At 39.3% G+C, this 114663-nt stretch overlaps 2 protein-coding genes across 4 annotated transcripts; one reads left to right on the top strand and one right to left on the bottom strand.

The window, feature by feature from the left end:
• Positions 1-738: 738 nt before the first annotated feature.
• On the top strand, positions 739-35691 carry UBP1 (upstream binding protein 1). 3 transcript variants are annotated; one of them, XM_040078361.2, is made up of 16 exons: positions 739-1094; positions 10234-10385; positions 16484-16560; positions 18765-18870; positions 19467-19573; positions 20767-20919; positions 21077-21187; positions 21717-21824; positions 28063-28166; positions 28841-28895; positions 29079-29169; positions 30207-30297; positions 30887-30993; positions 32322-32464; positions 33055-33106; positions 33838-35691. In XM_040078361.2, the coding sequence occupies exons 1-16, from the start codon at positions 982-984 to the stop codon at positions 33873-33875; spliced, it is 1608 nt and encodes a 535-aa protein (XP_039934295.1). In that variant the 5' UTR covers positions 739-981; the 3' UTR covers positions 33876-35691. The 3 variants fall into 3 exon arrangements, with proteins under 3 accessions (XP_039934295.1, XP_039934286.1, XP_039934303.1); XM_040078352.2 differs by having other exon boundaries at positions 742-1094; positions 29076-29169; XM_040078369.2 differs by lacking the exon at positions 21717-21824 and having other exon boundaries at positions 897-1094; positions 29076-29169.
• A 233-nt stretch (positions 35692-35924) lies between these two features.
• FBXL2 (F-box and leucine rich repeat protein 2) lies at positions 35925-90263 on the bottom strand. Its single transcript, XM_040078381.1, has 15 exons — positions 90165-90263; positions 76704-76765; positions 62501-62555; positions 60965-61039; positions 58137-58231; positions 52433-52501; positions 52251-52346; positions 51816-51942; positions 51545-51619; positions 48276-48406; positions 44365-44425; positions 42899-42943; positions 42551-42607; positions 38639-38851; positions 35925-37798 (listed from the first exon to the last, which is right to left on the bottom strand). The coding sequence occupies exons 1-15, from the start codon at positions 90165-90167 to the stop codon at positions 37691-37693; spliced, it is 1272 nt and encodes a 423-aa protein (XP_039934315.1). The 5' UTR covers positions 90168-90263; the 3' UTR covers positions 35925-37690.
• Positions 90264-114663: the final 24400 nt, after the last annotated feature.

Genomic DNA, 114663 nt, shown 5'->3' with positions numbered 1-114663 from the left:
GATGTGATAGTGTAACATCTGTACCGTCTCACCCTTCTCTCATGAGACTGAAAATGGAATAAAAGTCTTTCAAACGCCCCGCAGGAACCCCGTCTCCGACCACTGGGGAGCGCAGGGGGCCCTGCGTGGCCCGGCGGGGCAGCAGGCAGCGGCCATTCCCGGCGGGCCCCGCCGCCGCTGCCCGCTCCCGCCCCTCCGCCTCCGGCCGCCGCCGCTTCCGGGGCGCGCTCCCGCCGTGCCGCGGGCCCGGGGAGGAGGGGCGGGATCGCCCGCGCCCGTCAGCGTGACGTCACCTCGCGTGAGGAAGTGCCCCCTCATTGGTCGGGCTTCCCCCTCACCCCTCCGCGCCTGCTCCCGATTGGTCCCCCCGGCGGGGCCCAGCCAATCGGCGGCTCCGAGCGCGAGCAGGCACCGCCCCGGCAGCGCTCGGGGGTGGAAGGCGCCGCCATGTTGTCGTGAGCGGCGGCGGCGGCGGCGCTGCGGGACGCGCCGGAGCGGCGGGCGCGAGCCCCCGGGGCGGCCGTGACCTCCGGCGGCGGCGGCTCCTCCCCGGCGGGCGCCCGCGGTGCTGCTGCTGCTGCTGCCGCCGCAGCCTCCCCCCTGCGAATGATGCGGCGGGAGGCGCCGCTGGGCTGGGTCGGAGCTCGGGCGGCGGCAGAAGCGGCGGCGCTGGGCAGTGTCCGGTCGGAGGAGGAGGCGGCGGCCGCCCGGTCCCCAGCGCCCCGCGGCGGCCGGGCGGGCGCAGGATGCTGAGAGCGACCCCGCGCCCTGGTCGCGCCGCGAGGAAAGGGCCCCCCCGGGACTGAACGCGGAGTCGCGACTCCCTGTTCCCCCGCCCCGCACGTGCATTTTCTCCCCCTCTCCCCCCTCTCCTCCAGCCCCCTCGCCTGCCCGGCACCGCCTCCCCGGCGGCTCCGGTGCCGAGCGGCTCCGCCCCGTCCGGCTCCTCCCGCGGCGGGAGCGCGGCGGGGCCGGCGGAACATGGCGTGGGTGCTGAAGATGGATGAAGTGATCGAGTCCGGGCTGGTGCACGACTTCGACGCCAGCCTCTCGGGCATCGGGCAGGAGCTGGGAGCCGGTGCCTACAGCATGAGGTAACTCGCCCCGCAGCTCATCCCCGGCGCTGGGCGCCGCGTCCCCGCCGGCCTCCTCGGGCCGCGCAGCCCTTCTGCCCGTGCCGCTGGGCAGGCTGGGGCTGCGCGGGAAGGAGTCGGGGTTTCCTCTTCCCCCTCTTTTTTTTTTTTTTTTTTAATTCCCAAAGCTCTTCCCGAGGAGTGGGCACGTGCCGGAGGGGCTCCCGCTCTGCCCTCCCGTGCTGCTGGCAGGTGGCCGCTCGGGAAGGGCGGGCAGCTGCCTGGCTGGGGTGCTCTTCCCTTTATGTGCGAAATCCCTGGCCTGAAACTGACATTTCCCTGTCGCTGCGGGGTGTAACCGGACCCCACGTTCCAAACTATGGACATCTTATCCTCGACAAATGTAGTTCTTCCTGATAAACAATAGGTGTTTCCTGCCAGGTTTAAAAATGTTCTTTCTCGACCAGGTAAACGTTGTGGTTATAATGGGGTGGTAGTATGGTTGTACTTTATTCAGTCTATTCTGTATTTCTGTGTAGTGGTTGGGTTTTTTCTGTCTAGTATGTGTTTAGTGATGGGTTGTTTTTTTTTCTTGGATCTACTCTGCTCGTAGTCAACTTGGCGGTTTCCTTACCTTTTGATTGTTTTCCAGGTTTTACAAAGTCAGTGTTTGAATAGCGTTTGGATGTGCCTTTTCGAAGCTTAGTTAAAACTGTACTTTTTTGAGTAAATTTTAGCCCGCCCATGGGCAGAATGTGTAGATTCCTGAGTGACGACTTAGTGTGAAAAAGAGAAACTGTTTTGGAGACAACGACAGACATTTTAAGTCCAAGGTTTTCGACAGGGTTTGTCAGTGTTTTAAGTCTGGAGAAGTAGAACAGTTGCGTTTGATACTTTTGATGGCCTAGCCTTTATAAAAGGCACGTTTTCTCTCAGGGGAAACTGAAACTTGTAGGTGGCCAAGGGATTAATCTATTATGTATACTTTAAGGCAGTACTTCCCAGGTAAAATGTTTGAAAGTGCAGTGTCTTTGCTGGAAGTTATGAAAAAGGGCTTCTGCTAGATAGAAATGAGGACTGTTCTGATAGTACTGGGTATTGTGAGTTCATTGGGTTTATGGTGGGACATGTACTTGGTGGGAGTTTTGTTCTGTGGTTTTGGTTGGTGTTTTTTGGTGGTGTTTTTTTTTTTCTTTAATTAAAAATAATGTTGAGAGCTTGCCAGTTCAGAGAACAAGGTGATTCATCTCTCTTGATGAGAATATTCCTGTTTTTATATTCAGCTTGTCTGGATTTTGTCCCATTTCTCTCTTAGCAAACCTTCAGACATTCATCCCATGAAGTGGTGTGCCAGTTTTTGTGGGCAGCTGTGTGGTTGCTGCCTGGATGGGTTCTAAGTGCAGACACCAATGGAAAATACGTGTGCTCATGTTCAAGAACTGCTCTTCTTTATCTTGATTCAGTTCTTTCTAGGATCCTTTATGAATAAAAATTCTGCATTTTGACTGATAGGTTTTTTAATATTTTCCTGTGTTTTCGTAACTTAATTTCTCATTCCAGTAATGCACACACTTCAGTTTCTAGGAACTGTAAGAATTATCATCCCTACTGTTGTTGGATAGATTGTTTTTTCTGGTCATATCATCCTGTTACGGTGGGCAGCAATCCTTAGTGGTGTTTTGTTACATGTGCCTGCCTATTAGGACTTTCTGAATTACTACAGAAAGAATTGTAGCCATTAAAACAGCACTTGAAAAGTAATATTGTATAAGCTATGCTATATCTTAGTCTTGAATCTTGTTACATACTTCCTTTGCAGAGTATTTTTGGAAAACATACAGGGTAGGAGTAGTATTTGTAACTTTAATCGTGGACCCCATAGTTAAAGGGATCACCTAATTGTCATTAGTGTTTGCTGGATTCAGAGTGATTTTCAGCACATATGTGAGTTATTCTGTTTATTGGTTAAATTTTTACTTTAGAAAAATTATGGCCTGTTAAGTGATGTGAGAGGAGAAACCCAAGAGAAGTGGCAAAGCATGAACAGGAGAGATACTGCTCTGTCACTATTCATTATGCCAGTAGAAGCTAATTACTTGTCATTTCCTTATTAAAAAAAAAAAAAAAAAGGAAGAAAATTAAATATTGCCTAAAAGAGAGTGCGGAGAGAGCTCCTCAAGGTATCTGCCCCCTTGATTTTGTTAGGAAGATCTGCATGTAATTCATTTAACTGTTTGGGTTATATATAAAGTTGTTGTTGCTTCCTGGAGTTGACGATAAGTCAGAGCCCTTAGGTAGAATATATGGCTTTACCGCTGTGTTTATTCTTCCTGAGAAATTTGCACATGTTCATTGATCATCAGTCCATTGTAGGGTTTTTGTTAGAAGGCAGCTAAGAGCCTCCTAAATTTCCCTGCAGGTTCACATAGTTTTAAATAGTTTTCAAAATTTCCTTAGAAAGTCTTGAAACCTGTTTTTTCTGGTTGCTGTTCTAGCACCTTCTCATGCAGTAAGAAACTGCCTATAATTGTAAAAATAAATTCAATTGATAGGAACGGTTGTCAGATGTGTCAAATGTCACCTGTATGAGAACCCGATAAAAACATTGTACCCTTAAGTAATAGTGAGTTTTGAGTTAATTTAAGGGAGTTAATGTTAATTTCAGCTGAAAATGGCACCCATCATGTTTTCTTATCAATCCCTTGTAATATCCATTGTAACACAGCAGTAGTTATGTACTTTTGAGGACCACTGACGGTTGCTATGAACTGCAAAAAAATGGAGGCTATTTAATTGAAAAGACAAGTTTCAAAGAACTGCCTGTTATCTTTCTAGCAGAATTCCATTTTTCATCAATGAATTATTTGATTAACGAATCAATGTGAATTGAGTTAATTGAGCATTAATGGACGGACAAGTATCCTAATGACTTGTGATTATGACTTATGATTACACATAATTCAGTGTAATTTGAAAGCTTAGTATATGGATTTATTTAAATTCTTGCAGTTCCAATGGTGTTTGGAAATCCAAGCTAAAATCCAAGCCTGTCATGGGGAACTTAATTATTTCAGGAGTAGCTGTTTTGGTATATATTTGTAGGTTAAAACGTGAAGTTCATCAAACTAGATTTAATAAATGACTTTTGGAGCTGAAAAGGAAAAGTCTCTACAAAAGACTTTATGAAAATACATCCAGACAATCCTCCGTTTTTGGAGAATCAAAATGCAGCAGTTTGACTCTGCTGCATCTCCCAAATGCTTAAGTGTCTTTGGAGAATGCAGCTGTCTGCTGCCTTGGTTGAAAAGAAGGGAAGCCTAATGCAGTCTTCAGTCTTGTTTCCTTACTGTGCTGTGGAGAGCCTTGGCTGGTGAGGGGGCTTTGTGTACCACCTCTCACAGTTCAGGCTGAAGTAACGCTGAGATGCTCAGTCAAGAGTTGGGAGAGCATGGTCTTACAACTTAGAGCTCTCTTTTCAGAGAGAGGGACAGTATTTTCTTCTAACAGTTTTTGGGTCCTTGACAGCCTTTTGTTGCTTCTGATAAACATTGGGTTGTGACAGTTACTGCTTTAACTTCATAGTTGCTGTGCAAATCCAAAAAAGAGTTATCTCGTTCAGGTCCTGTTTTTGGCTGCTGTTACATTATGACAGACAAAACTGCTGTTTATGCTTCCCCTAATGTCTCCCACTCTTTTGAGGCTCTACTGCTGGTTGTATTGGATTTTTGAAAGAGGAATGCTTACTGATGGTATCCTGATTTTTTTTTCTTCTTCATTTTTAGATGTACAGAGTGTTTTCTGCAGAGTACATAATAAAGCTTCTGTTGTAGTGGCCTGTTCTATTTTTTTATGCATCGCGCCATAGAAAAAATAATTTTCACTCATGTATCAACACTAAAATAAAATGTCAGGTACTGATTAGAATTGGAGCTTGATTCTTTGTGCAAGCACACAAATATGTAAATACCTGTCAGGAAATAGGCGTTTGAAGAAAAAGTGAGTCCATAAACCTAAGCCTCCTTGCTTTGTTACCACATATAAAACACGTTAAAAGATAAACCTCATGGTCTAGATTGTTGGCAATGGCTTGGGTTGGTTTGGGGTTTTTTGTTGTTGTTTTCTTCCACGTTGAGTGTGTGAATACATTACAAAAAGCCAGGGGCCAGTTTAATTTTTAAGGAAAAGACTTCAAAGTACAGAACTGTCTTCTGTGTTCTCCTATCACCTTTCATGTTGGGTGGACCTACCAGATTGAGAGCAGAGCAGCAGGTCTGCCTTCATTAGCTCTTCAGGCATTCTCCTGTGTAGGAGCCATCTGTACTGGAGCTGCTGCAAGTTAGAGCAGCTGCCTGACCTCCCGGTGTTGGAGGAGTGAATGTGGAGCCATAGATTTGTCATGGTGACCATTCTTCTTTTCCTTGGTAGGAAGGACACAGATTTAGGTGTTGGCATTTTCGTCTCCTTTGATGGGTGGTTTCTTTTATTTTGTGTTAGACCCCTTAAACTGAAGCCTTTCTCGGTCTGAGTTTTGTGTGATGGTCTGTGGGATTGCCAGGAACAGCATTACAATTTACACCTGTTTCTCATTCATGTTGGACTTCTTGGACAGCTGCTGCGGAGAAGGTTGTCTCCCAGAAGTTAATTCCAAGGGTCTTGGCCCACATCAAACTTGCTTTTGTGGACGTATGGAAAGTGTTAGGAGGTACCAGGTCTCCCATTGCCTTATATTTTCCTACGGCTTGTTCACACCTCTGAACAGTTGAGAGCTTGGCCTTGAGGTCATAACTCTTAATTCAAATACTGCTTGAGAAGAATTTTTCCTAAAGGTATTTGTCCTCGTTAAAAACATGCTTTAAAGTTTCAAAAGGCCTGTGTGTTGGATGCTTTAGTACTCACACCCAAAAGTATACAATCCAGAAGATAGATAAGGCAGATGATTGATGGAACATCAGTTGTTTGAATTTTGTTGACATAGTACCTGTACTTGTAAAGACCAGAAATTCTTAATTTATTTTTCGACACGATGATGATGGAAGGTTTTTTCCTATTCGTGTGTTAGCGGTTTTTTTAAAGGCTTTGGACAAAATGTGGGAAGAAGGTTTGAAATTTTTAAAGAAGGTGATTTTGAAGGCTTACAACACATTTCACAAGCATGGGGGGATAAAAGTATATTTTTCTTGGTCTTTTTGTACTATGCTCATGTAAGCTACATGACATAGAAGAACCCCTTCTCACATGTGATGCATCCCACTGGATGCTTTATTTCAAGTGGTAACATTTACCTTGTTTCCTCTTCTAAGCCTTCCTGCTTTTGTATGGTGATATTCCACGTATGCACCTCTGTAGCATAAGTAACTCAGACTTGTGTTGGAGGATAGGTTTGCTGCCTCCATTTGGGGTGTAATGAAGACTGTTTCTGTTGGTTTTTTTTCTGGGTAAATTTTTCTCCTCCCTGTAGGAAGAAAAGAATGCCTTTCATTTGAATGTTTTCGATAACATGTGCTGAGGAACTGAGATAAGACTTTTCTTACTAGAGCTAATAGTTTCAAAACTTGGTCGCAGAGTTCCATGCATCAGGAGAGTAAAGCCTGGTAGATGGACTTTCTCAAATGATATCAAAAAATATAGCAAAAGATGCCACTTGTCCTTCCAAACGTTACTACTGATACATACATCAGCTTGCTTGTAGCTCTAAAGTTCACTTAAATGAGACAAATGAAATAAACAAGTCTTCACTTCACAAGATCAGAAGTTAATAATGGCAAAAAAGGAACAGAATCAGTCTCTTCAAGCTCTCTGTTCTCCTGTGGTCTGAAATAATTTCAGCAGCAGCTATTTTTTAACACTTTGCTTTTCCTCCATCTGCCAGTGGGCACTTCAGTTTAGGTAAGAGGTTCTTTGCTGTGTGAAATAACTTAAGCAAAGCTGGCACTACAAGTCCCTGTCTCTAATCTGTACTGGCCTAGCAAAAATAAGATTTCACCAGGTGAGTAGAAAAATTACTAAAGGATGCCTACATAAGTATACATCAGCATGGAGGCTGCCAGAGATTGACTATGGGCAGATGATTTCTCCTGCGGGGACATTGGCTCATTATAAATGCAGAAATTGTAAGGGGGTCTGAGAGGAAAAAGGTTATAACTGACAAGGCTGATCTGTTCCCTGTATTGTGTCTGTTTGTGGGATTTCTTTGAGTTTTGTTTGGGTTTTTTTGTTTTGATGGGTGTTAAAATAGAATCAGGATAAGATTAGAGGTGGTAAAAAGACTGATTTAGCATCTCCATGGGAATGATCAACATCTTTCTGGGAATGTGATTGATGCACTAGCATATATTACATGCAGTTTATCATCTTTAGCTTAAGTATAGAGCACTGTTAAAAATACTAAGTTTCTGTTTCCCATTGTGAGCAGTCTTTGCATCTTTTCTTCATCTGTGCTGCAGTGAATTTTATTTTGTAGAAGATGCTTGTCGCTGTGAAATTTAGGTAGTCACTATTTAAACTGATACTTGAAATCTTAATTTGAAATATTTTACTCTTACCTTATTGACTCTTTTAATTGCAACTTTAATCTGTTTGCATCTGAAATGCAAAAAACACTGATATTTCATTGTTCATAAGTGAATGAATCAAAATGTTATTTAAATGGTATTTATTTAAAGATGCTCTAGGAAGGAGTTTACATTGCATTGGCTTGTCTTTTCCTTTGAAATGTGCCAGTACTGAGAAGAGTTTTATAAGAAAAGTTTGCCTTGTGCTGTCTTCTGGAGTATTTTTTTGAATGGTGGCATTTAAGAATGAATATTATGCCCTCTTTTACAGCTAAATGGTAGGGTTCTAGAGTTGGATGTCTATTTTTTCTTCTTCTTCTGCAATGGCAGTTAGTCATTATGCTTTTTAAGTATCAGCAGAAGCTGGTTTTAAGCTGCCTAAATTGGTGTATTTGTAGGCTTCCAGTGCTGTGACTCTTAAGTAATTCTTTAACCACATCACGCTTTCTTAAGCCAGACCAGCTACATTTTAAACTTCAAATTGTGAATAGAAAATGAAGGCTTTAAAGATACTTTTCCTGAATACACAAAAGGTTTCTCTTTATGTGAAGGCAAGTGCTGCAGAACTTAGTTGAGAATTAGAGGTAATTTATGTGAGATACTTCCCATGCCTTGGTTGTTGCACTTTAACTCATGTGTGTATTTCAAACATTGCCATTGTTTCCGTGTTCTTGCCATTTTAAAGTTCCTCCTCATAAAAGCACTTGTGTTTTGGGTGCTGAACTGTGTGTGTTCCTGGTGTAGCAGTTCTGTCTTGGGACCTTGCTTTCCTCTGCTTGTCAGGGCACTCCCTCTTGTGTTGGGCTGCTCCTGCTGCCCTTCTGATGACATCAGGGCTTGAACTAGCTCCTTGTTTCTTCTGAGTCATCCTTAAGGAGCAGTCACTCATCTGTGGATTTTGCTGTCCTACTCACAGATCCTTGTCTCTGTACAAGTAAACTCTTTTGAGGGTGTCCACTTCTCCTAAGTGGTTATTTCACATCTTCCTTTGTAACTTAAATCTTCTCTGGGCTCCAGTTTGGGGAGCTGGCATCAGAAGTAGTTAGGACACGGTTCAGTCGGCTTGCAATGCTTTTTTGGACGGCGTACTGCCTTGTCCTGCTTACCTCAGTCTCTGTAGCATCTCTGTGATTCCTTCCTAGTGAAAGGGAGCCCATATGAGTGTCTTTTTTTGGTCTCTTTTTAATTCTGGCTGGTTTTGGGGGGGAGACACTGTACAGTTTCTACAAGCTATAGACAAATTTCTTAGACTTTCTTACCCTTCATAAATATTTTCTTGTTCAACATAACATCTTCCAGGTAGCCCAGGGAGTGACATCCCTAATGGAATGTGGCACTTGCTCTGAAAAAAAGTTAGGGTGCCCCACCTGCACTCTGCATATCTAAGACTTAAGTAGACCAAGTCTTACATTCTAACTCTGTGTGGCACAAAAATATTGTCTGTCATTTCAGTTTTTGAATTTATTATGATATACTCTTTTGATTCTTCAGATAAGAGCTGGAATTCAAGAGGAATTAATAGCGTTCTCTTTATGTAAATCACTCTTGCAGAAATGAGGAACAGTAAAAGAAACAATTTTACTTCAAAAATTTTAGGGTACAAATAGTAGTGCAGTACAGGTATTTGTAATTGTGTTGCAAAATATATTTAAACTGTGATCCGTGCAAGAGATACAAGCAAGATACATGTTGGTTAAAAACTAAATTAGCTAAATAAAGTTGACATGATGTGAGCTCTTAAGTCCCTTTAGAAACATTTTTAAAGAAAGTTGCATGGGTATGCAGAGGATTTTGTCGTGGACAAAAAGCCAGTGCAAGACAAACTCTTAGAAGTTTTAATTTATGAAGGATTTCTGTATACAAGGAAGATTAATCTGTTACTAATACAGATTACTGATTTCTGTAGAAAGCAGATGTGTTTGCTGGTTGTGGTGAAGCTGTCTTTCTTACCATAGCTTGTGGGCAATGTGGATTGCTCTTTTTTCTCTAGAAACACAGCATTTCCAGAGTTTTTCTGGTGGTTGTGAATCTTAGGTAAGTGAAGTGAATCTTGGCATAAACTTTTTATGGATTATATTTTGTGAATCTGCTGCTTAATCATTTTCAAGCTAATCAGTGTGCTAAAGCCCAGTAAAAGATTTGACAATGTCAACAGAATTAACAGGTTAGATGTAATGGTACTAAATGAGGAGAAATACTTTCACAGTGTAGGAAACTTACTTTGAGAAACACATTATTTCAAAGAAGAAAATTAGGGTCTTGCTTTCATGTGCATGTTTATTAGGCAAGCTTGGCTGTGTTGACAGATGAAAAGTTAATAGAGAACTTAATTTTTAAGTGGAGACAGGAAACAAAGATTAAGTTTTTCAGAGGATCAGCACAGCTGTTTGTCTGCTTAGGTCCTATGGTATTGTTTATGTATCCTAAGCTAAAGTTCTGGTGGAAAATGTTACGGATACTGCTCACATAGATTTTACTAATAAAGTAAGTAACAGAATTCTATATGTCTTTCACTGTGGGGTTTTTTAAATCACAAATGACTTTTTTTTTTTTCCTTCAATCAAAACAAGGCCAACAGTCTCAAAATTTTCTGGTTTTATTCTTTTTAGTGATGTTTTGGCGCTGCCTATATTCAAACAGGAAGATTCCAGCCTTCCACAAGAAAATGAGACCAAACATCCACCTTTCCAGTATGTTATGTGTGCTGCAACATCTCCAGCAGTAAAATTATACGATGAAACTCTCACATACTTGAATCAAGGTTGGTACACATACGTGAATGCAGCTTGTGGTGTAAGTCTGAAACTGGAATGGTATTTCATGTTTGATACATGCGTGTATATCCAAAATAAATGCATGTCAGAAATGAGGCTGTGGACATTGAGGTTTTAAGGATGCCTTACGAGAAGTCTTTTGTCCAGCTTGCAGGCTCACAGCTGTAGTAAGATGTTACTTTTCCCTCTGGATTCTGGTGGGTTCTTTCTTCCTTTGTTGGTTTGGTTTTGGGGTTTTTTTCCTGTTGTGTGTTGCCCTTCTCCATCCCCCAATAAAATCAAGCCAACAGAGCTCTTAGGAGACAAATTTCAGGTAGTAATAGCTGAAAATTCAGGACTAATTTGGCATTTCTGTTTAAATTTGATTGATAAGAGCAAGTTAATTGGGTATTGGCATGAGATACACACAAACAACCCTCAAAAGTCATAATAAATGTCAAAATGTTAGTCCCTGAGGTGTTGCACAAAAGAGACCACTGTAATTGCTCTCAGATTAGCCAGATATACCTGTCTGGAACTGTATTATGTTTGAACACAATCACAAGTGCAGTTACCTTTGGAGTTTATATACATTTGTCAGAAATTATCTAGATAAATATTTCATGTGAATCAGGCTGGTTTTTTTCCCTTTTTTCTTGGGTTCTAGTTTGCATGAAATTTGATTTTTTTTTCCCTAGAAAGAGCGCTGACTGCTGGGTAAAATAATCTGAATGTAGTCATTATCATATGATAAAACTTTCCTCACATCAGAAAATTACACTGGTGTCCTAAGTTTAGTCAGCTAGTATTCTGAACTCAAAATCATTTATCATTTGTTTTTGACCATATCAATAGCTTCATACTCTCCCATCTCTTCATCCCCCTCCTCTGGCTCTAATGCCCTAGGATCGCCAATCCTGTATCTAGTTCAGATTTCTTTTCCTTGTGGATTTTGACTCAAAATCTCGCTAGACTGTGCTGTAATTTGAAGACAGAGCACAAGGCAGCAGGCTGAAGGAGGAAAGCGTTTGCTGTCTTGCTTTTGAGAAGTGCTTACCATTTAAAGTGACAGTGTCTAAAACTACTGTAAATGTTTCATCTGTCCTTGAAAATATCTTTTAATATAAAATTTTCATTGGCAAAGAAGTTGTGGTGATTCTCAGTGTCCTGGGTAAGTTTTCCTGATGTTGACTAATTAGGGTGTTAGTATACCCTTTCCTTAGATAAAAACAGAGCTTACCAGTCTCCTTTCTGTGCTATTAGTTCAGACAGAAGGACGTTTATTGCCTAGGTTAAGGCCTTTTCATTAAAATGTCTCTACGAGCTCTTAGTGTGTGTATATATGTGTATACCCAGAGGGTGGCTGGGTGCTGGAACAGACTCTCCAGGGAAGTGTTCACAGCACTGAGCCTGACGGAGTTCAAGAAGTGTTTGGACAATGCCCTCAGGCACATGGCGTGTCTCTTGGGGTGTCCTGTGCAGGGCCTGGATGGAGTTGGACTCGATGATCCTTGTGAGTCCCTTCAAGCTCAGCAGATTCTATGATACGTAAAAAAAAAGTTGTGAGACATGATTTCTTTCATACTGAAGGCAGGTTAAAATTATAATCAGTCTGCAACACTGAGTTGTGCTGATAGGTATGTTTGTGTAATGAGTTATATCGAGTCCTCTGGCGAAAGAGTAATTTACACCCTGGTTATTCAGATATCTGGTTTCAGATTTGGCCCCATTTTCAGGCAGTGTCTTGCCTTAAATAATTTTCAGGAGGAAGTACCGCTCTGAATTTTGTCAGCAGTTGTTTTAGTTTCCTGGCTTGGGAGTATTTGCTCTGTCTGTTAAACTGTGGTGACATTTCCTAAGGCAATACTTAAACAAGCCCTGACTTTACCCTCTGTCAGTAAGTATTTTAATTAGTATAGCTGAGAGTGTCACTCAGAGTTCAAGGAGCATCTGGCTGAAGTTCTAGTCATGCGATTGAGGTTTTGGTAGTCCTATGAGGAGCAAGGTGTTGTACTCAGTTCCTGTGTTTTCCTTCTAACTTGAGATACTGTATGAGCTAATGGAATATTTAACGTGATTAGATATTTACTGTTCAGCTGAAGCTGATTCTAGAAGTTCAGATCTTGGAGCGATGATGGTTGGTTGTTCCGGGGTTTGCAGGGTTCTTACTGTGAAATCTGTTAAATGGGTCTATTGAGAACACATACTAGAGTTGTGGGACAGTGTTTTGAGTTGGCTATTGTTCAGCTAGATGTATATGGAATAGAAGAAGTGCTATGGAAGAGAATTGCTTTTAAAAGGGAAGCATTCTTTAGGATGGTTTCCACAGTGCAGCAAAGCTTGAAGTTCTGTGAATGCAAAGAACTGCTTGGGAGAGATAGGATCCAGCTTGGAAAGGGCAGTGAAGGTGCCTTTGCCAGCTTTTGGCTGACCTGGTAAAGAGGGCTTTGAATAAGAGCAGTGGAGGAAGGAGAGAGTGACTGACAGCAGCGCTGTGAGGGAGTGATGGCCATGGTTGATAAGCAGAGAGCATGAAAGGGAACACAGCATCAGCAAATGGAGGCTTCAGCAGGGTCATCTCCAGCATTTGGAGCAAGTAAGTGCCTGTAGAGCTTCATTCCAAGGAAACACCAAAGCCCTTTGTGGTAAGTCAGCATGGTGAGGTGCCTCTGAAGTGTGCACACATCAGTAGTGCAAGCTGCATAGGAAGTAAACATGAGGAATTAAGACATCTGTGTGATCTTGGCATCATGGAGACTTGATGGGATGGCTTGCAAAGTGCCATGTTACAGTGTGGCGATATTGGCTCTTAAGGAAAGGCAAAGCAAGAAGATAAAGGAGGGGAGGTTAAGCATTATGTGGGAGAACAGCTGGAATGTCTGGGGCTCTGCCTGGTGGTGTTCCAGTTGAGAGCTTATGGGTAAGGATTATGGATGGATTATGTCATACGGATAACATTGTAGCGGGTGTCTGCTGTAGGCCACCTGACCAGGAAGAACAAGTAAGTGAGATGCTTTTGAAGAGCTGAAGTAGCCTCACATTCACAGGCCGTGATCCTTTGTAGGACCTCAAGCACCCTGATGTTTTCTGCAGGGACAATGCTGCAGGGTGTGAGCAGCCCGGGAGGTTACTGGAAAGTGCTGATGGACAGCTTCCTAACCCAAGTGATAGAGGACAGCTCTGCTATACCTCATGAAACAGGGAAGGGCTCATTCGGGTTGGGAGTATCAAGGTCAGTCAGGCTTTTTTGCCTTCAAGATGGTGGACTTCATGATCCTGAGAGGAAGAAGCAAGGCAGAAGACCAAGATCACATCTTTGAACTTCAGAAGAGTAGAGTCCAATGGGATAAAGCTCTGGAGGGAAGAGGGGCCCAGGATAGCCAGTCAACATTAGCTCCTCCAAACTCATGTGCAGCAAATCCCAGTGAACAGGAAGTCAGGCAAAAATGGCAGGAGTGGTCTACCAATGGCTTGTGTGGGTGAGCAAGGGAACTCAAGTACAAAAGATGGGCATACAGAACGTGGAAGCAGGGACAGTTAACCTGAGAAGAGTACAGAGATACTTTCCAAGCCTGCAGGGAATCAGAGAAGCCAAAGCCCAGCTGGAACTGAATCTGGTGAGGAATGTCAAAAGCAAGATGGCCTTTTGAAAGTGTTTAAATGGCAAGAGGAAGACAATTGAAAGTGAGCCCCCTGCTGAACAGGGCATTGGCCATGGTGACACAGGACGCTGAAAAGGCTGAAGAACTGGGTGTCTTCTTGGGCTCAGTCTTTTCTGTTATCACTGGTCTTTAGGAATCCCAGGTCTTAGAGATGAGGGGAAAGTCTGAAGCAAGGAATATGTACCTTTGGTGGAAGAAGAACAGGTCAGGGAGTGCTTAAGTAAACTGAACATAGATAAATCTGTGGGTCCTGATGGGATGCACCCACAAATGCTGAGGGCAATGGCCTGTGTCACTGTGAGGCCACCCTTGATAGTCTTTTAATGATCTTGGTGACTAGGAGAGGTGCTAGAGACTACATGAAAGCTAATGTTGCTCTCATCTTCAAAAAGGAGGAGCCAGGCAACTAGGCCTTCCCTGAAAGGTGGTGGAGCAGTGTTTCCTGGTAACCATTTCCTGGTACATAAAGGACAAGATCATCACAAATAGTCAGCACAGGTTTCCCAAGGGGCTATCATGCTTAACCAGCTTGATAAACTTCTATGATGAACTGGATGGCTTGGTAGACAAGGAGACTGTAGTAGGTATTGTTTACAAGTGATTTCCTTCAGCAAGGCTTTTGCTGGTTTCTCCCATGAGACCTTTACAGAGAAACTTAGGAAGTATGGTCTGGATGAGCATCCTTTGAGATACTCAGAACCAGCCAGGCTTAGTGCTGGGCAGTTGGCTGTAGGTGTCCTTGCCTTGAGCAGGGGAATTGCCCAAAATGACCTTCAGAAGTCCCTTCCAAACTTGAACATTCTGGGATTTTTGTGAACAAAGCTACCACAGATTCAGTGTGAAGCAGGGGGCAGTTACTGTCCATAGCCTGTGTCGCCTTGCTCCTCTGACTGTTCTCCAGGAAAGTAGTGTGTGTGTGTGTATATATATATATATATATATATGTCTCATGTAGGGATGACAAAAATCAGTGCTGTGGTGGTTTTCACACTTTCAGAGCAGCTATGTGTCCAAAACGGATTGTATCTGTTCTTCTGTCTTGAAAATTTCCAGAGCTGTTTTGACATTTTCAGGTCTTGTATTCTTTGATCTTTACCTTTATCAAATCTACCATCTTAGTACTATTTTATACCTATGAAATGTTAGCCACACTTCTTGAAGGAACAATTGGAACTTTTTTCTTCACCCACCTCACTACCCCCCCAAAAAATGTTGAGAGAGAACAGAGAAATACTTGAGAAAGTTTATTAACATTGCTAGATCTAAAAAATGCTGACTTTAAATATAGCTGAACTTACATGTTATAGCTGTGTGAGTAGAATAACATGGCTAATTGGACGAATCACACTAACAGGAAAAGTTTACTCCTGTTACCTATAGGAGGAGAAATTATATATTATTTACTCAGCTGCCCTAGGTGAACGTGTGTTGCATATGGATTTACGTCATCAATGACTGTATCAATGTTCACATGCTGCTTGGGTAAAGAAAGCTTGTACGTGCATAGTGTATACATAAATAAACTTGTTGTGTTCAAGCAAAAAAAACCCCTTGAAACAGTCTATAGTTGAAAGTAACGTAAGTCTCTGATAAGTAAAAGGAGATGAAGAAATCATTTGCTCCTTCACAGGGTTATTGCCTTGTAGGGCAAGTCAGGATGTCTTAAATGTGTTACACACTGGACCATAAAGGTAGCCTGAAGGACAGTGCAGGTAATGATTTTACTGTATTCCATCTTAGTGAAGATGCTGAAATTTATCTTGTCCTGTGTTTTAGTTAGGGCAATATGATTTTGCAAAGGAATATGTGCTGCTCACTCTGGAAGGAAAAATATCCTTGTAATTAAATAAATTGCTACAAGCTTTGCTTCTTTTGAAGCACAATAGTTTATCATATTCAGTGGAAAGATAGGTTTGCTCATACTGTTGATATAAACAGTAACAGTCTCTTAAAGGTCTCTGTTTCTGAAATCATACAAAGCATAAAGATCTTATAAAGGCAACAGGTGTAGGGACAAAATTAAACATAGGAGAATAGTATTTATGTTTTGGAAAAACTATGAAAACTCTGCAAGAGTTTGTTGTGGAAGCCCAATTAATGGTTCTCAGTATGGTGCCATTCAGCAGTTTTAAAAAAGAAAGGAGTTCAGCCTTGAAATTCTTTTTCAGGAAAAAAAAATAGAGAAACAAGGACTTATACTTGACACAAAATGAAATAATTGAACTTTAAAAATATCTCTAGTTTTAAGGGGACCAAAAAAGTGTCACTTTGTTTTGTTAATTTGCATGCTGTGAAGTGTCCATTGCTATCTGGATCTCTTGAACTCAGGTTTCAGGTACTGGTATTCTTGTGTACTGTGAACCAAAAGCTAATCTAAATGCACTAAACACAAAATAGCCTTTTGCTCTTACTCTTTTACCCATGCAATTTTTTTCTCTTTAAAGGTCAATCCTATGAGATCCGAATGCTAGATAATCGGAAAGCTGGAGACATACCAGAGATCAATGGAAAACTGGTGAAGGTGAATTTAAGTTCACTAGATAGTGTAACTAACAAACCAGAGACAATACATTTTATGGTTTTGGGGTTTTTTTCTGCTGTCAGTATGTATTGATCAGAATATGTGGACCATTGATGTTTACAGATAAAAATGTGGATATAAGTACCCAGTGCACACTTGTGTGCACTAAAGACCTAAGTGTTTATGCAAAGCTTAAGGTAGTTGTAGATTTTGCATCCAGTGTGTGTAGATTTTGCATCTAATGTCTTCTGAGCCATCACATTGTTCATTTCAAATGATTGGGAAGGTGAGAGGAAGGTAGAGGATCGCTCAGATGGAAGCGGAGTTACTGTGAGCGTGTTTCTTAAGAAGTGTTACAGAAAACACATGGAGCCAACCTGTGGGTTTTGCAGCAGTGGGATATGGGAGATACATCCATAGGAAAATGGTTCTCTAATTTTGCTGCTTGTTGAGCAGTTTATTCCACAGCCAAGCCCCTTTCCTCACTTCTAGATTTGTCTCCTTGTGCATCAGTGTTACTAGAAAATGTGGATCTGATGTATTGTATGTAGTATGAAAATGAGGCAAACTGAAAAATTACCCAGTTTGGAGTACAGACGATTAAGAGAACTTGATGGAGGGGTTTGGATTTTTCTTCTAAGCACCTGATGATTATTGGTTTTATTGAATTCTCAAAAAAATCTTATTCAGGTATTAGGAAAGAAGGGAAAAACTTCAATTAAAATCACTTTGAAAGTGGTGCTGATAATGCACCAGAACAGTGTGCCTGTGGAAGGCTGCATCTTTCCCTGCCAGCTTTCGGCTGTGTAATTTGTGGACTTTGGCTTGCTTGTATAGTCCTAAGCCTTCTTCTTATTTGTCTGTGGGATGCTTGTTTGGAGATCCTTTCAGGAAGAGTTAAGCACAAGCATAAAAGTGGGATTTGAGAGTTTTGTAATTAAACTTTTTATAACCTGGCATGGTGACTTGCTGTAATAAGCATGTGGACTGTTTTGCCCCCTTAGGTGCTATATCCTTGTAGCCTTGGAGTGTCTCTCTTTCGTAGTTTTCTAGGTTTGTATATGGGTGATGTGTCATTTGGTAGGTACAATAGGGAAAAGCAGTGTAAAAGTGTAGAGAAGTCAGTTTTCCAATAGGAAGGTATTGTAATGCTGCAAGTGAGATTTCCACTTTGTACAATGAAATATTGGAATCCCAGTATTTTACCAAAGAAATCATTTAATGGAGATGAAGGTGGCTGCAGATATTTCCAAGTTCCAAAAGTGCCAGTTTGCAGCGCAGAAGGAATGGTGGCTTTGTGTGCGTGTGCTTGTTTGTGTGCACGTGCACACACATTTGCTTGCTATTATCTTTGAAATAAACCCAAGGAAGTTCAATCCATCTTGAAGAGGCACTCCATTTAAAAATTCTTGGGTTTTGTGGTCACTTTTAGCTGCTGTTAGTACAAGGAGGACTGTAGAATAATGGAAAAAAAAAATGCAAATCTGTCTACATTCTATTTGTTGGGTACAATCAATTTGTACAGTATGTTTCCAGCCTCTGTGTAACAAATTGCTTTATATGTGCATTCATTTAACAGTACTGCCCACAAAAATAGGTATTGTTAGAGAATTGCTTCTAGCTGAATAAAGTTAGTCATGTTGTAGTTGTTCTGGATGAATATTTAATCTAGAATAGTTGAGAAAGTTTGGAACTTTTTAATTCTAATAAGTGCAATCATAGATTTTTTGTAAATATCTTAGAAGTACTAGGAAGGAAATTTCCTATTTTATTTTTTAAAATATCCTACAAAAGTTCACATAATTCCCAGTGAAAGAATGATCAAGTAATATGCACCACTTTTCATAATAAATTAAATCTTTGGTGTTTGCTTTCTAAAATAATTTGGTGTTGCCTGTACAGTGTTAATATTGTGCTGCCAGTGTTGCTTGGTTCACTGTATGCAATTCCTAGTGACCTTTAGTATATCCAATCAGATGTATTTCTCCCTTGCATTTTTACCACATTTTCAAGTATCTCCTCCTGCTCAGTTCTATTTCTGTGTTCTGGAATATTTTGGGATACTGATGCTTGCCAAATTTTGCTGTAAATATGTATTTATTGGCACTGGGGCTATTTTGGGATATCTTAGTACTTTATCTTTAGGCTGTTTTCATGTGTAGTGACTCTGTGGCTCATCACAGGCTTGTTTTCTCCTTTGTTAGAGCATTATAAGAGTTGTGTTCCATGACAGAAGGTTGCAGTACACTGAGCACCAGCAGCTAGAGGGTTGGAAGTGGAACCGCCCCGGGGACAGACTGCTCGACTTAGGTATAATTGTTTCTGCTTGTTGCCACTGTATGGAATTTGATTTCCAAATTTAAATTGATCACGTCCACATTTGTGCTGAGGCTGATGAAAAAGGACAACACCATATTTCTGGATGCTGCTTTGTCATAGTGTGTGTTTTGAATCTAAACATTCTTACCACTTCCACATTCTTTTCAAACTTGTAAGTGCTATAAAAGTAAGATAGCAACTCTGCAGCCGTACACATTTAATAATATTTCTAATTTTGATTGCTAAGTGTTGCAGTGATTAGGAGAACATGGACAGAAGTAACTTTCTCTGTTAGATTGTGAAAATGGTGCCAACATGGTTTCTGTACTTTGCGTAATGTGATTGTTTTGGTGCAAAACCTCAGGGGTGGCAGTGGGGGGGAGAATGAAAAAGCCAAAACCAAAACTTAGAGCGCTTTGTATGTTGAATCTACTAACATTCTTTGTATCAGTCTAAGAAACTGGTCAAGCCACCAAAGCCCACAGTTTTCCATCCTACCTTGTGTATGCTGATGGTATGTTATGATTTATTTATAGTGTTTACTTGCTGTATGATTGTTCTGAAATATATGCTACTTATTTTAATAGATATTCCAATGTCTGTTGGAGTCATTGATATCAAGACAAATCCAAGCCAGCTCAATGCAGTTGAATTTTTATGGGATCCAACAAAATGTACATCTGCTTTTATTCAGGTTTGAAACTTTATTTGACTGGATGTCTGTGTTTGCCTTTCAGGTCACAAACAGCAGTATACATGAACTACAAAGCTTCTTGGTTTATTATTTGTGAGATGACCATTAAATACAATCTTGGTGAAAAAACACAGGTTCATAGGTCCAATAGAGTCCCTAGTAAGGTTTTTCTATTTAATTTGGGTTTATAAAAAATTAAAATAAAAAGCTTTCAAAAGGCTCTTTGAAGAAAGCTGTCGTAGTTAAAATATTTAGTTGTATGAAGTATAAGAATTAACTTACATTCCTCTCAGTAACTCTTACTACTACTTGCAGCAGAAGCATGGCTTAAGGATTAAAAGTTTGACCTAAGAGAAGAGGGTTTTAAATCATACACTCCAAGTGTTTCTTACTTTGTCAGTAGGCTTCCTTGTAGGAATACTATTATTTGTGTATTTGACATTCAGGGCAACTGAACATGCTTTTTTTGGAAATTATTTAGATGGAATGTTCATATTCACATTGCTTACTTTTGTCTCAGATATGATTTTATTATAAAAAAGTATAGCTGTAAAGTTTCAGGTAGTAATGTTTCTTACTCTGGCTGTCAAAATAAGTTAAATTCTGTATTGTCAGTAAATCAACTTTGATCTAGTACAATAAAAGATACTTTTCTTAGTAAGAGTTACATAATTGCTAAAATGTAGTCACCTTGAAGAACTGTGAGATAAGTTATGGAATAGCTTTGTTTATGCATTTCCTTAGAAGAAATGATAACAGACTGAAAGTTGAACTGATTTTATGCCAGTATAGTTCAGTTGTTCTAAAGGCTCACTTAAAATTCCATAAGGAAGCAAAAAAAAAATTGGGAGCACTGTCCAGTGAGATTCTTCATAATTCCTTCTATTGCACTGATTTTCTCCTTAGATACCCTTGAAGGGACTTTATAGCTTATAAACAGTTTTCATTCTGATGTAGCAGCTGAAGCAATTACACATTAATTAAAAGGTCTGTGGACTTTTAAAATAGTTGGGCATATTTGAAAATACTCCAAGATGAGGGTGCCTGAGGTGAAAAACTGGTGGTCAGTGACTTTTATAGCTTTGCTATATTCTTTACAAGAAACAGTTTGTGTGATGTAGGTAACATATAATAAAGTTCATGCCTGAAATGTTTCTGAGTGCCTTTTTTGTTTGATCATTGTTTTTTTTCAGGTACATTGTATCAGCACTGAATTTACCCCTCGGAAACACGGAGGAGAGAAAGGAGTTCCTTTTAGGATTCAGGTTGACACCTTTAAACAGACTGAAAATGGAGAATATACAGATCATCTGCATTCAGCCAGTTGTCAAATCAAAGTTTTTAAGGTAACTTTAGAAAACAGATCCTTAAGTCTCTTAAGTTCTGATAAAGATATGGGAAATCATTATATTACTGCTTGTAATGGTTCATGTCTGACATCAGATTGCAGTTATAAAACCATTTTCTGCTTGTGTTCATGTTCACGTAACTGTTCATTTGTAGCCCAAAGGAGCAGACAGAAAACAGAAAACAGACAGAGAAAAGATGGAAAAGCGAACTGCACATGAAAAAGAGAAGTATCAGCCTTCATATGACACCACAGTTCTTACAGAGGTAACAAAATAAAATTGCATCTGCTGACTGAGGAGAATACACATAGATACAGCACTTTACATAGCTTCAGTCTTGGAAGGGTTGGGGAAGAATTAGTTCTGCATAGAGAACCTTTTATCCGACAAACTTGTCCAGCAAGCAGCAACATTGAATTTTAAGATTTTGTTTAGTAAACTTGGATTTAGATACTCAGTAGATGCTGTATTAAAGCACACTTTAGATTGAACACTGTTAGACTGAACCCTTGAGCAAGACTTTTGATACAGATTTCAAAATCTTGCAGCTAAAAAAAAAAAAAAGCCCAAAAAAATGAGGGGGACTCTTAAAGTTTATTTACCAAATTGGAGCTTCAAAGTCTGTTTTTCAGGGATTACTGAATTTAAGGCCAGAGCCTCATTAAGTTTTTTATTTAAACATCAGTGAGTTCTATGAAGTTTTCTAAATAATTCAGAAGTTTTTAAAAGGCTTTTAGTTCTTTCCTCACTGTATAATGAAAAGAAATTGATCCACATCTTTGGTGTTTGTCCAGATGAGGCTTGAGCCTATAATTGAAGATGCAGTTGAACATGAGCAGAAAAAGTCCAGCAAGCGGACTTTGCCAGCAGACTACGGTGATTCTCTGGCAAAGCGAGGCAGTGTAAGGGACTTCTGCTTACCTTTTGATTATGCAAGATACCTTGTGCAGTGTTAGATATAGGAGAAACTTCCATTACATAAAGTAAAAATACTTTGATTGCTGTGTCTTAATTTTATTCACTTCTGTGTATCCCAATTACTCCATGTTTGTTTTCAGCAAAGGAATCCTTCCTAAATCTAACACTTAAACTGTTGCAGAGGGACTGTGTAACTTGAGGCAAGAGATTTCAGTTTTGATGACTTTAAATGAAATAGCATTTTGCTTTGCTATACATGTGTAAATAGTGGAAGTAAGAACAGTGCAATTTAGTGGTTTGTTCCTATTTGTACTTACATTCAGTAGAAGTTTTCAAGTACATTGGTATTTTTATAAAGCTGTGTCGTGTTGCAGATGGTTGTTAGTGATTTTTCCTTTAGCCATCTACATACTGTGCTCCAAGCAGGTTTCATGCAGTTCAGAAGTCAGCTCATCTTCATGATGCGTGTTACGTTGATCCTGTCTGTGCACCTCAGAGGGAATCTGACATATATCCTGAGCCCTCCATGACAAATGTCCTGTGCAGTCGTCCTGCCAGGGATTAGCATTTTAGATTTCTTAAATGCTGTTCCTCAAGGAGGAACAATTCCACCTCTTTCATTTGGCAAGTTTAAATGTCAATTAATAACATGACTGTGGAGGGCCGTTATTTGACTGTTCTTTGAACAGGCATACTGTGCTGAAGCTCTTTCCCAGCAGTGCTTAAGCAATGACTCTCTTAGTCCTGTCCCTCAGGCATGATTTGGTTCGTATTTAGGATCTGTGAAAGTGATGTATAAGGTTTAATATTTACATTATAAAATACTTCAGCGTATGCCTCGTGTTTATAATCCATGTAACTGGGTGGGAAGGAACAAGCAGTATTAGTCAGATGGGTTCTTTGGAGGATATTTGGATTTTTGTTTTGTGCACCTAAAACTATTGTATGCACTGAGCTATCTGAATTTACCTTCTACTGTTCTTCGCTGTTGGTTTTTCGGTTTTTGTTCTTTCTTTTAAGGTGCACCTTTATAACTCTTTGGCAGTGCATTCTTTTACTTGTTCCAGCTGGCCCTGGGGGAGAGGCAGGAGAAAACAGACTTTTATCACTTCTGCTTATAAAGCATCTTTAGAAGCTTGTCCTTGGAAGGATTTCTGTGTTTTTTTCTTCTCTTGCTGTTGCAAGTGCTTCATTGAACAATTGTTGCATACAGGAAGAATAATAGAGAAAGGCATTTTTAAACAGATAAGACAAATCCATTGTCCAGAGTAGGACAAACTAGCTAAATCATACCTAGAAGTTGTCTAACCTTTCCTTAACAATCTCTTGGAATACTAAGCTTCTATGAGTTACCTTAATTGCACATTACCTTAATCATAGTGAAGAAGAGCTTAGATAGGACAGTACTGGACTTCTGATGTCTTTCCCAAAGAACACAAAGGATAATGACCCAGAGCCTATTTTGAATAGCAGCTGTGTACAGCTTTCCAGTTCTCTTAATTGTGCAGCTCATTATTCCTGTTTCTGATTTGCCTGTAATAAAATGCTGTCTTGAAATAATTTGGTCGGTTTGTTGAGACCATTTTGAATTTTATCCACATTGGATGAAATCTTTTCAGCCTTGCTAACTTGGTATTGTTTGCAGACTTCAACACATGGTATTCCCATAATTACAATGATTTCTATCATTAGCAAAATTATTAGAAATCACCAAGCATATAAAAAATACCAAGAAGCACTATTTTTTCTGTATTCGTAGTAAAGCCTTGGTTATTGTTGTGCACTCAGAACTGGTTTTAGCTTTAGAAGTTGAATTTGGTTTATAGAAGTCGAACTTGTTTGCTTGATGTAGAAAAGGAGTATCTGATCTACGTCTTGAAGGCTAATTCATTGACCTTCCTCTCTTGTCACCAGGCAGGCTCATTTTTATGGGCCCTGTCAATATGGACAGGGATGATAAATGTTTCTGCTTAAAGCAGTTCTGTCCTTGCAAATTTGTCTTCTCAAACGTGGCCATCAGAAACTTCGGCTGTTTCCAGACTTCCCTCAGACATGCAGATCAAGTGTTCCATATGTGCGGTACTGTTGTCACAGAGGTGCCGAGACACAAAAAGTAAAGACCTCTTTCCCTATGTTTAAGTATGAGATGGACACTTTTTCTTTCACATGTTATGTGTTTCTATATGATGAATCTTTTTACTTCACATGTCCTGTAGGAACTGTAGATTTATTACAGAAAAGAACCAAACCAGAATTGCTTGGAATGTATTTTTACTAGATGCAGTCAAGGCTGCTGACCGTTCCTTAGTCAGTGCTGCTTACTAGATGCTCAGAAATAGTACTCTTACCTTTTCTTGATTTCCAGAAATTAATGTTGATCCAGTCTATAATTCTCTTCGTTTTTAAAGCTGTGAATTCTTATCTTCCTGCTATGTCTAACCTAACCTTTCATTATGTGCTTTTTTGCATCTCGTTTTGTATGTTGGCTTTTTTATTGCACTCCTCCAAAATTCTGCTGTTCTATTTGTTAGATATTACAATTCTTTTGTCTTTTTTTTTTCTCCTGTGTGATAATTTCCAGCTCAGTCACAACTGGATTTGAACAGATGGGTTTCTTACAATGCTTCCTTCAGAAAATACTGAATCTAATATATGTTTTCTTTCCAATTTAATTCATATGGCTTTCTAACACAGTGTAAGGAATTTGGCAAAGCTTCCTTTCTGAATGGTGGTTCTGCTCTGCTCTGCTCTTCTGTCCTTTCAAAGAACCAGGGTTTTTTTTCTCTAAATACCATCGCCCATCTTTCCCTTATCACTTATTTTCATAATAATACCATCTAGATAAGCTTTTCCATTGCTTCTCTGAATTCACCCGATCAAAAAATCAGTGCATTCAGTGCAGTTTCTGCAGTGTTTATCTCTGTATTGTCCAAGCAGACAGGACACAGTTAAACTGCTTGTTAGACTCTTCACGCTATGGAGCATTAACACTTTCTGCAGATAAAAAGGCTACAAATTTAACCTTGCATTCTGGACCTCAGAGTGGATGTTTACCTATATGTGACCTTCATTCAGGGACTACTTTATAGGGAGGCACTTAGTTTTCCTCTCTCTTGGTATATTAAAAATTAGTTCTTATCTAATGAAAAAGGGGAAAAAAACCCCACCTCTTTCTTTCCCCTGCTTTGAATTTGTAAAAGCAGGAAAATTTGTGTTGTGGTAGTTGGGCCTTTGCACTTTTTTCTGTGTGCAGTATTTTGGTTGATTTTTTTATAGCAGTGTGTTTTATATGTTACAAGCTAGAATATATAAACTACAAATTGATTAAACTTGGCCAAATGGTAATTTTTTGCAGATAGAGCACATGGAAGTTAAAAGACTTACAGGTATAGACCTTGAAATAAATTGGAACGTTAAGTTGTAGACATGAAAGATTGAAAAAGCTTCATACCGTGCATAAGAAAATTGATGCTTTATTCTCCAAGGAGGTGCCCAAGCATGTATCAAGTCTAAATTGGAGAACAAATTAGACTTACTCTATTTTGGTTTTGTATTTTGCTTTCATGTTTATTTGGTCTTTGAATATAGTATGGAGTTCTTTGCCAAGGTTTACCTTTACTCTCTTGTAAGGCACGAATTTGGGCAGATTCCAGTATATTGGAGGTAGGAAGGGATATTACATTAAACTATGACTTGGAATAACTCGAGACTTGGCAATTCCTCTGCAGTTAGGAATGTTCTAGGTTTGTGTCTACTAGTCAGGGACTTCTGTATTAGTATCATTAGCCTCCTAAGTGTCCTTTGGCTAACTCAGTTCTGGCTTAGGAATAGAAGAAATATCCTGATTGATCAGTCCACAAGGATGAAGTCCAGTGTTCTGTCCCTAACAATGGCAATGGCAGGTGCTTTTTCAGGGAACCGGTGCCACTTTCTGTGATCAATTCCTCTTGTACCCCTCACCCCAAATCATCATGCAGGATGTTAGAAAACACATCCTTGCTTAGTCTTTGTAGTGTTAATGGATTTGGTGGTCAGGCATTTGCTTAATCCAGTTTGTGAAGTGCAGGACATTTGTGCATGAAAGTGATTCCAAAAGCATAATCAGCTCGGGTTAATTGCTGGAAGACTTTCTTGTTCCTTCAGCCTTTCAGAATTAAGTATCTTGGTGCTCAAATACTTGTTTTTTCCCTCCCCAACCTGTAAGACAGAAAAAAGGAGGGCAGAAGCAATAGATGTGTTGCTGTAGTATTACACTTATACTATTTATTGTTTCTTTTTACCAGCCTATTGAGTCTCAGTGGACAGTTAGTGGTGTTTTTGCTGGAATGGGAGACAAGGCAGGAAAGCATGTTTATAGGAGATGAAAGGCTACTTGCTTTGGGTTGGGAATTTATTTTTCTGAATACTTCAAATGTGTTTCTTCCTGGATTTAAACCCAGAGCTTCAGTATGAAGAACTTCAGCTGGGTTGGAAGGACAGAAACACCAACTGCAATACCTACCTTGGGAATGGCTCAAAAGGTGTTCTCTGGCACCAGTGCATTCTTCTCTGCCCCTGAACTTAAATACATGGTGGCTAGAATCTTGTGTGGGAATGGTGGCCAAGGATGTGAAACTTGCATCTGTGTGTCCACATAAACATCTTGGATTAAAATTTAGGAAGAGAATGTCACAAAATCAAAGAACTTTAATTGCACTTTCAAAGTATTTTAGAAGAACAAAGTTAACATTACTATGTCGAGCTTTTCTTTTAAAATTGTAGCTTTGGATCACATATTTGGGGAATGAAGGCTACTTAAAACTACCTGAATGTAACATCTTTGAGGTTAACATTAAATGAGCTTGAGAAGAGAGACAAGGGGTGGGAATATATAGATTTGGAGGAGGAATGTGTCACCCTACTAGGTCATAGAGGAGCATGCTCTGTGTGGGGGCACTGAAGCCCAAAGGGTGGCTTTGACCACATAATCAAAGACTGGACACTGTGGCTAACAAAAATGGTGGTTTGAGTCAAATATCAGACAGATAAAGAAAAGTTCCACATTTTTAAGCTATTTGCATGCAAGACAAATTTATTTTAATTCCATGTGCTGTGCTGGGGAGCTTGCCATCTTATGCTGTCAATGAAGACTGGGGTCCAGAACTGAAACGTTGCTAACTCTTACAGAAGGTGGCAGCTGCTGTTGCCCTTATTTACTGTTTCCCCTAGAGGGAGGAAGGGTTTTTCAACACAAAACTGTTGAAACAAATTTCCATTGGTATTAAGTCATAGTTGTTCCCCTCCAGCTTGTTCTACAAGGCTCTGATATAAATCTGGAAATTTCTTACTAGGTACTTAGCTGTTACATGATAGGTATATCAGAAATCTTTGTTGTCTTAACAGGCATGGTCTTAGCTTGCCTGATCTTGGGCTGGTTGCTTGTTTTAATCATGTCTTTGAATATATCAAAACTTGTTTGGTTTTTGTTTTTCTTAAAAATACTGGATTTTTAGTACTGTTGGAAGCAGTAAAAAGTAGTCTTGTTTCAAAAAGCTTTATCATGACGATTTTAAAAAATACCCCAAAAAATACTGACAAATTTGGACAGCTGGCTTATCATATACTTGTGATGACTTAAACTTGTTTAAAAAATTCCAGTTTACCAAGCAGTTCAGAAAAATCAGTCCATGTAAGTAAGCATCATTTTAGTCCTGCAGTAAATTATTAAAAATTTTGAATTCACAAAATTTCCACTGAAAATTCTGTTTATATTTGATTGCTTTCAAGGCAGAGACAATAAATTTATCCACAAGGTGCAATCTAGCCTCATAGCTTTACTTACTGTTACAAAACGCTTTTTGTCATGTCGTTATCCCTGCAGTTTAAACAGACCTTTTCATCCTGTGTAGGATAAAAGACTTTTTTTCCAGCAGGTGGCTGGGGCTTGGTTGTTTTGGTTTAAACTGAATAATCTGTACAGTTCTTTTGTCACTTTCACCAACAATACCTTCATTTTTTAAAGAGAAGACAGTATAAATAGAAGTCTTCATAAAAGAACAAGATAAAACAGAGCTGATTTTTACCTGGAATATCTGCATGTAATGTGTGGGATAGAGGGAGTCTTTATTTGGAAGTGCAAATCAGAATACTCTGGATAAACCCCTGGCTTTAAATGACAGAAGTGTGCATCAGAGTAAAAAAGGTATTGTCAAGAGAAATTTAGTTTTAATTCTTTATCTTCAGTGCTCACCATGGCCTGATACTCCTACAACATTTGTAAACAACAGTCCTACTCCTGCTCCAACTTTCACCTCTGCTCAGCATAACACCTACAGTGTCCCAGACAGGTAGGTTTCTATTCTGTATCCCCATTAAAGGCAATGTTTTAATCAGGTTTGTTCAGAACATTTTCTGAGTAAATTCATCTGTGTTCTGTTTCCACTGGGGAACAGGGAAATTGTTTTGAGCTATATATTCATTTAAGAGTATGACATTTGTATCACATCGTTTAGTTATAAGGTAATTACTTTGCCTCACCATCTTTCTTTCTTACTATACATTTTTTAAGATGACTTCTTGTCCTTTGTCATATAGCAAATACTTTACCTTTTCACTACTGTAATTTAGTCCTTGTCTATGGAAACTATTTTTAACTTTTTTCAGTAACAACAGTCTTCATTGCCATTATACACAGTTAGTATAATTTGCTAGAAAAAGGCCCAACAAATATCTTCAAAAGCTTTTCAACAAAAATTGCATTGGTAAAAACATTTTGTATTGAGGCATTAATTAAACTACTGTAACCAAACCTGCACTTCATCCAAAAATTATTGGACAGTGGTGTGGTCTGATGCACATACTATGGAATGGTCTTTCTCTTAAGTTTACCAAGTTGCAATCTTTTAATTCTTTCAACTGTCATATTTATTGTTTTGCAGATTTCAAGTTAATTTTTAACAATGCTTAAATATTTTGGTTTATAGCATTCTAATAATACTTTGTTTTGTTTTTTAATCTGTAGCAATTCTTCCTCCCCAAATCATCAAGGAGATGGAACCTCTCAAGGTTCAGGAGATGTGAGTGTTTGCTTTCTGATATTGATCATAAGTGTATTTGTTTAGCTGTGTCAGAATACTTGGTTTACAGTTGATGGTAATAAATCCTAAGAAAGTACTGAACTAATTTTTTTTAATTGCTTAGATTTTTTGGGGTTTTTTTAGTACCCAAATTATCATACCCAATCTTATTTCTTACAGCAGCTTCATCCTTCAGCCACAATCCAGGAAACTCAGCAATGGTTGCTCAAGAATAGATTCTCTGCCTATACAAGGCTTTTTTCAAATTTCTCAGGTATCTATAGTTTACTTTTTTTTCTTTGTGTTACTGAGCAGGTTCTGTGTGGGAAAAGAGTCCTCTAAGAACATGATGACATACATATTTATGCATATTTATTTACTAATTTGCTGGTTAAAGGGCAGTGCAGTTCCACTGTATGTCTGAACACAAGACAGGACGATAGATGAACTGTGTGGGGCTGTGTTTTGCTGTTTGCTTCTTCAGTTTTCCATGGAATTGTGCAAAGTGTGGCTTCCTTTTTCTTTGGTGACGCTTGATGGGGACAGCGTTGTGAATAATGCCAGCTCTCTGCCTCTTGGCTTAGCTCACGCATCTGTCAGGATTCCCTTTGTACCAGCTGGCTTTTTTTTTTTTTAAGCAAGAGGTGTGGTATATGTGACTTTTACTATGCCACCTCAGGTCTAGGGGTTTTTTTACTATGGTATTTAAGGGCTGTAATCAGTCATTTTTCCTGGCTTTTGTGCATTTCTGGATAGTCTGTGGAGAATTTTCATGCATAAAGACTATTTTTTTCCTGTTGTTTTCTTTGGTGACACTCATGCTGCTTCTCAGCAAAATCTGTCCTCCTGTTTTTTGCTTCAGCAGCGCCTCCTATACCCAAGTGCATTGCCGTAACTTAAGTGCACAGAGGAAATGATGGATGGGTAGTTGGATGTCTGGGGTAATTCACCGTGTGACAAACCATGGAATATTTTCACTCTGGATTTTGCATGTGTTCAAAATACACTACCCATTTTTGGGTGCCAGCAAAAATCACACTTTGTCTCTAGAACAGTCATCTCTCTCCACAGAAACTGAGTGCCTTGCAGACTCATACTGTTTCAAAGCTGTAAACACCATCAACTGTAACTCACCACCTTTGGAGAGCAGCACTCACTAGAGCCTGGTCTGAATTTTAGTTATTCATGTCCCAGATTCCGTTTTTATCATGGTGAAGTTCGTTACTCTTGGTTTAAATGAACATACAATTTATTTTAGAAAGAATGGATGTGCTACAGTAATTGGCATTAAATCCTCATCTGTTTGTCCAGGTGCTGATTTATTAAAGCTGACAAGAGAAGATCTGGTACAAATCTGTGGTCCAGCCGATGGAATTCGGCTGTATAATGCACTGAAATCCAGGTGATGTGCTGACTGTAAGACTGAGTGGGTTTAGATGGGGGATTCTAGAACTGGGAGATTTGGGAAGTTAGCGTCAGGACGGGCCTTGGTGCCTGTGTGATCTGCCTCAGGAGCTGGCAGAAAAATGTTTAAAACTCTCCTCCTGTGCACAGCTCCAGGGCAGGCCCTAGTGAGGTGCAGGTGGGCTGTAAGGCTGCACTAATGCAGTTGGCCCTGCCAGTTTCTTTGATATAGATGGCTTTATTGCCAAGACAAAAAACTGGTCATTTGGGAAGCTAAGAACAACCTGAGGCCTTTTGAGGTTACATGTATTGAGTGCTAACACAGGCAGCATCCTGTCTGATTGTGTCTGGATGGGTGTTTGGTACCATTGGCCCTCCTGGAAGAATTGCTGTTGTTACTCACTAGTCCTGTTACGATTCCAACAAGCAGCGTCCGTAGGAGCTCTGAATTGATTGAAATGTTGTTTAAATTCAGCAGCATCTCAGAGACCACTTAGTAAGAAATTAATTTAATTCTTTAGGCTGTCATAAACATGTCAAGTGTATTTGCAGGCTTTTGTGTGATGTGTGATTTCCTTGGCTTGCAGGTCCGTGAGGCCGCGTTTAACAATTTACGTGTGCCAGGAGCCCTTACGGAGCCTACAACTGGAATGCCAGGAAGCGGGCAGCAGCGACAGCAACGGTGCAATATACGGTACGGCAGGACACGGCTGGGGCTTACAGCAGTAAACAGGATAGGTGGGAAAGGGAAGACAGCAGTGAAGAGCCTGAATTGCTGTTCCTGATGCACAAAGCAACCGTGGGAAGTTGTGTGGCAGCCGTATTGCTGCTTCAACAGCACACAGCAAACAGAACCTGAAACCTCTGAAGGTTAAACCATTGGGCATTTTCAGTCCGTTGATAAAACTAACTGTAACTACACGGTCACGAATGAAGGAGCTGTGGAATCAGTTGTGCATGTTGTTACAGACAAGGTATCAACCATATAAATGTAGGTACATGTAAAAACTACATGCAAATAGAACAATTCTTTCCCATTTTCTGTTAGATTTTGCTGTCATTTTCCATGCAACTGTACTAAAAGTATAGAGCCTGGACAAGGGAAAACAGCCAAGTAGTGAATGGGCTCTTGATTTTAGTATTATTTTCCTGACAGGTGTTGATTCAACACAGATGGAAACGTAACTGTTTATTCGTAAATTCATGTCACTCTTAAAATTAAGAGAATGGAGCTATTTGAAATTATTCTTCTCTTGCATTTGGCTTTGAGAGACCTCTCTGCCCAGCTACAATCTGCACAGGCTATTCAACAGTGCTTGTGGATTTTCCATGCAAGAATTGAGGTGGAGCAGGACCTGCAAATAAAATACTGCTGCTGTCAAATACATGTTTTCACTCAGGATATCTTCAGCCAGAAGAACGTGCAAACTTGGAGCTGCCAAGGGCTTCTTGCCCTCTTAAATAAAGATACAGAACTGTAAATACAGCTTCAAACTGAACAGCTGGTTTGTTTTACTGTTCTGTTTGCTGTGTTGCATTCAGCTCTGGGATGACTTGTATAAAGTTTATCCAGACAGTTGCAAAAGGATTTACCAAAACCCCAAAATTTACATTTGTATTTATAGCAACTGCATAGGCACATAAGTGGGATGTAAGTATTACCTGATTCTTTTGAGACTGCCCAAAATTGATTTTAAAACCATCTTTAGGTGGCTCTCTAAAGGGACATTTCTAAGTTTGTTTGACATGGCTGTGCCTTTTTGTGCAGGATGCAGGAAAAAATGTGGAAGTTGCTTTCAGTCTGAGAGCAAATAGAAGCCTCCCCCATCAGAGTTGTGTTTATGAGTTTTCCCTGAAAGAAAAGTTAGGGCAGTTCATGCTTTTAGTGAGAACAGGGAGAGGGTAAAAATTTTAGGTTTTAAAATTTTTGAAAGCCTGGAGTATAAACAAATTCAGATATTTTCCATATAGTTATTGTTATCCAGTAGTACTGTGCTTATGTAAATGATTTTTTTCTTGTAGTTTATCATGCAATCTACTTAGAGGAGATGGCAGCCTCAGAAGTCACACGCAAGCTTGCTTTGGCATTTAATATTCCTTTGCATCAGATCAATCAAGTTTACAGACAGGGTCCCACAGGCATCCACATCCTTGTTAGTGATCAGGTAATTGAAATTTTATTTTCTTGGCATTTTATTTATGACTAGGAGTGGTGGGTTTTCTTTTCCTTGCTTACTTATTACTGTTTTTTTTCTCTTTGGTAGTGCAACCCTAGTATTTTCTGACATTGAGTACTTTTTCCTTTACAGTAAAATGAACAGGAGAATTCTTTAAATGTTACTCTTCCTCTGCCTGACTAAACTGAAACTATAAGAACAGAGAGGCAGCTGGTTTATATAGTTCTGAGGAGCTGCAGCAGTTATTTGGTAGATATTTATTCTGAGCACACCCAAAGGCAGGGAGCATTTAAACACGGTTGAACTCTGCTTGTTCAAGTGTCTGCTCCACAGTTCGAAAACACAGCCAGCAGTAACAGGCTCCCAGCTGGTTGTCACAAGAGTAAAAAGCAGTATTTTAATAGTAATGGACTTTAATTTGGTATATGCCTGTCACTTGCTGAACAAAACCAAAAATACACAACTGCTCACAAAAGGCTGTGTTTAATATCAGGGTTGTTGAGGGATGTTTTTGTTTTGTTTTCTGTTTTGCATTGGTCATACTCAGAGGGTTTTGAATTTTTTTTTTTTTTTGGTAGATGGTTCAAAACTTTCAAGATGAGAGTTGTTTCTTATTCACCACAATAAAAGGTAAGTTGTCTTTTCTGACAGTCCGAAACTTAATTGTTTATTCCAGCAAGGAACATTCCTTAAAAAGAACAAAAGTCTTGCATACACAGTGGCAGAAGATATCCAGAGTTTTTCCTCTCCTAGCCAGCTTTCAAATTCTGTGTAGCATCTCAGGCTCTTCTCCAAGCTTTCAGTTCAGAACCAGTGCAGGATTCAGTAACAAAGCTTATGTAAAATTCAGTCAGCCATTACTGGACAGTGATGCTGCTAATAATTGTTGAGAATGGTGAAGTTTCAAAGTAGGTTAAAAAAAAAAACCCTAAAAATTCTGGCAGTAGTAGCTCTGAAGTTCAGAAACTGAATCTTAACTGAGTCCTGAGAGTCAGGAGAATTGAGCATAACAATTCTGTTTCTTCTCTGCTAGTCAGTAGTCATCTTCAGTAGGCTGTTGTTGAATCCTGCTCTTCCTTAGAACTCAAATTTATTCCTGGTACAAGATGTCTGCTGGTTAGAGCCATTTGCTGACAAGTTTCACTCTGCAAACTTTACCTACAGAAACTGTCCATATTTGAAGATCCAGTTACAAATAATTAATCATAACATTTTTGTCTAGCACAAGTAGGAAACTTTTAAGTTTTTGTTGTAGATGCCTTTATTTTCAAAACCAATATTTGGGTGCTTTGGTGCATTGGCTTGTATTTTTGTGCTTTGGTTCAAAAAAGACAAACTGACATTTTCTTTGTCTTTTTCAGCTGAAAATGGAGAAGGCTTCCATATAATTCTGAAGTGACACCACACACTTGCTAGACTTATACTCCAATGCAGAATGAAGTCCTGCCTAAAGATTATGAAGATCATCCAAAACCTTAGGATCTAACTTCACTGTATAAGATGTTTCATATTGAAAACACAAAATGACCTTTCTAATGAGCTGTTTGATAGGTGAACTTTCTTATCACTGCCATAGCTAAGTGTCCTCATGAGAGGTATAATGCCATGACAGCTTCTGTACAGGCATGGGAGACAATGTAAGCAAAGGTGCTTGCCCTTCACTGAAATAAGACAAACTATGGCCAGTAGATGCAGTTTATAGAAGCAAAGCAGTGCTGCTTTTCTATTATCTGTATCCAGTTGGAGATGAATGTAAACTTATTTTGGGGCATTTACCTTTCTGTGCCAGTTTGTCTATTACGTGCTTGTACCTTACGCTGGTTTTATTTTTTGATGTTAGCAGAGCACATGCTAATCTGTGTGGAGATGAGTAGTTAAGGTGATAGTGATCAGGTTGTCAGGTCTTTGAGAGTAAAGCTGTCAAAACAGCTTCCCGTGTAAATTGTGTATAAGAGTGTATGTAAGAAGTGTAAATGCCAGAACAGGGTTTTTAAGAAGCCCTAGACAGATGCAATATATGCATGCAGCAAACTGCATTATCAATAGTACCTTATTGGAGGGATTAATATAAATCCTATGGGGTACCAAGTAATTGTGTTTTGCTTTAATGAATTTAATGGAAAGAATTGCCTATGCATCTTTTATGTTTAGTTTCCTAGGTTCTCTGCGGAGCACTGCTGCAGTTTAACTCTTTGCTTGTAAAATTGTTGGTTTAAAAATACTGGCAGTGAGAAGTGGGGTTTTTAGTGGAATTATGCTGATGAGGGAAGATGACCCACTGGCACCACAGGGCTGTCATAGCTTTCAGCAGCATTGAATAAATTGCTTGAGAAACACTAAATACACACCCTGTAAAGTCTCCTTCCCAGCAGGTGACTGCCCTGCTGGAGCTCCTATTCTGGACAAATCTCTTCTTACCTTTTCAGTTGATCTTCTCGCACCCTCCATCCATCCATACTGTACACCTGTTACAGTGCCTCTTCCATATGACCAAATATTTACTTTTCTCTGAAACAGGCAATGTGCTTTCTTGGTATTTTGGATGTGTCTTGTAAAGTCCTGACACAGCATTTCCTAGGCTAACATTAAGTTTCAATTTGTTAGGTACTTAGAGGGGAGTATTTCCAGGGGTAGTAGGTGACAGTTTCAGAGCTGTTAATCTGTGCCTTTGGAAAGTTCCAACTTGATCTCTGGCTTAAAAGCTTGGGAATAGTTTGCTTTTTACGCTGTGGGGTTCTGTGTAAACCAACACTACAGCATGTAAAAAAGCAACTTTGACTTTTTCATTTCCCCTTTCATAACTGGCTCAAGTGCTTAGCAGAAAAGCTTCTGAAAGCTGTAGCATTTTGAAAATTTACATTCATCAACCCTAGAGTTTTTTCCCTATTTTTGTTGGGTTTTTTATGTATTTAAACATTTCTGCCTGTAAGTTCATCTTTGGGTATTGTTTGGTCCTAGTATTTTCCTGAACTGACACTTGTGTCTTTTTAGCTCACACCATATTCAAATCCAAATGTTTTATAAAAGTGGAAAAATCCTTGATTGGAAAGTATCCAAATATCTAATTTTAAAGAATATTGAAAGTTGTACAGTAGTTTGTCCAGCTCACTTGAAATTGGAATTAAATTATGGCACCAGCAAATGGCTTTTGTTTTTTAATAAGATGTACACATTTCAATTTAAGTATAATAAATGTTTTTCAATAATTTTGTAAATGTGCTTTTCTTTTTTTTTTACTACTTCTTTTTTCCCCACACCCACATTAGAGACAGTCCATTGTTAAGGTTCAGATTAATGGCAAGACCTGCCCTAGCAAGAACCATAGGTCAGGGTAAGGAAGGAGAGTAAACCAGCCCTGCACTATATCCTGCACATAGTGCATTCACATGGATCTTCTGCTTCTAGTAGAAATCTTGCTTAGATTTGAAATAATTCTAACAAATTCAAGTTTGACATCAGCTGATTGTTTATTTAAGTGTCCTATATCAGAGTAGGTTCCATTTGTTTTTTTACATCTTCAATGCGATAGTTACAAGGTTCATTATGGTCTTAGGAAAAAAAAAAATGAGCCAACAAACAGCAACACATCTTGACATATTGGTACTAATGACTGCCCTGGTACAGCTGAGAATAAAATCTGGTTATAACTCGCATTAGACCAGCAGTGTCCAAATGGAACTCTTTGAGTATGATTGTAACAGCATTCCACTACTGTGCAAAAGAAGTCCAGATTGGCTTACATTGTAGTAATAAAGAAATCCATGTACTCTAGTTTAAGGTGTAATTTAACCCCAAAGCTGAGGTCTTAATTTACTGTCCCTGTCCTCTGTGAGTCATGAACACAACCCAGCCATTGCTGGCCACAGATGTTTTTAGAAGTAGTTTAAAATTTGCAGGGGGGAAATGGCAGTACTGTCCAGTAGTAGCTTTTCTAACTGCTTTTAAATTTTCAGTAAACACAGGCCCTGAACTTTTAAAACACACACACACACAGTCAAACTTACACAAAAAAAGCTTTCTGAACTGTCAAGTAGTTTCTCTCAGATAATTAAACTGCTTAATATAAAAGAGTTTATCTAATCATCTAGCACTGAAAAACTAAGGATGAAAGTATGGCCTTAAGAGTTAATACACAGGGGTTTTTTATCATTATCATTCAGAAGCCAACAGCTTCTTAACCAAATGTGAAGAGTTTGGCTTTCTACATGTGAAAACCACAAGTTTGGTATGGGTCAACTCGTGCCTACAGCCTGATGAGCCCATTTGCTTGTCCCTAAAATGGGTGGGCCAAACTGAATTCCTTGCTCCATCCTGTTTTCTGTAGCTGAACCTATTTTCCATTCATCTGTAGAAAAGCATGTGTGCTTACACTCCTCCTGGAAGCACTGCATCCTTTGCAGCCCGTGGCACTCCCAGAGGACATGGGGATGATGTTGGCGAAAGCACCATGGATGGCTGTGGCAGCAGTTACAGTAGAGTGCACAGGCTCTACCACAGTGGATTTCTTAACCCCGTTCAAGGCCGCTGGCATCGGGCAGAACGCACGTTGGCGACGGGCGAGCTTTGTACGGGCAGAGTTCAACTGACCCAAGTCCAAAAACTTGGGAAGCGTTTCTAGTTCTATGGGTATCTTAACGGTACTGCCTTACCTTTTGATATTACCTATTACGTCCTGTTACATAATTAAATATGAAGCTGAATCATGAAAAAGAACAAGCTGCTGTTTCACTCTAAGAGCTTATGATTACTTCGCATTTTTTGGTCAACATCTGCTAAAGCTGATTTGTCCTTAAACCTGATACACGATCTGTGGTGTATATTACAGAACAGCAGGCTCAGTTCCTTGGCGTGGCAGCCCCGAGCCCCACGTTACAGCAGAACTTCACACCAGTGCTGACAAATGCAAATTAACTTCCAAGTTTCGTGAACTTCCACTGAGTAGCTGCTACGCTGCAATGCCCACACGTTTGACGGTACCGCAGTTCTCATGCCAACAGAAGGAAGGAGTTACTAATACAAACCAAAGCATCACCAACTTAATCCACAGCTGCACATTACATTAAGATTGTTACCTGGAAAAAAAAAAACGCTTTTCTTGTCACAAAACTGGATTACCAAACACCACCATTAGGACTTGTCAGGAAACCGACTCCTTCTGCTGACTTGCCGTCCCATTCTTCAACAACAACATTTTCTGTGTGGCTGCACTCACTGTCAGAGGATAATACAACATCTGCACAGGCGCTGTCCGCTCCCTCCGACCGATGGAGGAGGAGTTACTGGAGCAAAGTAAGCATGAACTTTCACGTGAGGTAGATGAGCCTGTGGGTGAAAAAGCTGCATTATAACAGAAGAGAAAGAACAGAACTGAAAAGAGAAGCAGCACACCTCGACTGCTGTGCCAGCAAGTGCTACCTCATTACAGTTAGTTAGTGATAAAGCAAGCATCTATACAGTGGATACCAGCCAGACCATCTTCTCCTCAAGTAATTCCTCTTGGCCCATCCAGCAAAGGCACACCAGTGTCTGGACACTCAACTTGCACAGGGCTCCTCCTGGTTCCCCAACAAAGCACTGATGATCCCAGACAGCTCTGCAGCAGGAGAGGCACACTTGCTGCTGCAGGGGTGAAAGGGAAGGACCCAGGCTAATGCGGGACGACTTGTCTGAACCTCATCTCCCATATTCCCACTGCTATTCTCATCCTGATGGAAAACAGCATGAAATAGAATTGTGCTTTTACCCTCAATTTGAGTCACTATCAGGCATGAGCTTTCCACTTGTAAAAGTGTTTGGACACAATTTGGGATACGAAGATGCAGACAGGTTTAGCTAATATATCTCTTAGGATATAGATAGATATATATATATAAAACATATATTTAGGATAGAGCGTGCCACTAAACCATCTTAAAAACAGAAGCCTGTATTTGAAAAAAATACAGAAAGGCGATAAGAGCTCATCATTCCAACAGCAAAATGTCCCAAGTCAGACAATTACGGTTGTTGATACAGGGAAGTTACACACGTGGGGATCTAACAGAAGGACAGTCAGACTGTTTATCCAGCCTTCCTTGCCTGGGACACCTGTAGGACTCCTACAATCTCAAGCAGTACCAACAGCTCTGGCTTTTCCATGGGAACAAGCCAGGAAACACATACTCTGATCCGTTTGATTCCAGCTCGTGTGACTTGCTGACAGTCGTACAGCTCAATTCTCTCCAGGTTGTGGCAGTTCTCCAGGTGTTCCAGAGTCACGTCCGTGATGAGGAGACAGTTATCGAGCTCCAGCACCTGCAGCCTCTCGTGCCCGCACGTGCTGTTGCTCAGGTGAAGAATCCCATCATCAGTGATCAGTTCACAGTGAGATAAGCTCTAAAACAAAGGCAAACAATTAACAACATCTCTCAGTCCCAAGTTACTCGAGCCTCTGGACATCAGAAGTCCTCTTCAACCTCCTTCACTCCAGTGGTGTTAAATGGCTACAAATAATACACAGCTGAAATCCAGAAGAGTAAATAAACTGCTTTACTTAACAAAATGCCTGTACTTGATTTTAACTTTGCTTCAAAACAAGCTGAGTCCCAAAACATCACTGGCAAACTCCTCAGGCTCCTTTGCTCTCTAAGAATGTGGAAATTCTTTTCAAATTGTCCCACAAAGTGCAAACAGCACTGTGCCAGAAACAACTTTAAATGAAGATCAAGAACATACTGGAATAGATGAGTATCTGCTCAAGGGTTACAGCTTCACAGCTGCTGTGCTCTCATACATACACCAGGACCAAGCCTCTGCAAGTCCACATAGATAGAGAACAATCACAGTGGATGGATTTGCCAAATAATGATTTCAAAGAAAAATAAGCCATGAACATTTGGCACCTCAGGCTGTACAGACAAGAAGCAATAAACATCTTGTACAGCTGCAGGAGCAGTCTTTTCTGCAACAGTCAGCATTATAAACCAAAAAAATTGCTCCTCTTCAGCATATTTTTTTACTCCCTTGAATTTCAAGAATAAAGAAAACAATGTTGCATTGCAGGCAGTTGCACCACATAAAGCACTCTCCTCATTTCTTTAGGGAATTCATGACTTTTGGAGAAGCACGGATGATGACTACAACAGGAAACAGACATTGCTCAGAGGCGGCTTAAAAACCCACTCTTTGTCACCACTGAAATGAAAGCTCTCAAGCCTTCCCCAGTGAAATGTGCAGGATCTGTGAACTCTACTCCTCTTGCCCTGGGCTCTGAGGTAGTGCCTTGCTTTATGCTCAGCCCTGTGTTTTGCCTGTACTTGTATCTAACAGTGCCTGGTAATGAAGTAGCATTTCCTTGCCCGAAGTTGTTTTTTTCAGACAGCAACTGATGAAGAAACACTTGCAGCAGTCCAAAAGCGCTTTTTATCTCAGAGCAAGCAAATAGCAGTGCTCAAAAGGACCTCCTGCCAATCCCCCAACTCTAACCTGTAGCCTTTCCCCTCTCTGGGTACAACACGTCTTTTCATTCCAGCCTGACAGGGCAACCTGGGGACTTCCTACCTCACTTCATCTCAGCCACAGTCACAAGCATTTCCTTCCTGCTACCAGACACATGGGGTCTGTCCTGCTCTTTGAAACAATTTGCCCTCAACTTTCTTCACCTTTGCTCTACAGAATGAACAGGGAACCCGAGAAAGGCTGGGAGACAGGTCTGCATCTCCCCTGGAGTCTGTCAGGAGCCATCTTGGGAGCTTCCCTTCAGCTCCAGCTGGTCCAACTTTACACACCAAGTGTGAGCAACTGCAGGGACTCCAAGCAACACCATGAGGGCAAACTGTCTCCAAAAGACAGCAGAAATGAAGTGCTTGCCCCTGCCAACAGTGCTTTAACTCCTGACACCCATTCAGGCAGTCTCTCAAGTCTTCAAACATGTCAGCATGTGTATCTCCTTTCTCTGAGCACTTGGTTTAGCTCAGAGCCTAGGAACAATCAGCAGCTTCAGGGTTAACCAACACTCATAACAGACCTGCTGTTCCAAGGAAGAACAAGAGGTTCTGTGGAACTGTTGGCTAATTAGGTGTATTCCATCCCAGGAAGTAAGCAGCTTATAAAATCAGCTTTCCTGGGACGCAGTATTTGGTACTGCAAGGACAATACAGGATGTAGAGCCGAGTTCATAGAACTTTGTAGAAAAATATGCCAAATTAGACACACTTCATATTACACTGCAGGATTTTTCTGACTTCCTAAGCCTGCTAAAAAGCATTAATACTGTGGAACTTAACAAAGACAATTGCTTGAAATCTTAAAAACAAAGATATATGGTCAATTTTTTTGTGTGTTAATACATACTAAATGCTGTGCATAAATCAAGTATGGCATGACATACTTGAGAACACATGCTGTGAAGAATTCAATTGTATTCTCATCTTTAGACTATCATGACTGTTTCACAGTTTCTCTACTAATTTAAATGTACAATTAAATACTTTAACCAGAAATTACTTCTTAAGTACATTAGGCAATAAAACACTCTGATACTAAAGATTTGCCTATTTTCACCACCTACTGAGTCTCCAAACATAACAAAAGCAAATCCAACATTAATCTCTGCAACTCCAAAATGTTTGCTATAACTGCAAATACACTACAGCTCAACTGCAAAGGAGTTCACAGGACACTGGAAGCACCAAGATTAGTCCATGCACTGTATTTGGCACCTGCCTGTCTTGTCTTTTCCTGTAATTCTCAGCCACTGCTGTTCACACCCAATCTCTGAGTATGTATCCTTCCTACCCACAGGTTATATATAAAATATATAAAGATATATATACACACACATATATACACCAAAGAAATCAAGTTTCCTGGTTCCCTTAGAAAAGCTGTGATGTTTTACCAATGCCACACTTCCCTGTCTGTGGGCAAACACAGACAGGGCCAGCAAAGAGCAGCAGGCTCAGAAAAAAGCTCTTGGGATTTATGAGGTTTTATGGTATTGCTGCTGAAGCACAGACAGAACTGATACAAAAGATCTCTTGCAAGAACTGGTTGCAACCGGGATTACAATACAAAAACGTGTCCCATATAAAAGTGGCTCCACATCTCCTGACAACTCCTTGAGTTTAACATCAAGAATGATGGCTCAGAATGAAGCTGGACAGTTGATAAGGAAAATAAAAAAAACAACAATATAGAATAGTGAACAAGCTCCTTTTAAAAGCCATCTTTCCTCATGTTGCTACCTTAGTAACACTGAGTAACACTAATCATAACACAATTTAATTAAGGAAGCAGAACACCTTCCATTAATCCCATCTAAGAACAGATTATAAAGAACTTGTTCTCTCACTTAGACCTAAGTAGTTACAACAAATCTACACTAAAGGACAACTGGCCTGAAATACAGGAGCTCCTGTAAGAACAATATGGCCATTTTAAAGTATCTTGATTGAGGAACAGACAAATTTATATTACCTCAAATTGGTTTTGATGATCTGAAAGATCTAAGCCACCACTCCCTAGAAAACAGTTCTTTGAAATCCAGTAAGCAGGGTACCCCCCTCTCAGTCCTCTCCAATTATGTTCAGAAGTCAAGTCCAAAAAAGCCTTCCATAATTTATTATGTAAATGTAGTCCTTGGAAAAAAGTGCTTGCATGCAAAACTACTTACAGAGTAATTACATTTGTCTTCTCTGGGTGGTTTTGTTTATTCAATATTTGATGTGAAGTGTCATACTCCCTAAGAAAACCATTACTGAACACTTGAGGATATCCATAAAGGATCTAAGAGCTTTAAGTTAGATCAAATATGTAAAGAATCAAATATGAAGGATGTTAACCATAAAATAGACGTTTTTCTGTTTTTTACTCACTAATTTGGCACATTTTTTAATCACACAATACATGCATGTCAATATTTTGGGATTAATGTGCTGCTTTTAGAATAATTATGAAACTTGAACATATTCTGCACAGTATCACTGTACACCAGGAATTATTTCAAGACACAAAGTGAACAGCCTGGGTTTCTACTGCAGGAGCTCCATGTGTTTGGGGGAGCATCACAGGCCACAGAGCAGAAGTTACACTTACCAATGCTTGCAGCTTAGGGCAGTGTATGGAAAGTTGTATCAGTGTGCTGTCAGTTATCTGGGAATAAAAGAAACCAAATATCAGCCATAGGCAACAGACAGCAGGAGAGGCAACCCTCAAATAAGGTATCTCTTTCTCTACCAGATGAGGGTTCTGTTATTTCTGGAAAACAACCTATCACCTCTTACTCTCCAAGTATTTCCCTGTATAGAATTTCCCAATAACTATTTTTATTTCCTACCATAAACACAACACTATTTATAAAATAAAAGAACACCTAAACAAAGGTGTTAACATATTGCATTCTTACACTGGACATTCAATATTCCTTTTCATATTAAATCTCACCAAAACACACTCTTCCAAGTCCATCTTCTCCAGCTCATGGCAATTCTACAATACACAGAAAATGGAGAGATAAACAAAAAATGAAATAAAACAACATACAGATATAAAATCATGCAGGGTTTATAATACGAGACAGAACAGCTTGCAAGAGGAAACTGTGATCTAAATCCCTTCAAATATTTGATCACCATCAAAAGACAAAAGAATTGTCAAAAGAAATAGATGAATTAACAAGCAATATCCCACCCCCTTCTGAAGCATCTGAATTTCAGCCTTTCTCCTACAAAGTGCAATGTCTTCTCCTTGACCTGTAAGGTTTGAACAGGACATAGCAGTGCTCAGCAGCCCTGCTTCCCCCTTCCCTCCCTCACCCCAAACCCATGCACTAAACCCAACTCATCTGCACACAAATGAATCCAACTTCTCTGTTTACCAGCTGCACCTAACTCATCTGGAATACACTTAAGCCCATGCCATGTTTCTCTTTGTTGTCATACATTAGAAAGAAGCCTTAAAACCAAATTGCTTTGCCAATGAATGCTGAAGATATTAAAACAGGGCCTACTTTAAGGGCAGAAGGAAGCTGCATGTCACACCTATACAAGCAATTTTCTCAGAGCAACATTCTGAGACCCCCAGCAAGCTTTCAGAAGTGCTTTCAATATCCCATCATGACTAATTTCAAGAAAAGGATGTAACCTTGTGACCTTGCAGCAGACCATGCAGTGCCAAACCTCAGCTCAATTTCCAATCCATTTTTTCCAGGAACAGAAAAAAAAAAAGGTTTAAGAGCAGGCTTGAGGTGACTACCAAGAGCCTGATGATGTAGAGCTGGATGATCAGAAAACCATTCTGTTTAACCACTGTGGCTACCAAAAAAGGCCACCCTTTTCATTCACATTAAATATCAGCAGCATAAATCCCATTTACAGAGTATAACTTTTGTGTTCAGATCTCCTAACCAGCAAGCACACAAGTCTAACATGAAGCATTTGCCACCACCAATATGCTCACTGTACATATTTACAGCATTAACAAGGGCACAAGTGCTTATAGTTTATAATGTATAATGTAAGTGTTCTGTAATTTAAAGTTATCCCCAGAACAATTATATACTGATCTTTTTAACGTAAATATGACAAGGGTGTGTGTCATCAATATAAGGGAAATTTGGCTAGAATACATAACATGAGTCTAGAATTATGTTAAGCATAATAAATTCAATTGAAATAAACTGAAAAAGAGAGGAAAAAAGTGAAAAATGCAATGATAGGTGGCAAATTAGATCAGGTTGCAGATCGAAGTATAATCCAGAAATAAAATAGCTTTTTAGTCCCCTCCTCCACTGGTTCTTTCTACTTTAATTTTCCTCTTCTCATGTTGCTTCCCAGCAGGACTACATCAATTCACAGCTGCTCAGCAGCAATGGAACAGGGCGAGCTGTAACCTTCTGAAATGACCCTTACCCGTGCAAGAAGGGTAAACCCAGCATCTGTGAGATGAGAACATCTTGCAGCTTCCAAAATCCTGGAAAAGTTTTAAATGTTAAAGAAAACATTAACATAGAGAAAAGCGAATGCATTTGAGATACCAATCTGTCTTCTGCAACTTTAAAGTTCTCAATAGCAAAAGTATGTGTATATATACACACACCCCCCCCTATTTTTCACCGTGATTTGAAATTAAAAAGCAGACTTTTAATCCAGTTTATCAGAAGATTCTGACAGTCACAGAACATTTAGTGGAAAAAAAAATATACGCAATTAGACTAATTTTAACCTCTTGTTTCACTAAAAGCATAGTGACCAAGTTTTCTCATGTTTTATCTGAGGAAAGATATGGGAAAATAAACCCTGCATTAAGGAAAATGCAGACGAAGCCTGCATCTAAAACCTGTCATCTAAACACAAGCAGCTGGGAAGCCACAAAACTGAAAAAGTGCTTACTAGAAATCCCCTCAGAGCTTCTGCATGAAGCACAGTGAAGCAAGTTACCAGAAAGCAAGGCGCTAAAAATCTCCAAGCCCACAGTAAGAACAACAAACTATTATCAACACAACCTTAAAGAAAACGACAGTGTTTAGGAAAGATAATCCTAGCACTCTTCCAAAAAGCACTGGGAAGCAGTACTGACAGAAAAAAAAAAAAAAAAAAAAAGGACAATTGCCCCAAACAGCACCAACAGTATGCACAACAGACCTTCATCCCACTAATGATTTGTTGTCTTTGTTTTCTTTGTCCTTTTTTAATGAAGACTTTCCTTTGCAGGTGGAGTGAGTATCAAGATGAATAAGGGGAAACCACAGTGCCACGGGGATGAGCATCACAAACTAAGTGCAACTTACCACAGCAACCACTGCTGCTGGAGGGGAGGAGGCAGGGGAAGAGGGACAAATGAACTCTTTGTGGCAATAGTGAGAGGCCTCCAGATCCTTCCACTGGTTTAGGAGGTCCTTAGAACACTCTCTCTCTGGAGAGAAAGCGCAAAGGGAAAAGCCACACTGGGTGCATGAACGTATTGCAACCCCACCGAATTAAAGGATGTGGGGCTCTGACTATGACTTTGCTGGATTAGCCTCTTCCAAGCCAAAAGCAAGAGGGCAACCAAGTTTAGAGCTGAGCAGCTTGAAAAGCCACTTTCAGAGTTCCAGTCTTCAACAAGGTTCAGATGTATGAGGGAAACTCAAGCCAAGTACAAGACAGGCACCTCTTCCCAAATGGATGGTTCTAACACCTCTGGGACTTTACAGACTCACATTCAGGAATTCTATGCCTTTCCATCAAGGGCAGTTAGCAGCCTATCATAAAATACTCCCAGCTACTCTGAAAATTGCCTATGATACCAAATAGGAAGGGAAAAAAACATCACAAAAACCCCCCATGATTCAGGTCACATTTGTCACCCTTCTAACTCCTTTCATCAATTACTTGCTACAAACCCCATCTCATTACATGGCTGACTTTAAAGAGGGGGTGGAGAGGGAATGACATCTGCAATGATAACCAAAATAGTGAAGATGCTACTTCCTGCTCACAGCCAGTTGAAAAGACAACTACGGAAACAGAGGAATAAGAAACCAGAAGATAAGGAGCCCTAGCTTTCCTGAAATTGGGTGTGCAGTCAGGGCAGGAGAATGAGTGAGCTGCATACACACATGCTACATCAATCAGACCCCAGATGGAAAAAACAGGTGGGAAGGCAGCATGGAAATAATGAGCAAAGTACTAATTTTTGCTGTAGTTTAAGTGATTGTGCTTAAATACAGAGGGCTCTTCCTTTTTTCCTGTTACAGCTGACATGAGTTTGCCACCCAGTGATTTGTGAAAAAGGAGCTGATACATAGGAGCTCATGAGGCCAAATGATATCCAAAGCAGATTCTCCACACTTATGAAGAAATCTTCTCTGAGACAGACACAGAGTTGCATTCACTGCCTACAGCTCCTTTTCGGGCACACCTGGAACATCTCTGCACTCAGCACCTCCCTACTCCTGTGGAATTAGCAGCTGGTGGGGCTCAAAGGAATATGATCCAAACTTTCACAGCCCCACCCAGACAAAGACATTCATGGTTCAGAGCTGCTTTTCTTGACAAGCCTTACCAAAACACCTACAAGTATTTTAGCATTAAAAAGTGCTAATAAAGGGGAAAAAAAAAAAAAAAAAAAAAAAAAAAAAGAAAAAAAAAAAAAAAAAAAAAAAGAGCAAATATAAAGAGGATGACAAGACGTCTCTGTGTTGATGTGAGATAAATAGAGCTGAAGGGTCTGCTGAAAGTTTGACCTAAGTTTTTTTCCAAGGAGATATTTGGGACTGGTAACAACTGAATCAGGGAAATGCAGCAGTATCATGGAAAACAGCATAGTAGGACATTCAAGATCCTGATGTGAAGTGAGAGTAGCACTGAAAGTACTCAGAAATTTCCTAACAGGGCCAACAGAGGCAGCAGTTTTCTTTCACACTCAACACTGAAATATTCAGAACGTACAGAACAAGCGTAGAATTACATTTCCCTTTGATTTCCAACATAATCTTTATCAATTTATTTTCCATCCATGATCCCAAAAGTCTGGCTGTAACCAGCCTTCCAACATGCAGTAATCCTCAGCAGTAATCACTGCAAAGGGTCATTTTCTTCCTGTGCGCTGTTCCTCATTACAGGACTAGAGTGGGAGACGCCTTCCCCCTTGTGGCTCACAGTTTTCCTACCAAAGTCAAAACAATTCCTGCTGCACTTGTACTGCCCTTGGAAAGAACTGCACAACTAACATCAGTTTAGACCTCCTTTTATTTCCCATCTGAGATGCTAAGTGAGAAAATGAGAGAAATGGTGGAAAAAGACCAGCAATAACAGCAAAGCTTTCTAGGGAACACCGGCAAGCGTACCAAAAGACTCCTAAGCCCCTAATAATTATGAAAAGGGGCACAAAGGGAACTGTCAGCCTGGAATTGTCTTAAGGACAGGTTTTCTACAATAAGAAAAGTTCATTTTCACCCATTCAGCTAAAGAAACACTGTGTGTCAGCATATGGTACACTGGCATTTGAATGCAGCATCCCCTAAGTTTTACAGACTGTTCATTCCTCCACTATCTGTTATTTAGGGATAGCAAGTTCTGACTCCTGTGTGTTCCTGTCATAAATGGCAATTTGTCATCCAAAAATCTTCTTATTTAATTTACATTAAAATGAGAAGTATTATCTGTCCCTACAATGTGTCACCATAACCAGCAAGCTGCTACATAACTGAGCTTTGGTTTTAAAGTCCATCATAACCTATATGCACAAATTACACCAATGTGGAAGTTTACATTATTTTTAACTGAGAAACTCCTATTGTTCAAAACAACTCTCATAAGTATCAGTCCTCAATGCTTGCAAAGACATGAATACACCTTATTTCAGAGTTTAAGGACATCAGGCTGTACTGTAGAGCATATTAACAACACCATTATAATAAAGTCTTTAAATATAATAATCAGATATGATTTAGCTATTTTTTGTAAGACAAATGACTGCATAAAACCACATCAGAGTAAGAACATCACAAGACAACACAACCACAGATATTTTTAGCTTTTAAAAAAGTAATGGGCTTTATTTCTCTTTTTTTTTATCACTTGTACTTAGTACCTAAAATATTTAGCTAGAAGCACAGAATTGAACTGCTGGGTTCAGCATGTTTTATTTGTTATATATTAACTCTTGTTTTTCTGATATACAGTGAACTACATTAATATGAAGCTACAGAGGACCAGCCCTCAAGCTTATGTACTTCTAACTTAACGCTTTGGTTGCAAAAGCAGCTCATCTTCAGAAGTGAATTTCTTAGATCAGGCCAGTAAGAACATGACATTCAACACATGCATGACATACTCACTTCAGCCTTGGACAGTTCAGACCAAGTGCTGTGAGAGAAGCATCTGTCAGATTGCTACAGCCTGAAACACAGAGTGACTGCAGTCTATGGCATCCTCTACAGATTTTCACAATGCCTTCATCTGAAATTTGCTGCAACGCAGAAGAAGGCTGAAGTTACTTCATTATCATGTAATCAGCCAAGAACAAAAATCAAGACACTGCTACTGTCACACTGTATATAACCAAGGCAACCCATATTTTCAACCAAAAAATACAGTTGTGAAACCACATACAATGATAACACTGAAGATAATCAACATTTACAATTCTCACTTAATCATGTATTTTTCCACAGACATTAAGTCCTACTCTAAGGTAGTTGGAAGCACAAAGTGAGAGTTGTTTGTTGTTGTTTTCCTCTTTCACTTTGCTTTTGTTTCATAATTTTTCACATATCTTTATTTTTTTTTTTTTTTAATTGTGCTCACTTCTTATATATTGATGGGGTCCAGGTCTTTTGTTCCAGTGACTGTGTAAGTTTGGGAACAGTGCAAAAGAGATTTTAAAGCCCCACAGCAGGAGAGCTAACTACCTAATTTGCCCTGGAGCAGTAGGGACCCAATGGCAAAATCCTTCACCTTCTGATAATTTTTGAAACAGGGAAACAATTACACATAATCCATTCTTACAGATGATAAGTGTAAAAGCCAGATTTGCCCTACCCTATACAGTTATCTTTAGATGAAAGATAACTCAAAAGAGGACTTTTCACTTCTCAAAAACATTTTGTATTAGATATTCTGTAAGGAGTAACTCCAAATTTAGAATATGAATAAGTATTTCTCTCTGAAACAGGAACTGTAAGAAATAGCCCCACTGCAGCTGCACACAAAATAGCAACAGGAACTGGATTACTGTGTGTGTGCAAATACAATTTTGTTTACAAGTCTTCTCTTCTGGAAAAAGCTCTCTCTCCTCCTCCTCCTCATACTATGAATTTAATTTTTATGCTGTGTGGAACAGGTTGTTTTATTTCCTGACTTAATACTCTTGCAATAGTAGCAAAGACCTCCACTGTATTTTTAATAGAAAATACACAAGCCTTGCATAAGCCCCTCATTTGAGTACGCTCATACAACTGTATGTTTCTGATCCTATTACCACAACAATAACCTTTCCTAGATGAAAACAGGATGAGAAATAGCAGTAGCTCAGAACAAAGGGAGATTACCTTATGCTCCCTGCCCCCCAGCCCAGCACTTTTTAATATCAGAAGTCTACATTTGCAACTAGTTCAGTCAAATTATTACCAGCAGAAAACTAGACGTCTCGTTTTCTTTTTGGGATCTAGAAGGATTTGCATAACCTACAGGTAAGAAGATAAGTTTCTCTCCAAATCAGTCAGGTACTTCTGGATTTGACTCTCCAAAACCATGTTATTTTTCAGAACTGTTCTGTTTCCTTTGAGAAATACTCATGATGCTGTTACTGGGAAAAGGGAGTGCATTGAAGGTAAGGACTATGCAAATTTTATGCTGCTGTAAAAAGCCCTCAAGTGTATATGAAAATTCTCCACTTTTAAATTGCTCGTGATTTCAATGCCCATATCACTGTCAGGAAAGAAAAGCGTTTGAAAAATGCCTGCAGGTTTCCAAACTCTTTCTGTACAGATGGCACCTTTCAGATGTGCGCTTCCCAAAACTAGTACGTGTTCATTCCACAGCTGCTGGAGCTGGCCTGGCATTTTACAGGGCCCATAAAACAGAGTCACTGGAATTACAGTGGGGGTCATATAAAACACAAGGACACCTGCTGTGTAAAAATCCCTTTGATCATGTGGAGTCTGAATACTTCTGGAAGCGTGCTCCCAAACCATAGCAAGCAGGACACACCTCCAGTGAAATACAGCTTTAAAGCACATGTAATTAGGCAGGACATACAGACTCACAATTCCCTTTCCCTCGGGAGGAGAGGTTTTTTGTTTGCTCTATGTAACAACAGACATCCTGACCAAGGGAAAGTTCTGGTGCACTTCTGTGCCAATGCCATGTTAAGTGGGAAAGATAAGAACTGATTATCATCAGACTTCTTGAGATCCTTCCACAAAAATAGTCAGAAAAGGCTGGCCTTGATGTATCTCATTAGTCTCAGGCAAGTCACAACAGAAAAAGAACTTGTGAGGACAGCAAAAGGAAGAGTAAAAGGGAGGAAATTACGTACTGACTTTATTTAAGTGTGGTTCTGACCAAAAGAAGGAACTTCCCTTCACTGCCATTATGTTTAAGTGCCCAGCTTCAGTGGGCACCTACATTCAGACTGAAAAATTCTCTTTCACTAAACATCCGGATCATAGAAGCCCAAGTTTTGTATTTGTATTGTTCTTATTTTCTGCAATTTTAATGTAACTTTTAATTAAGCATTTTAATAATCCCTAACACTCAAAAATATTCAACACTTTAAAGAAATCTATTTGGTTCAATCTTAACAAAAAATGTTCCCATGCCACATTCATTCTGGAATAATCTGTAAAACAGATTTGAAAGTTTTGCAGGTTTTTATGACATCTTCTAGCAATAAAACTAGAAAACTCTTCGAAAACAAACAAACAAAAATATAATGTCATTATTCAACTCTGCATGCCTGAAACCGAAATTCTAATTTAATTTATTTGCAGGGCAAGAATGACTTAGATATATTTAAAATCTAAAAGAAGACTTTTCCCATTCCTGAAAAGTCACATCAGAAACAATGAAAAAGAACCAGAGCAAAGAAAATTTGTGTTCTCTAAGTAGAATTAAAAGTACATGAACGATTCCCAGTCATTTCTTTACTAATAAATGTGTTCTCCATTAATATTGGAAAGACATGCCTTTCTGCCACTTAGATGGTTCTGAATCATCTTCAGTTACGATGCCATTAGGTTTTACTCTCTATTATATAGTCCAGAACATGACTTCTGTTCAATTAGAAACCTTAGAATTATGAATGCTATACAGTTCATGAAATTTGAATGAATGTAGTTAATTCTTACTCTAGAGCTCACCACAGTTAAAAGTTGTAATGAGGGGGAAAAAAATAACTGAACACTTCAAGTCCAAATTCAGCTGTAGAAATGTAGCTCATTTAAAGCCACTATTCCACACAAAATTCTGCAAACTGCAGAAATGTACCATCTTACTTAAGTGTACAGCAGATCAATTCATTAGCATTCAAAAATGATCTCTGATTTTAGAGAATGTACCTTTGGAAGGTTCAAAATACTTACTTTGGAAGGTTCAAAATACTTACTGTACATGATTGCAAATTCAGGATTACAAGTTCATGACAGTGATTTTGAATGTGTTTCAATGCTTCATCTTCTAACTGTATTTAGTAATTAAATTGGACAGAAGAAAAGAAACAAGAAATTAAAAGCACAGCAAAGCAACCCCCAAAAGATGTGCACATCTTGCAATATTGAACAAAATACAATAACAAAAATAACATTTTTTAATTCATGAGATTTCAAAAACCCAAAATAAAATTTTATTCCTAAAGGATCACCCAAGCAATTATGTACCTGTGTGCAACCTCTAAGAAATAGAGCTTTTAGTCCACTACACCCTTTCACCAGTGCTTCAATACCATCCTTCGTAATCTGATCACACCAGGAAAGATTCAAATGTTCCAGATTTCTGCAACCCTCACTGGGAGAATTAAAAAAATACATAAAGTTAAATCCAGCCTTCAAATAGTCATAACAGTGGGAAACCCAAATTAAACACACTGTTAGAAATTAATGATAGCCAGTGGACTGTGCCAGGCCTCCACAGAAAAGTCATGAGAAAAGACCACACACAAGCACCACAGTCTACACCCCAGAAGTCCGAGATATAGAATACAGCCAGTGCTGATTCACAGTATAAAGGGGTTCAGCACCAATGTTTTAACTTTATTAAATGCTGAACAGCTCTTTAAACACTTTTCTTTAACACAGAACACTGAATCTTCTTACCTTAAGCCTTTTAAAGAACTGTTTGTGATGGCTACGCAGGATGTCAGATCCAGATGTTTTAGCTTGGAACAGAATCTGCTAAGACTGTAACACGTGCTGCAAAACAGCAGACACACTAAAAATACCTTCAGCTACTTCTTTTTCCAAGTTTTCCCATCAATCAAAAAACCTCTTTGACTTACCTGTCAGTGATTTTTGTGCACCCGTTCAGATTTAAGTGTTCAATGTTTCTGCAGTTCTGTGCAAAGGTCCTAAAACAGCCACAAAAAGTTGAATTAATAGAATGTCCCGAGTGCAATGAGGTCACTACAGCATGCTCTGTCCACACCTCCTCTGACCTTGGTCAAAAAGCCTGATCTTCAAGCCCCAGAGTAATCACAACATATGCCTCAAGTGTATCTGTCTCAGTGCTTGCTTCCTCCTTTTCCTACTGCAAGTTTCTGGTCTTAGGAAAGTGTTGTTTCTCTCTCAAACACCACTTGGGCAAGATGGTTATTTCTATCATATACAAGCCAGAACTTGCTTCAAATACTGTAACAAAAAACTCAAAGGGCATAAACAGAAAGCTTCAAGTGTTACATCAGTTAAACATTAGGCTTCTGGGGAGAGTTTTTTTGCCTATCTCATTACTGAAGCCCTTGCAAGTCTTAATGAGGAGCTTGCTCCCACAGAAATGGAAAGGGTCACACCTGGGGCAATACCAAAGTGTGGCCTAAGCCTACTGAACTACCAGTGGAAAGCCCTGTAGGCTGCAAATTGCTTCTTTATTATTTTAAAAATTAAAAAGCATCAGTGTGTGTTACCCTGGTTTTTCTGAGTTTCTTTATTAGCCTTTTGATTTTCATAAATGGAGTCAGATCCTTTAGTTACTGTAGAATATTAGAGCAGTTTTTCTACCTTTCCCACAGAAGTAATATAAACAAATCCTTTGTTTTTCATTCTTTGTCCTTTGTTTGCATATTTCTAACCTGAAAACAATTGTAACTGACAATTCGTCTGGCCACTGAGGCTGAGGGGTGGAAACCCCAAAAAGCCAATCTTCTGCTAGACCCACAAATGTATAAAAGTAAAAGAATAAACAAAGGGGTCTCTTCTCTCCGCTCTTTCAGCTGGGAGCTGAATCAGTGGCCCCTCCCTCATGACAAGCTAGTCGCCCTTCGTGAACTTATACAGGAGCAGTTGGATCAGGGGCATTTGGAACCATCTACCAGTCCCTGGAACACTCCTGTCTTTTGTATCAAAAAGAAGTCTGGGAAATGGAGGTTGCTACAAGACCTCCGAAAGATCAATGCCGTGATGGAAGGCATGGGGACATTGCAGGCTGCTATGCCATCGCCTACCATGCTTCCTGCGGACTGGCCAGTCCTCATCATGGATCTGAAGGATTGTTTTTTTACGATCCCTCTGCATCCCGATGACAGACCAAAATTTGCCTTTACGGTACCAACAATAAATAATGCTGAGCCCGCACAGCGGTATCAATGGAGAGTTTTGCCTCAAGGAATGCGGAATTCGCCAATGTTATGCCAATGGTATGTAGCCCGTGCCTTGTCTGGAGTTCGCAAGCGGTTTCCTGATGCTCACGTCTATCATTATATGGACGACATTTTGGTGGCTACGCCCACCCAGGATGAGCTGCTGAGGCTACAGCCTCAGTTGTTGAATGCCCTGTATTCACATGGACTGCAGGTGGCTCCAGAAAAGGTACAACAACAACCTCCCTGGAAATATTTGGGAGTCAAAATTCTGGAATGGACAATCCGTCACCAGGAGGTGCAATTTGTGCAATCGGTGAAGACACTGAATGATGCTCAGAAGCTGGTAGGTGTTATCACTTGGTTACGTCCTTACTTGGGACTGACCACAGCACAACTGTCTCCCTTGTTTGAATTGTTGAAAGGGGACACTGATTTAAAGTCACCTCGTGAATTGACCCCTGAGGCACGAAAAGTGCTGGAGGTTCAGCAAGCTGTTTCAGCTTGCCAGGTGTACCGCATTGAACTTTCCATTGATGTCACTGTGTTCATCACCACTCCTGAGTTACATCCTACAGGTATCATCGGCCAATGGAATGATGAATGGACTGATCCTCTGCACGTCTTGGAATGGGTCTTCCTGCCTCATCAGCCGCATAAGACGGCGACGGCGCTGTTTGAATTGATTGTGCGCTTGATAATCAAGTGCCGGCAACGCTGTTTGCAATTGATGGGTGCAGATCCCTCAAAGATCATACTCTGGGTTCAGAGGGAGGAATTTGATTGGAGCTATGCGAACAATGTTTCGCTGCAAAGTGCTCTCGAGGGTTTTTCAGGGCAGGTCACTTATCATCTGCCTAGCCACAAGCTATTGCAAGTGGCCAAAAATACTCAATTTTCTCTACGACCCAAAAGTAGCCAAGAGCCAGTGCAAGGTCCCACCGTCTTCACTGACGGTTCGGGCAAAACAGGAAAAGCCATTGTTACCTGGCAGGATGGATCTGAGTGGCAGGTTTTGGAAGGCCATGAGGATGGGTCAGCCCAACTGGTTGAACTAAAGGCTGCTGTCATGGCATATGAGAAATTTTCCCAGGAACCTTTCAATTTGATCACGGACTCTGCCTATGTTGCCGACATCGCACAGCGATTGAGTTGTTCAGTTTTGAAGGAGGTCAGTAACCCTGCCTTGTTGGATTTACTGAAGGCCCTGTGGTGTGCAATTCAGGCCAGAGTTCATCCATGCTACGTTCTGCATGTACGGAGTCACACTAATTTGCCAGGATTTGTAGCGGAAGGTAACACAAGGGCTGACAAGTTGGCTAACCCAGCATGGGTAGCACCTCAGCCTGACGTGCTCGCGCAGGCCAAGGCATCGCATGGGTTTTTCCACCAAAATGCGCATACGCTGCAGAAGCAGTTCCAACTGACGGCCACTGAGGCTCGTGAGATTGTCGAGTCATGTGATGACTGTCACGCCCTTGGTGCGCCATTGCCGGCAGGGGTTAACCCCAGAGGCCTTAAAGCCTTGGAGCTTTGGCAGACCGATGTTACCCAGGTCGCCGAGTTTGGCCGGCTCAAGTATGTGCATGTCACGGTGGACACGTTCTCCTCTGCGATGTGGGCTTCTGCTCACACAGGAGAGAAAGCCCGTGATGTCATTGCCCACTGGAGGCAGGCCTTTGCTGTTCTTGGCATACCTTCTGCTGTGAAAACCGACAATGGTCCTGCTTATGCCTTGCAGCAGGTATGGCAGTTCCTACAGTCATGGGGTGTGTCACATAACTTTGGCATCCCTCATTCTCCGACGGGACAGGCGATTGTAGAACGCAATCACGGTACACTCAAGCGTGTTCTTCAGAAGCAGAAACGGGGAATGCAGGGTGAAACCCCACACAGTCGGTTGGCAAAGGCTTTGTACACCATCAATCACCTTACGGTGCCGCAGAACTCAAATAATCCTGTCATTTTGAACCATCATCTCTCGTTGCAGGCTTCGGACGGTGAGCAACAGCCTCCAGCGAAGGCACGGGTCCGAAATTTAGTCACCAAGCAATGGGAAGGACCCTATGACCTAATCGCTATGGGGCGAGGGTATGCGTGTGTGTCCACGGACACTGGGACACGCTGGCTACCTTCAAAGTGTGTCCGTCCTGACTTGCAACCACAGAGGCAGAATTCAGCTGACAGGCAAGGTGGAAGCCGTGATCAACTTGAAAGCCACCAAGTAGATGAATCCTCAAGTGATCACTCTGATGATTCCTCCACAGACAGTGATTGAACTTGTATATATTCCCTTTGTAAATTTGTTCATTTTTCTTTTTCTGTTTTTTCTTTTTTTTAAAGTTAAAAGGGTGAGATGTTACCCTGGTTTTTCTGAGTTTCTTTATTAGCCTTTTGATTTTCATAAATGGAGTCAGATCCTTTAGTTACTGTAGAATATTAGAGCAGTTTTTCTACCTTTCCCACAGAAGTAACATAAACAAATCCTTTGTTTTTCATTCTTTGTCCTTTGTTTGCATATTTCTAACCTGAAAACAATTGTAACTGACAATTCGTCTGGCCACTGAGGCTGAGGGGTGGAAACCCCAAAAAGCCAATCTTCTGCTAGACCCACAAATGTATAAAAGTAAAAGAATAAACAAAGGGGTATCTTCTCTCCGCTCTTTCAGCTGGGAGCTGGATCAGAGGAACCTCTGCGAAAATCTCTTGTCTGCGTGTGATTGCTTTGTGTGTCTCAATGACAAGTGTGCACTACTGGGTATGAACTTTAAGGATGACTGGAGCTATTATCTTGCTGAGAGCCTGTATGCATCATTATACTAATTACTCTGAAGAAATACATAAGCTTTCTTTTCATCTGTGCAAAGTAATATTTACAGCTGCATCACATTTCAGAACACTGTTTTTATGCCCATGTTTCCTTCAACTGCATGGATTTTATTGGCAGGAGGGAAGGAAACACACAAAAACAGTTTTGTCTGGAGGCTTGCCCTGGTTAACAGATCTGACTACACGCTCAGCTGGTAACAACTTCTGGCTCTCCAGTGTGTATTGAAAACAATGGAAAAAAACCCCAGCAAGCAGTTACACTGGTGAGAGTTTCCACTTGAATTCTCAAAACAGCTATTCTGAAATTCATGTACTGGAGAGAGATTTACAATCAAGACACTCTTCAAATCACTTGGAAAGATGTTACACTTTGGAAAAACAGCAAACTGCCTCTGAGATTCAAGCATGGGGCATGTCCTGCCAGACCTGCCACAAGTACTCAGTGCTTACATGGCCAATACCTACATCAGTAATTGGTCATTTTACTTAAAAGTTGACGTAGAAGAAGGATGAATAGAGAAATTAGTATCGTCCACAAAATTAATTGATCTAGAAACAACTCAATACAAATAGCCTTATAGGAAAAATCACTTTCAGAACAAGTATCTGAAAATTAATGCTGCATGAATTTAACCAAGAAACAAAAGTTTATTAACTGACTTACTTAGAAATTTTAGAAATAGCTAAAGGTCACAGGACACTGGTTTAATGCCCACTGCTTAACAAAATCTTTGTGCTAATATTTTACACTCGAAAATGGCCATACCACATCAGACTGAACACCATCCAGCCCAGGCTCCAGAGAGAGAGAGGGGGAAAGCATAAGTGCAAAAAGCCAGACCCCAAGCCTTCCTCCAAATGTTCGTCAAGCCCTAAAGCACTCTTGGTTTAGGGACCCATCAGGTGGAGGTAGGATCTTTGCATTTAAACACTCACAGAAATATCCAGAGGAACCTGGCTAAACAGTTTGTGTTGGAAAAAGCTTATATGAATTCAAACATTCTTCTGGAAACAACCTGCACAGTTCAGTTCATATACTGTGTAAAAGAAGGATCACTGTCCTCTCTAGAGCCTCCCAAGATGTTCTTGTTGCCTGCCCATTCTTATTTAGACCAAAAAGAATCCCCGATCTTTTCTGATTTTGTAAGCACTTAATTGTATCAGTCTTATCCTTCCTCCTATTGCTAGGGTCACCTCTTTTCCAGACTAGGTGATAAACAATAAAATGACCACTAATCTTGATACTCTGGACTATTGCAGGATGCCAGAGTACAGTCTGAAAACACTTTTAACCACTTGAAAATGGAGCAATATCAACATAATCCTAATGGAAGAAAAAGGCCTGTTTCTGAAAAGCACAGCTTTAATTTCTTAGTTCATTTCTGGAAAACAACAATAGCTATATTTTGATCTCAAACTAATGACCCATTTAGTCAACATTAAGGTATTTAGTACTTACCTAAATATCCCATTTTGGTCATCAGTCAGGACTCAGAAATACAAACAGACATAACAGTAAACTAATTGCATTTGGTACACATGTTAGGAAACAAGTGATGTCTTAATCAAGAATTTTACTTACTTTAAAGAGGAGTCTCCAACACCAAGACATCCTCTCAGACTAAGCTGTCTCAGGAACCCACCACACCTTTTTGATATATTTTCCACAACACGACCCTTAAACCAAATAAAAGGAAGATTTACCTAAGTTTTATTCTGACACAATATCCTAACCAAATTAAAAATCCCAGGAATTAAGACTAGTTATACCCCACGAAAACTACAACTCTTTGAATTTCTTTTGCTACTTTACGAAAGAACAGTTACCTGTTGAGAATCTCCACTAACATTCAGGTGCTATTCAATTCAATCTTTAATTCCCTCTTCCTCTCCTTCGTTCAATCACACACAGCTCAACTTTTTGTCACAGCAAACCCTACCCATTAAGACTACTAAAATGAGCTTCAAGTTTTCTAAGATGCATAGGGAATGGCCACAGAGGTGGAAAGGGAGGCTTGAGCACTCCTCAAGGGTCCCAGTCACTCCTACAGCACGTAAGTTGAAATTGCCCACAGAGACCTGCTTATGCTAGTACATCACGACAGCCTCCAGTAAGTCCCTGTTTTACAGCTCCTGCCATAGGGTTGCTTGCAATTGAAAGGTGCCAAATACCTTGGTGAGAGCAGCAGCAACAGAACTAAGACCTAACAGTACTGTGCATTTTTTTCTCTCCCTTTATTTTTTGAAAGAAGAAATATGTATAGAAGTACAGGTCAGTGGATTTTTTGTTGTCATGTTGTTACATTTTATTGTTCTTCTCTAATACTAACATCTTGGCCATCACTGTGGAAAAATACTTCTTTATCAGAGCTTGTTTCTTGGTCCATAAGTAACACTGCTTATCTTATCACTCCAAAGTTTTTACACCAAAACAAACAAACTGAAAATAATATATTTTTAAAATCTTTTCAATTAATCAGTATTATTTCTCAGCAAAGGCCAAATACCTTTACTGTAAGGATAAATTCTTCAATGAATAACGTATAATGCAAGTTCAATTTACATTGCAGAAAAAAAGCCAAATCCTAAAGAGTTAGTCAAAGAAAATAAAAACAAATAATGAGATAAGTTTCCCCAAACCCATTTATTTCTTTAATCACACAAAACCTCCCCAAACCCAGCATACTAAAGAAGTTAACTTTTGTGCATTCAAATGCATTTAGCTGTTTGAATAATTTGTCAATCAAAAAACCAAACGTTTTCTACCTACCCCAGCTTACAATTGGTTCCACATACCAAGAAATCCTAATGTACATTTTAATTCAAGATCACACATTGACTGAAAAATCACCCAACAGTACAACGTCCAACTGAGCACAAAGTTGTCAAATACACTTGGGAAATTCACAGACAAAAATTACCTTACTAAAACAGCTAAACAGGGTTCTTAGACACCAAATATGAAACTATTTTGTTGAAGAACTGGTTTGTGTTATAATTTCTTGTAGAACACACTTTTATGAGTAAATTTAAGGGGTATATATTACAAATGTACTTAAATATAATATACTGAAGTAACTGAATTGCTCCAAACCACAATAGCTTTTTATAGCAAAAGGTCATAACTTAGTTTCATTCCTTCTCCTGAATCCCCTGCTACAAATATCTCAGCATCTCAGAGGGCAACACCACTAGGTAAAATAAATGACAAGAATATTGAAAACAAAATACTGTGTTTCTAAACACCAAAATGATTGCAAAGAAAGAAAAGGCCTATCAACAGAAGGACTGCAGATCTGTAGGGTTTTACGCTATTTCCTATTTCGTAGCAGGTGAAGAACAGAAGATTTCTAAAGGCAACTGAAAATGTGACATTTAAGCTCCAGTTCTTCCTTGACACATTTAGATTGAGGCAGATGCCAAAAATCTTTCTCCCACCTCTTCAAGATACTGTTGTTTAAGATGAGTAGAGCACTGGAGTTGGCAACAAAGTTTGAAAAGAACAGTGAAAAAAATTTACCCTCTATGTTACTGTAAAGCTTTAGGAACAGTTTGTACCATGGTTAGCAAAACATAGTAAATGAAACACATCTGGATTTTATTCATGCAACTAAGAAGCTAAAACATAAAATACAGAAACAAATCTATTATTGTAGCCTATATTTAATTTGTATCAAACAACAAATGATAAACCAGTTCAGACTGAATCAAGGAATTGTTGTTCCGCACTAATTTTTTTCTTCATTTTCAGATGTCATTTTATTTTGTTATGCACATCTATGTTAGCATTAATGCAGGCATGCTTTTCTTACAGAAGACAAATCTGCCATAAAACCTTTCGTTATATACTGGAAAGGACTTTCCTTCACATGTACCCGCGTTTCACACAAGGTTCAAACCTTATAAAACAAATGGTCATAAAATGGTAATCAGATACACACCAAATCAAATCTAGGCAAGTCTGCAGTAAGAAAAGCTGTCCAGCATTGTAGTGCTTCAATCTCCAAATGCTAAAGCCAAGTGTCCAGTGAGCTTCCAGCACTAGATGGCCCTCTCATAGAGGGATTTAGGAGCAGCAAAAATGATCCTCTAGATTGTAAAAGTGATTCCAAGAATCTCACTCCATCCAGAGGCACTGTTTACACTTTTCCTTTCTGGAAATGTGTAAACAGACTTGAATTTCTAGAGCCCTATGACAACCAAAACTGAAACACGTAGAGGGGTGGGGAGGTGGGCAAAAAGGCAAATACAGAGTTCTTTTTCAGCTGCTCCTTCACAGTACTATTATCCTGAACTTAGCTTTTAAAACGCATGAAAACAAGCACAGTATGCGGGGCACTCGAAATGGACTATGCTTTTAAACATCTCCGTAGGAATGAAAAATACCCTAAAAATGAAAAAGACACTAACCTCTATATCCGTTTGGAAGTTAAAGAGGTCTATTCTTTGCCAATTGCTTCCATCCAGAGCTAGAACATTCCATGCCTACAGAAAACAAATACAGTTTATTTATTACTTCTACTGCCTGCTCCCTTCATTTTCCTCTCAGTAATGCAAATATTACAAACTTGACAATTTCAGGTAGCATTTAAAAAAAAAAAAATTGTAGATATTAGTATCTATCTTCATACTCATACAGTAGCTAAAAACATAGAATTTGTAGAAATTAATCTCAAATCTCCTAAATGGATTACATTTCAAAGGTTAACTTGTGACTAAAAAACATACAGGAAGACAAGATATTAAACGTGAAGCATGTACACAGAAAGATTTAATGCTCTATTCTTAAAAAGCTTTTGTAAAGTTTTCTAATGAGTTACTTTTGCTAGATCTAAACGGAAAAAAGTAACTGCAGATGAGATTCCTTTCAATAAAACCACAGTTCCTCAACCTCACTTGTTACTATTCTGAGAAAACAGAAACCTTTCAGAAAACTGCTGAGTTTCCACTATTAGGACCAGGCCTTTCCTTTACACGTGCTAAGTTACATGTACATGTTTGAGAGCTTGTCCTTCACTGTTGAAGCAATAGTTGTTGAAAGCAGAGCAAAACTAAAAAGCCAGAGAAATGCAGATGTATCTAGAAAATGAGAAAAAAGAGAATGCCTCATCCAACTGACAGGTAGCTTTCAGAGAAAGATACAATTTATTCAATCACTTTGGTTTTCTTATGCAGTTTTGTAGGTTTTAGATGAAACCTGATGTTACCTGACTCACAAGACTTACTGGAGTTGCAGGACAGTGTGATATGAGTAAAGCACTAAATAACTACAAACTTAATTGTGCATTAAAACAATCAACCAACCAATTAAACCCCAAACCAAACCCAACTGTAAGAGAAGGAAAAAAAAAATGAAATAAAGTTTATTCATGTTGCATAATAATACAGTTCATTGCGCACAACTGATGTAGAAATGGAGTATTATTCATTGTGTTTCAAGAAAAAAAAAATGAAGACAAGCTAAACATAAAAACTTACTTAGCATGCCTTCACTAGTATCTTGTGTGTGGCTTTTTCTTCCACTAGTAGTCCATCTACTTAACACCTTTTGTACTTGGCAAGAAAATGTACTTCTTAGACATATGCTGCACATTAGCCAAACTACATGGAATTTTAAGCAGCACCTACACCTGAAAAATAGTGTTATACAGCCACATGCTTTATAAAAAGCAAATGCCATCAAGCCAAACTGGGCTTAATCCCTTCTCCAGATACAGAGCATTCATGACCGGATATCTTTTCCACAGCCTTTAGATAGAAGTCCTGTACACAGCAACTAAATCCACATCTACATGCAGAACTGGGACCACTGTTCACTTGCTTTAATAAACGAAGAGATTGAGAAAACTTTTTTAACAGGAAGCAGATTGCAATGAATCCCATTATTTGCATGTAATTAAGAGAATAGCATATGGAACAATCAAAAACCCTAGGAGAAATACATACCTTGGAAACTTGTGCACAGCGACACAAAGTAACTATGTCCAAGAAAGAAAATATTCTAGAAAGAAAGGAAAACAACTACAATTACAATGTTTAATTACAAATTTGGACTACTGTATGAATTCACCGTTCTATAGTTCTATGGAAAGACACCAGTTACACAAGAAGCAAGTTAAATGCTATATGAGTGTTTCACCAAATTATTTTTGGTTATTGAGACTTACAGAATAATATCATAGCTATAATCTAAAGAAAGTCAACACCAACATATGAGAGCCCAGCAGGTGCTGCTTCTGAAAATCTATTTTCTGTTCCTTCTCCCTACTGTAACAAATATATTTTTCTTCTTAATTCAGAGAAACTAGTTTATATTCTTTTAATTATCCTACAATTAAATAAATCACTTAAATGAATACAGGTGAAGAGTAAGAAATAGATAACACAAAGATAAATCCAAGTTCAAGAATGTAAGTGTTAATACAAGGGACAATAACCCAAATTTCTGAAAGAGTTTCACAGGGACTACGAAGTCTAACACAGTATCTTTTTTTAAAAAAAAATTTACTCTACAAGAAACAACTACAGCTGAAAATTCAGCTCATGGAACAAGTTTCTCAGGGTTGTCAACTCTTAATAGTTTCCTGAAAGAAATTTTTCACTGTCAAAATGAATTTTGCTAAATACCATTTTCCAAACACCAACAAAATTGGTTCAGAGAATGTTCTCAGTGAAAAAGAAATCATTGGCTTAAGCATAAAACATAGATCCTATTAAAAAATTATTTTGTATTACAGAGAATGAAATCTATGAAATATATGAAAGATGTTCCTATAATTCACTGATAAACTGCTATCTGCTTGCCAAGGAACATTTTCAGTCATCAAAACCATGAACAGTAATAAGAACAATTTCATATTATAGTTAGATGTTAACACTGAGGAGCAAACAACTGTTGAGATGTTGGATTTAACCACATAACATTCTGGTTACTGTTTTTCAAATGAAAATCTGAAGACAGAGCTGAAATGGGTGCCTACATCTTAAGCAGTATTTTAGCTGTGGTAAGAGCCAAAAATGTAAGGAAATTACTTCTTAAACATAACAACCTTCTGGACATTCATTATGATCACTTCAGACAGTAGTCTTCTGATATTTCATTTGATACCTGGAAATATTTTTTTTTCTCTTTTTTTTTATCACAGAGTAGTAGACTTTCTCAAAAAAAACTAATAGCCAAGCAAACAGAAGGACAAATATTTTCAGAAGCTATGAAACAGTTAATAAAATACTGTCAACTTTATTTACTTTGATAGCATCTATTTTGACATTTGAACATCCTTTCAGAGACCCGTCCACTTTAGGAAACTTAGTGGCATTTAATGCACAAAGTACACAATGTGCTCAGAAAACCACTGGACTGTTCAGATAAACAAAAGTGTTCTCTCTTTTTTAAGAGCAGCATAAATATCAGCAACTCACCAGGAACCCTATTCTGAAATCACCTTTCTGTCCACCATGAGGGAAATGTCAGCAGATGAGGGTGAGTTACATGAGAGAGAGCTGCAAAAGCTTCTTGGCTTGCAGAAGCTTCCTCTTAGAACCACCATGAGAGTGGAACCTGAGGGTTATCTCAGATTTACAGAAGCACAAAAGACAGATTTCCATGTTATTTGCAACAAAGGAAGAACTTGTGACACAATACTTTTGCCTAAACAAGAACGTGACATGCTTTAGAAGTGAGGTATCCAGTTCTACTGAAATAAGAAACAAAAGGAGAAACTATAAGGTGTTGAGGAAAGGTATTTTATACACCCCCACCACTCTTAAGTTGTCTGGCAGTCTGTCTTCATGTTTCATTGTTTATTGCTGTTAAGAGATTAGTGCTGATACAGGATTTCTGCTAAAAAAAAAAAAAAAAAAGTTAAACTAAAACCAAATGGAGAACAGATGTATTTATTTTTGCTTCATTCTGTATGAAGTGACTTTTCAAAAAGTTAAAAAATGAATGTGGTTATTCTATATTAACAGAAGAAATATTTTAGCAAGTAAACATTTGTGATGCGTTTAGGTTTGTTTTTTGTTCTAGAGAAGAACCTTTCCTGTGAGGCAGCCCAAGCTCTCCCCATCAAAACAGGTAATAACATTAGACATTATCAGCAATCAAAAGCACAGTTATTACTCTCCACTTAAACAGTACAATAGGCAAGAGATGCCAGTAAATACTTTTATAATTCCAAAGAGGCATCTTGCACATGTGCTTGAAAACACTTTTTTCCATGCTTTTATATTTACTTATCCTCTATAATACACCCTTGTCTCTGCGCAGTCCCACAGAATTACTAGCAAATCCTTATCAGCCAGGAAAACTACTCAACAAGGCACAAGACTCAACAAGGGTTAAAGTAATTTCAAGTCTTTAAAAGACTTCAGAGTTTTTAAAGACTTAAAATGCAACCAACAAAATGAGATGGAAACACTGATGCTGTCAGTCATCTGTCAGTGTCGGACAGTGACATTGTGTGGCATTTGGTGAAGGACCACTTGCAATTTTAAAAAGTGGAAAAAACTACCAAGCAGGGTGGCTGCTGGATATATAGCACTTTTGTCCTCTATGACCACAGCTACGTAGGTGGAAGCAGCCAGCAGCAGGATTCATTTCCACTTCAGTCTTTGGCAAGTATTAATACAAGGAAATGGAAATTAAGTTAATAAATTCCCAGTAACGTTTAGGACCATCTGTTCCGAGTTCTAGTGTCCCAGGCTCTTCAATTCTCCACAGTTAGCCTGTATTGAGCTCAAGAAGCTCACTTACCAATACTTGGAGTCCTTCAAGCCTTTTCATCCCTAGGCACACACCACTCTGGATACATGCCTCATGAGTTTGGCCTTGGGGACCTTTCAATGTTAACAGTCCCTACACCACATGTGAGCTTCATGCCAAAAGCACAAAGAGTTGTACGAGCTTAGAGTTCCTCAACTCCCTCATGGCAAACTAGCATTTGGCTAAAGCCTAAAAGGATCTATTCTTTATTTGAAAGCCTTCAAGACACGGAAAATCATCACCTTCTCTGGTAGTTTGTTCCACTGGTTAATCACTCTGTCAAAATGTTTCCCTTGCATCCAAGGTGAAGGTCTGACTTCCAGCTCTGTGCTGTTTTCTACTTTTCTTCACCAAATTAAAGAGTGCTTTAGCAGTTCATACTTTCTCCTCACCGAGTTTAAAAGCCACTTATCATGTCATCTTTAATTCCTATTTTAACAGTTGTTTTATTTCAGTTCTTTAAATCTCCTTCTCTTTGCCCATTATTTTTTCAGCATGTTTCTTCAAATGCAGACATCAGAAGCACATGCAACATTAAAAATTTTATTAGTATCAACAAAGTTGTACACAGATACGGTTTCATTACTCCCATTTTAGGCCATTGTAACAGTCTTCCTGACACAGCATCAGACAAGAATCTTATGGAATCTCACCCATTTCCCCATCACACTCTGCTCTAGGACACAGCCCAGGTCTCAGCTCTTTCTGTAGATTCCTTTCTCCTGCATATCTATCCATGTAAAATTAATCTTGTATGAACCCACTCAGTTTATCATGTTATTAATGAAATTCCTTAGGAGTGCCATGTCTTCATAAGGGTTAACCATTACAGTTTCTTTGTGTCATCTATAACTTAATCTCTTTAACATGCACTGATAAAATGATGCACACATATCGTTCACTTTTAGAATTAAAATCCCAAACGCTAAAAGTCAAAGACATAAGTAGAAGCATGTAGTTTTGGTTAGTAAAGCCAACCAAATTTTTAATTTCAAAGAACGATATTGCCCAATGACTTATTTTCCAAAAAAAACAAAACTGTCATATTCCTCTCAATTTTCTATGAAACAAATCTATGGTGAATTTTTCCACTGCATACTGAATAGGAGGCTGAGATTTCTCATCATCTCTCTCTTGCCTGCTTAAAAGTGCTGCAGTTAGGATTCATATTCTTCTAGTCTGGAATTTGCTTGATATTCAAGACTCACCAAAATTCAGCATAAGAGGGCCACAGACATAGGTCACCTTTTTGAGACACTGTCACTGCAATGTATACTGTTCTGCCAACAAGAAGTGGTTATCTATGGTCTACATCATCTTCCCATGTATTTCTGCATGTACTTCATTATTCCCTTGTGCTGTAAATAGATGCTCCAATGTCTTTTCAAACACAGAGACAGATGACTCCTAACACTGTTTCCTTCCCTAAGGAGCCACAAAAAGAAACAGTTATTTCTCAAAACCCCAACACTGTACAGTGTACCTCCTACCCTGAGAGAGAGAAAACAAAGAGTGCAAGGGTCAGACTGCTTCTCTCTTGTTTTTTGTAAGGTCCTTCCACATTTGATCACACGAAGAATAAGCTTTTGAAGTAATAGCCTGCCAATTACACAATGTAGGTATTTTGATACAATGCTATAAAGACTCATAAAAGTGGATGACAAGATGCAGGCAGTGAGTACCACACACAGACACTTTACTTCCTAGAAATTCTGGCCCTACCTCCAGAATTTAGTATGAAAGACCTGGTAATTTCTAAAAAGATTCACCAAAAACCTAAGATATGGGTTTGTTTATAACTGATGTGTGAATGGAATTCCATGTGAAAACTTTTGGCTTTCACACTGTTTAAATTTATAGTGGCTTTGCATGCAAGGATAATACCAAACTTTATCAAAATGAAAACCAAAATAATAAGGAAGAGAAATGCCTCACTGAAGACAGCACATCGACTAGATAGCCTGCTTAGAAGATCCCTTCAACTTTAGCACATTGTTCAGTTGCTAGAAAACACGCACACAACAAATCTGTTATGTCTTCCCCATTTTAGACAACGGATTTCTTACTAATTTGTACAATTCCTTGCATAGCAAGTCTGTTCATGTTAAAATCCTTCACATGCAATATAGAAGAGTAAAGCCTACATGCATGGAAAAGTATCAGAGAGACAAAGTACAGCTTTCATAGCTTTGTTTCCTTTTTCTTAGTAGTTTTTTTTCTCAGAATTTTCTCCACGCTTGCCCAAGCAAGCAGAAATGGGCACCAGACACTCTCAGTTCACTACCTGTGAATACACACAGTGGCAAAGTCTGATAACCACCACAGAAACTGTCTTGTATTTCTACTAAAATGCCATACTCACTAAACACAAACCATATTTACAATTCTTTATACATGGAAGGTTTCTTTTCACCTTTGTCCTGTTTTAATAAGTACCCTACTGAGGTATGAGGTATCTCATGGTTAAGTGTAGTCCAGCAGTGCGTACAAACACTAGAATGCAGGCTAGAAAACATACAAGTAAGATAGCCTCATATAACTCATAGCCATAATCCAGAAAAGCAGAATCTTTAATAAATATTAAATTCAATAAATAAATTTATATCTATATTATTAAATTAACAGTGTTAATGCTGATGTACTTCTGAACTTCACCAACTTTGCAGCTAAATCCCATAATATCTTACTCCATAAAACCACAAAATAACATTTGTCCTGGAAAGATAAATAGTGAGGCCTATTTAAATCTTAAGGAATTTAACTATTTTCTATCAAAAAACAAGTATCTTTTCTGTCAGGCCTGTTCCAGTAGCAAAAGACAGAGGAACAACAATTGCTACACAAAGCATACATCCATTTACTCACCTAACGCTGGATTTCCCAGGTCAGTTATTAAACACCTTTTCATTGCAGATGAGCTATCATGTAAAGCACTTCAACTAGAAACTCTGTTACATGCTCCAAAACTTTCCAGTAATTTCACCCTGCAGTTTCCGCTTGTAAACAACTCAGGTCTTTCTCGGCTGATCTCCATAGAAAGTCTTTCAATAACAAATGTGGCACAAAAAACCCTCCTTTTCTTTACAAGGCAAACCTCCTTTTCTTTCACCAAGGTACTTATTACTACACAACACTGATGTAAGTATTGGCAATTGCAAAATACTGGGCTGATAACAGGATTCTGACATCTATTTTCCATTGAATCAGAAATCAACTTTGCTGGATTCATTTTAGAGAGGACAGCATCTAACCTTTTATGGTCTATATGCTACTTGCAAGACAAGTGGATCCTATTACCCTTTCTTTGAAAATTAGTTTTATCTATTTGTAAAGTATGTCCACGTATAACAACACAATAGTAACCTTTCCAGATATTCTCAGTATCTGAAATAAAAGACCCAATGATAAATTCAAAAAGGGCCAGTTCTGTTTAACTTTCCAGCCTCAGCTAGTCTATAATTTTTTAATATAGATTTTATTTTTATGAAGTGATTTTATGAAGTACAAATTTGGCAACTATAACACTTCTTACTAAATAAAAGCAGTTAGCCTAATTATTAGCTCACAATGATTTAAATTGCAGCCCACAGTCCTAATCTAACCTGCTGGCCATTCCAACTATCCTACAGTCTATTTTTTCACATGAGTGAAGGGATTATAATCTGGGCACTGAACAGGCAAAAATCCCCTACAACCACTCGGCACATTAGTGGCTAGGTAGAAATGTGGACAAATAACAAGATGCACTGGTGCCATGCAGCCTAGGGACACTCCATAACCCAAGATCATTACTGCCACAGATGTTATGTGCTTTGGTTAGCTGCTGGAGTAGGATTCAGTAGACTTGATCCAACCTGTAGCTCTGCTACTGGCCTGGAGGATGATCATGAACAAAAGACTTCTCTTCCTGATGTCTGTGTTTGCATAATGAACACAGAGATAATAATGTTCCCCTCTCCTGTAAATACTTCATGAATTACAGACCAAAAAAAGTCTTTTTATGTATGGTTTTCTATTTAAACTGTCTAGCACCAATATTGAAGAAATACTTTTTGCTTTTCAGAAAGTAAGAGTATCTTTTGACCGCCTTTTTGTTCTTTGATGGCACTTTTCACATGGAAATGAGGAAGAACACTTCCCCCTCTGCCTCCCATAGCCCCACATAAAAAGCAGAGCTCATTATATCACTAATACTTCTGAATATTTAGTTCTGACAATGAATGAACTAAGAGACAGAGTTTAAATAAACTCCAGTTTCAAAGGTAAATAAACCCCTACATCAAATTAAGTCTTCATTAAATATGGGATTCCAAAGAGAGATTTGGTAGCAAATAAAAGAAAAACAAAATTAAACAAAATAAATAGTAAAGTACAATTTCAAGAGTTGTGCGAGTCATTGCTATTCTCCTTTCAGCTGTTACTCCTGCTTCAAATGCTTATTTGCTTCTGTTTGTTCCAGTGTGACTAATCCTTTGTCACAAGCATGTTCTTACTGAGAGATAATACCTGTAACTTGAACCAAGCAAAGCTAAAGCACTCCATTTATAAGGAAGCCCCATGAAGAACCATTAAAAAAATACTTCCTTTTCAAAATTCACAGATTTTACTTAGCACCTGGACACAATAAAACCCCACTTCCATTTCCACATCTCCTCTTCCTCATTAATGTGGTATACAAGAGCACTAGTGTGCAGTTTTCTGCATCTGTTCTTCAAGCCTCTCACTCACATTTTTAAAGGAATTCCATCGGAAATATCGCTGCCCAAAAAATTCTGTTTTGAGCTTACACTGGCACTTGTTTGTGAACAAAACCAAATCACTTAAACATACTAAATAGAGGATGGCAGCTACCTACTCCAATTTCAAAAGGCCAAACTGAATTGTTCATATAATCATTTGCAAATGTCGCATCGCATACAAAGAAGGCAGAAAATGCATACGAAGTGCCAACTGGTGAGGCAAAGAAGTGAAAAACATAAACTTGCATCTGGAACCGATCTTGGTTAAGAATTTCATATGCAGACAAACAATGCATGTAGCAGTGTAAAAAAAAGGTCAACATGAGACCTTCTCCATATACTGAGGGGGGTATACTGCTCACCAAGCATTGATTAAGCCTTTAGTTTCTTCAGGCAGAGCCCAAGTTCTGTCCTGAATATAAGTCACTGGAAAGTTTTAAAACCTTATCCCCCTTCAGAATAAAAGGCATTTTTTCTAAAAAAAAGCTGATTAATGAGAAAGATGCAACTTATTGCGTTGTCTGTGTATATTAGAAGTTAGATACACTACCTTGAAGACACAGAGAAACTAAATGACTATACTTTGTAACATTACATAAATCATATTATAACAAAAATAGCATTAATAATGTGATATTATTTTTTAAATTGCTCCCAAAGCATGTAAGGATACTGAAAGAACCCTGTATATCTTCTACAGTGCGAAAATAATTAGAATTCTATTATTTTTCTAGCTAAAAATCAAAATATTTAACTAATTTCCAAAGGCTTTATCTTGTCCATGACCTATGCTGGTGGCTCACTCAGATCATTTACTCAGTTTAATTTCTGATCACTTTTTGGGAGGTAAGAACCACTGGAAATTATATGACTCCACAGAAGTGAGTCAGGATTTGCCATTATGCTGTCATCAGTTGCATTGTTTCTGCTTGCTTCTTGTCAGTGTAAGTCTCCACATTTCTAGCTAGCAAACATTTAAAGGATACTCACACCATATTGAATAGTGTCAATTAGTGCTGCTCTGCACTAATTCTTTGGACAGATGTATTTCAGGCATGTTATACTAAAAGACTTAATGAAAATTGCGAGTATGGGGCAACAGATTCTCATTGTGAATCTGCTTCACAAAAAACATAGATTTGTAAAAAGTATACAGAAGTCTTACTTACATAAGAAATATAATCCCTTCAGTTCATCATCTCTATGAACAGTTTATATACTTGAATCAATTTGGCTCTTTCTAATTCTAAACAGTTAAACTGTGATTGTTTGGCAGACTACTATAGAGGACTTTGACAACTTGCAAAGCAATCTAAAATCAAAATAAAAGATTGCATGTGCATTATAAAACTGGAATGTTTCCCTGAGACTGTCAAACACTAAACAGCAGTCTCAGCTATTCAGGGTGAAATATTTCCCTATTTAATTATACAGATCCTTGTAGTGGGGAAAATTAATCATGTCTGAGATGACAGATTGTTTTTCCTTTCCCCTTCAAAACACATATATTGTTTTTCTGCTTACAAAATTCTTACCAAGCGAGAACTGCTCCAGACAAAAGTTTTATATTTTTCAGTTCTTTGACTCACTAGTCAGTCCTCTGTATGCTAAGATACAGCAGCCAATTTTACAACAATTGTGGGCCATCCAAGTATCTCCAGGACCTATCTAAGAAGTACCCATGGCGTCATGACAATTTCTTATGTAGCCTTTGCTGTATTTCTTTTCTATTTCCCCCACAGTTAACCACACAGATGGTAAAGCATAATTTCAAATATATCAAATGCTGTGTTTCACTTTACCAGTTTTAAGATTACGGTAACTTTTTCTCTACAACAATGAACATACTAAAAGCTCAGCAAAATCAGCATGCAGTAATAAAAACAAAAAACAGAAATGTGAAAACCATTATTCAACTCTCAAGCTGCATATTCTTGCCTACAAGAAGAGCTGCTGCTGTAACACCATTCCTGGGTTCCTCTCCTAATTTCAGTCCCAAAACTCTACTTATCCTCTTCTAAATATGATTGATCACTCAAATTTTGAGACTGATAGTTAAGATCTACTCTTAATTACATGCACTAAGAAAGCGTGGTTTATAACAGAACTCACAATAGTTTCTATATTTGTGGTACAATTTATGAAGTTGGCACTTTGTAGGCAGAAAGGAACTGAAACTGGTTTAAGTAGCTGAAAGGGACAAACATCTCCATTCCTTAGGCTTACCATTTTTGTGAAAAAACTTACAGTTTTCACAGTACAGAACATTAGCAGTTAAAATACAAATGATCAAATACTATTCATCTTTCTACATGCCAAAAGTACTGGTTGTATGTCCCTTTTCAAAAGTGTATTATTACTTTTTATCAAGCCCCCCCACGCCCCCCCCCCCAAAAAAAAGCAATAGGCTGTTGAAGTATCAGAATATTCTAACATTAATTACATACACTTCATTTTTTTTCAATATATTTTGAAATTCACACTCCAACTGTAATAATCCATTGTTTTAAGGTTTCCCCCAGCAATTAAAAAAAAAAAAAAATTAACCCCTTTAAGGCAGTGACATCTTACTAGAAAAGTTACCATTAAAATAGTATAAGCCTGATTTGATTTCTTATTCTTCTGAGGATAGATATGGGTTTATGAATTTCAGACACCAATTCAATTTTACAAAGAATGTCCTGTATATTCAATTGATGCTTTCTCATGAACACAGGCTAATAAAAATAAAGTTACAATCTTCCTAAAACTGTTTAAATTACACAATTTATAATACCACCACACAATTCTTACTTAAACATCATACAATTGAGCACTTATTCAACCTTTTACTTCTTGCAATATGTAATAGTAGAGGGGAAAAAGCACTCCTTGCCAACTGGCAGACTAATAGCATTTCAACAGCTAACAGGGGTGATAATTTTTCCTTTAGCCTGAATACTACAAGGAGTTTTTAGAAGCAGACGATTTCTTTCACAGGTAAAAATATACTCCAATATTACCAATAAAAATGAATGTCCATAAACCACAAAAAGTTACAAATTAAATACCTCCCTCTCTCCACTCAAGCTATACTACCAACCTCAAAGTATAATTGGCCCTTCCAAACAAGGTTCTTCTTCAAAAGCACCACTGTCCATATTAATCAGATAGCCTCTTCTTCCTCTGGCCAGTTATCTGAGTCTACTTGAGAAAGAACAAATATTCTCTCATTTCTTATCCTTTCAAATGAGTTTTGTGCCTGGGAAGTTGGGGGTATCAACCATTTACTTACAAGCATAGTAGATACTCCACAGAAAATGTGCAACAGACATAACACTGGCTGGAAAACCTTCCAAAATAATTCTGGTTGTTACATTAGCAATAGTAATAATTGCAATCATAATATTAATGATGATGAACAGCAGTAAAAGACCAAGGGATTATTTTGTTCAATTTTAGAGTATGCAAGTATAGCAAAACTATTCTATGAATAAATTTCAAAGTGGTTTTATTTCATAAGTCTACCATCCGGAAAATGCTTTTCAATTTTAGAGAAAAAATTGGACTGGCTGCTTGTTATAGCCAGACTACATAAATTTAAATACTTCATGCAAATGAGAACAAGGCCAAATTCTGGCAATAGAAGAAACTGTGTTTACATTTAATTCTCAGATACTTGTAACAAGCTATTAATCACGTCTTTGCCATAAGTCCAACAGGTTGTTTTTTTAAAGAGGGCTGTAGTGCTAACAGTTTTCATACATACCTGATACAAGCAAGCAGCAAACTAAGTGCATTTGATGACCCTTTCAGTGGCATTTACTATTCCGTTCCAGCTCTCTGAGCAAACTGTTTCCATTGCAACTGGTTTACTCTCCTTTTAATTAAAAGGTAGACTGCATAGCTAATAAAGGAAAATTAACTAGAATATTAATTGCACACCCACTACAGCAATATTTAAGTTCTCCTGCCATAACCATAGGGTAAGACAATTTTAAAGCATGTTGCAGCATGACCATTTGATGTTTCAGGAGTCAAAAGGCATTCAGACTCGGTCTTACAAAAGCCTTTAGATGCAGGCTGTAAAACAAATTCACCACTGATAAACCTTTAGACAGGCAGGTCTCTGACCTGAAACTTCCTTAGATATCTACACTCTACAGAGATGAGAACCCAGATGCAAATCCCTCTCTCTAACATGCCCTGCCATTGGCCTTTCGAGTTTGTCCCTGCAGCAGTACAATTTCAAAAGGAGATTTACAGAGCACCTCCCAAACATCTCCTTCCACTCCATTTCAAAACCCTGGTGATCAGCACAGTCATGTGGGTATAGTGAAATATGCACTTTATTTCTCCCTGGCAGAGCAGACCCGGTCCCAGCATTCAGCATGAGATCATCGTGTTCTTTATGGAGAAAGCTGACAGTCACAGCTCAGTTTCTCAGATCATCAACTCTTCTAGCCACATCTGCAACACTACTTTGGCAAATCACCGTGCAATTGCATAAAGGACAGACGTCCACAAAACATAGATGGCTGGCTGAATCAGTTCCGCGTATGCTTGGCCTGCGATATTTTATGTTGTTGTTCCAGCCCCTTTCAACCATGCAAAACGTCTTCTTCAGACGCTGCAGTAACAGTGTAGCGGCAGGGAGTAGCTGCACCACTTCCTCAGCTGGTCAAATCCAAGATAAGCCTGCACATTTCTCCAAGTTTCTCTGTAAGAAGCTATCTTGAATCTAAGAACAAACAGCTAAGCCACTGGTAGAGTCTAATTACTTGGACTTGTTTGTTTGGATTTTCTTCCTGCTGATTTCTTTAAAATATCAGAATGGATCAGGTTGAAAGGGAACACAGAGGGTCATACAGTCCAACCTCCCTATTCAAGTAGAGTCATCCTGGAGCACATTGTACAGGATTGCATGCAGATGGTTCTTGAATATCTCCAGTGAGGGAGACTCCACCGCCTGTCTAGGCAATCCATTCCACTGCTCAGCCATCCACATGGTAAAGAAGTTCTTTCGCATATTCAAGTGGAACTTCTGTGTTCCAGTTTATGCCCATTGCCTCTTGTCCTATTGCTGGGCACCACCGGAAAGCACCTGGCTCCATACTCTTAGCATCCTCCTTTCAGATACAGATAAACATTGATGAGGGCATCTCTCTGTCGTCTCTTCCTGGTGCTGAAGAAGTCCAACCCCCTCATCCTCTCTCTTAGGAAAGATGCTCCAAAAGACATCCTTACTATCTCAGTGCAAGGTACTTTTCACTACCTAAACCATATAAACAAATTCTATTCAATAATATAAATGAGATACTTAGCAGTCATTTCCACAAATACTGGGAAGTCCTAATGCTTGAAAAGAAGTGCGTGTACATCATGACTTTTAGATAAGGAGGCAGCATCCTACATTGACTTTTATCTTGTGGTTCATGTGTGGCATTTTGTTCAACAAAGCAAAAGGTATAAGAATTCCTGTTCAGGGCATCATTCAGTGGCTGTCTCTTTTAATCACATTTTCTAAACAGTTCCAAGAGTCTAATTACAGTCTGCCACCATATGGAATGTATCTCAACAAAAATGAAAAGCCTTTTAAAATTCAGTTCCTTTAACAACAGTCTGCTTTTTTAGCACCATTGAGAGAGCACTGTGACAGTCACAAAGTTTTTAGGAGCACTGTCTTCGGGCACAAGATGCAAAATACCATTGAGACATTCTTCCACTTCAAATCAGACTGGAAGCAGTGACATACACACAAGCTGACCCAAACTTCTCTTCAGTATACTAAGAAAAAAAATCATCAGCTCAATTTTAATTGCACCATCATAACCCAACATTTTTTCCACTTTTTTTTTTTTCTTCTTTTTTTTTTTCCACTTTAAGGATTAGTCAGTAACAAATCCTCTCTGCGGACACAGAAGATGTTGCTGACCTGGTTCAGTTCCAGCTCTGCAGTGGCCACATCAAACCAAGCAAGAGCTCCACATTTGGCAGTTGGTTTATACTTTGCTTGAAATCAAATTTCAACCACATGAGAGCATGAAGACATCCACCAGTCACAGGCTGAACTTACTGATCTTGGTGTTCTAGGTAACTTCTGCAAAGATTATCTACTCACTCACCAGCAAGCTGATAAAATTTATGAGTAACCCAATGACTACAATAAGAAAGATCCCTCTGCTAGTTCTACCCTATACAACACAGGCAGACAGTAATGGTGATAGATAGAGCTTTTCACTGCAGTGACCTTTTTTGGAAGCTCTGACATTGAATTTGTATTTTATTTTGTTATAATAAAGCTCATGGCACAAAGAGTGTGAACTACATTAGAGAATTAGGATTTTCAGACAGATATAAAACATTGAGAGTACGGATTAGCTGACTACTTGGCACATCAAAGTTTATTTGACATTTTATTTCACTTCTTTTTCTGACATGCAAGTCAAAAATTGCAACTAAATAAATCTTCCGTGATACAGTATATCTTGAACACATTAAAACAAATCAAGGCAACAAACTCAAGAATCCAAGAACTAAATCAGGTGTGGTGTTATTTATTTCAAGAGGATTTAAGAAAGGATGAATAGCACTTAATAGCCTGTAAGACACATAAACAATGTACAATCATCAGGGTTTTATTCCTTAAAGTGTTACATAGAATTACCTTAATAGAAGTTCTTTGGGTAGTTTTTTGTTAATAAGGGCTTCATCATTATTTGAGAAAACCTAGAAACAGAAAGAAAAAGCACTATTTTAAAAACCAACAAGAAAAACATTCTTTGAAGAGGCTATTCACCTTCTACTTAGGTGCTTAATTTTCTTAAATTACCGTTAATATCAAGTTTTCAACATGTTGTCAATACTATAAAATTATTTCAATGTACGAAACAAAGCCTCACCCCCACATACCCCTGCTCTTCCCTAGTGCTAAGATTTAACTGCAAAAAAATTACGGAGCAACTTAACAATCATGAAACAAACACATTTACACTGCACAAAGAAGAATTTTAAGCAGTAGTGAAACTTCAAGTAATAGCAGGACAAGTACAAACACACTGGCTGCACAGTCCTAAAACTGTCCCATTGCAAAAAACAAACAGGACACTTTCCAGTTATTCAGGTCCCTCCTTTCACTGTCTGGAGTGCAAACACTTTGGCCCAGGCATGTGAGTATGGATAAAATATAACTATCTACATATTTAAAGAATTTAGTGCCACAGATAGGGCAGCAACTGCTATATAAGCAAAGTAAGCATGTCAAGAAGTGCTACAAGAAAAACTGAAAATACCTCTCACTCAAATTTCATATTATCAATACAGATCCTAAGGGGGGGAGTAGGGGGGAGTGGGGTTGGGGAAGAGAGAGAGACTAAGAGAAAACACCCAAGGAAAAAAGCAGGTAATACTAAGGCTATATAGTCAACAGTTAAACTAAAACAAAGATGTTGACCAGATTTACAACTTAGTCTAAATATTTAGGCTTGAGAAATTTTACCGGAGGAATACAGCAATAAACAAAACAGAAGGTGAAAGGAATTTAAGGAACCATGGCAAAGCCTGGAAGATGTCAAAGCTACAAGCAATCATTTCCTGTGTAAAGAGAAGAGCTTTAGGGAGTTCATTTGCTGTCTATAATATTAGAAACAAAAACTAGGAAGAAGGATCCAAAATAGATGAGTTTTCTGAACACTAAAAGGTAAAAATGAAAATCGCATAAAACATTAAGACAACTGGAAGAAATCTTCTCCTTTTATAAGCATATGCTGTTCAGGGTATTACCCTCTGTTCATCCTACGATCCACGCACATTGAATACTTGGAAACTGTTGCTTTGCTTCTTGTTAAAAAAAAAAATGAAAAAAGGTCCATAAAAGCAAAGAAAGGAAAAAAAAAAAAAAAAAAGTCAAATATAGGCTTGGCTCAGTTGTCATAAAGAAAGCAAGACAGCAAAAATTACACATCTGGGAATCCTGGAAATATCTCCCTAAAAAAATATTGTAAGATTTGAAAACTTGACCCTCCCCTGGCAGCTGCCAAGAATCTTTTTTCTCTTCCAGTACAACCTAGACTGATACCAAGTTTAACTGCATACTACTGTTTCAATTTTGACACAGATTTCTTCACCCACTACCTCTGTGCACAGCTATCTACACATCTAAGACCATAAAGCTGTCAACTTTCAATAGGACTGATAAGTTTAATCAAGCTTCCTTTTTCAGCAACTGGAACAGCACATTTATTCACACACCGCGGACTACAGATATTCAAACCATAAAACAACCATGAATATATATTAAAATAGGACAATTTGAGCTCCTTCAGAAGAAGGACATCGGATTTAAGCAGTTCCACATGGCTGACCATAGCCAGAGCTTTGCTCTGGTTGTTTTATATCCAATACCCATTGCTGTTGATATTTTCAGCCTTTAGGCTGAAATATACTATGTACATCAATGACATTTTTAGAATTGGTTGACTGCTTCTGACTTCGACAACCCATAGGTTTATGAATTATCCAAATATGCCATTTTTATATTATATGCTACTCAAAGTTTGCAGCTTGTGCCCCGAAAGCAATAGCATATATTGGGATTTTTAATTTTTTTTTTTCAAGAACAGTCTGTATGCTTAATTGTGTTTACAGCAGAACTCATTCAGAAAAAAGGAGCATATATGCCATCCTCATAAAGAGTCGAGTAAGGAAATATTCCTGTGCCCTGAAGGTTAGGAACATAAATCACAAAAAAAGGATGTCACCTCCATGAGAGCATGCAAAGTCTGTGGTAAAACAGACAAGTTAACTTAGATCTCATTAATTTTGGCTGAGAACATGAACATTCAGTATCACAGACTTAAAAAACCTCTTTTAACTTAAATTATTCTATAGCTACAGATAATGCCTCAAAAGTTACATCACCTAGCAGACACATATATATTTATATAGCATATATTTTAAAATAAAGCTCGTTTGCAGACTGCTACTAGTTTACATGTGTGCTGTCACTTTGCCTATATGTAAAAAAAAAAATCTAATTATCCTTTTTTTTTACACCACAGATTTTCAAATATACAGTAATATGGAGAAAAAATAAGAGAGATACATACATATATACTCATTGCGTGAGGATAACACAGGATCTAAGTTAGTAAGGTATGAGGCAAATTACTCTAGAGACTTGAGCACGCATTACAGCTCTTTGTGTTAAATAGTATTTCCAATCACTCATCAACAAAAGTGAACTTGCTACAAATAACAGCACAGTAGTAAATATTCTCCTACTGAAGCCAAGCTGGAAAGCTAAACCTAGAAACCAGCAACTCTTAGGAAAGAGGCTTATAATCTTTATGTTTATGTAAGATAATTCTAAAGTTAAAGGACAAACTAAAGGATGGATAAACTATTTTGAATACATGACAGCTTATCTGACTAATATGGTTAATTTAGGAATCCCAGTTAAAACTGGAAAAAAACACAAGAAGCATGTGACCTGCCCAGCCACACAAAGTACCACACCTGCTACGCCAGCCCCAGATAAGGCCACAAACTTTCAAAGCTGTTTTCCCTCAAATAGTAACTTTTTTTATGTGTTCTTGTACACATTAGCAGCAGTTTTCATATAATAACATATTGTTCTTATGGAATAAGCACATCTAGAAAAATGAAAGTGTCTTTTTATAGTACTCTTTTACTCTGTGAAAGTTTATTAGCTTCTAGAGACATATTGCATTTGCATCTCAGTAGAGAGGGGCTGCTTAAAAGGCTCCTCAATAAGTTTTTCCCCTAACGGAGAACAAACACTGGACAACTGGAGTAGTCATTTTCTAGATAAACACTTGTAACATGATTTCAAACACATGCAAGCAGAGAAAGAAGACAGAAGGTGCAAATAGGACAATATATTAATTATTTGAACAGTTTCTAATAATTTAAAACTTCCACTAATGAAGCAAGAACCCTAGTACATTCATGTATTGTTGTTTTTATTTTTTACTCATTTTTTATTACATAACCTCTAGCTTTCTGTTTCTATCCATTAAAAAAATCCACCAAAAACATTCAGTCAAGGAAGTGTTTGATCACTGTAAAAAATACAGTATTCTTATCAAATTTTTTTTTTTTCTTTACTTACAGGTCGTGCTGACAATGACATGCCCTCAGAATACCTGTACACACTAATCCAAAATAACAATTAAGAATACCCTGAATGTCAAAAGAACACTTCAACTCTCTTTGCTTTTGTATTTGGTAGCAAGTTTGACTGCGCTAATGATAGGGTAGCTCAAACTCTGCAAAAGTGTGGTTTTAATGGTATAAAATCCCCAAATACAACAGACAAATCTGTGCACAAGGAAAAAGGATGCGACTGAACATATGTAATAAATGCTACTCTAAAACCAGCTTTAAATTTCCTGTAAACACAAGACGAGATACAGAAGATCTCTACATTCTTAAAAGAATTGCAAGAACAAATAACACAAAACAAAATCCACAAGAGAAAACTGTAATTCCTTATTACTTGAATCTCGAGCCATTTCTTTTATTTCTTAACTGATCTCTCTTGGTAATATCTTCACTGTACTTTTGGAAGATTGGTTGTGAACTAAAAAGAGAGTATTTCCTTTAAAAATTACCTGATACTTTCTTATATTAAATTTACTTAGCAACTACATTTTTAAAAATCTGTTTATTATATAAACAAAGCATCTGTTCTGTCAATCTGTGAAACCCAAAAGGGATAATCTTCCCATTTTAATTCCCTTTCCATATTATTAAACATCATAATTGCCACGAGTCCTAGAACATAACTTCTTGGTACACCACACTTAGCTTGCTGCCACTGAAAGCAGCACGTTAATCTCTTCTGGTCTAACAGCTAGTGATAAAAGTCTCCTGTTTTCACCAGAATTAATGAGATTAAGACATCTTTTCTGATAGAGTTATTTCAAGATCAAAATATGGTTATACTATTAATTTTGGTGATTGTCCTTTTTTTTTTTTAAGCATGCAATTTCAGTTGTCATTCAATCCTCTATTGAAGAGGACTATTTTCTTAACAGATGAAACAGTTTTGGTAGCAGCTCATCCATTATGGCTCAGTTCCACTGAGATATTTATGTATCTAATTTCCACTGAAATCAGAGTAGATAAAGACTTTCAACCTGTCAACTTCTCAAATCGAAAGTTATTAAAAACCCAGACTCTCAAAAATAGCCTTGCTTAGTAGCACGCTAAAGGAATTATGGGCAAAAGTAGGTTTGGGAAAGACTCTAAAGAGCATCAGCAAAAGGCATATACACTGAAAACAAGGCTGAAGTATTTATCAATTCAGGAAAAGACCCTAACATTTGGGTCTTTTTACCAAAGGAGACAGTAGGCTGGAATTAAATCCATATATTTCCTTCCCTCCTATGGTTGACAGCCATACGTATAAAGCATCAAGTCTTTCATGTTTTCACTGGCAAGAACAATTTTTATTAAGTATTATTCATGCAGTAATAGACATGGTGAAACCAAACTTTAAAGGAAATTCCTGAGAAAAATAAAATTAAAGTTTTATTCAGTACCTTGATGTGCAGATTCTTGTTGCCAAACACAAAACCCAGTAGCTTGCTGCATTATCTCTTCTCCTCAGTTGAGACACCTGATTGTTGCCAGTGCTATTTCCCTTTTACCATGATATTGAAAGCACCTGGTGCTACAGTGGTAGGAAAGCCACCAAATTGGCTTTGCTACTCAGAGCAGCTCACAAGTAAACTGAAGTAATGAATGGCATTGTAAAAAGCTCTTTATTTAAATACATCACAAAAATGGAGAAGGAAGAAGAGATAAAAAACCCTTCCTTTATGGTAAATTTCAGATTATCCCATGTTACACTCTGGTATAAGTGTATAAAATTCTCTAATGCTCAGGGAATTGCTGCTAGCTAGGGCTTCCTCCAGAAATGTACAGTCAATGCATCAGACAGGCAGAATCATTTAACACCATGCAAGTGGCAAAACGTTGCCGTATCCAGGCAACAAAAGGAGCGTTAGGATATACATTGCCAACAGGAACTGAAGTAAGTGATATTGAAGACACAACAGCTGATGACACAGGAATGCTGCTAAACTAGAAGCCATGCTTAAGCTTTCTGTATAATCAATAAAAATTATAACACACCAAAGTGAACCTTGAAATGCAAGCCCATCTTGAACCAAGCTTGTCTACAGCAGAGACAGACTGGCAAAATCTTTTATTTCAACACACAGACACTGTCTGCCCTTCGGGCTCTCATTCCTATGCTCCAGCTGTTTTCACCCTGCTCAGGCTTTGCCTCTGTTCATTTTAAAATCTAGCCTTCCTGGCCTGCTGCTGTTGTTGCTAACATTTTCTTCCCTTTGGACACGCACTACTAGAGCCCAGGGCATGGTCTGCCGTAGCCTTACAGCTTCCTCCTTGATGCCAGATACCCCCTGGATCTTTTGTGCTGGTCTTTCTTTGGTCTTTCTAACGCTGTGATGATAAATTGAACAACAGCAACACCTTATACCAAATACTTCTGTTCTTATTGTGCTGGTCATCTTAAAGAGTTAAAGCTCACCTTCAGAGAAGATCAAATGCACCTGAGCATCTCTCTGTTTTTCCTTAATGCCTTCCAATGACCTAAGGCTGCTTATAAGGGCCACAATGCTTTTAAAATTTCCCCAGAAAAAGTGCTATTTAACATAATACAACCTTCCAGGCAGAAGCAGCTGGCCACACTGCCCACTTTGCTGCTTGATTCTCTTCCAGAAGAGCCATCATTCTTGTTTTGCCAGCACTGGTATTCAGACCACATCATTCACATTTTACTGGAGGGCATCAGCCTGGCTCTGCAAGGCCCTGTTTTCACTGGGTGACAGAACAAGGTCATTTGTGAACTTCAGAGCTGATGTCTGCAGCTGCACAGCTCTACCTCGAGGCCTCTGGCTGTTCCAACTCAAGTGCCTCCCATTGCAGAGCAGGAGGTGCTTGGAGGTTGCCTTTCCTGCTGCCTTGAGCACACCAGCCCATCCTCAGTTGCTCAAACAGCTCTCATCATCTTTTCCTATGTATTTTTCTGAAGGGCAGTCACCTATTGCCAATAACATACTTGGAAATCACCATTCAAGCCTTTTAAAGAGTACAGCTTCATTCCTGCAAGCAGCCAGGGTATTGAGGTCTAACAGGTTAACCTGACCTGTTAGCTGAGATGTCCATACTCTAATGCAAGACTCAGTCTTGTCTCCTAATAAGTCACCAAAGAGACAGCTATCCTCTGACTCCAGAGGGATAGCTCCTATTCCTGCTTGTTAAAAAGGGGAAATACAATGGTTTGCAGAATTAGTGATTGACCTAATTACTTGCAGGCCTAAAATTCAGTTGAAAGATAACATTTTATCAATACTTGCTATCATGTAACTGGTGTTTGGTAGCCAGCATGGCAGAAAACATCATGTTCAATCCAATACCTCACTAAAACAAAGGGGCATTACACTGTTATTGGCAAAAAAGGTTTGCAAGCTCTGCTTTCCCTATGCTGCTCTGAAATGGGAGGCACATGGAAGACTAACCCCTCATTCAGGTGCACCCAGCCCACATTTGGCTTTCAAGGCATCATGTTCTAACCACTACCAGAGATGGAAGAATAGACCTGAACCACAAAGAAAATAAACTATTCCTTGCCTAATCTTTCATAACTAGAGACTAGTTCAGATCAGGAAAAAAAGAGAAATAAAATAAAAATCCAACAACTACCATTTAAACACTAAGAAATGTCGAAAAAGCTATTAATTGTATCCCCATATATTCTTTAAACATATGCAGAGAGACAGCTGAAAAAACAGGTTTTACAAAGTTTTATCCTCATCATCAGTTGGTCATTTACTGATTGGCAAATCTGCCCTTGAATTTGCTTTCTTAAAAAAAAAAAATACTGAACATTTCATTTTTCAGATAATTATCCATTACTTGTCTTTTAAGATTATATCCTTCCAAACAGTACATGATGATGCATTTAGACATCATTCCCAAAAAAACCTAAATTAAAATAAAGCATTTAATTAGCAGTCCAGTCTATAAAGCAGTTTGAAGTGGAATATGGGGAAACCCATATGATCATCTTTATGGGCTTGGAGAGAAACAGACCCATTATTTAATAGGAGAATGGCAGAAAATTAAAATCAGATGGACGAAGCAGTAGTTGCCTGTAACCCATCACAAGGGTACAAAGTAGCCCCTCAACACTGATTACACATCATACAGTTCTGTATTTCTTGACCTGGTAAATCACAAATCCTTCTTTAAGCATCAAGCAGAGTCTCACATGGAATTTGCAAAAGTCTAAGTTCAAAACACCTGAGAAAGGTTCTTTTCTTTGACCACTCAAGTAACTTTGAAACTCTAAGCAGAAATACTGGAGAAGATTCTAAGGTAGTGTCCATCACAACATCCACAAGGACTGTGTGCTCAAATTACAAATTGTGTAATCACAAAAATAATCCAGCTGGTGTCACACAATTTTGTAGAATCATGCTATAAATACACGTCCTCAAGGGCATTCAAAACATGATATGTTTCTGAACAAAATCAGTCCAAGGGAAAAGTTAGAGTCCATTCATTTCAATGTAGCAGTATTTGCTTAGGGATAGCCATGTAGTTTCAGCCATCCAAATTTAATCCACATCACAGATTCAGAGCCCTTAGGAGAACACCTATCAAAACTCCTCTGAATCCCCACTTCTGCATATAGCTGTTTTTACTGACATACATATGGCTGAGTTTTATTCCCAGTCTTCAACATCAGCACACAAACTAACAGCCTGATGGCACAACAGAGACCTGAAATCCTCCTGGAATGTTCACACGGAGATTCTTCTGCAAGTCCATTTCCCCAGGAGTTTGCACCGTTCTAATCTGAACTGACAGAGTCCTCCCTCCAGTCACACAATCCCATGTCCAGAAAGGCAATTCTTCTTATTGCACTTACTCAAACTGTAAATGAAATCACAGCTTACATACTGACTGCCTGGTTGAAGTAGTCAGAACCCTTGTTCTAAGTACCTCTGAAAAAGAAATTTTAAGTACTAATCTTCCCCCTCCACAACTGCTCTTCAAAAACACAATTGAGATGTAAAAGGTATGGCTTATGACAGGAGTGGCTCTGTAGTTTCTACAAAGCCATTTCAAAGCAGTGCTTGATCTGCTTCATAAACACTACGCCAGAACTCTGAGGGTTTTCCTAGTACCAAGCATGAAATCTTTACTATGAAGGGCAAATCTTCTCTGCAAGGCAAATTTCTCCCTAGGAAGAAAAAAAAAAAAAAAGAAAAAAAAAATTATTTGTGGCTACATATGCAATATGTAGTGCATAATTAATAAAAGCTGCCATACATGCAATCCATTATTAATAAAAGCTTTCAATTATAAGAGACAAAATTAGGTACCTCTTCGTGGTTCAGAGCAGTAATTACACTTGACTTCAAAGTAAATAGCATCATAGTAGCATTTTCAAAACATCTTTTTCAAATTGTTTTTACCTTTCAAGAAACGTAATAGGTTGAGATTTAGAACAGAGACTGGACATTTAGTATTTGCCAAAAAAAAAATTTCTTGAATTTCTGCAGAAATAAAATTATCTTGATACTTTTATTCCAGAAGTAGTTCTGAAAATAGTCTATAATCTACAAGCATACTTAGACATTTTGACCCTTAATATTTATATAACTACCATGTAACACTGAGCCATGATATGGAAATGCCTTTTCTCTGTGAAGCTCTGACCTCAATTTCAACCTCTGAAGACAGACAAACTTGACATACTGGTAGAGTTTCACAGTTATGCAGATTTGATTATGTCCTTGTCTTCTTGATTTAAATTTACAGAATATACTGGGTAACCAGCTGAACAGCAATCAAATCCAATAAAAACCAAATTTACTGTTTCTTTCTGCCTACCAAAGACAACACAGGAAAACAATGGAATAGAAAAAGAAGAGTATAACAAGAATAAGGCAAATATTATGAGAGCTGCAGCTTGATACCAAATATTGAGTACTTTCTTGTGGGCTACACAGCAGGAGTTTATAGCTCCAAACAGTCCTAAATGTGCAAGCCCAGAAAAGGGCAAATTTCCAGTCCTACTCTAGCACTGGTTCCACCAAAACAAAGACAAACACTCAGGGGGAATCCCTCAAGAAATTGGCTGTAGTTGATTTTGTCAGCTGAGGTACCCTTGTGTCAACTATTGCTGCATTTCCATTACCTCCCTGTACCCAACACTAATTATTTTAATCCATTTAAACATTTAAATTCATGCTGCAGTTTTGTTTGGATGGGTCTTCTTCTGTTTCATAGAATCACACTTTATACACAGATTTTCAGACATTCATAGTAAAGTATACTTTTTTTAAAATTAGGCTGAGAAAAATGTTTGATCTTTACCAACCATTTGTTCTTCAGTCTGAAGAACGAATAGTTTAAGCTTTGAGAGTCATGCAATGGAATTGACAGAGGAGGTACCAGTACATAGTGAATTTTAAGTTCATCATTATACACTTTTAATGTCTCATGTATATTTTTTCTGCATTTTTAAGAATGCAAATCCGATTTTTACCATATGTTCTTGCTCTCTGTGCTGAACCAGTACATCATACAGAAGTTACTCTGTGTTTACAACCTCCCTTTTCAGAAGCTTTACAAAGAATCAGAATGTCCCACTCTGCATTAAAAGTTCAAGTGGGAAAGTTGTTTTGTAGAAGCTCAGGGGAGCAGCTGCACTCAAGCCCTATCACATTCACATCAAGTCACCCAAAATACACAGGTGAAGTATGATGAGAAATTTTAACGGTTGTTGCATTGTCCTAAAACACATGGATGAGTTAAAACAAAAACAAAACAAATAGACAAACAAAACCAACACAACCCGCCCCCAATAAAAAAAAGGAAAAGCAGAAACCTCTGGAGAATACAGATCACCTTCCTAAAAAGATTATTAGAAAGAATGCAAGTGGATGTTGTGGCTATTGTCTAAACTAGCTTGAGGGAGAACTCCTTGGTGTCACAATTTGATCTGGTTTTGTCCTACTTAGCATATCCCACCTCTGAGCATTTCTAATTCAGTAAAAAGACTACCAGAATTACCAGTTGACAATTGTTAACAATTTACATGAAATTAATGCAGTTATTCTGATTTCCAATGATGAAACAGCTGAAGTACTGTCAATGTGTAGCCTTCTGCTGGGATTCAGATCAATATTGTCACAGTGCCAAGACTAGTACTACTTTTCTACACCTACCTAAAAATAGTTACCATGCTTCACTGAAAACCTGACTTTTATTTTCAACTTTCCACATCTGCTAGCTCTATGTTATCCCTCATTTTAACTAGGATGACTAAATATTCCAGTCTGTTGTCAAAATAACCAAGCAGTAAGCTAATAATCCTTCTGATTTTTAGGAACATTGATATTCCCTGTATTAAAAGGTCTGGTATTAATTGCTCAAAATTAATTCAGTGAAGCTATGAAGAACTAAGAAGGAAAGAACAACTGTAATAGGACTAACCCTATAGGACACAGCAATTCAAATATAAGCATGCATTGAATAAAATACTTGAAAATTTTTAAAATAATAACAAAAATGATGGTAACAGTTTAACAGCTGTCAAGTGCAACTAAGAAGTTGCCCAATATACAAATCTGCACAGTAGATGGTGTAATTTCTGAGATTTCCCCAGTGCAATTCCAGCACCAATGCTGCTTTGCAGATTCTACGTCTGCTGAGTTTAGACTGCTAAAGATATCTCACTGGGAATGTCAAAATGGACCACAAAGAAAACCTCCATGCCTGGAGTTTGGAAAATATTTACTTACAGAATAATAGAATCATTAAGAAAGGAAATCATCTCCAAGACTGAGTCCAGCCTATGTCCAAACACCACCATATGGTCAATTAAACCACAGCTCTAAGTGCCACATCCAGTAGTTTCCTGAACACCTCCAGGGATGATGACTCTGCCATGTCCCTGGGAAGCCCATTCCAATGCTTAACAACTTTTTCAGTGAAGAAATTCTTCCTGATGTCCAAAGTGAACCTCCCTTGGTGCAGTTTATAAACATTTGGTTAGTTGCTTTTCAGTCTGCAATCTATCTTAAATTGAGAGTATGAGATAAATCCATTTTATTCAACTGACTTAAGTTATTGCATCTTCTCAGATGGAATACTAATGTGAAGCAGAGCATGTCACTATGTCACATCACAATCACCCCACCAATGCTACACCATCCACAGCCTCATCCACTGAGGTTTAATCCTCCTTGTAGCAACAGATACACCCTAAAACCTTTGCAAAGCAAATCCAAACTGACTTCACACAGAAGCATACTGAAATCATGCACAATCCATCCATATTTTTATTCCACCTCACATTTTAGTTTTCAAGATTGCTTTGTTTGGGTTCAGAACATGCAGGCTAGAATTGTGAAGGAAATGAAGGCAACGTGCAGGGGAAGAAAGAGCACATGAACAAGCCTTCATGCAAAGGAAGAAAAGTTGCAACACCACAGGAATATAGTTCTTCCTTTTGTGGGGTTGAGCACTCCCTCTGCCTCCCCAGAACCTGATACAGAAAACCTACTATCATTACACGCATATAAATACACACATGAAGTGATTGTCTGCTTTAAAACATCATCTACTTCCCCATGTGGGAAAGGCCAGCAACTGTGCCTTCTTGCTGCATCTATCATCATAACTATCACTGTGAAGCAGTAAGGCATCAGACAATTAAGCTGTAATTGAAAACAGGGCTCAAACAAATCATCTTTCCAAACATGCTGTGCCTGTCCCTACACACTCCCCCTTACATGCCTTGTCATCTTCCTTTCACAAATATCTGATGCATCCCTGCCCTGCCACCCGTGGCACACACATACTGTGTCACGTCCCCACATGCTCTCCCCACAGAGGAAACCCCTCTCCCTCCTCCGTACACGTGGTCCATGTCGTGCCGTCCCCACATACAGGTGAAACAAACCTTGTGCCCACCACACTCATCCCACAAGTCTATTATAAATGCATCCACGCACACACATCACAACATCACAGCTCTGCGTGCTTACACACACAAACCAGTGCCGCTCTATACACACAAAATACCTTACCCCGTACCTGCTACATACCTACAGGACTACAGATAATCCTTGCCACACCCCTAGCATACATGCCTTTAAAAATATCCACAGATTATGCCACACCCAATATTCACTATATATACACACAGTCACAAGCCTATACCAGACAGCAGCAGGCAGACACGACTACATACATACGATGCCGTGTCATGGCCCTGCACACAATGCCACATCTCTGCTACAACACAAACACGCCATACCCGAAGCCCAAATCACAGCAGATACACACAGAGCCATAGCATTACGCTCAGATCCTATTGTATATCTGCTATCTGCACACATCCCGGGCCACACCCTGGCTCACGGCACATACATAAGGATACAACACAGCGCCCAAACCCAGCATCCCGCGCATCCACACGGTGACACCCCATCCCTGCCCTGTGCACCGACACACACCCTGGCTTTTCCTCTCGACTTTATAAGGGGGACTACACACCTCCATCATTCCCCAGCCGCCTTACACACCCACATAAACACACCATCCCTCCCGTGTTATCCAGGCGGACAACACACCTGACCCGCGTCACACGCCAGGCAGAGCCCTGCCATGGCTGCTCCGGCGTTACACGGGAGGAGGAGGAGGCGAGGCGCCCGTCACACCTCACCACAGACACGCAGGCATGTGCTACAGCGAGGGACAGCGCGGCCCCACCTGCTTTGGGCAGGCACGCAGTCAGACAGAGGGGCGGACAGACACTCTCTTTTCCCCTCGTCTACACCGTGGGTGGGCGCAGCCCCGCACCGGGCCGCACGCCCGGCCCCGCATCCGCACCGCCCGCGCCCCGCGCTCCCCCGCCCGCCGCCCTCGCCCGGGCTGTGCCGCCCGGCCCCGGGGCCGCTCCGTACGGCCCGGCCGGCACTCTCTCCCCGCCCCGGGCGGCCGGGCCAGCCCGCTGCGGCCGGGCGGCGGGGCCGCGCCGCGGGCTCCTCACCATGGCAGAGGCGCGGCGGCGGCGATCCCGGTTGTCCCGGCGACGAGGAGCCCCGAGGAGGGCGCCAGGTGCCCCCGCCGCTGCCGCCGGAGCCGGGGCGGGGCCACCGCGCGCCCGCGTGACCGGCACCGCCCCTGCGCCGTGGGGCCTCCCACCCCGCGCCGCCTCCCGGGGGAAGGCGCTGGCGCCCGGCGGGAGCGGCCCCGCGGGCGGGACGGGACGGGGCCCGGGGCCCGCTGCCGCCCGCCCGGGGGTCTGCGGGGTGCTGCCAGCGCAGGGGCGGCTGCATCCCGCCCCTCCCGTCTGCAGCCTGGCGTTGGGTTTGTACTGGGCGCAATGACCTCCCGGAGACACAGAATCACGGAATCGTAAAGGTTGGAAGGGACCTTAAAGATCATCAGGTCCAACCATCAACCCAGCGCTACCGCTGGAACCTCTAAACCACTAAACTACATCACGCAGCGCCAGATCCAAACACCTCTTAGACGCCTCCAGGGGTGGGGACTCCACCACCTCCTTGGGCAGTCTATTCCAATGCCTGACCACACTAACAGTGAATTTTTATTTTCTGATATCTAATGTAAATCTCCCTGGTCTCAGCTTCAGGCCATGACATCTGGTCGTGTCGCCGCAGGGAGGTAGAAGAGGCCAGCTCGCACCTGGGTACCACCTCCCCTCAGGTAGTTGTGGAGAGCGATGACAAGCTCAGCCCGAGGTGCCACCTTGGCCACCGCGGAGTCTGCAACTTGCAACCACGACTGTAGATGACCGGGGGAACGATAACATCCTCAATCGCTGTGGAAAAATCCACAAAAGCTGGTCTGTCAGCCAGCCAAGAGTTTTCAGGCGGTGCGTGCTGTCAGTAAGAGCGCGGCTTGCTTCTGCAAACACTCTGCGTAAAACCATTGTCAAAGCCAAATACAACATTGTTAGTAGCGCGCTTACAAGTCACATCTGTTCGGCAGTCACAATACCCTGCGCAAAAATGAGGAGATGGGAAAAATTGTGAGGAAAATATTGCCCCAGCAGGTATTGTTTTCTGTTGATTCAGTTCTTCAGGTTTCTAAGAATTAAAAAGCGGTCATTGCAGAGTAACAGGAGTTTGCTATTTGGAACGGGCTACATTCATTCCTTTAAGGAATGAAACATTCTGGTTTGATTAACAGTAAAAAAATAGTTTCTTACGAAAGTGTCCTTTCTCAGAACCTGCACGGAAATAGTTGGTACATGCACATACCATTTGTTGGCACATCTCTGAATCTGCTGTCTTTGACTCTCCAAGAGTTTTGAGAATGACCTGGTTGATACAGCTGATCTGGTTTGTATAGTAGGGAAGAAAGCCTCAGAAATGTGAAATATGTATAAACAATTTAGTCATGTTCAGCTGAATTGCAGAAGGCCCAGACTAGCAGTTTCTAAGTTCTATTGGTTTACATTTAAAAAAAAAGATTACTACCCCATGATACATGTATTTTTTATTATTATTATTTCACAAGGCAAATCTCTGAACTGTATTGTAAGGATAGTGACAAATTTCCCTATTACTACAGTAAAAGGAAAGAAATCTAGGGAATTAGAATCAGTTCAGGTTGCAGCAACCTGAAGAAAAAAACATATCTTATTTTGTAAAAAGAAGGGGCATTACAAAACATCAACCATCTTCAATGGTGAGGAATTCAGGATAATTATCTAAATTTGGATGTGTTTTTGTAAGAGATGCAAGACAGGAGGTAGATGTGTGAGTAGACTCTCCATTGCCTAACATCAGTTCTCATTTGATTGAAAACTGTCAGAAGGAGTTAGTTGTTGCAAAATATATTTGAAGCAATATTTTATGTATAAAAAGACTTCAAAAAAAGTTCCTTATTTCATCCCACAAGAAGGAAAAGACAGCCATATATTTGCCACCTATGCATTTATGTAGGATGTGAGAGACATAAATCCAGCCTTTTGGGTCTGGACCAACTAGTAGTGTTATTGCACCACACTACTGGCTTTTTGGACTCCTTTTTGTCTATATTGTGATATCACTTGAAAATTCAAGAAAATTTTAATTAAAAAAAACAAAACCCTGTGAGCTGAAATAGTCTGGCAGTTGGGATAACCGCAAACTCACAGCTAGAAAGTAATTTATCTAAGAGTTTGGACGGAGGAGTAAATTTATTTCCTTTAGCTCACTAACTAGGGGATCCCCAACAGAACACCTGGGCAGAGGTACCCAAGCAGAGACACAAACACTGTTAAACTCGATCCATGAGTGATCTAGAGGATTCCTTGGGCTGCTGTTCACTCAGGCTCATCAAGAGTTATTCCCAGCTGCTACATCAATTTAGCAATTTACAGTCCTCCTTGCCAGTTTTCTGCATTTAACCCGTCCCTCCCAACACTGACAAAGTGGCACAGTCCATCCTCAGCCATCTCACTTCTAGGTCGTGGGAAGTGTGTAACGTGCTGGCAGGCAGGGCAGCTGTTCAGAGGCACCTTTGCAAGCTGCAGGAATGGGCTGATGGGAATCTCAGGACACGCAGCAAAGGCAAATGCCATAGATGCCTGCATCTATGATGAGGTATCCCTCTGCAAGAGCACAGGTTGGGGTAGCTCTGTAGGAAAGGACCGGAGGGTTCTGGTGGACAGTGAGCTGAACATAAGTCAGAAGTGAGCTCTGGCAGCAACAAAAAACTGCATTAGCAATGGAGTAGCTTGGAGGCTGAGAGAATACCTGTTCAATACCCATGAGACTGCATCTGAAATGCTGTGAGAGGTCTGGGTCCTCATCATCAGAGAGGTGTTGACAAAATGGAGAGAATCCAGCGTAAGAGCACTAGGGTGTTTGAATGCTGCAGACTATGCCGAGCAAGGGGAGGTGTTCATTTAATCTAGAAAAGACCAGGTGAGATCTAATTGCAAGCTTCTACCACCTAAAATGGGGATTATAGAGAAGATGAAGCCAGACTCTCCTCAAAGATGTCCTGTGAAAGACTAGGAGATAACAGTCACAAGTTACAAAAAGGGAAATTCCAGATGGATATAAGAAGGTTGCAGCAATAAGAGTGCCTGTGCACTCAGGGATCAGAGAAAGTGGTGTCTCCGATGTTGGAGATTTTTAGCACATGGCTGGACAAAGTCACGAGTGACCTGTGCTACAGGATTTACAGGAAGTCTTCTGAATGTCAAGCAGACTATATTTTCAGGCACAGATAGATGATGTGTGAAAGCTTTGTGTTTAAGATGTTCCCTAACACCCATTTTTCCTAGATTTGACAGGCCAAGTTTGGTCCTTCTTTTGTGTTCTCATTATTCTAGAAAAATTCAAATGGTGGTTTAGACTCAGCTTCTAGAATTTAGACTCAGTGTTAGTGAATCTTTGCAGCAGAAAATTACTTTATGCAAAAAAAGAACAAAGATTCAACCAGACAAAGTCTTTGAACTTTCCCACGGTCACTCAAATAATAATAATGAGTTGGCAAAGTTTGACAATTATCATCTGTGTGAGAGACTTTGATAAGCCATGGCATCAATCCTGTAAGTGTCTGTGTGATTGGTTACCCTTGCCTACTGATATAGTTCAGTAAGCACAAAACCAGAGGGCTGCTATAGAGGTTCCTCCATATCCAGCTCCAGAATTTTCTCACTATGTACTTCTTCTAATGTGGTATATTTAAATTGCATTTCAGATCATGCTTTCATTTGCTGTGCAGAAGGATCCCTGCTCAGGTGTTTTAAATTTAATTTCCAGTTTAAGTAAGAGGTGTTGAAATTTCTATCACATTTGCTCTTAGAAACTATTTCTTTGGGAGAACTAGTTTGATAAAAGTTTGGGAAGTTTGCTTGGGTTCCAGAGAAGGGCATAGTGCATATGTTTAGCTGCTGTTGCATATGTCTGTCAACAGTTCACAGGGTACAGGCATTTGGTAGCAGTTTGACCATGTATGGCTTCCACAGTAGCCTAGCGAAGTTGGCTTGGAGCTATGTTAAAAAAAATGAAGTGAAATCAGAGGTATAAAAAGTCACTGCAGTAAGATTTGTGTGGTTGCAAATAAAAATAAAACTTAGGTTCAAAAGCAGAGTGGTATTTTATTGCATGTTCTAACGTTCTGTCTGTGTCATAATAAATGCCAATAAAACTTACTGTTTAATACTCCTTTGAATTAGTTCCCATTTGTTGCAGTCATGTGACTATATTAGGGTGGCAGCAGCAGTGATGGAATAGGATACTCTTTACAAAGTACAATAAAACCCTTTGTTTATACACTATGCTGCTGTGCTATTTGATTTTTTTTTTTCTTTTTAATTTAAAGACATTTATAAACCACTCACTAAAGGATACAAACGTGACCTCTTAAAGATGTTTTACAAAAGCTTTCTTTCTTGAGCTTTGTATTTTGGGGGAATGCATGTATATTTATTTGCATAGAAGTACCAAAAAACGATCTCAGCTTTTTGCACTCAAATTATTAATAAAATTTAGCAGACCTAACATTTGAATTTAAATTATGGGTGTCGTAGTTTCCAACAACTCTGCTGTTTGAAAATTGTGTTTGATAAACCTATTCTATTGCGGTAAATTGTATCTTGGAATTTCCCAATACTGTTAGTTTGCAACTGTGAAATAAAAGTCTTTTAATGTAGTTAGTTGTTGGTCACCTAAACAAAAAATCCTTGCATCCTGTTTTGTCTCAGGAGGTAGAAACCTGAATGGAGTTTTATTGGATAATAACAGAGGAGAGGAAAAATACTAGTATTTTAAATGAAGAATGAAAATTATTGTGGTGAAATGCCTAGCCAGGATTTCTATTTTCTCTAAACTTTGAAAACATTCTGTTGCTTTAACAGAAGAAATACTTCATGCCTCTGTCATTTCCATTATCGTATATTTCTTATTTGTGATTTCTTAAATTTGAAGAATGTGCTTGGTCCTTTGAAAAAGCAAACATTGTGAAACCCTGGACTCCTTGGATTAGACTTAAATGCAGAGATGTCTTTCTCATCTGGCTCACCAACAGAAGGTTGGAGCAAGTAAAGAACACAGCTGAAGAGACAGCAAAGATACCTAACTTGTACAGTCATTGCTCCTTTTGGTAGTGATGCTTTCCCAAATTACTGCTTGGAACTTCATGCCTGAGGTTTTTCTTTTGTTGGCATTCAATTGCTTCAATGCACAGTTTTGGACACAGCTGAGTTTTAAGCATCTAAATTAGCTGCTTAGGCTAGGAGAACTTACTGTCTTTGATAATATGACCTGTGAAAAGTAAAGAATCCACATGCTCCCTATTGACTGTATAGGGAATTAGATGGCTCAAGATGCAGACACAGTTACATGTACAAAGTGAAGCATAAATATTAATCCTGTCAGGACATTTAGTGTAATGGACCCCTGGGTGGAACCACTGTGCAGAAACAGTGGGAGTCACAAATGGGATGCCCGTTTAGATGTCCATATCGAAATGATGATTAGAGTAAGATTTTTTTGAATTCTTTTCTTTTCATGGAGTTTCAGAAGGGTACATTTCCACTGAAAACTTCAGTGTACTTCTGTCATTGGCTCTGTTAGTCCTCGTATTATCTGATGGAGCATTTTGTTCCCAAATGCCCAGGAACAGTTTTTCTTTCTATTCTAAACCAAGATAAACTGAAGCACGGCCCGATATGACCCCTGTTTAATGTCATACAGCTGGGCAGAGGCAGTGTTAGAACTAGAGGGAAGGCATTACTGAACATGGTGTGTACACTTCCAGTGTGAAACATGGCCTGCCTGAATGTCTTCCCAAAATTAAATGAACATTTGCAACCTCATCTCCAGTCCTCCAGACTCCCATTACTAGGTAAAGTACTTGATACTTTGATTTCACAACGGCTATCAATGGTAGCAAGCACTGCTCTGGATAGCAAATGTTTGCAGATGGATCCCTAAATTGCTTTCTGAAGAATAAAAATGAGAACAAGGATTTTGTGGGAGGTCGAAACAGCTGCTTAACCTATGACTAACGGTTAATTGGAAATTTTGTAACATATCAAAGAAAGTGTGCAATAACGTAGAACATGCAAAATTAAGGCCAAGACCATATTTCTAAAGAATTCCCATAAATTCAATACTTTTATGTAGGAAATATCTCTTAAGTATTGGATACATTAGAGATAAAAATAGCTTTCAGTTTGGTTTACATGAAATGGTGAAAAAATCCTAACAGCAAAGCTGCAACTATCTGTTGTAATAAGCACATTCGTGAAGAAAACAATAAATTATGATGGGTGAATTATACTTCATATTGAATATGTTATTCAAACAATATAGGAATCCATACAGAATATATTTTTACGTCCCTTCATTACCAGAAAAATAAAGACATACCAGAAAAATACAGAATTTATCAGGTTCTTTCCTCAACAGTCACAGAATTAAATTAATCTACATTCTACTGGCATCCATGAAAGTAGTTCAGGAATTCATACTCTGCAATTCAATTATTTTTTTTTTCTTTTGATTATACTTTATTTGGAAAGTAGAAAAGTATGATGCTGTCTTAATTTTCTGGAGGAAAATTAATTGCAGGAATAGAGATTTTCCAGAATTACATCAAGTAACACCCAGTGTACCTCATATAGAGAAAACATTTCACATATACAGAATGGATCAATTAAATACTCTAGGGGAAAGGTCATAATTTCAGTAAGCCCATTGGAAAAATGACACTGACATCAATGGACCAAGATTTGGCATTGTTTAGGATTCACTTGGAAGTCCACAAACATTTTACATCCAGTGCTAAGTGGTAGAAAAGCATTTACCTTGTGCGTGGAGGGGCCCTGATCCCTTGAACGATGGCTGTTGGTCCCATCTGATATAAGTGTGATGTCCCATGACTGGGAGGAGGCAAAGAGATGTTCCCCGAGTTGTTCCTTGCAGAGCCTGAGCATCACCTGCCTCTGGGGAAAATGTAAGTGACCTCTACAGACAACACAGATGTTGGGTGCCAGGTCTCACATTCAACTGCAATGTCTCCTTTTTTATGCCTATTAAAGTGTTATTTAAGGTCACTTGCTGGAGCATGCCTTACCTCCTTTGTTCATCTATAGGATTACTACAAAGCCTGTGCATTTGTTGCATTTGTTGTGTATATTTTCTGCAGCAGATTTATTTGCCTTACATGCTTTCACTTCCTGCCAGTCACAGTCTGGCCTAACAAGGAAGGCAGGAAGCAGCCAGAAAAAAAGCAGGCTTGGGATCTCTGAAACCGTGGGAGAAGAGTCAGAATTTGGAGGAGAGTGAGGATGGATGCAAAACAGATGTTTTACAGAGGAGTGGTGGCAACGGGGTGAAGCAATAGCAGATTTCAGGCAGAAAGAGTTATCATTGTTAAAAGTGTGAGTTTAGTGCTAAGCTATCAATACCAATAATGTATAGTGTGACTTTGTGTAGTGCAATCTTCTGTTCTGAGAAAAAGTATCAATCCTAAAGTGGTGGCAAACAAGGTCATCTTATGCAAGGAAGGTAGAAAAAAAAAAGCTTTTTACATACCAATTAAATTACTTGGCTTGACAATACTCATTTTATAACATTCTGCAGCATTATTATTTCTTCCTGATGTTTTCCCTCTGATTTTATGTGGTTGCACTGGAATTATCCATGGTCATCCTTCTGCTGTATTCCTGGCACTTACGGACTACAGCAACAGAACCGGGTTGAGGCATGGATTTGGGAGATAGGGTGCTGGAAGAAAAAAATCAAACGGAAACCCCAGACATCTCTACATTTCCCAAGAGTCAGCTCTGCAGAGGTTATTAATTGGGAAAAAAGGCATGGTTTTGGACTAGCTTTAAAACTTTTCAGAGTGCAACCCAGCATTCTTCTGAGTGCAGAATGTCAGACAGGGTAAAATCAACACATAAGAGGTAACTAAAGCTGCCTTTTCCAGCAGCTGTTTTTCTGAACAGCACGCATAATGATTTAGTGTTACAGAATCACAGAGTAATTCAGCTTGGAGGGGATCTCAGGCAGTCATCCTGTCTGACTTGCTGCTTAGAGTAGGATTGGCTCTAAGATTAGAGCAGGTGGCTTGGGACTTTAGCCAGTTTGGTCTTTAAAACCTCCAATGATGGAGATGACACAGTCTTTCTAGGTAACATGTTCCACTCCCTGATTATCCTAATAGAGAAAAAGGGTTTTCTAATATCTGGTAAAAGCCTGCTTTTTATATTGTAACTGTTATCTCTTGTGCTTTCATTCTCTACCACTGTGTGAAGAGCCAGTCTCTATCTTCTCAACAGCCTCCCAAAAGGTATTGGCAGTCTTTTATTAGGTCCAAATTCTTCTCTCCTCCAGGCTTAACAAGCTGTGGTCCCTCAGCCTTTTCCCACAGGACAAGCACTCCAACTCTCTCTAACCATTTTGGTGGCTTTTTCCTGAGTTTACTCCAATTTATCTTGTACTGAGGATCAAAAACTTCATGCGGTACTCCAGATCTGGTCTCATAAGTGCTGAGCAGGGGGAGACAATAACTCTCTGAAATTACTGGATGTGTTCCTGTTAATATAGCCCATGATGCAGTTGGCCTTCTTTGTTGCTGGCTGATGCTTTGCCTTGCTGACCCCCGGGACAAGAGAGCTGTGACCCAGGTGAGGAGATGCTACTTTGTTCTGGCTTTGCCTCTTCCACCTACCTTTTTTGTTGGCATGGTCCTGGAGCCCGAAGTTTCCGGCTGTCCTGCAGATGGGTGAATCTAAAGGTGTTTCTTCTCAGAAAAGGTAAGGATAGTCCAGGGCTGCAGATACTGCCAGATGAGCTGCAGCCTTTGTGTAATGTAGAAGTGTTGCATGTGCTGGTTCTACAAGCACGGTGTCTGTGTTCCCTTTGTAATGAATGGAGACAGACAGGTTCCATGTTCAGTGAGGCAGGAGTGAGGCACTGACAGCCTTAATTTTTCTTAGCTACCCCTTTGGTCCCACCATTTGATTTTTCTCAGCTGATCAAAAGTCTGAGAATCTTAATTTCACACCCTTTTTGCAAATGTGAGATCACTAACAAGCAAACGTCAGTTCCAGTTGCCTTACCAATATTTTAATTTTGTAGAGATATTTGGGTTTTTTCGCTTGTCTTTTTGCCCTTTCCAGATGAAAATGACACTTGGCAGCAAGAATGGCCAAGCTGCAGAAATGAACTAGGAAATGGTACTGAGAAGCAAGACATTTGTGTGAGCGTGTTTGGTGAGAATTAGGTTTCAGGTGGGCAGAATGTGCCTATTGCAAAGGTTCTGTGGTAAAATTTACCGGAGCATAACCTGGAGGATTTGAAAGACACAGATAAGCCAAACCGATGTATGTGTTTGCACTGTTTAGAGTGACATTTACAACACAGGGTGGTAAATCAACCTCATTTCAAAATGAACCAGCTCTCCAGGCACCATGTAGATCAATGGGAAGTGAAGGCAGTGCTCAGAAAAAGGCCAGAAGAGAAACTCGTGCAGCTTGATGGACTACCCAGTGATGCACTGGGGTCATGACAGGAGTGAACAATGAAGGAAAAGCTGGAAGTCAATGTACTTAAAGATCAGAGAAAGGAGCAGTGCAACTGCCTTTAGATCCCATGATAGAATTTTTCACCTACCAGAAATGTATTTCTCAGTAATATTACATTGAAAACAGTGAGGTATTGTGGTGACAATATCCTATATCAAAGTTATTTCCTTTCAAAAACAAGAGGTTTTCTGGCAATTTTATGGTAACCAAAGAATAAGTCAGCTCTCGTGTAGAACTTAGCCTAGTCAGATACCAGAATATATCATACTTCAGCTGACACTAGGTGTGGTCACAGGTAGATGTAGCTATAAAATATTTTCATTGAATTTTGCCAATTTAGGTGCACATGATTTGGCATTCACAGTAGCTGTTTAATTAAAATGTTACTAAAACAACTCTTATTCGATATGCCACAACTTTATACCGTGCATTCATATTCTCAGAGATGCTATTATATTTAACAGTTGTTATTTTCCCTGCAGTAATACAGACAGTCCAAACATCTGCTACAAATTATAGATCAAATTACCTAAACCTGTCATTCAAATAACTCTTTCAACTTCTACAAACCAAACAGTTGTATCCTGTCTGTGCCCAGTTTGGGGACAGGTGTACTTGTCCATAAGATTTCATGTACAGCAGCTGTGCATGGACATTTAGGCTGAAAGTTTTAAAACAGGAAAAATTACAAAAGAAGATATTGAGACCTCTGAAGTTTGTAAATCAGGCTAGCAGTGGGTAACTGAGTAAGTGCTGACTTATGAGTCAACTTTCTGACTCCTCCTGCTCATTGTTAGAAAATGGTTTGTTGCTGTTGTTTCCATAGACATGATTTGTAGTCAGTTCCAAAGTGCAGCAGAACCTACATGCACACAAGGAGGGTGCAAACAAGAGAACAGCTACTTCAGACAGTGATTATGTTGCACTGCAAGACTAGGAAGATAAAACATTGACTTCCTAGCACCACTATTTTCTTTCAGAACCACCGATTTCTTTCTCACTCTCACACTTTTAAATCTCCCAAACTGTTTTTTTAAATGACACAGCTTACGTGCATGTAATGCTTTTCACCCAGAACAATGCCAAAGTGCCATACAGACCTGGCATTGTATTAGGAAAGCTTCACAACAAAAACATGTTTCTGTATTAGCACTCTCTAGAAAATGATCCTGCATACATGACAGAAAGTGTGTCAAGAAGAGGAGAACATGTATATTCATGTATGATATAAATTGTTAGATCAAGAGCGAAGACTAATGCACAACCTTCAATGTTGTCTGTATTCACTTTCCTTTTAATAGCTCAAGGACATTAAATGCATGTTAGTTAAGGTTTCATGGTTTATAGGGTAATGAGTAGCTATTCCTGACTTCTCTAAGTTAAGGGAGAAAATGAAGTAAAAAACATAAAATGGACTATTGAAAAAAAAGAGAGAAAATTGTCATTCTGTATTTAATCTCACTGTATAAGTCAGGTTTTCATTTGCACTTTGATTCTTTTGGGTTTTTGACAATAGATGTCTACAACTCTCCTTTTTCTGTAAAGGGCAAAAAAGCACAGATTTATGATGATTGTTTTGTAAGTGAAATTAGTATTGAATATTTTTTGTTTTGCATTTAGTATCCAAAACATTGTTGTAAAGATACATTGTACAGCAATTTTAATAGCATGTGATATTACAAACCATGTAATATTACATATAGCTAAGGATTGCATTTTTAGGTGTTACTTATATTTCCCTATAATTAGTTATAAACCTTGCCCTTGATAAGTCCTCTGGGAATATAAACCAGCTGAACTTTGCAGCTATTTATTGTGTCTATGGGGGATTTAATAAAAATCCTGCATAAAAGCCTCTCAATTTCAGTTCTAACTTTGACCGTATTGTTTCAGCAAGGTCTACACCAGGCTGAATATCTCCATAATTACAGTATTACAAATGCAGCTCTATACCCTTGAAATGATGTGAAATGCTTTCTTCTTTGCTTGTATCTCAGGTCACCAGACTTTTCATAAAAAATCTACTTTGGAAGGAACCACTAAAAAGACCAGCTTTGACAAAACTGTGGGGACATAAACATGTAGCACCTCTGCAACTTCCATTTCGCCACACAACAAGAAATGGCACACACTGTATCTTGGTATACTCTCTGAAAGTATTTCCGAGTTCTGGATCTGTTTGTACATCCCGTCTAATAATTCTCGCGCGTCTCTTGTGTCTCCCCTGTACCATTGTGTGCCCACAAGAACCGGTCATTGCATGAATAACACCTTTCCACGCGCTCCCTTACTGAGACACATCAAAAATTTTAAATAGGATCTTAACAACAGCAATATCACGCTGGAATGAATTTTCCCAGTAATGCCCGTTGCTAGGCAAAACTCTGAACTCCTTATCAATAGCGATAGCCTTACTGACACAAATACAAGGCCAGGCATTCAGCATTGTTTCCTCATCCTCATAAGCAGAAATGCTCAGTGGAATGAAATTAAATTCCCTGTCACAAGTGTGACAAAACTGAACCTACTGTACCATTCTCTACCTTGTGGTTTTGATTATTTGCTCAAAACTATGGTATCCTCTGCAAGAGTAAGAAGGTGCTGTGCCATTACACAATGGCAGCAATCACCATCATCCTGCTTAGTCGTTTGCCTGGAAATTTCTTGCAGTTTAGGACAGCTTTCCTTTTAATTTAGTGCATATGTGAAATAAATTATACTATGGAATGGTGCTGTCAAATATTTATTTAGTATCTCAGTACTTTAACTCACTTGCCAATCAGATAAAATTAGTTTTGAATTCTTTTGTACTGACATCATTTTCCTAACTTACAAATTCGCTCTCAGACAGAGAAGTAACAAATGTTTGCATTGGCCTGTTGTGAATAGCAGCGATGTTTAGGAATTTTAATGTACAGTTCAGTGTTTTCATAATGTCACTGTGAATCAGCGCTTAATTTTAGCTGAAGACAACTTTGTCCTTAAACAACTTTCTTAGTGTATTTTTCTATTTTCTAATTCAACCTGAGTGTTAATGTTGGCTCCTTTTAGATGATTTGCATGGAGTTTCAAAGGCATAGGATTTCCCAAGACATTACTAAGCAGCAACAGTGGCTGCAAAGCCAAGTGTATATTGCTAGATCAACAAGATTGGCTTCTAACAATCAAATAGAAAACAAAATTGAAAATAATGACTAGTGTTTTGAGTATTGTTTTACTGTGTGTGTTACAGTGCCAACATCTTTCCGTGTAATCCTGCTAATTATCTCTCAAATAAATAATATATTAACTTGTTAAGTTTATGAAAATAAGATCTGCTCTAGAATGTGTGGAAGTCAATGCAACTAGCTTAAAAACAGCTTTTCTTCTCTGATATTTTCTTCATACAGGATGATAAATTGTCTTATATTTTAAGCCTTTAATTGAAAAACTTGTACAGAATTGATGACATTCGGTACAGAAGTAGCATCTTATTTGGATTCATTTTGCATTGCTAAAGGTTGTTCAAAATCCAAAAACTAAACACAGACAAAAATTAATCTACAAGGTTTTGCTGAATTTGCTTCCTAAAATGTAGTCAATCTTGAACACATAAGTGCTCTGATAACACTACATTCTTACTGTGTATTTACCTTTTTTCTTTGTGTTTTGCATGACAGAATTTTATCACTGTCAACTTTCAGTCAAAGGATAGAACATATTTGAATAAGCTTTGCATGCCCTACATTTAAAAAAGAAAAGGAAACCATGCATGAAATGGTGGGGAACAATTCATTATGAAACTCTAGATTTTCAGGTTTCTGGCTGGATTTTGTACCCCAAAGTTTTGCCTCTGTGGCTGCCTTACTTATGCCTACATCACTAGTGAGGGATCAGCAGAGCAGACAGATCCTTGGGACTGCTGGTAGGAATGTTCCTGAAGTCATTAGTGGTGAACAATAGAAACGCAAGAAGGTGAAAGCGTCTCTGCCCCTTGTCTGCCTGGAGAGAAAGTGAATCTCTCAGTATATATTCTAACTGACAAAGGTAAAACTTGAAAGATTAGTTTAATCAGGTAGCTAGTAAAAATGTTACTTTCTGAAGTGTGACATTTTTTAGAAAGAGGCATCATATCAAGTCTATAATTCTAGTAGTTATTTTACTCTTTATTGGTCAAAAGTCCTAACTATGCTTTTATAAGCACTGCTTCTATTTAACTGAGCTGTATCAGCTGTGTACTAGAAGTTATAATGGAAACAGAAATTAGATATAACTTGGCTATACAGCCTAACCTGGTAATGAAGTCCAGCTATTATGGGACCATTTACATTCATGGTCATATGGAACAGTCTGTTACAGGATTATCCAAGAACAGAGTGAGCTCAGGCTGAAGAAACCCCTGATTGTACTTTTGTACTCAGAATTTCTCAGTCATGTAGGTTTATTTTTTTTTTTTTTTTTCTCACAATGTGTTCTGCACAACCAGACCATAGAAAATATTGCTTTCACCATTTACAGCGAAGAAGCCCAAGAAAAAAAGGGGCTGAGGAATTGAGGAGCTGAAACTGTGGTGTGGGGATGGACCGTGGAGCTTCTTTTTTTTTTGTGGTTCATTGAAAAAACCATTTAAGAACTGTAACATTGTAGGTTAAGCTACCAGCTCTGGAAGGGAACTGGGTCTGCAAGTAGATATTTTCCTTACAAAGTGGTCTGCTGACTGAAAATCTGGAGCACCATCAGAGTTCAACTAATTGAGCCAGACAGCTTGTTAGACTGTCTTATAAAAGCTGGATGTCTGGCTAGATAACTTTTGGCACTTTGAAGAATAGGGAGACAGATTTATGAACTGGACAAATGAGCGTTACCATCAGGAATTTTTCTAACAGCTTGGCTCTATCTCTGAGAGACCCTTTGACTCTCAAAAAGGTGCTGCTTCAAAGGCCACTTTCTGCCAGCTTTTAAATGCACCATTCAGCCTTGGATATTTCTGCTGATTTTAAGCACCTTATCTTCCTGTCCAGCTCAGGAAAAAGGCAGGTAAGTTTAGAGCCTGTTTTATTCCCATTTACTCAGTAACATGAAAATTCAGAAATGGCAGGAGACAGGTTTGTCTGCACATAAAGGAGGAACAGGATTTCTGCGTTAACATGCAGAAAGAGCTTGGTGCACTTCTGGAAAGGTGAGCCTGAATCTGTGATCTCCTAGCACTGCTGAGGCTTTAGAGACGTTCGTCTTCCTCACGCCACGCGTGCAGTCATGGCAGGCACACACCTCTGCAGCGCACCCACAAAACCCTCACGGTTCTGCTTGGATGGGAATTGCTGAACCCCTTCCATGGCTCGCTCTCAGCAGTTGAGCCCTAAGTCGCCGTGTCCTGAGCTACACCGCCGCTGATTAGCCTCCATATGCTCGGCCCCAGCAGGCAGCCAACAGCAGCGCTGCCAAGGTTTCTGCATTTGTTTCTGCCCTGACGGCGTTGCACGTCATTCCAATTCAGATCCATCAAACTACGCACCGCAGAAACTGAAACACCGTGGGCAGAGGAATACACAAAATGAGAATTTCTTGGAAAAACCCCAGTCACTGTAATTGTAAATAGCTCTTTTTCCTCTTTGTATGCTATTTCCCTTATGGAATCCACAATTTCTGATTTCTGAGCTTTAGATCAGCTCAGAGTGGAAGAGATAAATTCATGCCTGGAAGTGACTGAAAAATAAGATAACAGCTGCACAGGGAGGCACACGTCATGGGGTATTTCCAGTATGACCAGGGTGCCACACACCTCTGTCTACGCAAACAGAGGGAAACAACTGGGAACCGGGAACTTCATCACAGGTTTGTAATTTTTCTGCTCCCTCTCATAACAAAACAAAATAGAAAATACAAAGGTTGATGAGAGTTAAACACCTATTACAAAGATCTGGTCAAGTTTGGAAAAGATTCTCATGTAAGCTGATCTGTTACTGAGGCGTCATTGTGGCTGTTCAAGTTAAGCAGTACCCCTCTCACCCAAGGTGGAGATAGATGACGCTGTGGTTTACCATGTTCCCTTTTTGTTCCTGGGAACCTGAGTGCAAATAGCGCTCGCCACTTGCCAGTGTTGTCACGCTGCTACTCTTTTTCGCCATTATTTGGTCTTTGTGATCACAAGAGGACAGGTGGCCTGGGGGACCAGCCACAGAAATGAGGCAGAAGAGTACCTTGTTTTCAGAGTCAGACTCAGAGCCCATCCACACTTGGGAATTGAGAAAGGAGGAAGCACAACAGTCACAAAATTCCTCTATTCCTTATTTTGATCACCACTTCTTCTTTTTGCCGATTCTCAGTGTACACACTGCTATTTTGCAGGCAACAGATTTTAACAGTCACTCCTAAAAAATCCTGCACTAAGATTTAAGGTAAGAGTAGAAGAGGAAACAAATGTATGGAGAAAGCTCAGACTGATTTTTGGCAAATCCTCAGCTTGATCTGTGCTGCACTGTTGCCAGCTCTAAGTGTTCCAAAATCATACGTGAGGAGGGTGGCTTAAAAATAATCAATTTGGAGTTCCTTTTTATTTGCCTTCTGGCTTAAAAATAATCAATTTGAGGTTCCTTTTATTTGCCTTTGGTTTCTTAGCCTTCAGGGTACGCTCAGATAATGTTTTCTCAGAAACCATGTGTGCTATAAAGTTGCTTTCTCTTTTCCAAATAAAAATTACTATTTCTCAAGTCTACCCCTAGCCCTATGCTAAGGTTTCATGTATCAAACAGCATAAGATGTGCAATAAGCTTACTGCAGGTGAAATCATTCATTTTGTTCACCTCATATTTTGTTTTGTTTGCTGTAGTCTCGAGTAGGAGAGAAGAAGAAGAAAATGGACAAGCTAGTATGAATAAAAACATGAGAACAGAGAGTAAGGGAAGGAGAGGCAGTAAATTAAGGAAACAAAAGAGAGAAGGGAGGGCAAGGGTGGAAACCAAGATGAAGCAGAAGGATGGAAATATTCGCCATGGGAAAGATTTAAGAGGAGAAAGCAAAGCTAAGAAAGAGCAAAGATAATCCTGCCTATACATGTCCTTCAGTATGACAACAGCTTTGGAACTCTGGAATCTATCAGGGCTATAAGTAGCTTTGTAACTGTGATTAATTATTTGCAGTTGTGCCAATATTTAACCAAGAATTAGTGCTGCCAAAGCAAATGGGCAGCAGTAGGTGGACCTTTGGAGAGCAGGTGTTTTCAAACTTCTAAATGCTGCACATGTGTGTAGTTATGCATTTATGTGTCTTCTACTTGAAATTCAGAGATCTTTAGAGAGTTGAGTTGGAAGGAAACTCTTAAAATTCTTAGGTCTGAAATTAAATCTACAAAAATTACTTTCTTTAGCAGGTATGTAATTCTGGTGAGGGCTAGCACAGTCTGATTTTTGATAGCATGAGTATATGCGATACATGACTAGCAGAAGATTTGAAGGAACAATTCAGCAAAACACTGAAGTCTGGCTATTTTCTTCAAAGTAAAAGGTTCTCTCTTTTAGAATTTCTTCCCCTTTTCTGTATGTTTTTGCTACTGTGTCTCCTGTAGCATTCTTATCCCTTTCATGTGATGTTGAATTGTCTTTCCATTGCTCTAACTCTTTTATGTTTCCCTCTCTGCCCCAAAAATCAGAGACGTCCTCCTTAATGTACATTGAAATGCCTCCCATCTTCTTGTAAATATGTCAGTGAGTTTGCAGGACTTCTGTAACATGAGCCATAAATTAACATGTTATCTAGTTAGGGAGGTTGGATTTAGCTTTGTTGTAGTTGGTGAACCATATTTAATCTTAGTAAATGTCAGGCTTTAAACACACATACACACACACACACACACACACATGGATTTCAAATGCAAAGCCAAAATTAGAATAGGGCTCCTTGTATACAATCTACCTGGAAGGAAGTGCCCTCACTGAGTGATGAATACGTAACCAGAGAAACATTGATCCTGTGACTTGGATGAGAAGCTAAGATGGCTGTTCTGATATGACTGACCAGTAAAAGGTCGAAACACAGAAAAAACTTGAATTTTCATTAACTTCTCTCTATTGCATACACAAAGGTACAGAATATTTGCACTTGGCATTCGCATGCAAAGCTCTCTCTCATCTCTCCTTCCCCAAGACTGCTTTGCTTAGTAGTAAGTACTGGTTATGCTCTGCAAAGGCAACAAATAGACTGAAAGAGATCAAAAAAGATCAGGCAAACAAAAAGAAAAGATGGGTATTGATAAATATGCTTATGACTAAAGACCAAACAAGATTGAGACAGGTATTATTTCAGGCATTATATGTTGGTCAATAATTCATTGTTGACTTAAACCTGACTTTTAGTAAAGTAACTTGGTCAGCAATACCTCAGCTACTGAAATTAGATAATATTTATTGTATAATTAAATACTGGTTTATTTATAAAAATATTTTTATTTATTTATTAAATAGCTTTCTATGTAACCTTGCTATCCCATTGACTTTTTTTTTTGAGAATATTGAACTTTAAATCTAACTTAATTTGATTCTTTTGAGCATCTTTTAATTACAGTTAATGAAACATATGCTCATGAGGCACATAGAAAAAATGCAAAATTTTTCCAAATGGGAAGCTTTAGCCACATATGTAATTTTGGCAGTATCAGCATATGATGTAGTCTGCAACATTAGATCCATGCCTGGATATCACCTATTACCAGGTCCTGAACTGCAAAAATAACGAACTGAGGAAAATATTTCTTTTTTTTTCTCTCCCTCCCTCCTTCTCCTACACCCACACAAGCGCACCCACCCACACATAGGGTGTGCGTGCATGCATGCACGTACACACAAAAAGCTTCTGTTTTGATTCCCTTCTCCCAGCTTCTTTGTACAGTTGCAGATGTTCCAGATTTCAGGGCAGGGTTCAGTTTTGTTTGCAAATGAAATATGTGATTAATATGTTAAAAAATAAATACTCATCTTCTCAATAGGAGTATTCAACCTTTGAACTGGCCTACGAATTCAGAGTTGTTACAAATTTCCTCCTACTTAGGTAGTTAGAATGTTCAATTCTTTGAGGACACAGAGTGTTGATTTTTCTTCTCTCTCTCTCTCTCTTTTTTTTTTTTTTTTAAACCAAATGAGGGTTAATAGGTCTTTTTTTTTCTGAAATAAATATTGTAATATCAAAAATATCCTGTCTGCTTCCACTGCTAAAAGAGCATGTTCTGGTGTCCATTTAAATTAATGTAACAACATATTTATATTTTCAGGGTTTTTTTTAAGCTAATCCACTACTATTTTTGTAGTGGGTAATAAAAATCAATGGTTGCAATGTTAGAAGCCTGGTATTTGTGGGCCCACCAGTTACAGTTCCTTACATTATTCAACTCAAGCCCATTTGCAAGAGGTGACCAGCTCAACGGGCTGACAGAACTCATAGACTTTTAAGACCGTATTTTGGTACCCAAATTATGCTATTGCCCAACCCGCATCACCAGGCTGTGGGATTTGCATTAACAGTTGTACAGTTGTTAGCCAGCAGCTGATGACTGGACTTACTGCAAGGATGGAAGCCTAGTGAACTTTAGGTGTTCTGGATGGTATTTGGCAGGTAGTGTGAATGTGGTTTGAACGTTGTGTATCCGTTTTCCATTTTGTGTATCCAAACTGAAGGGTGCTTTGAAAGGGAGAAGATGCAAGGTGATGCCCCCAAAGTGAACCCAAACTACTATAAAACTGATGGCAGGTAGATCTGCTGATATAAGTTGCTTGGGTGTTTTGACACACACTCCCACGCCCACACAGCCCACCAGAAGAGCTGAGCGTCACCATGAGACTCAGAACCTGAAATGTTGGAGGAAAGATGCAAAAAGATGCAAGAGAAGAGATTGAGAGGAACCTGAGAAATGTATTTTCTGAAAATATGAAGGTGGGGGAATTGAGAAAACAGAAATTAAGCTTCCCTAGCCTAAGAGCAAAAGAGCTTGATAATTTTCCTTCTATCCTTGTCTCCATGCTTCAATTCTCCAAACTCCCACAGTAGCTTGGGAACATCTGCATCTGCATGAACTTTTCTAATCTACTCTCTGTTTTACTAATTCTTCCAATGATCTTTGTGTATCACTCAGAAGCCTTATGCTCCCAAATACTCAGGTCCAGGCTTCTCAAGTACATGCATATATTGGAAAAATCATGGAGAGGTGTGAAAGAGGACTGATCTGAAAGCATGCAGTGTGGAAAAAGGGAAGGTGGGGACTGTGGAAAGTTATTTTCTTCCCAAGTACAAATGCGCAGCTATGACAAGAAAGACTCAAAGCTTATTCAGTACTTCCCATTTTCCTATTCTTTATTGTCTAACCGAAAATTATAGCGACCTTAGTAATGGCATGCTTGGCTTGTGCAAGGAGGGAAGGTATTTCAAATAGTGGTATCAACAGCCTTGCTTTCCACTCCCTGTACTCAGTTCTGCTGAGTTAGGAAGTATGGCAGCTTTATCCTAACTGATACAGCACGTTTGAGCAATGTCATTTTCCCCAAGTGGAATTAGGAAAACACAGCGCTTTAGAGTCTGCATAAAACTCTACTTAAAAATTCTACTGGCTCAGTGCAAAGCACTATCACAAGTTCTTGCATAAGGTTTGCAAACCGTAAAGCGTCCCGGCCAAAACTCACTTACATTTCATGACTACACCAGGGCTGGTTACTGTGACAGTCTGCCATAAAAGCAGAGCCCTGTTGAGCCTTTGGCTCAGCTGTTCCTTTCACCAGGGCCTTCAATTCCAGGCACTGAGTTGAAGAACTTTCTCAGTTTCCTTTGCTCAACACAGCACTTGGTCACACCCCCGGCAGCCAAGAACCTGTGGGGTGGATCAGAGCCACAGGCTGAGCCACTTAAACGTGCAATAAATAGATTTTAGTTGAACCAGTTGGTGCTGTAAAATGCTGGGGTTTAGACAGGCTGTGTTTAAGAGGTTTGCTGTTTAAACGACTAGAAATAGACTGGTGATCCACTCCCAGGAGGCACAAGAAATGTCAAGTCAGTTTAATCAACTTGTAAGTTTTTGGAGGTTTAGCATTTGACCAGTGAGCGTTCGAACACCAGCCATGGCTCTGTGACACAACACCCTGAGTCGTGCACAGCACTAGAGGGCAGAGCTAACACCTGAGGAGAAATCAGGGTGCCTTAAGGTCCAGGGAGCATACCTTGGAGTGCCGTTAAACGAGCTCCTAGGAAATAGCTGGAGAAGGAAGCCGAGACACAAAAGTCAAAATATTGGGCGGCTGGAAAAATAAATGACAAATTAATTGCTATGCTGGAAGCATGACAAACACTACAACCATGGCCATATATATTCCCCACAGCTGGTTGGGAGAATTTGCACCTCTGAGGGACTCCTCCTTCGTCCATATTTGCAAGGATCTGTTTGCAAACAGAAGGACTGGACGTGTCCCCTTGAAAACCAAAGCGGACATTGTGGCACAGTTCTGCAAAGGGAAGGGAACTCCGTGCTATGTGCTGTGTGCCAGGGAGGTGGCAAATTTGCTGGGGCCAAAGTCCTCCTGCCCCTGGCCCAGTAGTATTCCTGGGTCTCCATGCAGTGCGGCTCGCAGGTGGTTGGAGGCACTGGAAGTGGGAATGGATGGAGACGGTGTGAGCTTTTGTGATAAATACTGAAGGTCCAGCCCTTGTGCGTTGGTCCCTGTTGGCCCTATGTGTGCAGGGGACGCAGCACAGCATCTGCTGGTGCAGGTACAGGTGTTGGTGTGGGCAGCCTGCTTTAGAGGAGACTCATAGCATCAGTGAGACCTCAGGAAGGGACTGTTTGTTGTCTGGTTGTTGCCCTGGGACTGTGAGAAGATGAGCCGCATTCCATACTTGCTCATGCCATGCCACATATCCACAGTGTGAGGCATTCAGCAGCTATAGACTGGGCAGGTGCAGGCAGCCTTGAATTTAATTGCTCTCTCTCATCTAACTGCAGAGTGTGGCTGGTGAATGTTGGACAGTGTGAGAAATTGGATGGAACAGTGAAATGGAAGTGTTTTGTCTGCAGCCTCAACATATGAATCTAGGCAAAGTATTAGATTCTTATCCACCTAGAGTTTCACAGGTGTCTACAGAGAACAAAAATAAACCATTCAGGTAAAATTGCATCATCTTCTATGCTGCTACATAACTTTCACTCATTAAACTGCTGCAAGGCCTTAAAAAAATAAGAAAGTAAAAGTTACCACACTCCCCCAGCCAAATAACACCAACCAAGAGCAGCCAAAGGTTTGGTTTACCTCTGTTTGTCAGAAAAAAGAATTGAATTAATTTTGTATATCACTAATATTGCAGCTGCTGTTTTATGACCAGAGGTCTTCATTCTTTTCTTGAGACTGCTCAGTTTCCAAGAAATGAAGTGTGATTTTTACAGTTTACGTGGCAATTATTCATATGAGGGTCATGGCCTGTCACATGACAACGCCTGACCCCACACAGCATGATGTAAGTGTAAGAATCACACTCTTAGGGTCAGCAGCTCCATGACACAGGTCCCTGTGTTCAACCCACCACCCACAAAGTGGGGGAAATATGTCTTTTTCCTTAAAAAAAAAAAAAAAAAAAATCTCTTTTTTCCTCAGCTCCCTGAATTACTTTCAGGTAGTTCTGCACATTTCTACTTTTTCATTTAATTAGGTGCAAACACTCTGTATAAACAAAATAAAAAGTTCCCTGCAGCTAGCAGACTGTTGCAAACTGCCAGACACTGAAAAATGTTTGTCTGTGTTGCCGTTGCCTAATAATTCACATTTTATAAACAAAGAAATCTTTCTCTCCTGCTTTTTTTTCTCTCACGTTTCCAGTTAGCTTTTGAGGGTTAGAAGCTTGGATACAGCTGCAGAAAAAGTTTGGATTCCAGTATACAGTAGGTGTACTATCCATGGAAACAATAGGTGTACAGTACTACCAAGGTTCCCTGCCTGCCTTTCAGTCACACAGACTCCATATCCTTTAGGAGATGTCATTGCAGTGCTTGTATGTAAATGCCATATCATCTGTTAGGTATTTCAGATCCCTTTGCTTGGTCCTTGGAAAGCCAAGTCCTAATTCTTTGTGTCCTTTTTCTAGCAGGGGCACAAGGCATAGACTTCCCCCATTATAATGATATGATGCTATGAAATATCTATAAAGAACTTACGTTGATTTACTACATGGAACGTGTGTAAAGTTGATTATCTCTGTTTATATTTCAAGAGAGAGAGTCTAGAGAGGCTGTGCAAGTTGATGCACTACTAAACTGCAGAACTCAAATCCTCTTGGTTTCCACAGTCCCCCAATATCTACAGAGAGTCATCATCAACGTGTCAGGCCCACAGGAAACCAGTTATTTGGTTGCATTTATATACAAATCAACTGGCATCTGAAAGTTTGGAAATGGTAACTCATACCTGGGCATGGATCACTGCAGATAGTTATGAAGTTATCCCATAGTAATTCTTTGTAGGTGCTGCTGCTGAGTGTAGGGCACTGCGCAAACTGTATGCTTCAGTTATTTCTGTATTTAGCTCCTTTCAACTTCAGCCCAAGACAGGACTTCGGAACTTCAGACTGTATTATAAATTCTAATAATCATGTTGGTTAGAGCAATTTAGCCACTACCTTGCTCATATATTAATCTGGATCCCTTTCTTAAAAATAAAGGAGTGAAAATTTTGGATGATAAGTAAACCTAAAGCCTATATCCCATTTAAATTCAGTTCTTTGAGATAAATTATGGAAACTGTCAACATCTGAAGCTATTGCATTATGCAGAGGATCAAGTTAAACAGAATCTCATGCTTTAGTGAGGTAAGAGAGAGGTGTCTTTTTCTGAACAGAAACTTTATTTCTATTGTTCTTTATTCTGATATGAAAAGTGACCATTCCTATGACTTTCCAGCATTTTTCAAAGACGAGTTCCTTGGCCAGCTGCAGCACTTTAACAAATCTCCCAACATCTGCCCAGCTTGGATTGAGATAGCAAATGTTTCAGTGTCTACTTGCTAAAGACTTTAGGACCCTAGTGCTTATCTTGAAAAGGCTCAAGATCATGTGTTAGAATTTGCAGAGTCAGAGCAATGTTTACAGTATATAAATTTTCAGTTGCAGAAAGTAAATATTCCTAGTAGTAGATATGATAAGACGAAATAAAATATCTACTGTAAATACACATGTTGCTGTTTGCAAATGTGTCTTTATTCACTTTTCTTTCTTTTAGGTATTTTATGTAGTCTTATAAATCCACTTGAATGACATATTCCAGATGTAAATGTGCACAGATGACATTCAGGTAGTAGATGTCCAAACCTTTATTGTGAGCTTCACAGCACACAAGTGTTTTGTGTGTGTGCATTCATACATGCTTTATAACCCAGTGCCTTCCCATGTCTTACTCACTACATAAAGGTTTGCACACAATGAAGCACTGTTTTATAAAATATGTACATTGGCACCTTCACTGCTCCCAAGGCAGGCACGACCTATCAGTGGTGTAAAGCTGCAGGCACAATTAATCTTCTGTAATCTGTCATAATACATTGTATCTTATACACTGAATAATCTGACTGATGTGTTACTATAGTGCCATGAAAGCCAAAGGTTCTGAGCAAAAGGTTGTATCTGTTTCTAGGCATCTTAACTTTCAGATCTCATTTTGTTATATTGGTTCCAAGAAGGATTTGGTTCTAAAAGCAGGATTTTTTTCTTGATTATTGTTAAGAAGCAAAACCATGCATATCTTCTAAGCATAAAATCTACTCTGCTGAGCTTTATAAAAATCTTCCAAAATACACTAAGACCAGGAATTTCTTCTGATAGAAATATAAGACTGGAAGGACAATTATTTGGCAATGAAATACTTCCAGGAATTAGTAACTGGTAAATATCCTTACCTTTCCACACTTACAGACTTACTTTACAGTTGAGATGGGATGGCAGGAAAAGGCCAAGTCATTCTATGAACTGTTCATGCCTTCAAAAAGCAACAGAT

Source organism: Hirundo rustica, chromosome 1 (genome assembly GCF_015227805.2).
Source record: "Hirundo rustica isolate bHirRus1 chromosome 1, bHirRus1.pri.v3, whole genome shotgun sequence".
Lineage (NCBI taxonomy): Eukaryota > Metazoa > Chordata > Aves > Passeriformes > Hirundinidae > Hirundo > Hirundo rustica.
This window is presented reverse-complemented; position numbering and strand designations above follow the sequence as displayed.

Bases quoted from the DNA above. Each gene is read 5' to 3' on its own strand.
- UBP1 (XM_040078352.2), top strand. From the start codon at position 982: ATGGCGTGGGTGCTGAAGATGGATGAAGTGATCGAGTCCGGGCTGGTG. The intron at 16,561-18,764 runs GTGAATTTAAGT...CTCCTTTGTTAG, and splicing joins TCAATGGAAAACTGGTGAAG to AGCATTATAAGAGTTGTGTT. The intron at 33,107-33,837 runs GTAAGTTGTCTT...TGTCTTTTTCAG, and splicing joins CTTATTCACCACAATAAAAG to CTGAAAATGGAGAAGGCTTC.
- FBXL2 (XM_040078381.1), bottom strand. The intron at 52,502-58,136 runs GTAAGTAAAATT...TGGCTGTTTTAG, and splicing joins GTTGGAGACTCCTCTTTAAA to GACCTTTGCACAGAACTGCA. The intron at 37,799-38,638 runs GTATGTGTTTCC...TTTCACCCACAG, and splicing joins CTGGAATCAAACGGATCAGA to GCTCATCTACCTCACGTGAA.